This window comes from Schistocerca serialis, chromosome 7 (assembly GCF_023864345.2).
Source record: "Schistocerca serialis cubense isolate TAMUIC-IGC-003099 chromosome 7, iqSchSeri2.2, whole genome shotgun sequence".
Taxonomy (NCBI): Eukaryota; Metazoa; Arthropoda; class Insecta; order Orthoptera; family Acrididae; genus Schistocerca; species Schistocerca serialis.
The window spans coordinates 89,344,683-89,481,666 of record NC_064644.1 but is presented as its reverse complement, the minus strand read 5'-3'; the positions used below and the strand labels follow the sequence as shown (position 1 = coordinate 89,481,666).

The window sequence follows — 136,984 nt, the reverse complement described above, 5'->3', positions numbered from 1 at the left end:
TTTAATAAGTCACAGCTGCAAAATACTGACACCAATTCTTTACAGACGAATGGAAAAACTAGTAGAAGTTGACCTCGGGGAAGATCAGTTTGGATTCCGTAGAAATATTGGAACACATGAGGCAATACTGACCCTACGACTTATCTTAGAAGCTAGATTGAGGAAAGGCAAACCTACATTCCTAGCATTTGTAGACTTACAGAGAAAGCTTTTGACAATGTTGACTGGAATACTCTCTTTCAAATTCTAAATGTGGCAGGGGTAAAATAAAGGGAGCGAAAAGCTATTTACAATTTGTACAGAAACCAGATGGCAGTTATAAGAGTCGAGGGACATCAGAGGGAAGCAGTGGTTGGGAAGGGTGTGAGACAGGGTTGTAGCCTCTCCCCGATGTTGTTCAATCTGTATATTGAGCAAGCAGTAAAGGAAACAAAGAAAAATTTGGAGTAGATATTAAAATCCATTGAGAAGAAATAAAAACTTTGAGGTTCGCCGATGACATTGTAATTCTGTCAGAGACAGCAAAGGACTTGGAAGAGCAGTTGAACGGAATGGATAGTGTCTTGAAAGGAGGCTATAAGATGAACATCAACAAAAGCAAAATGAGGATAATGGAATGTAGCTGAATTAAGTCAGGTGATGCTGAGGGAATTAGATTAGGAAAGGAGTTCTGCTATTTGGAGAGCAAAATAACTGATGATGGTCGAAGTAGAGAGGATATAAAATGTAGACTGGCAATGGCAAAGAAAGCATTTCTGAAGAAGAGAAATTTGTTAACATCAAGTATAGGTTTAAGTGTCAGGAAGTCGTTTCTGAAAGTATATGTATGGAGTGTAGCCATGTATGGAAGTGAAACATGGACGATAAATAGTTTGGACAAGAAGAGTATAGAAGCTTTCGAAATGTGGTGCTACAGAAGAATGCTGAAGATTAGATGGGTAGGTCACATAACTAATGAGGAAGTACTGAATAGGATTGTGGAGAAGAGAAGTTTGTGGCACAACTTGACTAGAAGAAGGGATCGGTTGATAGGACATGTTCTGAGGCATCAAGGTATCACCAGTTTAGTATTGGAGGGCAGCGTGGAGGGTAAAAATCATAGAGGGAGACCAAGGGATGAATACACTAAGATTCAGAAGGATGTAGGTTGCAGTAGGTACTGGGAGATGATGAAGCTTGCACAGGATAGAGTAGCATGGAGAGCTGCATCAAACCAGTCTCAGGACTGAAGGCCACAACAACACAACATGTTCATTAACATTAGCCATTTCAATACCGAAATTTTGTTTTACATTTTAATATGTTCCTCATAAATAGTTCAAATCTTTCCTAATAAAATCTGTGTAAGTCTCAACCTGGAGATCTATGTAACCTACCAATTATGGTATTCTCTTCATTCAGTCTTGTACAACTAAATTGTCCATCCATTTCTGTGCAGTAAAAGCTAACAGCTGTCATGCAACTTAGAAAATATTACTGTATCTCTAACAATATTATGGAAAGGAAATTTGGTACTCACTATATAGTGGAGATGCTTAGTCACAGATAGGCACAACAAAAAGACTCTCACAAATAAAGCTTTTGGCCAGTAAGACCTTCGTCAACAATAGATCACACACACTCCTGCAAATGCAATGCAACTAACACATACGTGTGTGTGTGTGTGTGTGTGTGTGTGTGTGTCTATTGTTGACGAAGGCCTTATTGGCCGAAAGCTTTACTTGTGACGTCTTTTTGTTGTGCCTATGTGCAACTCAGCATCTCCGCTATATGGTGAGTGACAAATTTCCTTTTCATAATATTGTTACTTCCACTCTTGAGTTTTCATTGTATTTCTAACAAGTATTATAGCATCTCTATTCTTGCTTTCATTTCTGCACATAATGTCTGCAACAGAATAGCCTTGAGAAACGAAATATTCTACCTGACTGTCTGTCAGCCATCGTTATGACAATACATACATCATTAACATTTTCATCATTGCAAAAATGTTCTAATATTTCCTTCCTAATACAGAGATTGTATGTTTGCTTTATAGTAAGAGATTTATGTTAGTTGTTTATTGTCTGTAAATGCTTTCCCATTCAAGTGTTGCTTTTAGCACACAGCACAATGTGAAAGGTTTATTACCTTTGTAGTCATTGACATTCATCCTAGAAAGTTATTTATATTTCTGTTATTATTCAAATCACTGCAGTCATAGATTACTTTCAATCTACTACAATCCCTTTTTACCCTTCTGTTCATTAATGTCTTTTTTGCTGTACCGTAGGTTTGAAATTTAGCTGCCAGCTGTATTGCTGTCTGTTCCTTTTTGCTTGTTTTTGTTAAATGTATATCTATTCTTGTTTGCTTCTTTCAATTGGGGGCCGTCATTTTTCTCTTGTTTGTTGTGCATGCTTTATTACCAGTATTGTGCTGTTTTTATATGAAAACCATGAACTGTCTCTTTTTTCCTTCCAGTTGTTTGGTTTAGGAATTCACAGTCAGTTTCTTCCTACACAGGCTTGTACTAATATTGATTTTTTTTCTCTCATAAAGTGGTCCACAGACTTCACTTTCCCATTCTGGTCTTGGGTGTCATGTCTGGACGAATTATTGCATTCATTTTGTGTGTAAGTTTCAGTATGCATTCCAGAGAATCCATCATGTTCCTTTGAAACTCTTTCAGTGACACTCATGTCCCTTCAGTCATCCTGTAGTGCATGCACCAGCAGCTGGATACTGGTGCCCTAAAGTAGACAGTTCTTCTATGTCCATTCATGTACTGAAACAGTGGAAAATCTGGGATAAAATAATGACAATATTATGAAAAGGATAGTTGTTACTCACCATATAGTGTCATATATGTCACCATATGCTGAGTCGCAGATAGTCACAAAAAAAAAAGACTGTCAGCAAAATGGTTCAAAATGGCTCTGAGCACTATGTGTGTGTGTGTGTGTGTGTGTGTGTGTGTGTGTGTTTTTGACACACTTTCTGTTGTGCCTATAAGCAACTCAGCACCTCTGCTACACACGCTATATGGTGAATAGCGATTATCCTTTTCATAATATTGTCATTCATGTACTCAGCCAGTTCAGTGGTGGCCATTCTCATATAAAACATTTTGCAGTGAACACGTGTTACCTGGTAAACAACATGGATGGTACTGCATGTTGATAAACTTGAGGTAGAAATGTATGAGAATTTCATATGGTGTGCGACGAATGGTAGACGTTTTTCCAGAATGAATTTTTGCTCTGCATGGTGTGTGCACTGATTTGAAGCTTCCTGACACAGTAAAACTGTGCTGGGCTGGAAATCAAATGTGGGGTGTCTGCTTTTGGAGACACCGTATGGTGCCTTGCGGAATTTTTATGTAGATATAGATGAATCTCACATTCAATAAATCGTTCATACAGGAGAACCATATGAAGGAATATACCATCATTTGACTATCGGGCAGACTCCCGTATGGACGACATAGTAATAAGCATCCCTAGCTTAGAGAAACAACTGAAAGATTTGGAAGTAAACAAATCACCAAGTCTGGGTGGAGTCCCAGTTCAATCTTACAAAGAGTACTGTATGGCATTGGCTAGGTAAGGACCTAGCTTGCGTTTGTCGTGAATCTCTCACTCTGCACAAAGCCCCAAGCAACTGGAAAAAGGCACAGGTGTCTCCGGTATATAAGAGGGGTAAAAGAATAGACATGCAAAATTACAGACCAATGTCCCTAACTTCTATTTGCTGTAGAATCCTTGAACATATTCCCAGATTGAATATAATAAACTTTATTGAGACTGAAAAGCTTATGCCCACAAATCAGAAAAGCTTATGCCCACAAATCAGCATGTTTTTAGAAAGCTTCGCTCATGCGAAACTTAGCTTGCCCTTTTCTTGCATGATATACTGAGAACTATGGATGAAGGGCAACAGGCAGATTGCTTATTTCTACATTTCTGGAAAGCATTTGCCACAGTGCCCCATTGTACAGTGTTAATGAAGGTATAGGCATGTGGAATAAGTTGACATATCTGTGAATGTCTCAAAGACCTCTTAAATAATAGGTGTCGAAGTTAAGTGTCTATAGGGAGGTACAAGACCACTTAGACAAAATTTCCAGTTGTTGTGATGAATAGCCGAGTCCTAAATGAGGAGAAACGTAAGTTAATGCAGATAAATGGGAAGATGAAACCCGTAATGTTTGGATACAGTATTAGTAGTGTCCTGCTTAACACAGTCAAGTTGTTTAAATATCTGGGTGTAACATTGTAAAGTGATATGAGATGAAACGAGCATGTGAGAACCGTGGTAGGGAAGGCAAATGGTTGACTTTGATTTGTTGGAAGAATTTTAGGAAAGAATGAGTCACCTGTAAAGGAAACACCATATAGGACGCTGGTGTGACCTATTCCTGAATACTGCTCAATTGTTTGGGATTTGTGCCAAGTCGGACTTAAGGAAGACATCGGAGCAATTCAGAGGCGGGCTGCTAGATTTATTACCAGTAGGTTCGAACAACATATAAGTGTCTCGGATCTGCTTCAGGAAGTCAAATGGGAATCCCTGGAGGAAAGATGACATTCTTTTTGAGAAATACTAGTATGAAAATTTAGAGAACCGGCATTTGAAGCTGACTGCTGAATGATTCTACTGCTGCCAACATACATTGCATGTAAGGACCACAAATTAGGTCTTGTTCAGGGGCATACAGAAAGTTGTTTTTCACTCACTCTATTTGGAAGTGGAACAGGAAACGAAATGAGAAGTAGTGGTATGGGTCCCCTCTGCCACACACATTACTGGGGTTTGCAGAGTATCTATGTAGATGTAGACAAGTGCTGTACCAACTGAGCTATCCAAGTACGACCCACACTCACAGCTTTACTTCCACCTGTACCTCATCTCCTACATTCCAAACTTCACAGAAGTTCTCCTCATACCCTGTGGAACGAGCACTCCTGGAAGGAAGGATATTGTGGAGACATGGCTTAGCTACAGCCACGAGGATTGTTGCCAGAATGAATTTTCAGCCTGAAGTGGAGTGTGGGATGGTTTTAAATTTCTTAACACAGCAAAGTTATGTGCTGGACTGGGACACAAACTTGAGACCATTGCCTTTCATAAGTAAGTGGTCAATTGACAGAGCTTTTACTTCCAGGAGTGCCTGTCCCACAAGATAGGCAAGAGAACTTCTGTGAAGTTTGGAAGGTAGGAGATGAGATCCTGGCAGAAGTAAAGCTGTGAAGTCTGTTGTTTTTGGACAGCTCAGTCAGTAGAATACTTGTTCCAGGAAGTTTCAGTGATATAAATGTTTCTTGTAAGATACATTGTAGAGATGGTATCACCTCCCCCCAAATCAATCTCCTCTCCCCCCCCTCCCTGCCCCAGATCGTCGTCTCCCAGTCTTCCCATTCTGTTGTAAATAATTTGTGCTATTATTTTGTAAGCATGATTTATTAAATTGGTAGTTCAACTGTCCGCATTTGCCTTCTTTGGATTGGGATTATTGCATTCCTCTTGAAGCTTGAAAGTATTTCATTTGTCTCATATATCTTGCCTATTCTTCTTCTTCTTCTTCTTTGGCACTTCAACCCTTTCTTCATGCATCTCTGCTTTTCTCTTCCATCCTCAGATCTCCATCCTGATAAGGGCAGCCAACACATTCTCCAGCCATCTAGCTCATGGTCAGCCCTTCTGGTGGGATGCAATCTGTCTTTCATTATTCATTTGATCATCCTGTTATCTGTCATCCTCTCTATATGTCCGAACCAGCATATTGTTTGAAATTTAACAAATTTCACTATATCTGTCCCCTATATAAGGTACTGTACTTCCAACCCTTTGCCTCACATTTGCCCATAAATTTTTCACAGGATTTTCCTTTCAAATGTCCTTAGGTTGTTCATACCTGCTTCTGTCATCATCCGCATTTCTGACCCATAGGTAAAACTGGTCGCACAAGGGACTACTGTACTCTTAACTTGGTTGATCGTGTAAGTAGAAAATTCATGAATATCTGTGACTTTGCCTAATTGACTGTTTCATGCTTGTATCATTTCTCTAATACATTGTCTCAATTATTATTATCACTTGTTAAGAGGACACCTACATAATATAAGCAGCTGACTTCTTTAAAACATTTATTAGCCTCTAGAGTCCTGAAGGTTGGTCCAAAGTCTGATTTTACTGAAACTGATATTCACAAGCGATAAGGACACAAATAAGTCAAAAATAAAGCGAAAAATTTTATTTACATTTTTACATATATTTTTCAGATGGTATCATATGTGATACCTGCTCTCTATGTTAATACAAAGTAATACATGTGAGTGTTACAACAAAATTATTCTTAATATATAAAATAATTCTGTTTTTGTGTGAGAAACTTAACATAAGTTCAAATTCACGTTTTGTGAAAAAGAGCAAAACATTGTACAAACATTAGACCTCTACAGGCCTCTAACCTGCATTTTTATCTATTTTTCTGTATGTTGTTCATCATCTGGGGCATGTGTTTAGCACTTGATACCCTGAATGGCAAAGATGGTAAAGCTTTTGGTGCTCTTGCCCGTTTTGCAGTGGACCTTCATCACCACCACCCTCATCTTCATCATTGCTCGAGTCTGATCTTTGCTCATTTTCTGGCACACCATAGAAAATAAGATTTTGTGCAACATCAAGCTTGTATTGCATGATGTCTTTTCTCATAAATTTATTACTTTGCATTGCTTGCCTTTATTCTAGCCAAGCTGCTGCAACAGCAAAATCAATGAAGTGGTGGATCACGCGTGCTGTCCATTTGTTAGTTCTGCTTCTCATTGGGTATTTTCTCTCTACCCATCCAGGAGATCCACACCACCCATATATTTGTTATATTTGGTAACTGCATTTGGCCTTGGAATTTGGACATAAACCTTATCTTTCTTTGACCAACACTGAATTTGGGTAGTGGGATGAACTCCAAATCCAGAAGATACAACGTAAATAGGTTTATTGTCAAATCATTTCATTGCAGCTATTTTTTCATCACTCCTTACAACCTGATCAAAAGAACCTCTGCCTTCCATTTTCAAATCTAAATCTCTCTTGAAATTTACAGATTTTGGAAGACAATTAGCCAAGATAGTCCCAGTTGCTAAGATTGGCCTATGAGTTAGGAAACTGTCTAGTAAGGGGACAGATGTGAAGTATCTATCAGTGTATATTAGTGACCCAGGTGGCAAGGAATCTGAAGGCTTGATGTGTAGATTGATAGAAGGGGTGAAAGATTGCATCCCTGTTGCACACCCTTTTTAATCCAAGCACTTCATTCTCCGTCTTCCAGTCTTATTGTTCCCTCTTGGTTCTTGTACATTTTTATATTACCTGTCTTTCCCTGTAGCTTATGCCCAGTTTTTTCAGAATTTCATGCGCCATTTTATGTTGCTGAATGCTTTTTCTAGGTCATCAAATCATATGAGTGCATCTTGAGTTATCTTCAGTCTCACTTCCGTTATCAAGTGCAACATCAGAGCTGTCTCTGTGGTCCCTTTACCTTTCCTAAAGCCAAACTGATTATCATCTAACAGATCCTCAATTTTATTTTCCACTCATTGGTACTTTATTCTTGTCAGCAGCTTGGATGCATGAGCTGTTAAGCTTATCATTTGGTAGTTGCTGCACTTATCTGCCCTTGCTATCTTCAGAATTGTGTGACTGAGATTTTTTTTCCTAAATTATGATGGTACATTGCCAGTATCATAGATTATATACAGTAACTTGAGTAGTCATTTTGCTACAACTTTCCCCAATGATTTTAGAAATTCCAGGCCATAATTCAACAGCTAAAGCTGGAAAATCATGGTAGCTTGACTGGATGGTGTAACAGATAGCAGAATCATTACCAGAAAGTGAATAATGAGTGGGACTTTGTACTGTGTTTGTAAGGCTAAGTCAATAAGTATCTGTAATCAATTTTTACACTTTATTATAACTAGATTACACAGTTTTTATTGATATCATTTTTCAACATAGTGACGTCACCCCAAAACGCAGCATCTGAGGAGTGTGAATGGCATGGACAGGGGATGTGGATGTGTATTGTCATTCAAGAAAAGAATACCTTCCAACATGATTTCATATGCAGAACTGTGACTGATCTGCATGTGGTTTGCACATCATCAACAAGCACTTACCTGTTATTTAGAACTGTGGCACAGACTTGTTCTATATTGGCATTACTTGTGGCTGTAGCTGAACGCACCATTCTTTCCTCATTCATCATGTTCGTTCAACCACTTTTGAAGTGTTCAATCCTTTTATAAACACTTTGCTGTGACAAAAATCTCTTCATATTGTTCTGGAAATCTGCTATGAATTTCCACTTCTGGTACACATTTAGACTATAAAACAATGGATTACAGAATACTGTTCTTTTATGGTGTGAACAGTGAGTGGTGTGGCCCTCTTTACATCACAATAGTGCAAAGTGGACTGATGTGATAATGCTGCAACCTGCCAAAGGCAAAGACAATGGTGCCATCTAGTGGCTCATGAGGACACAAAGGTGTAGATCCAAACTAAAGACAAGTAGAGCAAAATTGCAGATAATTATTGACTTACCTTCATAATATACTATTAATAGCTACAGTGAATGTGGCTACATATGAGGGGCATTCAAAAAGAAATGAGATGGAGGCATAATTACAGAAACCAGTACCTGCATGTTAGAAGTATTGACCCTGGCTGTTGAGACACCTGTACCACTGTGACACAAGGCAGTGAATGGCTGTCTCATAATTTCCGGGGCTGCAATGTTAACCAGTTCCGCACGTACAGCTGGACATTGTCGTCCGAGGTGAACCTTTTGCCCCTCGGAGCCGTAGAGCCTTTTTGAGGGGACCAAAAATGGTGTAATCAGAGGGACAGAGGTGAATCTTTTGCCCCTCAGAGCCATAGAGCCTTTTTAAGGGGACAAAAAATGGTGTAATCACAGGAACAGAGGTCCGGACCACGTGGAGGGTGGCTGAGAACATCTGATTTGAATTTCTGCAGGAGTACCGCAACTGTGTTGGCCATATGAGGCTTTGCATTTTTGTGGAGCAGGATGACCCCACGGGTGAGATTGCCTTGTCATTTTGATTTGATCGCTTGGCAAAGGGTGGACGAGGTTTGTGAATAATGTTGGGCATTCACTGTTGTACCTGTGATTATGCCATTTTTGGTCCCCTTAGAAAGGTTCTGAGGGGCAAACGATTCACCTCGGATGACGACGTCCAGCTGTACGTGCGGAACTGGTTAACATCGCAGCCCCAGGAATTTTATGAGACAATCATTGACGACCTTGTGTCACAGTGGGACAAATATCTCAACAGCCAGGGTCAATACTTCTAATATACAGGTACTGGTTTCTGTAATTGTGCATCTGGTTTGTTTCGTTTTGAACACCCCTTATAAAATGTACCCTTGGTGGACACTGTTGTCTTGCTAGAATATCCCAGAAGTGTTCAGACAGAACACGGCCAACCAGATACCCCAATAAATTTGTACAGGAAGAATCACAAGTTGGTGAATTTCTACAAAAACCCCACTTATAGAACTGTTGGAAGATAATGTTTCTCAAAATAGTATCATATGATTTCTCTCTCTCTCTCTCTCTCTCTCTCTCTCTCTCTCTCTCTCTCTCTCTCTCTCTATGTGTGTGTGTGTGTGTGTGTGTGTGTGTGTGTGTGTGTGTGTGTGTGTGTAACCAGTGGGGAAATAAAAAGTAGGAGCCTGGACAAGGGTAACAATAATGGTACATCCGGACATTTATAGGAAGATGAAATACAAATGACAAGATTTGCATAGTAAGATTATAATTCTGTCAGAGACAGGAAAGGACTTTGGAGTTCAGCTGAATGGGATGGCTAGTGTTTTGAAAAGAGGTTATGAGATGAACATCAACAAAAGTAAAACAAGAATAATGGAATTTCATCAAATTAAATCAGGCCATGCTGAGGAAATTATTTTAGGAAATGAGACATCAAATACGGTAGATGAGTTTTGTTATTTTGGAAGAGGGGAATAATTGATGATGGCGGAAGTAAAGAGGATATAAAATGCAGATTTAAAAGGAAACTTTACTGAAAAATAGCATTAACATTGAATATAAATGCTTCAGAAAAATAGTGTAAGTTAGATGGGTAGATCATATAACTGTTGAAACAGTACTGAACTTAATCAGGAAAAAAACTGTATGGGACAAAGTGACTAAAATAAGATGCATCCTTTTGAAAAAAATGGCATACTGCCAAAGCAGATATTCCTTTTGTAAATATAAAAATGTGCAAATGGAGAAAAAGAGAATTTAATTCCAAGTACAAACCCTCAACCTCTTCCTATGGTGACCTTGAATCTGCTTGTATGTGCTGCATATGTTAAATGTTCTATAATGATTCTTTGTTTCCTCTTTTTATCTATTGATGGTCAAAATGGATACTGGCCAAACAAACCTGGTCACAGCATAGTGAAAGCAATGTGATTGTGGCACAAAAATATCAAAACAGAACAAAGACACATCCTGTGGTATCAAGCAATAGTTAATTTGGTTGTTGTTGTGGTCTTCAGTCCTGAGAGTGGTTTGATGCAGCTCTCCACGCCACTCTATCCTGTGCAAGCTCCTTCATCTCCCAGTACCTACTGCAACCTACATCCTTCTGAATCTGCTTAATGTATACATCTCTTGGCCTCCCTATACGATTTTTACCCTCCACGCTGCCCTCCAATGCTAAATTTGTGATCCCTTGATCCCTCAGAACATGCCCTACCAACCGGTCGCTTCTTCTTGTCAAGTTGTGCCACAAACTCCTCTTCTCCCCTATTCTATTCAATACCTCCTCATTAGTTACATGATCTACCCATCTAATCTTCAGCATTCTTCTGTAGCACCACATTTTGAAAGCTTCTATTCTCTTCCTGTCCAAACTATTTATTGTCCATGTTTCACTTCCATACATGGCTACACACCATACAAATACTTTTAGAAATGACTTTCTGACACTTAAATCTATACTCGATGTTAACAAATTCCTCTTCCTCAGAAACGCTTTCCTTGCCATTGCCAGTCTACATTTTATATCCTCTCTACTTCGACCATCATCAGTTATTTTCCTCCCCAAATAGCAAAACTCATTTACTACTTTAAGTGTCTCATTTCCTAATCTAATTCTCTCAGCATCACCCGACTTAATTCGACTGCATTCCATGATCCTCGTTTTGCTTTTGTTGATGTTCATCTTATATCCTCCTTTCAAGACACTGTCCATTCCGTTCAACTACTCTTCCAAGTCCTTTGCTGTCTCTGACAGAATTACAATGTTATCAGCGAACCTCAAAGTTTTTATTTCTTCTCCATGGATTTTAATACCTACTCCGAACTTTTCTTTTGTTTCCTTTACTGCTTGCTCAACATACAGATTGAATAACATCGAGGAGAGGCTACAACCCTGTCTCACTCCTTTCCCAACCACTGCTTCCCTTTCATGCCCCTCGACTCTTACAACTGCCATCTGGTTTCTGTACAAATTGTAAATAGCCTTTCGCTCCCTGTATTTTACCCCTGCCACCTTCAGAATTTGAAAGAGAGTATTCCAGTTAACGTTGTCAAAAACTTTCTCTAAGTCTACAAATGCTAGAAACGTAGGTTTGCCTTTTCTTAATCTTTCTTCTAAGATAAGTCGTAAGGTTAGTATTGCCTCACGTGTCCAACATTTCTACGGAATCCAAACTGATCTTCGCCGAGGTCCGCTTCTACCAGTTTTTCCATTCGTCTGTAAAGAATTCGCGTTAGTATTTTGCAGCTGTGACTTATTAAATTGACAGTTCGGTAATTTTCACATCTGTCAACACCTGCTTTCTTTGGGATTGGAATTATTATATTCTTCTTGAAGTCTGTGGGTATTTCGCCTGTCTCATACATCTTGCTCACCAGATGGTAGAATTTTGTCATGACTGGCTCTCCCAAGGCCATCAGTAGTTCTAATGGAATGTTGTCTACTCCCGGGGCCTTGTTTCGACTCATGTCTTTCAGTGCTCTGTCAAACTCTTCACGCAGTATCATATCTCCCATTTCATCTTCATCTACATCCTCTTGCGTTTCCATAATATTGTCCTCAAGTACATCGCCCTTGTATAAACCCTCTATATACTCCTTCCACCTTTCTGCCTTCCCTTCTTTGCTTAGAACTGGGTTGCCACCTGAGCTCTTGATATTCATATAAGTGGTTCTCTTCTCTCCAAAGGTCTCTTTAATTTTCCTGTAGGCAGTATCTATCTTACCCCTAGTGAGACAAGCCTCTACATCCTTACATTTGTCCTCTAGCCATCCCTGCTTAGCCATTTTGCACTTCCTGTCGATCTCATTTTTGAGACGTTTGTATTCCTTTTTGCCTGCTTCATGTACTGTATTTTTATATTTTCTCCTTTCATCAATTAAATTCAATATTTCTTCTGTTACCCAAGGATTTCTATTAGCCCTTGTTTTTTTACCTACTTGATCCTCTGCTGCCTTCACTACTTCATCCCTCAGAGCTACCCATTCTTCTTCTACTGTATTTCTTTCCCCCATTCCTGTCAATTGTTCCCTTATGCTCTCCCTGAAACTCTGTACAACCTCTGGTTCTTTCAGTTTATCCAGGTCCCATCTCCTTAAATTCCCGCCTTTTTCCAGTTTCTTCAGGTTCAATCTGCAGTTCATAACCAATAGATTGTGGTCAGAATCCACATCTGCCCCTGGAAATGTCTTACAATTTAAAACCTGGTTCCTAAATCTCTGTCTTACCATTATGTAATCTATCTGATACCTTTTAGTATCTCCAGGATTCTTGCAGGTATACAACCTTCTTTCATGATTCTTGAACCAAGTGTTAGCTATGATTAAGTTATGCTCTGTGCAAAATTCTACAAGGCGGCTTCCTCTTTCATTTCTTCCCCCCAATCCATATTCACCTACTATGTTTCCTTCTCTCCCTTTTCCTACTGACGAATTCCAGTCACCCATGACTATTAAATTTTCGTCTCCCTTCACTACCTGAATAATTTCTTCTATCTCGTCATACATTTCATCAATTTCTTCATCATCTGCAGAGCTAGTTGGCATATAAACTTGTACTACTATAGTAGGCATTGGCTTTGTGTCTATCTTGGCCACAATAATGCGTTCACTATGCTGTTTGCAGTAGCTAACCCGCACTCCTATTTTTTTATTCATTATTACCTACTCCTGCATTACCCCTATTTGATTTTGTATTTATAACCCTGTAATCACCTGACCAAAAGTCTTGTTTCTCCTGCCACCGAACTTCACTAATTCCCACTATATCTAACTTTAACCTATCCATTTCCCTTTTTAAATTTTCTAACCTACCTGCCCGATTAAGGGATCTGACATTCCACGCTCCGATCCGTAGAACGCCAGTTTTCTTTCGCCTGATAACGATGTCCTCTTGAGTAGTCCCCGCCCGAAGATCCGAATGGGGGACTATTTTACCTCCGGAATATTTTACCCAAGAGGACGCCATCATCATTTAATCATACAGTAAAGCTGCATGTCCTCGGGAAAAATTACGGCTGTAGTTTCCCCTTGCTTTCAGCCGTTCGCAGTACCAGCACAGCAAGGCCGTTTTGGTTAATGTTACAAGGCCAGATCAGTCAATCATCCAGACTGTTGCCCCTGCAACTACTGAAAAGGCTGCTGCCCATCTTCAGGAACCAGATGTTTGTCTGGCCTCTCAACAGATACCCCTCCATTGTGGTTGCATCTACGGTACGACCATCTGTATCGCTGGGGCACGCAAGCCTCCTCACCAACGGCAAGGTCCGTGGTTCATGGGGGGAGTTAATTTGGTAATGGATGGAAATGTAAAGGGTAAAATTTGCAGAGGAAGTCAAAGACTTGACTACAGTAAGCAAGTCCAAGAGAATACAGGTTGTGAAAGTTATGAAGAGTCTAGCACAGGATAGACTAGTGTGGAGAGTTCCAGACTGAAGGCAACAACAACATGCTGGTGACATAGATTCCGTGTATGATCTGTTTTTCTCTAATCTAATCTCCTTTGTCAACCATCTTATCTGTTTCTTTGTTCGGAATTTTCTCTGTCAGTATTTATATGTTTGTATTACTATGTTTCTTCCTGCTAGTTCTTTAGCTAAAACTTCCATATACCACATAAGGCTGCTATTTCTCCCCATTTGATCTCCCGTATTCCACTGCACATTTTATCATGTGTTGCACCTTAATGTTTGAGTCATTTTACTCTGCTCCATCTCCATATAGCAAAATTTGTGAGCACAGTATTTTATTCTAATTGATAAGTACCATGTTGTCATTACAGAATAAAATGCATGTAAACTGCTCTAACTTTTGACAGGTAAAATAAATATGTAAGCCAAAGCACATTCTGATACTCTGTCATTTGCCAGTTCATTGCCTGCATCATTCAAGGAAGATCTACAGTGAAGTTGAATGAGTCCAGGTGCACATTAATAAAAGACAAGGAAATCAAAGAAACTTAACCTGTGTTCTATTTTAAAAATATTGCTGCTTAATGTTCTTCACACTTATGCTATCAAAATTTAGTTGAAGAAATTAGAAATAAAGCACCTCCCTTCTCATTTGTACTTTAAACTTGCTGTTTATATGCAGTTAGCAGCTTAATATTTACATGATTATGATGTTATAGTTGAAAGAAAATATGCACATGAATATGTAAATACTGAGTCCTATGTACAATACAGTACATAACTACTTGTCTTAAGCTTTACAATGAATACTGCTAGTTGCCATGTAGCTGAAACAGAATCTTTCAACTCCTATATCGTAAATGTTCAGATAGTTTTTAGAAATAGTGCTTAAAGAGGTTTGTTTTTTATTTTCTTTTGAACTGGTAGGAATTCTCAATTTCTTGTTTTACTTTTGCTGGGAGCCTGAATATCTTCCTACCAGAGAACATGACCCCAATCTGAGTCCTAGGCAAGAGGGTAAAGTCTATTAATAGCAGCAAAACTCATTAATAAGTAAATATGTTGGAAAGTGAGTGTAATGACTACCTTGATCATAGGTTATCTGCTTTACACAATATTATATGAATGTATGGTGTCTGTTACTTCAGACATGTCCGAAACAAAACAGACGCCATGCTGAATCCGCAGCTGTGATACATGTTATGTAAGTTGAAGGTGGAAGGAAGAGAAAGAAAGGGAAAGGGAAGGGAATATTGATGTCATCTGCATAAGAATTTTTTGCAGAATCAGTGGCAATGAGTGAAAATGTGTGTAGAGCGAAATCTGAACCTGAGATCTCATGCTTACTAGGCAGTTGCATCAACCACTGCACCACCTAGACACAATGTTTATAGCAATTGTGTGGACTATCTCGGCACACCTCCCAGCTGACCCACATTCCCACCTAGTGTTGCCTATCTGCAGTCCCTGTCCACATCCTCCATTCTCGTTACTTTAAGGTTCCCACAGGAGGTTGGAAGTAATTGCACATCCACACTGAAGTTGTTGAATAGACTACACAAGGAATCTGCAGCTGTGAAACATTTTATGAAAATTAAGGGTGGAGGGGGAGAAAGGTAAGGGTCTATTGGTGTCATCTACATCAGGATTTTATGCGGAGTCAGTGGTGATGAGTGAAAATGTATGTTGGACCTGGATCTCAACCCAGGATCTCCTGCTTACAAGGCAGCTGTGTTAACTGCTGCACTACACAGACCCAGTGTTTATTGCAGTTGTGTGGACATACAGAACCAGAGGTTGTAGAGGATTTCAGAGAGAGCGTTAGGGAATAATTGACAAGAACGGCAAGGAATACAGTAGAAGAAGAATGGGTAGCTTTGAGAGATGAAATAGTGAAGGCAGAAGAGGATCAAGTAGGTAAAAATACGAGGGCTCAGTAGAAATCCTTGGGTAGCAGAAGAAATATTGAATTTAATTGATGAAAGAAGAAAACATAAAAATGCAGTAAATGAAGCAGGCACAAAGGAATACAAACATCTAAAAAATGAGATCAACTGGAAGTGCAAAATGGCTAAGCAGGGATGGCTAGAGGACAAATGTAATGATGTAGAGGCATATATTGCTGGGGGTACAGCCAACAGGAAAATTAAAGAGACCTTTGGAGAAAAGAGAACTACCAGTATGAATGTCAAGAGCTCATGTGCAAAACTGGTTCTAAGCAAAGAAGGGAAACCAGAAAGGTGGAAGGAGCATGTAGAGGATCTATACAAGGGTGATGTACTTGAGGGTAATATTATGGAAATTGAAGAGGACGTAAATAAAGATGAAATGGGAGATACAATACTGCGTGAAGAGTTTGACAGAGCAGTGAAAGATCTGAGTCGAAACAAGGCCCCAGGAGTAGACAACATTCCATTAGAACTACTGACAGCCTTGGGAGAGCCAGTCATGACAAAACTCTACCATCTGGTGAGCAAGATGTATGAGACAGGCGAAATACCCTCAGACTTCAAGAAGAATGTAATAATTCCAATCCCAAAGAAAGCAGGTGTTGACAGATGTGAAAATTACTAAACTATCAGTTTAATAAGTCACAGCTGCAAAATACTGACACGAATTCTGTACAGACAAATGGAAAAACTGGTAGAAGCCGACCTCAGAGAAGATCAGTTTGGATTCCATCGAAATGTTGGAACACACGAGGCAATACTGACCCTACGACTTATCTTACAAGAAAGATTAAGGAAAGGCAAACCTACATTTCTAGCATTTGTAGACTTAGAGAAAGTTTTTGACAATGTTCATTGGAATACTCTCTTTCAAATTCTGAAGGTGGCAGGGGTAAAATACAGAGAGCGAAAGGCTATTTACAATTTGTACAGAAACCAGATGGCAGTTATAAGAGTCGAGGGGTATGAAAGGAAAGCAGTGGTTGGGAAGGGAGTGAGACAGGGTTGTAGCCTCTCCCCGATGTTATTCAATCTGTATATTGAGCAAGCAGTAAAGGAAACAAAATAAAAGTTCAGAGTAGGTATTAAAATCCATGGAGAAGAAATAAAAACTTTGAGGTTCGCCGATGACATTATAATTCTGTCAGAGACAGCAAAGGACTTGGAAGAGCTGTTGAACAGAATGGACAGTGCCTTGAAAGGAGGATATAAAATGAACATCAACAAAAACAAAATGAGGGTAATGGAATGTAGTCACATTAAATCAGGTGATGCTGAGGGAATTAGATTAGGAAATGAGACACTTAAAGTAGTAGATGAGTTTTGCTATCTGGGGAGCAAAACATCTGATGATGGTCAAAGTAAAGGGGATATAAAATGTAGACTGGCAATGGGAAAGAAAGCATTTCTGAAGAAGAGAGATTTGTTAACATCGAGTATTGATTTAAGTGTCAGGAAGGCCTTTCTGAAAGTATTTGTATGGAGTGTAGCCATGTACGGAAGTGAAATATGGACGATAAATAGTTTAGACTAGAAGAGAATAGAAGCTTTCGAAATGTGGTGCTACAGAAGAATGCTGAAGATTAGATGGGTAGATCACGTAACTAATGAGGGGGTACTGAATAGAATTAGGGAGATGAGGAACTTGTGGCACAACTTGACTAGAAGAAGGGATCGGTTGGTAGGACATGTTCTGAGGCATCAAGGGATCACCAATTTAGTATTGGAGTGAAGTGTGGAGGGTAAAAATTGCAGAGGGAAATCAAGGATGAATACACTAAACAGATTCAGAAGGATGTACATTGCAGTAGGTAATGGCAGATGAAGAACCTTGCACAGTATAGAGTAGCATGGAGAGCTACATCAAACTATTCTCCAGACTGAAGACCATAACAATAACAACACTTCTAAACCAGTTTTTCTGTCTGCATAAACTTTTAACTCTATGTGTAGCTACTTATAGATCGATTCCATTAATTAAGATGTTTGTGTCATCTACAAATAGTACTGATTTTAATTAATTTCCTCTGGTAGGTCATTAATATACATCAATAACAGCAGTGGCCCTTCAACACTTCCCTATGGCACAGCATTTCGGACCACACCCATACCTGGGTAGTATTTATTTCTCTCATCATCTGTTAATTCTATGTTTTGGTATCTATTCATTAAGTAGGATTTTATAAGATTGAATGCATTGCCTCTCACCCATTAGAATTTTAGTTTTTTGAGGAGAATGTTGTTATTAATTACTAGGTCAAGAACTTTTGGTAGATCAGAGAATACTCTAGTTATGGATTCCTCCTTGTCAAATGTTAGCAGTAAATGGTTCACAAGTTCTTGTGTTACTGAGTTGGTAGATTTATATTTTTGGAACCCATCTTGGCTGGCTCTGACATGAAGAAGTTTAATTATATTTTATGTGGAATGTGTTGAAAGATTTTAGATATTACTAGTATAATACTAACAGATCTGTAATTTTCAGGTTCTGTAGTGTTATCCTTTTTGAACTGTACCCTAGAAATTTTTAAACTATAGGGATATAGTTTCTGTGATTGCTTCATTAATCATGTTTGTCAAAAGTTTAATGATGAATTTGGATGAAAGTTTGATAATCTTATTTGAGATATCATATATGTCCTGCGACTTTGTGTTTTTCAACTTTTTTGTGGTTCTTGTTACTCCTTCTTCACTTGTTGGATATAGATCTATAGAATTCTGTAGTAGATATCTTTTCTCTATTAAAGCATTCGTAGCATTTGTTGTTGGAGCCGACATATCCTTTGTTAGATTTTTGCAGACATTTATGTAGTAGTCATTAAATACTTTGGCTATAGTTTCTGGGTTCTCTGTAGAGAATTTTTCCATCTAATTTCTTAGGGGCTTTTATTTTTGTATTTTTACTCAATTTATGATCATTCCCACTGTTTTTCCCTTGTTGTCTGAGTTTATATTGTCCTATTCAACATCAATTTTCTTTGTGTATTTTATTACTTACTTGTAGTTTTTCCTCGTCTGTTATGCATCAATTTTTAATAGGGAATGCCTCCTTAATATGTTCAGAATATTTGGTTATGCATAAACCAAAACTGTAGGTGCTTCCTTTGGCACTTTGAATTTCATTCCAGTCTTCTTTAACCAGATTGTAACTGAAGATGTTTATTTACTGTCATGCTTTTCATGGTATCTAATGTGGAGTTTTCTGGGCTTCGAATTTTGCCCTGCTGAGATTATTAAGGTTACTGTCAAAGTTATTACTGGCACCCACTACTATTGTTATAAGATCTTCTTTCCCAAGATCAGCCCCTGAAGAATGCACATCACAAATCACATTCCTGAGCCTTGCACTTAACTTAAAAATACTATTACTTGGGACTATTCACTAGTTGCCTGGGACATGATGAATACAATATGTCAAATAGCATACTACCACTATTTTCACACCACATACTGATTTATTTTCATATCATTGTATAGAAAATGCCTCTTGTTGTAACTTTGTAAAGCTTGTTTTGCAGTGGTCCACAAAAAACTAATTTCTTATGATCAAAATTCTACTCTTGTCTTAAATTTTATTGAGCTATATGTGTAATGTATCTTTTTTCAACTACAAAAAAATTTAATTAGATAGCTAATTAAGTAGTGTTGAAATCATAATCCTACAGGTAAGTATTTGATAGTGCCACAAATATTAATAATGTGTTCGTAAAATGAATCAGTGGTAACAGACACTTTAATTTTGTCTGTCAACACTGTTTGAGCACAACCAGGAAAGTCTCTTCCTGCAATTACCTGGAGAGAACAATCTCCATCTGTAATGAGAGGTCCTGCATAATTTGCATACAAAAAACATTTTGCATTTGAAAAGCTATCATACAGCCATTTCTGTGCAGCACAAAGATCATTAGGACAACATACCACTTCAATGTGATGAGCACTGTTTTTTCCATACTTTTAATGTTCCACTACACCTGTACCAACTAATAACAACAAGCAGCTTCTTTTCTTGTGACCAGCCAGTGCACTTTTCATTCTAGGAGATACTGCTTTCTGTCTACTCAGTGGTGAGTGCTGCATATTCATAAATGTTGAATGTAGAAATATATTAAATCTCTATAGGGAAGACAGTAAGAAGTAAAGTTTTAAGAGAGGTTAAGTTTGAAACAGATATTCACTATGAGAAAGAAACTAAACAAAACAATTGTGGCATGCTGCATCAGTACAACCAGCTGTAGATTCAAAATTTTCACCAATCACCAAAACTTTTTTTTCCACCCAGTTATATATTAACTACTAGCTATCTTTATTGAAACAAAATGGCAAAATGTTAAAGGAGTGTAAAGTAAAATTAATGAAGTACTTATTTCCGTTGATTAATTAGAGTCATCAAACCCAGTCGACATAATCTGCCTCTATGATCATCATATGAGCACTAGTATAGATGTATAAAGTGTTACAGGATTACAGTCAGCATCTTACTTTTCTACATAAGAAATGAGGAGACAAGGAGTTGCCACATTCTTCAGAAAGTGTCATAAATTTAAGAACATAGACATTCGTAAATTTTGAAATAGTGGTTTCTGGTGGTAGATTTTCTTAAAAATTTTGCCAATAGTAACATTATCATTCAACTTAATTCCTTCTCAACTATGATAGTTGACTGTTCATAACAGCCATTGATAATGTCTTTATCCTAAAATTCTTCCAGTAAGAATTTATTGCAGTCAGGAACGTTATAATTCAACTTAATTCCTATAGTACACTTTCCGTCTAGAACAGCTAACTCTTCAAAATCACTCAGTGATAATATCTTTATAAAAATGTCTAAAAACCAAAATTATATTACAAAACCAATTGTCAATGGCATCTAAGACCATGAAATACCAGTTTCTTTTGTTAAAAGTTCATACTGCTCAGAATACAAAATTTACTGAGTTCAAGAGGTTGGTCAGTAAAACAAAAATTGATTATCTTAGGAAACTCCTCGAAGACATGAACTGGAGTGATACCGATATATACAGTACTCATGGCATGAATGAAAAATACAATGCTTTAGTGATGAAGTTCTCACCCTGTCTGAAAGTTGTTTTCCCCCAAAAGTAGACCAGATTAGGCCAAACTCTACAAAGAAGCCACAGATTATTAAAGGAATAAAGGTACCTTGTTAAGACAAAAGGAAACTGTATCTGTCAGTCAGAAACAGCTCTGTTATTAATGTTGTAGCTCATTGCAAGACATACTGCAAAATGTTGACAATAGTAATACAGACATCAAAGCAAATGCATTACAAGAAAAAGATAGGCACATCAGGTAACAAAATAAAGACAATATGGGATATAGTGAAGAAGAAAACTGATAGAACTAAAAACGAAGATGAGAAGGTAGCATTAAGGGTAAATAATACATTGGTAACAGAGTGTACAGTACTGCAAAACTATTTAATAAACATTTCACAACAGTATTCAAAAGATGGAGCTGTCAGGTTCATAGTATGTTGCCGTGGAATACCTCAGGTTAGCCATCACAAATAATTTCAGTAATATTAATATGACACTTATTACACTAGTATAAGCAATGTCCACCATAAAATCTTTAAAACAAAAAAGAAGAAAAAAATGTCATGGTTATGATAAAATATCAACAAATTCGAGAAATGTCCTAGAATTTCAGAGCACGGTGGCCAGAATTAGCATTAGTGGTGCAAACACTGCCAAGCAGAGCTCTCGTGCTGCACTGTGTCAGAATTTGAACACATTGAGTCAGAATGCCAACTCATTTGCCTGTTTACTCATCTGCACTGCAGGCTGCTCATTTCTGATTCAGCATTTGTTGCATGCAGGCAAGTACATCAATGAGAAGAAGTTGACTATACTGCTTTTATATGATGAATGTAAAAGAAATCTCAAAGAAACAGTACAGTGATATAGGGCTATCCATTCATATTCCCAAGTCTGACACAACAGGCCATTGCATGAACTATTAAGAGTCTAGTGTAGACAGGTTGCTTTAATGTGAAAAATGGTATAAGAAAGAAGACTGCAATGGACAGAGAACACAAAAAGGTGTTCTGGTTACGATGCTAATGAATCCACGCAGTGGTAGGAGACATATTGCCAAGGAACATGGAATCAGCCAGATAAATGTCATTCTCGTCTGCATTGACAGCATTTCAATTCCTATCATCTGTTACTACATCAGGCACTTGCCAGCAGTAATTTCAAACATCATACAGAATTTTATCAGTTTACTCTTCAACAACTGAGAGATGACACTTCATTTTTTCAATGTGTGCTCTTTAGTGATGAAGCAACGGTTACTAACCCTGCTAATGTAAATGCACTACTGAGCAGCTGAAAATCCACACTGGCACAGGTGCAACATCAATGACTGTGGAGCATAAAAGCATTGTGCAGCATCATAGGAAATTACACTGTGGGACCTTACTTCATCTCAGGCATTCTAAATGGACATTCATATGTGCACTTTCTGACAACTGTCCTGCCATTTCTTCTAGAAAACGTTAACACTGGATATTTGACAGTGTATGTGGCTGCAACACAATGGTTGTCCAGCTCACTCATCCTGTGTTGCAACACAATTAAGGATGACAATTTTCCTGGACACTTGATAAGACAAAATTCTGTTGTCAGTTGACCTACGAGGTCTCCTAATTTGACTACTCTTGATTTCTTTCTTTGAGGAACACTCAAAGATGCAGTCTATGATAAAGTCCCAATTACACCAGACAATATGTGTAGTCAAATCACCAGTGCATGCTCTACCATATCATCCACTGTAATTACAGCTGTTCATCATTCTTTCAAATGGTGACTGCAAATGTGCCTTTCAGTTCCTGGTCAACAGTTTAAACATATGCTTAAATAAAGGATAAAGTTATTTTTTAAAGACAAAAAGTGTATTATGTGATCTGAGTGGCTACCAAATCATTGTTAGTAAATTGTTTATTCCATTTATATATGTACAAAATTACATAACAATGTCAAATAAGTTGACAGTGTATATTGCATACAGCTGGTAACACTGTCATTATGCTCTTACGTTTAGCATGAAATGACATTTCGTTAACAAGAACATTTATTTTTAATAAAATGTTTAGTTCAATGAATGTATCCTATATGAGAGCATTTAGAGCAGTGTAGGTAGAGACAATTGTCCAACAGCCTGTATTCTACCTTCTAACATTTACATATTTAATACGGTAGTTGCTTTTTGTGGTGTATAAGTCCTCTTTATTTTTGAAGGATGAAGAGTTGATTTCTCTGTTTCAGCTCATGTATGCAAAAATGTGAAATAGTTTTCCTAAGCCCTTTGTAATACACTAGATTCTAGCTGATGACTTATTTACATATACAACATTCCTAGGTGCACCTGCATCTAGGTCATAAGTTGGTTCAGGGCTGTCAGCAAATAAGCTTTCAGCCAACAAGACCTTCAATGGAAATAGAAAAGCACACACACACACACACATGACCACAGTCTCTGTGTGTGAGTTGCATTAGCGCACACGCGTGCGCCTCTAGCTTTTAAACTACCACGCCCTTTCTAGTGCGAGTACTGTCACTGGTGCTGCAGGTGGGTGCATTTGAATGTACATGGTTGTGTGAGCAGAGCACATATTCCATAAGCATTGTCCCAGCATGTTCTGCTTACGTTGGTTCTGAATGATTTGAGTTTCAGGTAGATATGGGGCACCAGTCATCCTAATTAAATTAGACACATACAGACACTTGGACTGCTCTGCATTGCAGTGACCATTATATCATGCTGTATCTTATAGTAAACAGTGTATTCCACTGAGGGGTTAATTCTTCATCTCTGTATATTATAAGAGGGCGGAATGGACACTTTTGTTGTTAGTGATGAATTCACTGTCGGCACAAAATATTTTTGGTCTGGATTCCTTTTTGGAGTCCAAATCATTAACAGAATCCATTTAGTTTCCCAACTGGTCCCCTTCCAAGATTTGGTCTCTTTATTATGGTTGTATGGTCAGCTGTTTGAAAATACCTGGTGTTGGTCAGAAAATTTTGAGGCCCATGTCTTCCTTCAGTCATCAGCAATACCTAAATTTTGTCACACCTGCCCCATTCCCTTCATCACATGTGACAAAGAGAAGGACAAATTGTAGCATTGGCAGGAACTTGGTGTCATTTTTCCTAATCCATCTAGTCAGTGAGCTACCCACCCCTTTGGTGCTGGTCCAAAATCCAGGTGGTGCTGTGTGCCTTTGTGGCAATTTTAAACAGTCAGTGTACAATCTGTTGCAGACTCATATGCCACTCCACATCTGGAGAAGATGGTGAAGTTGTCAGAGGCCAGTATTTTCCCCCACAACAATCTGCAGAATACATACCTGCAATTGCCATTGGGCTCCACTTCTCAGCACATCTTAGAGCTCAATATCCCTGTTATAGAAAGTACAAACATGAATTAAGGAATATTGTACTTTATAGAACCAATGTAGGATGCAATGATGGAGTACAGGCTGGGTGACACTGAACTCATTGAATGGACAACAGTTATACAGATTACGGAATAGGCTGAGCACCCGTTTGTGCTCACTTGAATAATACTGTTTCTTTGGCAGCTCACCAGAGTGCTCCAGGGGGCTGACCCAGGTGGCCTCTACAAGCAAGCCTGTGAACTGTATGGATGCCCAATTTCTGAAATCACATGCATCATGAGTGATGATACATCAGTCCTCTCTTGTAGGGGGCGGGAAAACTGTATACATGCATAAAAACATTAGGCACAGAAAAATATGTGGTACAGAAAAAATTCATGGTACTGATAAAGCACTGGTCCCAAAAAAGCACTGGTAGCAAGAAAGCACTGGTACCAAAAAAGTGCTGCACAAGGCATTGATATTATTAGTCAAAGAAAACACCAAAGTACTGATAACATCCATTTCATCCCCCAAAGATGGTGGCTGCTGCAGCATGTGGTGGGCAGGCAATGGCAGGTACGGGCGGAAGTGATGAGGGAGCAGTTTGGCGTGCCATTGCCCCCTCTCATGAAAGGCCATAGGGCAGGACCAGGGACAGCATTTCCATAGTGACATCCTCTTTCAGGTCAGCAGGTGGAGCCGGAGGCATCAGCGGGGCTGTCAGAGACAACAGCCACACAGGACCTAGAGTGCACGCAGCAGCGCCTGCAGCATCAGATGTAGCAGGGACTGCACCAGTAATAACAGTCGAGGAGAGGTGGCGGAGGCAGGGATCCCAGACAGTGACACCTGCTGCAGCATGAACAAGACCATCTGCAACACAGGAACAGGGATCGGCGGTGGTGGGGATGGAGTGGCGGTGGGCACTCCAGAACAGCCCCCCCCCCCCCACCTGTGCACAGCTGCAGCTGGTTGAAGTGATGCCCATCAGGAGTGCAGGTGATGCAAAGGTTCGGCTCCAGAGAAGCCTGATGAAGGCAGGAATGCAGGTCGGCATGTGACCGAAACCACGAGCCCAGACAGGTACAACTGGCTGGAACAATTGCGGAATCGGCAACGCCAGCGTGATGTTGGAAGCAGCAGGTGAAGAAGGGTCCATGATTGGCATCTGTGTAGCAGCTCCTCTGGACTCTTGTCCCCCACTGGAATGAAATGGTACGCACTCAAAAAAATGGTCTAAAGCAGCTTCAGGGGCCTGCCTGATACATACTTCCACATCTGAGTTGTAAACATTTGAACCATGCATTCAGTCTCATGATTGGATTGAGGTTGAAATGGTTGAGTTGTGGTATGGTGAACATCAGTAGCCTGACAAAAAGATGCAAATTCTCGAGGAACAAACTGGGGGGGCTGTTAACAATATCTGTGATATACAGAAGTCCCTCAATTGCAAATATCTTAGACAGGGCCAAAATAATGGCTACCATGGATGTGGACCAACAACACGCTATGTAGAGACTTGGAATAGGCATCCATTACAATGAGCTAACGCTGTTGTAGGAAGGGCCCAGCAAAATTGGCTATTTTACGCTTCCAAGGGCGCTGAGTCAAAGGTTGTTCTGCTGCATGGCTTCCAACTTGCCTGTACATTTGCTGTGTGCCCAACAGGCATGACTGAGTAACTTCCAGTACCTTTCCCCATGCAGCAATCTGATCACCTGTGACTCATGATGCTTCAAAGGACTTTGCTCTATTAAGCACATACGTAAGTGTGAGATTCTCATACCAAAGTGCTTCTTCACACACTTCCCTGTCTGGGGCAGATGAATAATAACATCATGCACCATGTGATCAACATAGGATTGATGAAGGGTACTAATGACAAATTTATGATGACTGCTCAACCAATGTAATTCTGCAGCCCACACTTTGTAAGATTGGTTTGGATGTTTCTGATAGTGATAAAACTGTACACACATCTCAGTTACATTGCATTCTGTCGCAGTAATAGGTTGAGAGAAGTTGCACATTTCATCAAATGGTAAGCTGGCCAGTTGTTGGAGAGGTGCAAGGTGGCCTCAGTTGCCCGAGACTGCAGTTATGTGTGTGCGAGTTGTGTTTGCTTGCATGTGTACATGTGTGTTTGTTGTCTAATTTTGACGAAGGCATTATTGGCCAAAACCTATATTTGTGACAGTCTTTTTGTTGTGCGTATCTGTGACTCAGCATTTCTGCTATATGATGAGCAGCAACTTTCATTTTCACAATATTGGCACAACAACTGATACATGCACGGCAAAAGCCAGGAAAGAAATAAAGTGCTACACAAGTTTGCATCACCCATGCAAAAACCCTGGAGACATTGGCATAACCATGTCTCATAGGGATCCCAATCTTCAGCTGATTCATCATATGCCAAAAAGCATGATGGTTGTACTGGTGGAAGAGTGATCTGCTGCAAACACATACACTTAATTGAGAGCAATGATGAGAGCCTACTGTCGTTCCACAAAAACTTGCTGTTGGGCTGTGATACGTTGGAGTATTTCTTCCATCTATATGTTTGTTGGGAGACTTAACACTGACACTAACACACATAGAAAATGTAGCCCTCACTCATCACCAAGTTTGTTATAGCAAGAACATATATGATTTATGGAACGTAGTACTTCATAGAGCCATTGCAAGATGCAGTACAGTACAGGGTGTGCATAGCACTGAACACATTGAATGGACAACAGTAATACAGATTACAGAATAGGCTGAGCACTCATTTGCAATTGCTTAAATAATACTGTTTCTCCGGCGGCTCACCAGAACATGTCAGGGGGCCAACCCATGTGGCCTTTATAAGTGGGCCCGTGAACTGTATGGACGTGCGATCTCTGAAATCACACATGTCAGGAGTGAAGATACAGCAACTCACCATGGGCTTTACCAGTTTATTCTCTTACCCTTTAGAATTTTGCTGCCCCAGTAATTTATCAAAGGTATTTGGAGCATTTGATTAAGGACATCCCTGCCGTGTCACCTAAGTTGATGACCTCTGGGGCATAGGCTCCATGGCAAGAGGAGCATTTATGGAATCTGCAGGCAGCTTTCCAATGCCTTCTGCAGAGTGGCCTTTATGACAAATTTGAAAAATGAATCTTTTTGCCCCAAAGGTGCATTTTTTGGGACATGTGCTTAGCAAATATGGCATTATCCCTACACACAAGCACGTCAAAGGCATCATCCACCCGCCAGCCCCAAGAATCTGATGGAGCTCCAGTCCGTTTTGAACAAGATTTCTTATTATGCTAAGTTCATTCCCTAGGTTTCACACGTACCTGCCAGCCTCTTAACCAGCTTCACCAAAAGGGGTTAAATTAATGTGATCTATGGATTGTCAGTACACTTTTCACTTCCTCAAGCAGTGTTCATACTCTGCTGTCCATTTGACTTCTTTTAAGCCAGGTAAGCAATTAACCCTGACCTTTGATGTGTCCAAGTATGGCATAGGTGCAGTCCTATCACATCAGAACCCAGATGGTACCAAGCAGCCCATCACTTGTGCATCAAAGATGCTTTCACTGGAGTAAAGTAACTGTTCACAGGTGGAAAGGGAGGTACTGGCTTACATTTGTGGCATTAAAAATTTTTGTGCTTTTGGTATGGTGCTAAGTTCATACTCATCACCAACACAAAACACTGATTTCATTATTTGGCTCCTATTCTAAGCTACCTGATTGGACTGCACATCAAGTGCAAAGGTGGGCACTTGTATGACATTCTTTAGTGGTACACTGCTCAGCTTGCTGATGCAGATGCATTATCACTATTGCCAGTGGGACCTGATCCAGATTCCATCAACAAGAGGCTCTCATTTCAACACTGGACAATACTTGCAGCAGACATTGCTGGATTGTCCATTGATGGCATGGCTGGTCACAACTGCCATGACTACCTCCTGTTTTTCAGGAAAATCGTATGAACAGTCTAGATGGGATGACCTAAATGTGCCCATTTGGGAATGGATTTAGTATGGCATACATCTTTCCTACCACGCAGTAAATTCAACATTATCCAGGGGGTCCCCATACTTGCCACACAGAAGCAAAACTATCAAGTCATTATTCATTCAGCTTTTTGTTCTCGCATACTCCAGCTGCTGCATGTGTCACACTGAGCTATTTCTTCTATGAAGACCTTAACACAGGGATACATCTACTATCTGTGGAGTCAACTGAACATGTTATTACCTTGTTTTATGCCCCTTAACAACCTTCATGGTGGCACAGTTCTGTTATACCCTTCATTTTAACTGTTAACTACCACTTTCAGTGCATTATTTGTTTATATCTTGATGTGAATGATGCAGAGTTGCTCTAAGACAGTTGCCTTTCCACTAAAGTTTGTTAAAAAGAATCTCTGTCACCTGAGGATACATCTTCAATTAATGAAACTGGTCATGACTTTCAGTAAAAAGTATTTTACAGCCAATGTGGATAATTTCATTCAAAATGGAATCAACTGAGTCATCGTTGCCCACTACTGTGGTAGAATGACTGCTGGAGAATCTCGTGCCCTCTCCAGTTTTGCGATGGAGATCGTGGCAGAAACTGAGACATTTTTGATCCTACATGGCCTTTTAGGGGGGAGGAATTTACTATCCCTGTCAGTGGACTTACATATTGACACAGATAAGATGGCAGCAGAGTAATGCATAATGCTACCATGGACAGTATGCACAGAGCACCATATGACAGAACTGCTGACCCAGATGTTTACTTGCCAGCAGTGAGAGGCCGGGCCAGTCAGTTCTTATGCTGAGATCAACTAACATGATCCTGGCTTTCACATCACACCGTGCTCTTGGTTCCACATGCTAGTTTCAGTCATTTGTGCTGGTCACATTTTGTGTTTTTCTCCATCCATGCTCTATGCTCTTCTGTAAATTGCCAAGGTTTTTCTCTTCTGGGGGCCATCTCCCCAGCCTTTAGGTCGAGCAATCACTGTTGGCTACAGTAGTGACATTTATGCTGACAGGGTGGATTTGCAACATTCACATGCCCTTTCAGATACAAAAGCATAGTTTCTGTCTTTCTATGACTCAGTGAAGCAGTGTTTCACCATGAGCCATTTGACATCTGCAACATCCTTTAGACTTCTCCATGCTTTACAGTCTCCAGCTATAATAATCCTTGTATTTCCTGCAATATTTTAATGTTCTCAGATCATCTTTTAGGTCTTATCTGTAAAAAACCAGGAAAGTGTTCCCTAGGCCCTTCGAATTTCAGTTTGCTTGGATATTGTCCAACCCCTCCATTCCACATTCACTACAAGCATAATTACATCTCTCATTTCAGTTTGTTCCCTTTTCTATTCCTGTGTTTTGCTGTCTATCCTAGTAATGCCTGACATGTTCCTCTCTATTACTCACTGAGCAACCATCAGGTATTGAAGAATTTTTGCACTGTAAGTGCATGTCCCAAGTGAAAACTGACAATATGCACTGTTTCTTAATTTTCCATTGCAACACACTGGAAGCTGAGTTTCAAACTCTGCGTAGTTTACCAAAAGTACTCTAGGCCATTTTACTCTTATTTCTTTTGCTATCAATCCAATCATTGTTTCCAATTGGCCTTTATATGAAATGTCACAAGCTGTTTTATTACTTTGTTGTTAATTTGTACTACTCATTTTCAGTATTTTTATTACTGCATACACTGTTTTAGTCTTATTATAATTGATTTTTAGGTCTTCTTTAAAACTATTTCAGTTATGCATTTCCATTAGTTATTGAAGCCTATCTGCACTAACAAACAGTACATTGTAGTCAAGAAAATGAAAGTGATTCATGCATATTGCATAAACAAGTATTCCATCTGCTTTTTTCCTGTTTCCTGTTTTTCCTGTAGTGATGCTAAAATTGTTTTGGTGATGTAGAATCTCATGGCCTGACTGAATTCTCCATTAACCTGATGAAGTTGCAATATTATGTAGTACTGTTTATGTGGTAGATTAATTTCTGCTAATGAACATAGTCATTTGAATTTAATAAAAGTTTTACTAATAAAAGTCTTTCTTTAATATATTTATAACAAAATTAAATTTCTTTTTTTCTAAACACTCTGACCTTGTCATGATCTATGATTATGTTGACCAAACTCTATTTTTATTGCCTACACTAACTGAACTGGATATTTTCCTGTTATTTTATTCTCTTTTATTTTGTCTGGCATGCTTCGTATAAAAGCACCCTAATTATTTCTTCATTAACATATTAAAGTCCTTTACAAATAGTTTGATAAAATGTATAACATTTATTATTTGTGGTTTATTTCTAGTTAACAGCTTGAGCTTCTTGATCTATTGATGTAGTGTAGTATGTTCCACTGTCTAGCAGTGTGTGGGAAAAATTAACATTTAAATCTTTCTGTACAAACTTGGTATTGGAAAAATGGTTCAACATGACTTTAAAATCTATTGATTGGAATAAAGGATAATGGGGCTAAGATACACACACTAGAGTGTTTGCCTGGGATAAAAGATGTTTGTAGTATTACATGTACATAAAAGTGACAGTTGTTATAAAAACAACTTCATATAAATATTTCAACATCAGTGAGAATTGCAATCCCAAAAAGGACATATGTGTCTGAAATGGACCTCATACCACAGATTATACAAATGAGAACATAAATTACTGATATTGTAGAAATGGATATGGTTTGGAGTGAGCTCCCAGAATACTGAAGTCAGAGCCTCTAAATTCTGAATTATGGAACAAAATACGACCTTGGAGACTCTACCAGTTTGTATCTAAATCCATGGAGCTTCAACTATGGTTACTGAAGAATTGTGACAAGGTAGTAAGGTTGCCTTCAATATGCTGGAGTCAAGATTGCATGTTGTATACAATTGTGCCCCAATCTGCCATACTCACTGTTTGTCCCTGTGCCACTCAACAGGGAACACTGACTTTCCATTGTTTGCGAATATTAGGCATGAAACAGTGATGATTTAAGAGATTTCCTGTATAATTAAAAAAATCATCTCTTTGTAGATCCTGTAACATGAAACCACAGGGATCTAACATATGGTATAGGTACAGTAAGTTCTTCATTTTTTTTATATAAAGAATATCTAGGCATTATGAGAGATACTGATACAGATATAAAACAGTTATTTGTCTGTGGAGATGCCATTTACTTTGTACAGTAATTGTTTTTAGGAATTGCCAGTGCATGAAAATTTTTAGTTTAAATATTCACATAATAAAAACGAAAACAAAATTTTAGAATTTTTAAGGATCCAAATTGATGTGACAGTGCTTCTTGCTGTCTGGAAAATACACAGACCAAGCAAATACTTTACTCCTCTTTGTAAGATAATGGAGTGAAATCAGTAATTGTTTGCATTAATGTAAATCCAGTGGATAAATTTAAAATAATATAATGCTTGCCTCATAAAACTGGGATTTCATAATGCATAGAAATCTACTTATACGTGTTCCTGATAAATGTTGAACTAAATACTTAACTGTAGTTGACAGCAAACAAAAGAAAGGAGTACAGATAACATCACCCTGTACAGGCCACAATTTAGGGCATTTGAAAGTGTTTTTGTAGCCAGCTCTTGATAGTGCTGATATCAGTTAGGAAAGTCAGCCCTCTCAAGAACCACTCTTGAAATGACCATTCACCTCAATTAAGAAGCATTAAAACTTTATCAAGAGATTATATCAAGAGAGAAGGTTTGATAATACTACTCTAGCAAAGAAAGCAGATACCAGTTGCTTTCAAGGCCTCAACTGAGGGCAGGTGAAAGGGATTTGAAAACAACTCTTCACATTTCTGTTATGTATTATCTTCTTAAGCGGACACCTTCTCCAAGTACCCATTATCTTTACATTAAATATATTAAATTATTATCAAACAGATAACACAGAGAAGAAACAATTGATAACATTTGGATATCGTTATAAACCCGACACATTACAAATAACAGGTAGTTGATTTGGTCTTACTCTTTCCAGATATGGCAGGAATAGAATTGCTGCTTCTTTCTTTAATTCTGGCTGAAACTTCAGTCGCCTTGGATAATGGCTTGGCATTGACACCTCCAATGGGATGGTTAGCGTGGCAAAGATTTCGCTGTGTTATTGACTGTACAAACTATCCTGATGAATGTATTAGGTAAGTACATGTTGACTAATTATTAACATTAATACCTTTTGATGTGTGCACCTCTCTCCTCTACTGTCTGGAAGTAGACACTGCATTCTTTCACTGATTTTGTTCTTTATATGTCACAGTGGAAGGAGAACACAGATACAAAGGTGTTTAAACTGGTTTTGCACGTTACAGCTACTATCAGCTCATGTTAATGACTGACTACACAGCACAACTTTATTTGTATTTTAAAATTTCTGCAAATCAAAAAGATGTTCAAAAACTTTAAAAGCTGTTGTTTGAAAATAATTTTAATTTTTTGAAAATTTTGTTATTGTTTGAAAATAATTCTTACTTTTTGCAGTTGTATTACTCAGATGCTGTTTCTGGCTATTTACACAATCCCTTTTTTACACTCATTAAATCTTTCTGTACTACAATACCGAACTGCACCTCAATAGTAGATAAGGATGTAATAGGTATGTGTCATCTGACTTTTCTTTTCATTACCAAAAATGTCACACTGACATGTATGTACCATGTCACTGAAATTAAGTTGTGTAATCATATTATCAGTCCACATCCGTAGCCGTCTGGTCAGCGTGACAGACCCTCATACTGGGGACACGGGTTCAATTCCCTGTACTGCAAGAAATTTTTCCTTGGGAGGACTGGACCTGGCTGTACTTAGCATTGTGCCGCCAAATGACAAGCTACCAGATTAAGAGGTAGTGGCATCAAGTTCAAAATGTCGACAACAGCCAGGAGTGCAGTGTGTTGAACTCATTACTATTCCATTTAATCTATACATTGGGAGATTTTAAACAGTGATTTTGATTTAATGATCTTCCATTAAAAATTATTTGAAGGACCTACAGCTTATTGTTAACTGTTTTAAACTGAATAATGCTGACTTTGCCTCAAAATGAAAATAAAAAGATTGCCAACAATATTTATGATAGAGGAGCAGCATTTATTTGTAAGTAAATAAAACAGAACAAACTGATGTGCATTGACAAGTCCAACAAATTTAAAAAAGTATTGTTACTCTTGAATTTTTTAAAATTTTATAAATTAATTTGTCAGTATTTAAAAAGAAAAAGAAAAGAGTTATGCTGAAGAGAGATAAATCACCGCAGACACAGGAGGAGAAGTTACATTGTCCAGAGGAATAAAGAAGAGGTCAGAAAGTCCAGTTTTAAACTATAAACACTGCTAGTAATATATTACAAACGTTAAAAGTTAAGAACAGAAGCTGATGTAAAAAAGAAAAAAACAAATAATAAAAGGTCCATGTTGGCCAGATTCAGAAATAAAAACTGTGACGGCTGAACATGGAGAAAGTAAAGAGAAAACAAATATTTAAAAACAAGGGCAAGAATATAAACTGCAGATGTAAGTAAAAGAAGAGAGATAACAATGTAAAAAGGATATGGAGGAGAAAAAAAGAGAGAGGTAAAGGATTGGTAAAATGAAACTGAGTGATTGGTTGGTGGTTAGTGTTTAACGTCCCGTCGACAACGAGGTCATTAGAGACGGAGCGCAAGCTCGGGTTAGGGAACTATTGGGAAGGAAAGCGGCCATGCCCTTTCAAAGGAATCATCCCGGCATTTGCCTGAAACGATTTAGGGAAATCACGGAAAACCTAAATCAGGATGGCTGGAGACGGGATTAAACCGTCCTCCCGAATGCGAGTCCAGTGTGCTAAAAACTGAGTGAATGGATAACAAAAGAGAGACAAGCAAGAAACAGGAGGGAGGAGGAAGATTAGAAAGTGGCATTAGAAAGAGCAGAGAAAATAAACTGAAAGGAAATAAGCTAACATTTATAAACAAACGGAGAGGCACTTAGTGAAGAATGTAAATGTGAGAAAATGGAAAAGAAGAAAGAGACAAGCATGCATAGATAAATATAAAGTAAGAGCTGCTGGATATTAAGAACATAATATCTGTTGTATAGCCAATTCCCACCTACAGCATGTGGAAGCACTGTTGTTGGTAGTAGATCTGGGTGATTTGTATAGCAGAACAAAAGACTTCCTACATCTGTGCTGTGAAAATCATCACTCAATTCCAAAATCAGTTGCCTCCTATCCCTTCAAAGATGCAGGATCATACAGCAATTGAAACACTATGTTTGCTATTTTTTATGTTCAACCAGGTTAGAAATTAAAATGTAGTGAATACAAAAATAAAACTTAGAATTTCTGGCTATTACTTGTTTTCAGAAGATGAACTATTTGTTACTGCTGGTAGGCACAAGTAAAAATACATATTACCCTAGCTTCCAGCATTAATTGTTACTTTGTAAGGGAGGAGAGCGAATAGGTTGGAAAGGAAGGGCAGGTCACTCACACAGGGTAAATGGGACCCATTTGTTGTGAGGACCACAGGCGACAAAGATGAAGAAGGGGTGGGGATTGGAGAAGGGGTTTTGTCAGAGAGAGAGTGTGTGTAGGAGCTCAAAGATGCAGACAGGGAAGGGAATATGAACAACAATATCGGAGAGGAATTCTGCCTAACGCAAGACACTATTTGTACTTTTGTTTTCACCCAGACATGTTTGAGCACTTTTTGTGGTATCTTCAGTGGGTTTATTTGTTAATTTTATTGCTGCAAGAATGTTGTTACATGTTAACCGATAAAGAAACTTTTGGTACAAAATTATTTATTTTGTGAAATGAGCAATTATTGTGAAATATTTTACATTAGTTTGCATACAGTACAGAGTTGAGACATGTATCACTGAGACAGTCATTCCACATTGTTCATTTATGATGTGTCTAAACATTCTAGTTTTGTAGTAAATTTGGAAATAAAATGGATGCATACATTTGTTTATGTGCCTCACATGTTGGTAACTTTAGATGTATTACACAACTTATAGCTTGTCATTTGTAGACAGCATTACATTTTTATTGTGCATTTCTTCCTGAGAATCACTCTCTATTGGGATACCTAGAACTGAAACATTGACAAGATCATTGTGTACAACAACGCAAACTTCAGTTGTTTACCTTTCAATTTTGCCTTAGTGAATGCTTGAAGGCGCAAGAGTTAACTCAGTACAAAGTTGAAGTTCCATGAAGGAGGTACGTGAGGCTAAGTATTGAGCAGAAACGTGATAGCAAATTCTAAGTCTGGACCTGAGGCTCAGTGGACATCAAGTCCTTCTGAACTTACTGTCTCGTGCATTTCTGAATCCATGCAGTTGAATTTCAGTGGCCTTATATATGCATTCACAATGCTCCCTGCCACAAGTGGAACCAGCATCCCAGCCATGCTTGAGCCAGCTGTTTGTAATGGTGACTCCAGTGAGCTTTGCAGCTTTTGTAGAACAAATGGATCCCCTGTGCAGAGACATTTCACAGCTGCATCCCTTAGTATTGGGCTATGCTGACAGACATTACTGGCAGCTCCCACATTGTGTATCGTCAGTCCCTTAACATTGTGCATGTTCTGGATTTGAGATACTTCTGGTTTGTGCCTGCTCTGTTAACGATGCAGTATTGTTACCAGCTACAGACCAGAGCACTGGTTGTGTCCACCTCATTCCAGTCTGCTATAAGGTACTAGTTGACTCAACTGCTCTTGCTGCTGCCTTTTCTCTCAGGCACTGCATTACCTGTCAGTACTAAATATTTTGACTCCTGAAGGTGTACTGGCCAACAATTCCATCTCACAAATTTATAGTTTCTCATGTCAATTTTCCCTTTGAATACATATGTAAACTAGTCAAGTAGTTCAAACAATGGGATGTCCAGATTGTAATATCAAGAACATTATGAAAAGGATAGATTGCTACTAACAATAAAGATGACACACTGAGCTGCAGACAGGCACAACAAAAAGACTGTTGAACATTGTGCTTTCACCCTCAGCCTTCTTCAGAAAAGAAAACACACTCTCATTCACACAAGGAGACACACCTTGTGCACACATTACTGCTGTCTCCGGCCACTCCAGCCAGAATACAACTCTCACATTGAATGAAAATCTCCGGCCACTCCAGCCAGAATACAACTCTCACATTGAATGAAAGCACCTATCTGGAAGTAGTGATCATGTGTGCCTGAGGTTTGCCTACCTGAGTGAATGCATGTGTGTTTTCTGTTCTGAAAAAGGCTTTGGCCAAAAGCTCAATGGGCAACAGTCTTTTGCTGTGCCTGTCTGTAACTAAATGTGTCATCATTACAGTGAGAAGCAATCTATCCTTTTCATAACCAAGCAGCTCATTTTTCTTTGCTGTGTGTTTAGTTATCATCATCATCATCTTTGTTTCCCCTCTATCCAACATCTGGTCAGGTTGTGGCATCAATGGCACTTTGCCACTTTACTCAGTCTTTCCACCATTCTTCTTCCACAATTTGGTTCCATAGCAGGTTTCTCCTCCTTAAACTCATCTCTATTGTATCAATCCATCTTGTTGTCAGTATTATTCTTGGCCTCTTGCCCTCAATCTTGAACTCCATTATTCTTCTTGGTATTCTTCCATCTCCCATCCTCTTCACATGCCCAAACCATTTTAATCTATTCTTTTCTATTTTCTCAGTCAACTTCTCCACTCAGACTTCCTTGCTAACATCTTCATTTTTCGCTCTGTCTTTCCTTGTCTTTCCTAGTGTACTTCTCAGAAACTTCATTTCAGTGGATTGTATCCTACTCTTCTCTCTTCCAGTCATAGTCCAAGTCTCTGAGCCGTAGGTTAGTAAGGATGTGAGGTAACTCTTGTCTAGCACCAGCTTGCACCTCATTGGCACTTCCCTTCCCCACACCAAGCCCCTCATGCACTGGTAAAATGTACTACTTTGTTATATTCTTTTGCTAATTTCTGTCTCCAAACAAGCATTCCCCATTAATACATTTCCCAAATATTTAAAGTTGTCCACTATTTCAATATCCCGTCCCTTAATATGAATTGGTCCCTTGCCCTCTCTATCCCCTCTGGTTACCACCATGGTCTTGTTTTTCTCCACACTAAATTTCATTCCATATTTCTCATACTTGTCATTTAGGATGTCTGTTTGTTTTTGTACCTCCTTATTGCTTGTTCTCCACACCACAATATCATCAGCAAATAGTAACAGCTTCATCTCCCTTCCTCTATGGGCTTCCTTCGTCTCTTTGGCTATTTCATCCATCACCATTATAAATAGTAGTGGTGATATCACACTTCTTTACCTTAGTCCAATAACATTCTTAAACCATTCAGTTCTTCCAACTGGTGTGTGCACACAACTAGAGCTTTTTCCATACATTGCCTGGATGACTTCAAGTGTTTGCTTTCCAACCCCCTTTCTCTTCAAGGTTGCCCATACCTTTTCCCTGGGAACACTGTCACATGCTTTCACTAGGTCAAGAAATGTCATCACCAGATTTTTCCCATGCTCCCAATGTCTATCCATCAACTGTCTCATACTAAAGATTGGGTCCACTGTTGATCTACCATGACAAAAGCCAATTGCTCCTCTTCTAACTACCCTTCCACTTTTTCTCTCCCTCATCTTTCCAGTATCCTCTCCATTATTTTTGCTACTTGGGATATGAGTGTGATCCCTTGACAGTTGTCACATACTTTCCTGTCACCCTTCTGTGCATTTAGTAGTAACTGTAATTGTGTTGATTTGAAGATGAAAATATCAGCTTATTTTAGACACATTTACTTAGGATGTCATATGAAATTATCTTCAATGGTAATTAAATTACTAAAGAAATAATCAACATAAATGACCAAAAATAATACTGTGTTGAACAGGTAACTACACTGAAGCAACAAAGAAACTGGTATAGGCATGTGTATGTGTGGATGGATATGTGTGTGTGTGCGCGCGAGTGTATACCCGTCCTTTATTCCCCCTAAGGTAAGTCTTTCCGCTCCCGGGATTGGAATGACTCCTTACCCTCTCCCTTAAAACCCACATCCTTTCGTCTTTCCCTCTCCTTCCCTCTTTCCTGATGAGGCAACAGTTTGTTGCGAAAGCTTGAATTTTGTGTGCATGTTTGTGTTTATTTGTGTGTCTGTCGACCTGCCAGCACTTTCATTTGGTAAGTCACATCATCTTTGTTTTTAGATATATTTTTCCTACGTGGAATGTTTCCCTCTATTATAATCAAATACAGAGATATGTAGACAGGCAGAATATGGTGTTGTGGTCAGCAATGCCTATATAAGACAACAAGTGTCTGGTACAGTTGTTGGATCAGTTACTGAGTTACTGCTACTACAATGGCAGGTTATCAAGATTTAAATGAGTTTGAACATGATCTTATAGTCAGCACATGAGGAATGGGACACAGCATCTCCAAGGTAGCGATTAAATGGGGATTTTCCTGTATGACCACTTTACAAGTGTAGTGTGAATATCAGGAATCCAGTAAAACATCAAATCTCTTATATTGGTGCAGCTGGAAAAAGGTCCTGCAAGAATGGAACCAATGACAACTGAAGAAAATCATTCATCATGACAGGAGTGCAGCCCTTCCACAAATTGCTGCAGATTTCAGTGCTGGGTCATCAACATGTGTCAGTATGCTAACCATTCCATGAAGCATCATCAATATGGGCTTTTAGAGCCGAAGGCCCACTCGTGTATGCTTGATGACTGCATGGCACATAGCTTTACACCTCGCCTGAGCCTGCCAACACTGACATTGTGCTGTTGATGACTGGAAACATGGTGCTTGGTTGGGCAAGTCTCATTTCAAATTGTATCAAACAGATGGATGTGTACAGCTATGGAGACAACCTCATGAATCCATGGACCCTGCATTTCAGCAGGGGACTGCTCAAATTGGTGGATGCTCTGTAATGGTGTGGGGCATGTGGAGCAGAAGTGATATGGGACCCGTGATACATCTATATATGACTGACAGGTGACAGTACGTAAGCATCCTGTTTGATCACATGCACCCATGCATGTCCATTGTGCATTCCGACAGACTTGGGCAATTACAACAGGGCAATGCAACACCCCACATGTCCAGAATTGCTACAGACTGACTGCAGAGACACTCTTGCTTGCCTTGAAACGTGCCTTGAAACATGCTTTTCAGAAGAGATCTCCACCCCTCATACTCTGACGGGTTTATGGACAGCTCTGCAGGATTCATGGCATCATTTCCCTCCAACACTACTTCAGACATTAGTCAAGTCCATGTCACATCATGTAGCACTTCTGTGTTTTTGCGGGAGCCCTACAAGATATTAGGCAGGTGTACCAGTTTCTTTGGCTCTTCAGTGTATATGTCTTGCACAATTTTTTTCACAGATCCTTTAATTCTTGTCTTTACTTCCTACTACACTTTTTAACTAGCATTTGTTTTTAATATCATACTGGTAGTGCAATTTGACAAATAAACACTCTGAACAAATGGTCACAGTACATCTTGAAGTAATGGTTACACACAGATGAAATGTGACTGACTATCTTGGATAGCAAGTTCAGAACTGTGTATAGCTTCCTCTAGCTGCATTGCAGTCCTGCAGTTGTGCAAAAAGTCTATCATGTAGTTGTCAGATGACCTCTTAGGTCACTCTATTCCCACATCTTACCACAATTGGTTACTGGATGTTGCTAGTATCACAAACAGGTTCAAAGGTCTTCTTGTCATCTCCCGCATCCCATGTATCCATAATGGGGGCACTGAATTGTTGACTGAAATGCCTGCAGGGTATTTGACATTTATCTTGGTAAGTGCACTGGATAACAAGAGAACTGTGTACAGTACACTGTCTTCAGTCTTCTGGAAGAGCAATATGACTTGTTTTAGACAAAAAAAATGAACGTATTTTTGAAAGTCACCTTTTAGATCAATGAACTTTGTCTAATGTTTTATCTCAATGAATACATTCCATCAGTGGGGTGTGATTCTACCCTGCCTTATCAAACTACCTCCCCTTTTTTCCTTCTGAGAAGGTCTCTTACAGCCATCACTATTATGTTGATAATTATACAAAGCATACTGCTGGTGAAGGTACAAGTTGAATAAAATATGTTTGAGCTCCTATACACCTTGAAGTTCTCCTTCAATAATAACTAGTTTTTGGGTTTACAGCTCAGCTGTCTTTTTCTCTACATTATTTACAGATTGTCATGTTCATTTCTGTGAGACTGTTATATTTGTGGTGCCGATGAGGTCAACACCAGCATCGATATGGGTTCGTCTGTGGACTCTGAGCATCATCTTTGGATTCTGAGCATTGTCTTTGGGTGGTTCTGCTATGTCAGTTCTTTGTGAGCCTTGCATGTATTTAGGTGAATAAATGTACTATTGCAAAATGGGTGTTGTTTGGTATAACCAACCCAAACTTCCCCCTCATATTCATTGATGGCAGCAGAGAATAATTGCTTGGGCAATATAACATGTTCAATTCATAGCCTAGCTTAAGTCCACACTGCAATCTGAGGAAGACAATTAGGGGAAATTGTCAGAACATTTTGCAAATATATTGACAACTTGGCTGCAAACCCAAAAACTCGTAACCACTAAACTGCACAGAGAAATCCTGGAAAACCACAATAATAAAATTATTGACGTTGACAGAGGACTCTTCCACTATAGCCACTCTAATACAGAGCATTGGTGGACCCATACTGATTTATGGATTTATATTTATTTAGCATCCATGACACCACATAATTGATACAAAATGTGTCTGATTTCACCCAGAATATATAATCAACAGTAGTCACAGGACTTCACTTACCAATCTGCTGCAAATGAACAATGATACTGAAAATAGCAATCAGTAATGCGTACAAATTTAGTAAATATTAGATACATGTAGAAAGAATTGGAATATACATGACTGATGAAACATATGTAGTGTGCATAGGAAGTGCATGAGATGGGTTTGATAACAATGATTACCAAAGTACAAAGGGTAACTAAAACAAATAGAAATATATGTATATGCAATAATATATCTAAAAACGAAGATGATGTAACTTAACAAACGAAAGCGTTGGTATGTTGATAGACACACAAACAAACACAAACACACACACACAATTGAAGCTTTTGCAACCCATGGTTGCTTCATCAGGAAAGAGGGAAGGAGAGGGAAAGACGAAAGGATGTCTTTCCCTCTCCTTCCCTCTTTCTTGATGAAGCAACTGTGGGTTGCAAAAGCTTGAATTTTGTGTGTGTGTTTGTGTTTGTTTGTGTGTCTATCAACATACCAACACTTTTGTTTGGTTAAGTTACATCATCTTCGTTTTTAGATATATTTTTCCCACATGGAATGTTTCCCTCTATTATATTCATGTATATGCAATAAATTAGATACAAAAGCAGTAGTGTCATTTCTCAAGGAAGAACTTGAAACTTTTGGCACAGGACAGGGGCATGTAGAGGAACTATGGATCAAGTTTAAAAGAATACACTGGATAGATACATACCCAGTAGGACAGTTCATAATGGGATGATAGATAAAGAGATGCTGAATGAAATGTGTTTGGCTGTCAAGAGAGCAATGCACAAAGCCATCATTGAGTGCCATAGCAGAATATTGTCAAATTATCTTTCACAATACCCAAAGAAAGTCTGGTTGCATGTAAAGGCTGTGCCACCAAAGTTAGCATCCAGCTATTCACTGATGAGACAGGAACTGAGACTGAGGGCTACAAAGCAAATGCAGGAATGCTTAACTCCATTTTCAAATGTTCCTTTACAAACAAAAATCCAGGTGAATTGCGCCAATTTAATCCTCATATGACTGAGAAGATGAGTGAAATAAGTGTTAATGCTAGTGTTATTGAGAAACAGCTGAAGTCCGTAAAATTTAACAAACCTCCAGAGCCAGATAGTATCTCCATCAGATTCTATGCCAAATTTGTGGTTGAGTTAGCCCCTCTTTTAACTACAGTCCATCACAGATCTCACAATCATAAAACTCTACCAGTACCTGGAAGAAAGCACATATCACACCCACTAACAAGAAGGGCAGTAGGAGTGATCCATAAACTACCATCCAAAATCCTTTGCATCAATTTGTTGCAGAATCTTAGAACACATTCTGAAGTCAAACATAATGAGGTACCTCTGACATAATGACCACCTCCACACCAACAAGCCTTAATTCTGAGAACTTCCACACCAACCAGCCTGAATTCTGAGAACATTGATCATGTGAAATCCACTTCACACTTTTCTCAAATGGCATACTGAAAGCTTTGGTTCAGAGTGTTTTTTTTTTTTTTTTTTTTTTTTTTTTTTTTTTTTTTTTTTTTTTTTTTTTTGGGGGGGGGGGGGGGCATGGTGCGGCAAGTAATCTTGCAAGGAAAGTCATCGACAGATGTAGAAGTAACTTTGAGTGTGCCCCACGCAAGTGTGGTGGGACCCTTACTGCTCATGCTGTATATTAATGATCTTGTGGACAATATTGATAATAACTGACTTTTTGCAGATGATGCAGTTATCTACAATGAAGTATTGTCTGAAAGAAGGTGCATAAATATTCAGACTTCAAAGTTATAGAAAGATTATCAACTTACTTGAAATGTTCAGAAATATAATATTGTGCACTTCACAAAAAAAAAAAAAAAAAAAAAAAAAAAAAAAAAAAAAAAAAAAAAAAAAAAAAACATAGAATTCCTTGACCACAATATCAGTGAGAAAGTTGGAATCAGTTAACTCATACAAACAAATCTGAGTGTGACACTTTGTAAGGATATGAAATAGAATGTGCAAATAGGCTCAGTTGTGGGTAAGGGGTTGTAGACATCAGTTTATCAATAGAATACTGGGGAAATGCAATCAGTCTACGAATGAGATTTCTTAAAGAAGGAGAAACCTTATGCAACCCATCCTAGAATATTGCTCAAGTGTGCGGGACCTGTATCAGACAGGATTAACATGAGATACTGAATGTATACAGAGAAGAGCACGATGAATGTCACATTTTTGTCTGATCTGTGGGAGAGTGTCACAAAGATGATGAAGAAACTGAACCAGCAGACTGTTGAAAATGGGTGTAAATTATCCTGAGAAAGCCTGCTTACAAAGTTTCAAGAGCCTACTTTATATGATGACTCTAGGAATATACTACAACCCTCTATGTATTGCCCATGTAGGGATCGTGAGGACAAGACTTGAATAATTACAGCATGGACAGAGGCATTTAACGAATCATTGTTCCTGCACTCCAAACGTGAATGGAATGGGAAGAACCCCTATGAACTGGTACTATGGAATGTATCCTCTTCCATGCACTTCATGGTGGTTTTAAGAGTATAGATTTAGATGTAGAAAGTGAGTGTGTGACAGTCTATAGGCCACTACACATTATCATCGTACATCACATTACAGTATGATTATTACAATCACACACCCTGTTGCTGGAAATACTCATCCACATCTTAGGCCCAGAGCATCTTCTGTCAATAAAGGCTCTGGTTATGCTCTGAGATGAGGAATGTCCTACCCACACTACACCAAAAGTAGCATTCCACCACCCCCCACCCTTGAGAATATCCTTTTCCATCCCTATTCCAGTTCTGGTCCCAATTCTGTGCCCGATAGGTAATTTCCATGTGCTCAACACAGGTGTAAGACTACCCCTTACACCCATCCACCACTCCTACCACAATTCAGGCGCAACATTTCCTACCCAATAAAATGCAGGTTCATGTGTGAAAACAGCTATGTTATTTATTAGCTATGGTGCAATTACTGCACAGCATTCTATGTGTGCATGACAAATAACCAACTGTCTACTTGCATGAATGGCCACCACCAAACTGTGGCAGACTGTAAACTTGATCATCCAGCTACTGAACATGCTGCATACAACACAAATGACATCAACAGCTGTGTCATTTAGGTACTCCCTTCCTGCATTATTTTGTGTGAACTATGCAGACAGAAACTGTCTCTCCAGCATATCCCGTGTTCTAGCAATCCCCCTGATCCAGCTTCCAAGCTTCCACTAACCTGTTTCCCACTGCCTCACCTATCATTTTCCCTTTTCTTCTGTCCACACCACTCCTTCCCATCCACATTGTGTACTGCCTTGTCACACTACTTCACTCCCCTCTCCTCCCATGCAGGCAGTCTCTCTCTCTCTCTCTCTCTCTCTCTCTCTCTCTCTCTCTCTCTCTCTCTCTCTCTCTCTCCCTCCCCCCCTTTCACTCTCCATCTTTCTCTCCTTCCCCCTCACTCTCCCTCTCTCTGTATCTCTTATATACCTTACCCTCTGAACTGCTTTCATCTTGTTGTGCAGTCTCTGAGTTGTCTGTCAAAAGATCTGCCCCGCTCAATTTTGTTACCCATTCCTTGCCTCGTTCATCCTTCCCTATCCCCTCCTCACCTCCATTATCCCAGGCAACTGCTTTTAATAATCAGTAATTAATAATTAGTCCTGCCTCAGCTTCAAAAGAGTGTTCATCTGAATGTCTGTGTGGTTGTTTCTGTGAATAGATGGGCTTTTGCTAGAAGAAGAGCAAGAGTTTGAAACTGTTTGTTGTTATGTGTTTCTATGTTGAAAACTTTAGTCTGATATAGGTGAGTGGTTGCCTTTTTCTTATTTTAGGTTTTGTTCCAACCAGGAATTTGCATTGTTGTTGAACTGTTAAATAAATGTGTTAGTAGATAAAAAGTAAAGGATTTTACTCTGCTTGAGGATTCCAGAGCTGTGTGACAAATAGCCTAAATTTTTCATACTAATCAACTATGAATAGACAACGATCTGTATAGTATAATCATAATTCGTGGAGTGTATCTATTGTGTATTAATTTCTTGAAGTTATTGCCATTTACCTAGTTATTTATTCAAAAAGACCCACTGCAAGTGAAATCTTCAAAGGCAATTAAAGGATTTGACATTTTATATGTTTATCTGTTCTTTCTTATATACAAATAAGCTGAAAGGGGAATGCTCTTTTTATGTGGAAATAAGTAGACTGGGTAAAATCATGTTTCAGTGAGCAGTTGTTCAAGAGAACAGCAGACCTGATGGTTTCTGAAGGATATGCTGATGTTGGTTATGAGTATGTCATTATTGATGACTGTTGGCTGGCATCATCACGAGATGCATATGGTCGCCTCCAGCCTGATCCAGATCGTTTTCCAAGTGGTATTAAAGCATTGGCTGATTATGTGAGTTGAATATCTTAATATCAAGTTACATATTCCCTTAGAGAGTAATTTTATGTCTCTATAAACAGAAATGACAAAAGGCAACAACTTGCCTGTAGCAGAGTCCATGCATGGTTCATAGCAACAAATAACAGCACAGGGATACCTTTGAAGCTATCACTCTTTTTCTACTGAAATTACACACCAAATGCATCCTCACACAGTGGCACAGATTTATAACCAGTCAGTGTTGTTCTAGCTATGGGTAGACCCATTTGGATGCCTGTGGGAGTATGATTGTGGTAGAAAAAGAGTGATAGCTTGAAATCTATTAACACATTTGTCCTGTTACATGTTTCTTTGTGCCACACATAGAATTAATTAAGGCTACAGCCTTTCCCCACTTTTGTTTATTGTTTGCTCTGGAATGTCTATTATTGTACCATTTTGTTTTCCATATCCATTTTCATTTGCTTAAAGACTAAACAATCAACTGTGTATTAAATATCAATCATATGTGTTTTTAAAGGTCCACTCAAAGGGTCTAAAATTTGGAATATATGAAGACTATGGGACAAATACCTGTGCTGGATATCCTGGTATTCTGGGGCACCTGGAAACAGATGCTCAGACATTTGCTGACTGGGAAGTAGACTATGTGAAACTAGATGGTTGTTACGCGGACACAAAAGATATGAATGAAGGTATAAGAACTTTATGCACTCCCTTCATTTTTAAGCTGTTAAAAATAGCTTCATATTTTTTGTGTACAATGTTATTGTCATTATTTTATAATTTGTGAAATTTTGTACGTAGAACATGAGAAACAAGAACTATAAACAATGTTGTTCAAATATATAACTTTCTTAACAGTAAATCTGAAGTAACAAGAACTATCTTGACATCATCATGACATGAATCATAATATTTTATGTTAATTAATTGTTTGTATGGAGCTGAAGAACAAACAGATAATATAATACATTTTTGTTAGTAGCAGCAAGTGGTACTAAAGTCTCTAACAAAAATAAACCAAAACACTCATACAACGTGGATTGACATGAATGTATTTTTGACAAAACTATCCATGACACACTAAGCCCTTGCTGCAGTATCTGCCTCTGTAATCTGAAGAGTATCCCCATTACACTCTTATGTCCTCTAAATGAAACCATGACAAAATATGTAATTCTTTTTTGTATATTACGCATCACATCTATTAATCATGCCAGTAAAGACTCCGGACTGATCAGCAGTATGCGAGGAATGAACAAACAAATGTTTTATTCACCATTTCTTTTGTAGGTATATTAAATTTCATTATGATTTTTCCAATGAATCTCAGCCTGGCATATATTTTTCCTACAATTAGTTGTAGGTGGTAATTCCACATTAGATTGTTTTAGAAAAATACTCCTAGCATGCTCAGTGATTGCTGCTAACACCTGAAACAGACACAAAGAAGTAATAATAATAATAAAAAATAAATAAATGGTTTATTCGGCTGTAATAACTTAACAGTCATGGACATAGTCAGTTTACAAACACAAGAACGTTAAAATTATACACAGTAACATTAGAAATCTTTGATGGACTACAAACATTAATCAATTAACAGTTGCTTTAATTTTGTCTGAAATATGTTTCCTTTTAACAATTTTATATTATTTGGCAATTATTTGGCAGAAAATGGACTATGATCTGTTGCTCTTTTATTACTAAATTTTATGGGTGCTCCATATTTTCTTTTACAAACAGTATAGTTCTCAGAACATACAATGAGTACACTGTTAGTATGTTATACATAATGAAATATTCTCTACAGGACTGCCACTTTCTAATATTACAATACCATATTGCAGGTAGAAGTGTATAATTCCAAAATTGATTTGTCTTAAAACAGGTTGCGCTATTATGCAAGAAAGCCACTTTAGCAGGTAGGTGTAACAGGAGATTTTTTTTTTACATGTGTAGCTGATGTGCTCCTTCCATGTATGATGTTCATCTACTATAATACCCAGGAATTTAGATTTATCAATTGTTTCAACTGGTAGGTCTGGTTATCTATCCACTTGTCTTGATCTATAATTTACCAGAAACTCCATCAGAATTGTCTTGCCTTATTTAGTGCCAATTTGTTTTCAGTGGGATATTCTGTGATGAGGCTATGTTCTCTGCATTATTTTGCACTGCTAACTGTTTTGTAATTCGGGAGGACGACGGTTCAATCCCGTCTCCGGCCATCCTGATTTAGGTTTTCCGTGATTTCCCTAAATCGTTTCAGGCGAATGCCAAGATGGTTCCTTTGAAAGGGCACGGCCGATTTCCTTCCCAATCCTTCCCTAACCCGAGCTTGTGCTCCGTCTCTAATGACCTCGTTGTCGACGGGACGTTAAACACTAACCACCACCACCACCACCAACTGTTTTGTAGAGCCTCAACTTATGAAGGAGGTATCATCAGCATAATTTACTAGGTTTGAATTTTGTGGAATTATTGTATCATTGATGTACACAATAAACAAAAAAGCCCAACAATGCTTCCCTGAGCGACTCCACAGTTAAGAATTTTATAAGATGATTTTACTGTTTGTTATGTCTCCCAGTTGTATAATACAGCTTTACACATTGTTTGCTGTCAGCAAGGTGGGATCTTAACAGATCTAATGCTACTTCTCTGACTCCATAAGTTCCTAATTTATGTAGAAGAACAGAATGATTTACAGGGTCAAAAGCCTTGGATAGCTCTAAAGCAAACAAACTGTAAACGAGAAGAATACAATTTACAGTGTGTTACCTGATCATCAAGAGCACTAAACTTACTGACTGATAACATAATAATTAATAAACAAATGACATCAAAAGTCAGAGATACCCATGTGTTTAGAGGCCCTTACATTAAAAGTGCACATTATACTATAGTTTCATAGTTTGGAAAAGATGGGGAAAAGTTCAAACTAACATTACAAAAACAGGATCTGAGATGTATAAAGTTTACCAACTACAGGAAGAAAGTAGGTCTCCACATGGTAACTTTCAGATAATACTACCTGAATATACACAGACAGTTTTGAAAAGTGAAAGTATAGAGATTTAACTGAACAACATAAAGAAATCCTTTGAAAAAAAATATGAGTAGAAAATCAACTTCTTGGCAAGAAAGTGGTAAATAAACATAAAAAAGGATTGAAAATTTGGTGTAAAGATGTAGAACAAGCAATAAAAGATAACAAATAGCCTTGCATAAATACTTCCAAAATTCAAAAAAAGGAATTTTACAAATAATGTTATACAAAATGTGTATCAAAAGTCATGAAACAGATTTGTTAGTCAAATTGAGAATGATGTATATGGGCGGCAAGCAGTGGCATGCAAAATAAAACATCTGAATCAAGAGGAAGGACAGACAATTAATCTGTATTTTTATTTATTTATTTAATGTAAATAGTGCACTGGGTTGAGCAATGGTTTGATAACAACAGCTCAGTGGAAACAGAAGAAGAATATGCAATTCAGACCATGAGAAACTGAAAAGCATTTGGTTCAGTTGGAATAAATTCACGGCTACTGAAATATGATAGTAAACCCTTTTAACTAAGACTGTTACATCTATGGCAATATTATAAAAAGAATAGACCACTGCTCACCATTTAGAGGTGAAGCTGAGTCACAGATAGGCACAACAAAAAAAACCTTGTATACATGAGAGCTTCCAGCCAGATGGTCTCCTTCTAAATCGGAAAACACACACATTCGTGCAACGTGCAAGCACAACTCATGGGCGCGCACCCGCATGTATAGCAATATTTTCATTATGTCTGGCTGTGACTCAGCATCTCCTCTATATTTAACAATGAAATTTTCCAAACAGCCATGCAATTGAGAAGTTATTTTACTTTATTTTCACTACCAGTATTGCCTAGCCATTATGCCATCTTCAGGCCCCACGTGCGCCTCTAAAAAATAATTGATATTGGCATACTGTGGTCATATGTTTCTGGATGTCATGAATTCACAAGTGCTTTCTTTGAAGACCTAACTGCAACTATGGAGTCAAGTCTTTGAAGGAAGCACTTAAGAATTCATAACTTGCAGTCAAGTCTTCTAAGTGAGCACTTGAGAATTCATGACATCCAGAAACATATGGCCCCAGTATTCCAATATTGATTATTTTTTAAAGGTTCATGTGGGGCCTGAAGATGGCATAATGAATTGCCACAACTGGTAGTGAAAATAAAATGAAATAACTTCTCAACTGCATGATGTTTTGGCAAATTTCATTGTTAAATATTTGACCAGCTGCCATCCCATGTTCACAATGGATCAACGGAGTCTTGTCTATATGGTGAATAGCAATCTATCCTTTCCATAATACTGTCATTATTCCATTCTTTGACTTTCCTGTTGTGTCTATTTAATATGTGATGGCAACACTGCAAAAAAAAAAAACTCTGGTGATATTTATATTTAAAAGAGGTGGTAGAAGTATCACAACAAATTACAGAGGGCTAAATTCACCACATATAAAGTACATGGAAAAATAGTTCATGAAAGATTATGTTCTGTATTAGAGTGTTTGTTGCTTGAAGAAAGAGTTGCATTTAGAAACAGTTGATCATGCACAGGAAAAAATATTTTTCTTGAAAATAATGATTGGAAGAAGATTAGAATTGAACCTTGAGACTCACTTTGCAAACATGGATTATGACAAGGCCTTTGTTAAAGTCAAAAATATGTTCCTGACAAAGACAATGGATGACTGTATTAAAAATCTAAGATTTCTTCAGATCTGACATGGCAAGAAAACTGAGAGTATTTTGTACTTGGATGACATCATAGAATCTTCTATGTCAGAATCAAAAGATCCCTGCTATGGAACTTTATGATTAAACAAGAATATCCTCTCCATCTTGTGGCATGTCATTGACATCTTATACTATGGCACATCAATAATAATATAAATGGAAAATCTATCATCTGAAGAAATTTGTATAAAACCAAAGAATACGTCAGGGCTGTAGCTTATTCCCTATAAGTTTCAATATTTACTTTACAGTTAAAGAATGAGAGCTCAGAGCAAGCCCAAGAATTAAAATAAATGAAAGAATACACTTAAATACAATGCTGTTTGCTGATGATCAGGTCATCATACAACAAACTGAGGATGACCTTCAGAGACCTGTTTATTATCTTCAGCAGGTCTGCTCAACATATAATAATTAGCTGGTTACTTGCTTCGTTAGTTTCATGTTCCATGGATCATTTGCACAATAAATCATAATGATGTGGAATGAGTCATTTTACATTAACTTCACAAATTAATTTGTAAATATGGCTACATGGTGAATATTTATATTCTGTATTATTTATTTATTTATTTATTAATATACAGAAGTGAGATTCCTACCCACCACCTTTTACACGTTACAATAATAGAAACTCTCTCCACAAAAGACCAGGACTATGGCTTTTAGAGGCAAATATCCAGTTATAACAGAAATAGATCTATTGAGCAAGTGTCTCACTTATAATATCTTGGCTGTGACATTAACTTAAGACATTGATCTCAACATCTATCACAAAATGATTAAGAACCAATCATACATGGAATGATCTGAAGAGCATTACCTAGGAAAGTGAGGGGGAAAAAAAACAAAAGAAAATTTTATAAAGTGAGGGCTGTACCAGTTTTACTTTATGGTTCAGAGACATGGGTAATGAGTGCTAAACATCTTGATTTGATCTGATTTATGCAGAAAAATAAAAACAACAGTGGTTTTAGCCCACTTTTGTCCACATTGAAACTAAGTTTATTGTGCAGTTTTGCTCCTGTGAGCCTTGTAAAGACAATCGGAACCCTTCAGTAATAGTAGGATATCCTTTATTAGTTCCTTACTAGACAAGATTTCTTCAGGCTCTACTGATTTGAATATTCTGTCTTTTGCCCTCCAATGCTTTGCATTGGAAGACTAGATGGGTGTGGTTTCATCCTCCTCAACACATAGTCTACACTTAGGGACTTGTTCCTCTATACCCATTGAGTGTAGGTGTTTCTTAAAGTTCCTGTGGCCAGTTCTGAGTCCTGACATAAGGTTAACCTGTTTCCTCTTCAAGTTCAACGTTACAGAACTTCTCTTGAAACATGGCTTCAGCATCATTAACTTGCCATGTTTTTGTTTTTGGACCATAGTCCAATACTCAAAGCGCTGCCTCCTAATCCAGCCATGTAGTTTTGATTTTGCCGTTCCCTTTGTGATGGTTAGTACAGGTTCTGATCCAATAAATGGAGTTATCAGGCCAGACTATCAGCTTGTTCATTGCCACTAATTCCTGAGTAACCAGGTAACCACGGAAGCTTTACTCTGCTGCTTTCTCCTAGTCTCCCAAGGGCTCTGTGGCTCTCTGCAATGATCTTTGATCTCATTGCAGGGTCTGATAAATATTTCAGAGCTTCTTGCCTTTCTGAATAAATGTAGATGCTGCAATCGTTGTAGCATCTATCGAAATTCCTCTCCATCCACAATGTGACAGCAGATATTTACACTCTGAATGCTGTGGCCAGCTTACTCAGAGAGACTGCTGCCTCTAGCCTAGGCTGCACCCCATATACTCCAGCCGCAGTGCCTTAATCTATTTTTGACCCATCACTAAATCAGAGTATGTCTCCTGTGTTGTTGTTCACTCTTTTATTGCTTCCTTCTTCCAATTGTTAGACTGAAAGGTTTATTGAAGCAGCTGGAAGTTACTGTATGATGCACTGTCATTTCCCCGACCATTCCTGTATTTACCACTCTCACTATGTTGGTGTGAGATTCTGGGTATCCTAAGGGAATCCAGTTATTTCTAGCCTTTAACCTTTATGCTCCTGCTGCTGCCTCCATGGTAACTCACAGATGTAATGGGGGCATGTCCAGCATAGTCTCCTCCCAACAGTTGGTGTGCTGCTAATTTTGACTGAAGCAGGTCAATCTCTGCATGTTTCCAAATTCCTTAGCAGCAATACTCTGGTTTACTTTATTCCACCATACAGTAGTCCCATAAATTATCATAGGTCTTGTTATATTATACTCAGGTGCAATCTTTTTAACACAAAGTTGTGGCCTGAGATTGGTCCACAAAGTGTTGAGAAGTTTTTGCTCTCTCTGTGTGTGTGTGTGTGTGTGTGTGTGTGTGTGTGTGTGTGTGTGTGTGTGTGTGTGTGTGTCCGTCCCCCCCGTCCCCCCACCTGCATCCCCACAATCTTCGGAAGGAGTGCCACCTGACACCTGAAGGAGCTCCACCTGCTGTGAGGTGATGCTGACCAATGGATGTCCCTGTTGGCTGGTATCCAAAAAACAGAGACTGCATCACTGTAGGTCTGTTTCCCTGTTTCCTGCCTTGACTTTTTCTGGATTCTTCTATTGTGAGAAGAAAGTGTACTGGACTCCTGCCTTGTTCTCTTGTTATCTGTCCTAGAGCCAGAAGTAGTCTGGTTGCCCCCTTCACTCTAGAACAGAACTTTTCTAAGGTCTTCAGTTCAAGACTTTTTAGTTCCCTCCATTTATGTTTCTATCTACATCTACATGGATACTCTGCAAATCACATTTAAGTGTCTGGCAGAGGGTTCATCGAATCACCTTCACAGTTCTCTATTATTCCAATCTCGTATAGTGCGCAGGAAGAATGAACACCTATATCAATCCGTACATGCTCTGATTTCCCTTATTTTATCTTGGTGATTGTTCCTCCCTATGTAAGCTGCTGTCAACAAAATATTTTCACACTCGCAGGAGAAAGTTGGTGATTGGAATTTCATGAGAAGATTCTGTCGCAATGAAAAATGCCTTTCTTTTGATGATGTCCATCCCAAATCCTGTATCATTTCTGTGACACTCTCTCCCATATTTCACGATAATAAAAAATGTGCTGCCTTTCTTTGAACTTTTTTGATGTATTCACTCAGTCCTATCTGCTAAGGATCCCACACTGCACAACAGTATTCTAAAAGTGGACGGACAAGCGTAGTGTAGAGTAGGTCCGTTACATTTTCTAAGTGTCCTGCCAATAAAACACAGTCTTTGGTTAGCCTTCCCCACAACATTTTCTGTGTATTCCTTCCAATTTAAATTGTTTGTAATTGTAATACCTAGGTATTTAGTTGAATTTACAGCTTTTAGATTAGACCGATTTATCGTGTAACCAAACTTTAATGCATTCCTTTTAGCACTCATGTGGATGACCTCACACTTTTTGTTATTTAAGGTCAACTGCCACTTTTTGCACCATTCCAATATTTCTTCTAAATCGTTTTGCAGTTTGTTTTGATCTTTTGATGACTTTATTAGTCGATAAACGACAGTGTCATCTGCAAACAACCGAAGATAGCTGCTCAGATTGTCTCCCAAATCATTTATATAGATAAGCGTCATCTGCAAACAACCAAAGACGGGTGCTCAGATTGTCTCCCAAATCATTTATATAGATAAGGGACAGCAAAGGGCCTATAACACTACCTTGAGGAATGCCAGAAATCTCTTCTGTTTTACTCAATGACTTTCTGTCAATTACAACAAACTGTGACCTCTCTGACAGGAAATCACAGATCCAGTCACATAACTGAGATGATATTCCATAAGCATGCAATTTCACTATGAGCCGCTTGAGTGATACAGTGTCAAAAGCCTTCTGGAAATCCAGAAATACAGAAACGATCTGAAATCCCTTGTCAATAGCACTCAGCACTTCATGTGAATAAAGAGCTAGTTGTGTTTCACAGAAATGATGTTTTCTAAACCCATGTTGACTGTGTGTCAATAGACAGTTTTCTTCGAGGTAATTCATTATGTTCGAACACAATATATGTTCTAAAATCCTGCTGCATATCAACATTAACGATATGGGCCTGTAATTTAGTGGTTTAGTCCTACTACCTTTCTTGAATATTGGTGTGATCTGTGCAACTTTCCAGTCTTTGGCTACAGATCTTTCGTCGAGCGAACAGTTGTATATGATTGTTAAGTATGGAGCTAATGCATCAGCATACTCTGAAAGAACCTAATTGGTATACAGTCTGGACCAGAAGACTTGCTTTTATTAAGTGATTTAAGTTGCTTCACTACTCTGAGGTTATTTACTTCTACGTTACTCATGTTGGCAGCTGTTCTCGATTCGAATTCTGGAATATTTACTTTGTCTTCTTTTGTGAAGGCATTTCAGAAGGCTGTGTTTAGTAACTCTGCTTTGGCAGCACTGTCTTCGATGGTATCTCCATTGCTATTGTTTGTGAATGTTTCTTGCCGCTAACATACTTCACATACGACCAGAATCACTTTTGATTTTCTGCCAGGTTTCGAGACAAAGTTTCATTGTGGTAACTGTTATAAGCATCTCACATTGAAGTCCATGCTAAATTTTGAGCTTCTGTAAAAGATCGCCAATCTTGGGGATTATGCATCTGTTTAAATGTGGCATGTTTGTTTCGTTGTTTCTGCAACAGTGTTCTAACCCGTTTTGTGTACCAAGGAGGATCAGCTCCGTTGTTTGTTAATTTATTTGGTATAAATCTCTCAATTGGTGCCGATACTATTTCTTTGAATTTAAGCCACATCTGGTCTACACTTATATTATTAATTTGGAATGAGTGGAGATTTTCTCTTAGGACAGCGTCAAGTGAATTTTTATCTGCTTTTTTGAATAGGTATATTTTTTGAGGATTTGGGGATTACAATATAGATTTAGGAAGCCATTCTTTATCTTCCTTTTCTTTTTGTACTTTGAGGAATTTCATCCTCTGAATCTCAGACAAGGATTTGATCTTGTCCTGGTCCAGCCTCTCAGTAACAGTTTCCACTTCTTGGACTCGTCTCATCAAGTCCCTGAGTTTCTATTTTAATTTTCCATGTCCTCCATTTTGATCCCACGAGAATTAGGGTCCATTGGGTTGACAACGTGGAACCCCACATGGTGCAAAGCTAATTACTCAGAGAGGATATCCGGTATCACTTAGGCTCCATTAATGACACATTTTCCTTTATGCCATGCTTGATTTGGCACAGATTGAATCATACCTTGGGTTGGGTATCTAGCAAATTAAGGAAGGAGTATAGAAGTGGATAGGGGAAAGATGAGGCATTTTGGGACACCTTTCCTCTGGTCCATCCACTGAGGTCTGTCCAGTATGGGAGACCCTGCTAGTAGCTGTGCTACCACTGGCATAGGCCTCATCTTGTTTCAAACATGCAAACCTTTCTGACCTCACAGACAGTACCCCTACAAGGCAGTGTCCACTGAAGAGGCTAAATATCTTGGTAAGATACAAGGCTCAGAAATAAGATTTCTGAGACTCATAAAAGTCTGCCTGAGACTGGATAGATTTACAAATGATGATGATCAGAAAGAATTGAATATTTTTAAAATACAATATAGAATCAGTAAAAATAAAAACAGGCAGCTTTGACACCTGACTAGAATGCAATAAAAAGAATATCAGCATTAACTGGAATGATCAGATAGGCTCAGTCTAAGGGAAGGTAGGTGGCAGACATAGGTTGATTGGCAGGATACTGAGAAAATGCAGGCAGTCTACAAAGGAGATTGCTTATAGAACACTTGAGCATCCCTTCTCAAGTGTGACAAATATAACCAGATATGATTAAGAGGGAATATCATACGTATATACTGAGGACAGCGCGAATCATCACAGGTTTGTCTGACTCATGGGAAAATCAATGAAATGTTGCCAACAACTTCCTTTGTGACTGAAACAGATAAATCACTTACTCCTTGAAAGGAGAAGAAGAAGAAGAAGAAGAAGAAGATGATGATGATGATGATGATGAAGAAGCAGAAGATGATGATGATGGTGGTGATGGTGATGACAATGAAGAAGATGATGGGTTACAACTGAAAATATTAATTCCTTACAATAAAGTGCCAGAAAAATAAAAAAAAAATACTAGAAAAAATGGAATACTACTATGGTAGCGGCACACTTACACGCTCAATAAGCAATAATAAACCTAAAGGAAAAATTCAGAATATGAGGGCTTATGCATGAGGAAGATTACCATTATTCAGATTCAAGGCTAATTTGAAAATTTCAGCTACAGAATGGTGGTCAGTCTAGCATCATGGAGAACTTATCACATGACCCAGTCATACATCCAATGTTCTACAGGTTAATAAATAATTACTTATAGGCAATTTTGTATTGTGAAAATAAAAGAAAAAAGATAAGAAGGTATAGTAGGGATCAGAATACATTAAATGTTGACCTGTAACAGAGAGAGCAACTCCTTACATTACAGAAGTATGATAGAAACTAAGTCAACAATCCAACTATGGCAGAAAAAAATTGCTACTTAGAAGAACAGAGCAAACAAACTGTTCCATACTGAGTCTTTTACCCTGTACTGGAGTGGGCACTACTGTGAAACTTTCTGGTAGATTAAAGTGCTGGAGCAGAATCCAAATACAGACCCACACCTTTTAAGGACAATGCTCTCACCAACAGAGTTTCTAGCCATGCGTAACTCACAGCCTGCCCTTTCAGCTTCAGTTCTGAAAGTAACTCTCTCCTAGGTTCTGAACACTTCAGAAGTTCTCCTACACATCTTGATGACCAGCACCCCTCTAAAAAAGGATATAGCAGAGAAGTTGCTCAGTCACATTCTGGGGTTTGTTTTCATAATTAATATTTCACTCTACAGAGGAGAGCACTCTATGATCTTCTGAGAAATTAAAACTTAAAGCCTGATGGGGACTTAAATATGGATCCTAGCCTTTCACAGACAGTTGTCTTATTGATACAGATATGACTTATCCACCCATCTTCATTGTTGTAGTTCTGTCAAAGGTAAGGTTTTTGCTTTAAGTACTGGTTCAACATACAGTTTTAATGTGTCAGAAGGTTTCCAAGAAACTTTTTCTTAAAACATCCAAGCTTAGTAAATGTAATTATGAAGTAAGCTGTGAAAATAAAATTGTATGGGAAAATGAAGACAGAAATAATTGCATGAATTATTGATAGCTTTTGTTTCGATAAGCATTTAGTGATGGAGAATTTGGTATATGATAAGCAGAAGTAGAATGCTGCACAAGAAAAGAAAAACAAACTGAAGACAAAAAAACTGTATTTAACAAATAGCAAAATAATGCTCAAAGCCTGCAGTTTTATTTTATCATTTTTGTTCACTGCAAGCTAATAGAATTTTAACATCTCAAACAGGGTATCCAGAATTTGGCATGTACTTGAATGCAACTGGTCGACCTATGGTGTATTCTTGCAGTTGGCCTGTATATCAAGAGCAAGATGGCCTTCCGGTAAGCTATGTTTTTAATGTTATCACCTGTTTTCTTCAATTTATTTGATATTTTGGATGATTAAAACAAATTATTTGCATAAGCAGTTAGATAATTTAGTCAAACAAATAAACTACAAACGAAACCAAACAATAGCTTTTGAGGTGAAAGGATAGTAAAAAGACAGCCCTGCAGCTAAACAGACAGAAAAAAAAATTATTTTATATTTTCCTAAGTATTTAGTGATCATTCAGTTCAAAACTGCACATTTTATTTCAGGTTAATTTTGAGCTCTTAAAACAATATTGTAATCTGTGGCGCAATTATGGTGATATTGATGATTCATGGAACAGTGTTACAAGCATAATGAGCTACTTTTCTTCAAATCAAGACAGAATTGCACATCATGCTGGACCAGGCCACTGGAATGACCCTGACATGGTAAGTCTGAGAACAGAATTTCATGCAAAAGATAAAGAAGTGTGACAAGTGAAAAATAAGACAGACTTAATACCACAAAAAATTAAGATGTGTGGTAAACATAAATTTACAGTTTTGCAGGCAAATAATGATGAGGAATATGCTGTGATGTTGCAAGCTATATAGAATTGGTATTCAAACTTTGTATAGCTGAACTAGTTTATGGTACTGATTTTAAAACACAGATAAGGCAGGGTTGTTTGCTTAAAAAAATATTTCCTTTTAATGAGCTCTCTGAAATCTCCTCCATCTTTGTCTTCCCTTGCCCTTACAAAAGGTGGGGCCATCTGAATTTGGAATCTGAGTCACCTGTCCCTCCTGTATATACTTCCCCAATCTATCTCTTTCTTCTCCCTGAGAAAGGTACTAACATTGTTGAAAGCTGGATTAGATTTTTGCATGTTTATATGTGCCTGTGTGCAGTGCTTAGACTTTCACCTACTGAAGTACTGGTCAGCCATTCTGCCTCCTTGAAATTTTATCGTCTTCTACGTTTGATAGACCTATCATTGTTCCAATGTAGCATCACAACCCATGTCTTTCTGCTCATAAGTATATATTTTGTGATCCATCTAATAATTACAATCTTCCATCTAGATATGTCTTTTTTTTTCAAATATTTCAAAATTTAACTCCAACATAAATAAGTAGTTTGTTAAAAACTTGTAGATGACCAACATTTTATCATACAGTCTATGCAATTTTAGTTCAATTGGTAAGTTCCCATCACAATATTCACCCTGAATATGATTTACATGATGTAAAACTAACTAGCAGATTTACTAGTTTAAGAAAAATGCTTTGATGATTCATATTTCATGCACATTTTTTCTACTGACATTTCTCTGGTCTGCAATGTGACTCCCATGAAATTTTGCAGACAATATTTTAAATATGTCAATGCCTGAAGTTAAAATGTGGCTACTTGTCCCCTCTATATGTTATCCCCAAGAAAGCCCATCCAAAATATATCAAGAATGAGTGACTATAATGAGGTATACTTTTTGTGGTTTATATGAAACTATGTACTTTTTCAATGGTATTTGAAAGGATATTCAAAGAAGACTTGGATGACCTAACACTTGTGAAACTTGGTCATATTGTAACAAGATAAAAGTCCTGCCATCAGTATAAGAGGTTGCCATCACTACTATTGCTATTGGTAAAACTTTTTACTTATCTTCTTTTCTCATAGTTGTCTCCAGTTCTGTATGTCTAGGAGCTTATTCTTGAAGCTGAAGTTTTTGACATTGGAGGTTCTCATGGCTCCAATTGACATATTTGACTTCGAAGAATGCCCGTGAAACTTTTTTGTTTTTATGATAATTTATTCTCTCATATTTTACTATATCACTCTGTCTTTTGAATTTTCACATTAACAAAGCCAAAATAATATTATTTTTCCAAAATACAAAAGCACATCTGATCACGTCAGAGGCACGCCCACTATTACTTCCTCACTCTGCAGCAATAACAATACTCCAAAGGATTTACAAATTTTCTTGACAAATGAATTTATAAGTGAATCCAGAAATAAACATAATAAACAGTATCAGATTGAGTAATTAATAACAGAAATTTTAAGTGTGCCAAATATTTCATAATTTCAAATGTTTCTAAAAAAAATATAATTTCAACTGTACATTCAGAGCTAGTACAAATTGATTGTGAAAAGGAAAGTAAGGTAATTTCTTTTTACAGATTTTAACTCTAAATATAAAACAATGTGTACAAAATCATATGAAATTTTTTAGAAAATCAGCTGAGATAATACTGACCTGTCTAAAAGTCAAAAATATTTCTGGTATCGACTACTTCTGTTGAGGAAAAGTAATGCTAGAGAGGATGTCCCTTTACAAAGCCCCATGAGTGCCTGCCCAACAGTGATAAATGTAAGCAAACACATAACTCAAGTATAATTAATTAGTTTCATGTTCTATGGATCATTTGGCACAATAAATTGTAATGATGTGGAATGAGCCATTTTACATTCACATTGAAAATTAATTTGTAAATACAGTAACATGCAGAAATCTATAAGTACTGTTTTTTTTTTTATATACAGACGTGAGTTAGTAATTCCTGTCCACCACCATTTACACATTACAATAACAGGATTTCTTCTGTGAAACAGGAGGAGTTGTTAAGGAGAAACTTTTTCAGTTTGTTTTCAGTTTTTACTTTTATATCTGTCAGACACTTTACATCACTGAGTAAGTGGCCAAAGATTTTAGTTGCAGCATTGTGCTTCCCTTTTCATGTTAAAGATAACCTTAATGTGTTTAGCCATGTACTTGAACTCCATCAGACTGAGCTCCGCTGTTGCAGTAATCTGACAACTTGCATGTGAGCTATTCAGACAATCATAATTTGTATGACAGTCAGGAAACTGGCTATTGTTTCCATTTGTGGCAAATGTTACCAAACTGTTAGAGCAGTGGTCTGGGTGTATGCTGAAAGATTTTCTGACTGTGTCAAGCCCTCAAAATACATTTTTGCTAAATTTACAAAAATAAATTCATAAAACTGTAAATCATCATCATCATCTCACCTCACCCTTTTCTCACATCATCTGGGGTCAGCATTGCTTTGCTGGATCCTTCTCTTCCATAAATGCCTATCCAGTGCTTCTTCTCTGAGCCATCCTTTCTCTCATAGGCTCCCTGCTACCTTGGCTTTCCATCTCAGTTTTGGTCCTCGTCTTCTCCTTCATCCTTTGATTTCTACGTCTTCAACTCTTCTCCCCATGTAGTACTCCCATCTTCTCTGCACATGTCCATACTATCTTATCCTACCTTCTTGGATCTTCTTCCCTTTGGGGCCCAGTTTCACTGTTCCCCTGATGTACTCATTCCTTAGTCTACCCTTTCATGTCACCCCACTCATCCACCTTAGCATTCTCATTTCTGCCACATCCATCTTTTTCTCTTGGGCTTATGTAATTGGCCAAATTTCTTCACTATACAGAATTGCAGGCCTCACCACAGACATGTAAAGCTTTCCTTTCATTCTGCAGCCAACTATCTTTTCACACAGTTCTCCAGTCAGTTTCCTCCAGTTCATTCATCCACTATTTATCCTGTGCTGTATTTCAGCCTGCAGTCCTCCATCACTTTGCATGTAAGAGCCTAGGTATTTAAATTTCTTGATCAGCATCAGTTGTTCTTCTTGCAGGTTAATATATAGATCTTTGGCATCCTTTGTACACATATATTCTGTTTTCACCCTGCTAATTCTCATTCCTCTTTCCTCTAGAGCTTCTCTACACTGTTCAAGCTTGTCTTGAAGTGCCTCCTGGGTGGATTCACAGATTACAACATCATCGGCAAACATCATGCTCTAAGGTGCCTCTTTTTTTCCCATCTTTGACTAGTACATCCATGACAAGGTCAAAGAGATATGGACTGGGAGCAGATCCCTGATGTAGTCCTACTCTCACTGGAAATGCCTTTGGTGCATCTACACTGCTCCTGACTCATATCATCGCACCTTCACACATGTCTTCTACCACCCTGATATATTTTCCTGGCAGGCATGTACTTCTCAGACATCTCCATATCTCTTGCCTTGGCACTCTGTCAGATGCCTTCTCAAGATCAATAAAAGCCATGTGCAATTTGGCTTGTACTTTTCTGTGCCTTTCCATCAGTTGCCTTAGTGCAAATATTGTGTCAGTTGTTCCTCTTCCAGGCTTAAATCCAAACTGTTCTTCACATACTTCAGTTTCTAGATGCAACCTCTTCTCAATTATCCTTTCCCAGATCTTCATTGTGTGGGACATCAGTTTTATCCCTCTATAATTGCCACAGTTTTGGATATCCCGTATTCCATTATATATTTGAACCAGTATACTGCTTCTCCACACATATAGCAATCTTTCTCCTTTCCAGATCTTCTGCATTAGATCCCAGAAAATATCAGTTCCCTGTTCTCACATACTTTTCCATGCTTCTATTGGGATTTGGTCTGCCACTAGGGCCTTCCCATTTTTCATTTTCTTCATCATGTGTTCGACTTCTTCCTACTTATACTTTGGGTCATTCCTTCATTTATATCTCCATCCTCATACTTCTCTCATACATTTTCCTCATTCAATAGGAAATTGTAAATGTGAAGAATAAAATAGAACAGCAACTGATCAGAGAAATGGAGGTAACATTTTAGCAGCAGTAACACAACTAACATTTTAGCAGCTGTAATACACAATACACATGTTACAATGAGGCATCTATAATGTGAAAATGTGGCCAGCCAAAGGAGTGTTTTGCAAATACTAGATTCCATTGCAATTCATCCTTTCTACATCTAACTCCATCAAACAGCTGCACAGCAATGATGTTCAAAATCAATTACTGTTCTTTGAATGGCACCTACAAAAACTGGAAAGAGATGTAGCATTTTATGAATGAGTGTATTTGCAGATGAAATATCTTTTACAAACCATGGGAATATCTATTTTGCAATACATGCTAATGGTAATCTGAAAATCCATGCCGGCTAAGAGAAAATAAACAATGACTTTGGTTCATCAATATGTGGTGCGGGCTTTTCAAGAATTGCACCATTGGTCCTTGTTTTACTGAAGGGATTCTAAATTGCAAAATGTGTCTACAGCTTCTGATAGATATGCTGCAACAGTTATTGGAAGACATCTCACTGGATATAAGGCAATCCATATGGTACCAGTATGTTGGACATCTTGCCTATCTCACACAGATAATTGTAGACCTTCTTAACAGAACATTAGGAGATCATTGGATCAGTAGGTCAGGATACACAAAATGGCCTGCATGGTCACTAGACTCAACACCTCTGCATTTTTGTCTGTGTGGAAAATTGGAACAAGAAGTCTACAACAAAATGACAATGAGTCTTGTGTCTGTCTGAAACCTATGTGTTGTTTGTATCAATGCTCAACATCATCATTTTTGAGCACTTGATATAACAGTCATAATAATAAACACATGGACTATACTTATTTATGTGTGTGCTCACATTTGGTGAAGTAAGGCTGATGTTTGTGGACCATCTTCTCCTGAATGTGGGACAGTGGTATGTAGCTCTGATATCTGGTTAATATACAATCATTTTCTATAAGCATTAAAAATTATCTGTGTACATCAGAAAATGTGCTGTGCTGTCTACTATAGCTACTTCTCAATACTAATTACTCACTCTTGATAGGTCTAAAGTGGTCTACCTTAGCTGCCTACCTTCTCTACCTGTCTCTTACATGCTGTAGTCTCTAGTACAGAAGAATCTTCAGTATTACTGGCCCATAACTTTTAAAGCCAGTAAAGTTGTAAAAAATTAAAGATACAGACTACAGAATTCATGTCTGAGACACTATATTTTCAAATCTCCATGTATGTTTACAACACACCATACAGTCATCACTGATCCCCATGCACTGTGTGACATTTTGTTATTCTGGTGACATACAAATACTTTTATTCGTCTCTCAAGTGCTTTGTTGGTATCTCCTGAGCCTCATCACTGTGTACAAAAGTCTCTCTCTCTCCACTTTTTTTGTAAACTTTGAAAATAAGGAGAAATAACACTTGTGACCTTACCTGCATGCTGCATATATACCGCCTTGCAATAAATTGATCAGATAATGTATTTTGGTTGTATACATGGAAGAACCCTGGAGATACTAAAAGGTATCAGATAGATTATGTAATGGTAAGACAGAGATTTAGGAACTAGGTTTTAAATTGTAAGACATTTCCAGGGGCAGATGTGGACTCTGACCACAATCTATATGTTATGAATTGTAGATTAAAACTGAAGAAACTGCAAAAAGGTGGGAATTTAAGGAGATTGGACCTTGATAAACTGACTAAACCAGAGGTTGTACAGAGTTTCAGGGAGAGCATAAGGGAACAATTGACAGGAATGGGGGAAATAAATACAGTAGAAGAAGAATGGGTTGCTCTGAGGGATGAAGTAGTGAAGGCAGCAGACGATCAAGTAGGTAAAAAGACGAGGGCTGGTAGAAATCCTTAGGTAACAGAAGAAATATTGAATTTAATTGATGAACAGAGAAAATATAAAAATACAGTAAATGAAGCAGGCAAAAGGAATACAAACATCTCAAAAATGAGATCGACAGGAAGTGCAAAACTGCTAAACAGGGATGGCTAGAGGACAAATGTAAGGATGTAGAGGCTTATCTCACTAGGGGTAAGATAGATACTGCCTACAGGAAAATTAAAGAGACCTTTGGAGAAAGGAGAACCACTTGTATGAATATCAAGAGCTCAGATGGAAACCCAGTTCTAAGCAAAGAAGGGAAAGCAGAAAGATGGAAGGAGTATATAGAGGGTCTACACAAGGGCGATGTACTTGAGGACAATATTATGGAAATGGAAGAGAATGTAGATGAAGATGAAATGGGAGATACGATACTGCGTGAAGAGTTTGACAGAGCACTGAAAGACCTGAGTCGAAACAAGGCCCCGGGAGTAGACGACATTCCATTAGAACTACTGACAGCCTTGGGAGAGCCAGTCATGACAAAACTCTGCCATCTGGTGAGCAAGATGTATGAGACAGGCAAAATACCATCAGACTTCAAGAAGAATATAATAATTCCAATCCCAAAGAAAGCAGGTGTTGACAGATGTGAAAATTACCGAACTGTCAGTTTAATAAGTCACAGCTGCAAAATACTAACGCGAATTCTTTGTAGACGAATGGAAAAACTGGTAGAAGTCGACCTCGGGGACGATCAGTTTGGATTCCATAGAAATGTTGGAACACGTGAGGCAATACTGTCCTTACGCCTTATCTTAGAAGAAAGATTAAGGAAAGGCAAACCTATGTTTCTAGCATTTGTAGACTTAGAGAAAGCTTTTGACAATGTTGACTGGAATATTCTCTTTCAAATTCTAAAGGTGGCAGGGGTAAAATACAGGGAGCGAAAGGCTATTTACAATTTGTACAAAAAGCAGATGGCAGTTATAAGAGTCGAGGGGCATGAAATGGAAGCAGTGGTTGGGAAGGGAGTGAGACAGGGTTGTAGCCTCTCCTCGATGTTATTCAATCTGTATATTGAGCAAGCAGTAAAGGAAACAAAAGAAAAATTCAGAGTAGGTATTAAAATCCATGGAGAAGAAATAAAAACTTTGAGGTTCGCTGATGACATTGTAATTCTGTCAGACAGCAAAGGACTTGGAAGAGCAGTTGAACGGAATGGACAGTGTCTTGAAAGAAGGATATAAGATGAACATCAACAAAAGCAAAACGAGGATCATGGAATGTAGTCGAATTAAGTCGGGTGATGCTGAGGGAATTAGATTAGGAAATGAGATGCTTAAAGTAGTAAATGAGTTTTGCTATTTGGGGAGCAAAATAATTTATGATGGTCGAAGTAGAGAGGATATAAAATGTAGACTGGCAATGGCAAGGAAATCGTTTCTGAAGAAGAGGAATTTGTTAACATCGAGTATAGATTTAAGTGTCAGGAAGTCATTTCTAAAAGTATTTGTATGGTATGTAGCCATGTATGGAAGTGAAACATGGACGGTAAATAGTTTGGACAGGAAGAGAATAGAAGCTTTCAAAATGTGGTGCTACAGAAGAATGCTGAAGATTAGATGGGTAGATCATGTAACTAATGAGGAGGTATTGAATAGAATAGGGGAGAAGAGGAGTTTGTGGCACAACTTGACAAGAAGAAGGGACCGGTTGGTATGGCATGTTCTGAGGCATCAAGGGATCACAAATTTAGCATTGGAGGGTAGCGTGGAGGGTAAAAATTGTATAGGGAGGCCAAGAGATGTATACATTAAGCAGATTCAGAAGGATGTAGGTCGCAGTAAGTACTGGGAGATGAAGGAGATTGCACAGGATAGAGTAGCATGGAGAGCTGCATCAAACTAGTCTCAGGACTGAAGACCACAACAACAAACAATGTATTTTGCACAAAAGGTAACTCCTCCCACCTGCAAGGAATATCTGTAGGTGGAGTTGGTCCTTCCTACAGAAGAAATCACACAAACTTTTCACTTCAGAGAATTTGAAACAAGAAACACCATATATCAGCCACTGCAGTCTGCTAATGATTTAATAAAAGACCTGTGCTGTTTTTTCTGTAACTACTGGACAAACATTTTTAATTATAAAGTAGCCCACATCAGCAGAGATACTTGTAAGCTACATTCAAACTGACTATGATTCATCTCTGACAGTATTATGGAAATAATAAAGCGCTACTCATCATATGGTGGAAATGTTGAGTTGCAGACAAGCACAACAAATAGACTGTTAAGCAAGTAATCTTTCATCCAAAAAGCCTTCTTCTGAACTCTCACACACATGACCAGTTCTCTGGCTGAATCTCTCTCTCTCTCTCTCTCTCTCTCTCTCTCTCTCTCTCTCTCTCTCTCTCTCTCTCTCTCTGTGTGTGTGTGTGTGTGTGTGTGTGTGTGTGTGTGTGTGTGTGTGTCTAATTCAGAAGGTTTTTTTGGCTGAAAGCTTACTTGTTTAGCAGTCTTTTTGTTGTGCCTGTTTGTGTTTCAACATTTCCAATATATTTTGAGTAGCAATCTATCCTTTTCATAATAGTGTCATTATTCCATCCTAGATTCTCCATTGAATGATTTATCTCTCTTGCCTATAACTACTTGAAACACCACAATTTAACTCATTCCCACCCACTGCACTTCGACTAATAATATGGACGAGCACCTATTTTCCACACCTATTTAGCTTTATGCTGTGCCTTGTAAATCTCCACCTACCAACATCCTAAAACCTACACCAACTGAATGAAGCCTATGCCAGATTTAAGTGTAGTCATTCACAACTATGCACTCACCCACCTCACCTCAAAGAGACAAAACCTGGGACATGGGGAGGGGGCAGCCTGCCACTCTGTAATGCTTAATAAAGAAACCAAGACTCTTCTGACCACAGCTGACAGTTCCAATGTATTGCACAAGTGCTGTTCATGGTCAAATACAACAAAACAACCAGCAGGCTTGATTAGCATATGCATTTATGTTCAACCATTCTTTTCTCATGATCTATTCATATTTTTGTCCACCCCTTGCAGCAATTTCCTGCAGTGAAAGAAGCATTGATTAATGTTGTTTCCAATCAAAAATCACAAGCCATGCAAGTGAAGATGATGGTACAAAACTTATTTTGAGAGAGTTTATTTCTGCCAGTGGAGCTCACATAATACTAGGTACAGAAGTGGGTAACACCCAAGATTGGCTGCCAAGATATTATGGAGACAAATTTAAGTATATATTAAATGAACTGATTAGTGGAGAATGGAGGAAGTGTATCCATTGCAATGGACAAGTTATTGAGAAAGAAATTTAAGCACATGAGAGACTGTTAGGCAAGGCTCTATATCAAGAGTTTTAAAACACTTTATAACTGGATCTTTCTATTGACCAAGACTTACCCTTGCATTAGATTAGATTAGATTAGATTAATACTTGTTCCATAGATCATGAATACGACACTTCGTAATGATGTGGAACGTGTCAGGTTAATAAAAGATGTCTGTACAAGATATTACATTACACAAAATATTGCATGACACTAATGTTTAAGTTTTTTCCCCCTTAATTTATATCTAAAAATTCAGCCAATGAGTAGAAGGAGTTGTCATCTAGAAATTCTTTTAATTTATTTTTAAATGTTAGTTGGCTATCTGTCAGGCTTTTGATGCTGGTTTGTAGGTGACCAGAGACTTTTGTGGCAGCATAATTTACCCCTTTCTGTGCCAAAGTCAGATTTAACCCTGCATAGTGAAGATCATCCTTTCTCCTGCTATTACTTTTGAACTGGGTTGGATTATTAACAACAAATTTCATAAGTGAATATATATACTGTGAGGATCCCTAGATCCTTAAATAGATGTGTGCAGGATGACCGTGGGTGGGCTCCAGCAATTACTCTGATTACACATTTTTGAGCAATGAATACTTTCCTACTCAATGATGAATTACCCCAGAATATGATGCCATATGAAAGCAGTGAATGAAAGTAGTCATAGTAAGCTAATTTACTGATGTTCTTATCACCAAAATTTGCAATAACCCTAATAGCATACGTAGCTGAACTCAGACGTTTCAGCAGACCATCAATGTTTTGCTTCCAGTTTAACCTCTCATCAGTGGACGCACCTAAAAATTTTGAAAATTCTACCTTAGCAACAGACTTCTGTTCAAAGCCTAAATTTATTACTGGAGTTGTGCCATTTACTGTACGGAACTGTAATACTGTGTTTTATCCAAATTTAAAGAGAGTCCGTTTGCTGAGAACCACTTATAATTTTGTGAAAAACATCATTTACAATTACATGACTTAGTTCTTGGTTTTTGGATGTTATTACTATACTTGTATCATCAGTAAAAAGAACTAACTTTGCATCTTCATCAATGTGGAATGGTAAGTCATTAATGTATATCAAGGACAGTAAAGGACCTAAGACCGAACCCTGTGGAACCCCGTACTTGATAGCCCCCCAGTTTGAGGAATCAGCTGTTGTTTTAACACTACATGAACCACTTATTTCAACTTTCTGCAATCTTCCATTTAAGTATGAATTAAACCACTTGTGCACTGCCCCCCTCAAACCATAATGATTTAGCTTATCTAAAAGAATTCCATGATTTACACAATCAAAGGCCTTTGAGAGATCACAAAAAATACCAATTGGTGATGTCCGGTTATTCAGAGCATTTAATATTTGATCAGTGAAAGCGTATATAGCATTTTCTGCTGAAAAGCCTTCCCGAAAACCAAACTGACATTTTGTTAGTACTTTATTTTTACAAATATGGGAGGCTACTCTTGAATACATTACTTTCTCAAAAATTTTTGATAGAGCTGTCAGAAGAGAGCTTGGGCGGTAGTTGTTGACATCCGACGTATCCCCCTTTTTATGCAATGGTTTTACAATGGCATATTTCAGTCTATTGGGGAAAACACCCTGCTCCAAAGAGCTATTACATACGTGGCTGAGAATCCTACTTATCTGTGGGGAACAAGCTTTAAGTACCTTGCTGGAAATGCACTAATAACCAAAAACTACAGATGAAACCTTAGCTTACTAGTATATGTTACATTGTCTTCATTGGAAGATACTTTAATCTTCCAATAATCAATTGTCCTGGAGAGCATGACAAGACATGCTGTAAACCTGTACTAAATGTCCTCTCTGAAAACTACTTAGTAGAGAGAGATTAGAAGCTCACTCATGATAGAAATGTGCTAGATCTAATGGGAACAGACCTGACCTCTTAGAGATGGCACTTTAGTTCTGGGGAAAATATGTAGGCTGTAGAGGAACTGTGTTTCAAGTTTAAAGGAATATTTGATCAAGCACCAAGTAGATCAGTTCTTGATGGTAATAGCTTCTAAGACACTAGTAACTACTGCATAATATGTGTAAAACAAATCACAAAGTTAGAGACAGATACATGCTAAATGAAACACATTTATCTGTCAAAGGGACAATGCTGAAGCTTTCAATAACTACCACAGGACAAACTTATTGAAACACAACTCACCAAACAAAGAAATTTTGATCATATGTAAATGCTGTCTGCGGCACAAAAGATACTGTTCAGGCACTCATGAACAGCACAGAAACTGAAATCAAGGGCAGCAAAGCAAAAATACTGACTTCCATTCTCAAATCTTCCTTTACTAAGGAAGATGTGGGCGCACTCCTCCAGTTACTTCTTGCACCATTGCAAATACAGGTGAGATACATATTTGTGTCACCGGCATGGAAAATGAAAAAAGCTGCTAAAATTGAACAAGGCTACTGTGCCCAGGGAAATTCCTTTGCTTTCCTCTCCTAGTAATATACTGGGCATTCCTTCAATTAATGTCTGTACTAAGTTGCTGGAAGAAAGCACAGGCCACACCCATTTATAAGACTGGTTACAGAATCGACCTACGGAACTAATGTCCAATATCATTGACATTCATCTACTGTAGAGTGTTAGAACATATTCTGAGTTCAAATTTAATGAAATATCTCTAACAGAATGACCTCCTCCATGACAACCATCATGGATCATGAAAACATCTTTCATGTGAAATGCAACATGTGAACTTCTCCCACATGATGACCTGGCAGCCATGAATCAAGGCAAATAGGTGAATTCAGTATGTTGTGTCTTACTAAGAGATTGTAATTCAGTACCACAGCAAAGTTTCATATAACCTTTTCCCCAATTAGAAACATATTTATATGGATTGTGGATTACTGTTAACATGTCTTCCTGTTTTTGCACTTATGTTACTGTTTCTTTCTTTTAGCTGATTATTGGAAATTATGGACTAAGCTTGGAACAGAGTAAAGTCCAGATGGCTGTGTGGGCCATACTTGCAGCACCATTACTTATGTCAAATGACTTGAGTGCTGTTGAACCACAATTCAAGGCAGTTCTTCAGAATACAGATGCTATTGCCATCAATCAAGATCCACTTGGTATTCAAGGTAGAAGATATGGAAAGGTAAATATTGTAATTAGTTAATATTTTTAGGAGCACTTTATTTATTTTTTAATGTTCATCTTAGGTTGGTGCATAAGTTCATAGCATTTTTGTTTTGCATGTTGCTATTCTGGTTGCTATGGGCACATTCATTGATTGTCATTTTTATTTGTAGTTAACTGTTGCTGTTTGAGTTTACATATTGCCATTTTGTCAATTTGGAGATACTGAGTGGAGCTGTGGATAGAAAATGGAGTTCCAAGTGAAGATAATGGGACATTTCCAACATATTCTTCTGTTTGAGTTCAATAAAGGGGTGACAGCAGTGGAGGCAGCCAGAAACATTTGTGCCATGTATGCAGATAATGCCAATGGACAGACCATGACAATAAAATGATTTTTCTTATGTTAAGGAGGGTCATTTTGACTTTAGCGACAATCCATGTTCAGGAAGACCTTCGGGGTCTGATGATGATCGTTTAAAGGCATTAATCCACAATGATACACATCAGTATATTCAAGAACTGGTAAATGTGATGAACTGTGATCATTCCACCATTTTGCAACATTTGGATGCAATGTGGAAGTGCGTGCTCTATGCCAAAATCATAAAAATTGGCAGGTGGCCATATGCGTATCTCTGCTTGCTCGTCATCAATTGGCTCACACACAACACTGACCATTACTATCCTGTATCATTAATGGTGAGGAGAAACGGTGTCCTCATTCTAACGTAAGGAAAAGAAAGGAATGGCTGAGTACAAACAAAGCAGCAACTCCCTGTACAACTTCGCACATCCAGAAAAGATTCTACCTGGTGGAACAGCAATGGTGTGGTCTAGTACAAATTACTGCACTTACATGTAACCATCACTGTTGACATTTTTTGCCAACAACTGAGAGGTCTTGCAAATGCAATCCAAGAACAATGATCAGGAAGGCTGTGTGAAGCGATGCTACCTCACAATAATGCCCACATGGATTCTGCTATACTCACAAACAACACTATACAGGAGTTGGGTTGGGAAGTCATTGCTCACCCACTGTAATCATCTGATCTTGCACCCTCAGATTTTCACCTTTTGCAGTCTCTATTGAACAACCTTCAAGGAACTTCCTTTCTGGATGAAAATGTGTTCCGAACATGGCTTTATGAGTTCCTTACCTCAAAATCATGTGATTCTACAGTCAAGGAAATGAAAAATTATCGGAGCACTGACGGACTGTTATAAATAGTTTGGGAGAATATATTATTGATGACTAAAGTCTCTTTTATGTTATCTGTTGTGTTTATTAAGATCATATAAAAATGCTGTGAACTTGTGCACCAGCCCAATATTATTGGCCGATAACAATTGCTATAAGAAAACTACCTTTGGCCCTGTAGATACTATTTTCAGATGATTTACTGGAGTAAATTATAAGGTACAGTTTCCATTTTCTAGATTGAAATTTTCACTCTGCAGCAGAGTGTGCCTTGATATGAAATTTCCTGGCAGATTAAAACTGTGTGCTGGACCGAGACTTGAACTCAGAACCTTTGCCTCACAACCTGTCCTCAGAGCTTCAGTTCTGCCAGTATCTCGTCTCTTCGCAGAAAAGCTTCTGTGAAGTTTGGAAGGTAGGAGACGAGATACTGGCAGAATTGAAGCTGTGAGGACAGGTTGTGAGTTTTGCTTGGGTAGCTCAGTTGGCAGAGCACTTGCCCATGAAAGACTTAGGTCCCGAGTTCAAGTCTTGGTCCGGCACACAGTTTTAATCTGCCAGGAAGTTTCTTCTCATTTTCTGTTTTATGGCTATAAGAAAATTGTTAAGGACTTGGAATCAGGACTTTAGATAAGTTTTTATATCTTGTGTTATTGTTACACATACTACAGTTTATCTGGTACTATCCTATCATCCTATAATATAACAGAAAATACTGGATGGAATGTAAATTATGTGAAGAAATACAATCACTCAGCATATAAATGAAGTATTGATCTGATGAAAAGCACAGAAACAAGATATTCCTGACAGTACCTCAGCATCAAACATGTGTTCATGCACACACACACACACACACACACACACACACACACACACACACACACATAGAACAAGTCCCCAATGCTTTGGTCCAATATGTGTGGTCTCACAAAGACCTGACAACTGTGCACAGTTATCAACAACCACAACAAACATTATGAAGTATTAATGCTACCAAAAAGTAAATCTCTGTCCCTAAAGAAATATGTGAAACATTCAGCAACCACTTCATAAACATTGGTAGCAAATTGGTGCTCCTATTTTACACCTCTCTTCAGAGCTAGAGTTATTCACCAAAACATTATTTCTCAATCCATTCACACGAGGCAAAATCTGAGCTGCTATAAAAAAGAAACCAAACTCACACATGTGGTTCTGATAGCATATCTGATTACTTTTTCAAACAAATCTGCTATAATATGTTTATCCCATATCAGATATAATAAAATGCTCCTTGTTGTCAGGCCAATACCTCTCTTTAGAAAGGAGTGATGTTGATAACTACAGATCCCTCTTGAGCTAAACCTGACAGTGTCAAACTAACAAAGGTTCTTGAGAAAGCAGTATATGACTATGTTATTAAGTTGCCAGAAAGCATTTTTATTGACTCCTCTCCAGTTTGACTTTTGTAAAGAGAGAGCAATACATGGTGCCCTACTTTCATTTCTAACTGAATTTTATAGAGCATCAGTGACAGAAAGTATACAAAAGGAGTATTTCTCAATCTTACAAAGGACTTCCATTTCATCAGCCTTGAATTACTCATGGATAAAGTGCTAATGTTTGGAATTAGGGGGAATGCAATGATTGGCTTAGGTCATGTCTCTCAGAGAGAGTACAAAAAGTTACTTCACTTCAAAACACATGTTTTGACAGGATGTATACCAAACTTATTCTGTCTCTTTCAGTTGATAGCTATCCACTTAGCACTTTTAAGGTTGTATACTTTGATACCAAAGTGGTTAGCATATTTCAATAGCATCTGAAAAATGCATCTTTCATATTGTTACTGTGAATTCTACCTTTTCAATCCAATGATATTAAATTTAAATTCTAATATGATTAAATTCACAGCATCCAATGAATTAAAAACATAGGTGGAAAATATTCACAGAAGTACTGTTTGCACTCTAAAGTCAGATTGACACTGAAAATTAAAAAATTAATCCACAATGATACACATCAGTATATTCAAGAACTGGTAAATGTGATGAACTGTGATCATTCCACCATTTTGCAACATTTGGATGCAATGTGGAAGTGCGTGCTCTATGCCAAAATCATAAAAATTTTTAAATTAAAGTCAGAACAATTGCAATAACTAACAAAAATGGGACATTATGCTCCTCAAAGAGTGGAGAAAGAGGGAATAACTTAAAAAATGTTTATTCAGCTCTGCGGACACTTTGTTTGCATGCTGCATTTAACAGGTGAATTTATTACATTGCTTTCATGATTTCTTCCAGTGACGCCTGTGGGCTGAGGATGACACGGTGGCCGGTCGGTACCGTTGGGCCTTCATGGCCTGTTTGGGAGGAGTTTTAGTTTTTCAGTTCATGATTTCTATTTCCTGATATAGACTGGTATAGCTGAAGCTGAACAAATTATGTTTTGTAAGCTGTTTTGTGATGATTGGATAAAGTGTAACTCAGTGTCAGTATACAACTAGATGAATATGGGAAGTCCCCCATAACCACCCTCATATTGATCTGCCCTCACATCTTCAGTTTGTCATATTATTATGCAGCCATGACATCTGAAGCACAAAATTCATAATTCTGTGACTATGTGGCACTATGTTGCACATAACTGAGTCTGAGAAAGAGTTTGGAATGCATGTCTTTTCAACCTTGAAATCTCAAATTTTTTTCTTTTATCATAGGAAGCTACAGACAAAATATTGAGGAAATAATAATGGTATGAGACTGGTGCCATACCAAGCAGTTGCTATAATTTCCAATAAACAGCATGCCAATAAAAAAAGTCAAGATATATAGTGACTATTAAACTCACAGTATTTCCTGTTGTGCTTGGGAATGTTAAATCCGCAGTTTACTAGAGTTGCTAGAAATACATGAGAATACTGAATACTGTTTTCAATAAAAATTTGTGCTCCATATTCCAAGGCAAGGCAAATGGCCCGTTTTGCCTCCCCCTTGCAGACATCTATGTTGGCATCGTACTGTTGGTGAACACGTTTATACACAAGCAGTGTTCAGTTTTTTAATGTTACTGAAGTTTCTCAGTGACACACTCACAAATATCTTGATAATTATTCATGCTCACATGTACATAAATAATGCGAACATTAATACTTTCCATGAGTTATCAAATTCAGTACATTCCTATGAAAATATTTTTGTCTAATTCTTCACAATATTCAAACTACATTGCAGCAAAGCCTTTGTGGAAATGTTAATATGTTCTGTGCTACATGATTTACTTTATGATATTGCACTGTCTAGTCAGTCACACAGGTACAACCCGAGCTGACTGCCTCATGCCCATGCCGGTCACGACAATGTCGCAAATAAGATAACAAGTGCCAGAGTAGTATTTAAATGTTCAAATATTGTTTAAAGTGGGATGACAGGACATACACAATCTCATACAAAGATATTCACTATGCAGAAGAGAGTAGTTAAGATAATGAGACACATCCTTCACTCCTTCACCATTAAACATCTATTTCTGAAGCTCAGTAGCCTGCCAGTGCCTTGTATTTATATTCATGAAACAGTATGCTTTGTTTATGAAAATTTACATAGTTTTTAAAAAAATGAAGACATCCATCACCAGATCTGTTATTCCAGTCATATATAAGAGGCAGTCAAATGAAAACCAAACACCTGTCGCAACGGAACCATGGAACTGTTCCATTCAAAAGTAATCACCACATGCATTAAGACATTTATCCCACTGGGATACGAGACAATCAGCTCCTGTTTCATAGAATGCAGTCAGCCACTGATGGCTCCACAACCACACCCACTCTTGGGCTTTCTTATCTGACTGAAACCAACATCCACACATGTCTTTCTTCGGGTTGCCAAAGATGTGAAAATGACACGGTGAAGATCTGGGCTGTGAGGATGTTGCAGTGTTTCCTAACCAAATCTCTAAAGTGTAGCCTTTGTCCAACCAGCAGTGTGGGGGTGGGCATTATCATGCAACAAGATCATTCCGTCCAACAGCACTTTGAGAACCTGAGGGCAAATGGCAAAGCCAACAATGGAAACATCCCACATATCCCCCACAAAAGAAATTCAAAGCTGTTCACATAAGTTCCAGTAAGGTCATGATGACTTTCTTCTTTGACTGTAGGCTCTCTCTACTCATTGAGTTCCTTGAGTGTGGAACCACAATCAAAATGCAGCACTATGAAGAGACTTTGCAGAAAGGGTGACACATCATAAAGTCAGAATGCTCAGGGATGCTGTCAGATGGAATCATTCTATGTGCATGATAAAGTCCTGTCCTGCAAAATTAGATGAAGGCTGCACCTCAGTTATTTGGTTGGAAAACAGTGCAACATCCTTCATACAGCTGGACCTTTCAACACATGATTTCCACATCTTTGGTGACCTGAAGAAAGACATGCATGGGTATTGGTTTCAGTCAGATTTGGTAGTACAAGAGTGGGTGCAATTGTGGAGCCATCAGTGGCTTACTGCGTTCTATGAAACAGCAACTGATCATCTCATCTTTGAGTGGGATAAATGTCTTAATACATATGATGATTTCTTTTTGAGTGGAACCATAACTTAGTCTCATTGTGGTGGGTGTTCAATTTTCATCAACTGCCCCTCATTATCTATAACTAGCCAACAGCTATGCAAAGGACACAGCAGTGTAAGGTACATGGCAGACCTTCTATACAACAAGCTACCCAAAAACTTAAAGTCAAATAGACAAGGGTTTAGAGAAAAAGTAAAAAACCTACTTTGTAAGAACTACTTTTGTACAGTAGAATGTGCACCTAATATAACAAAATTAAATCTTTGTAAGAAAATAACTGTTTTAGTTCATTCTAAATTTATTTTTCTTATTATGCATCTAGAAGAACCAAGTTAAATGTTTCCTTAATTTCCTTTATTTCACTCTACAAATGTAACTGTTGTCTTCTTTAATATGAGCTAGTCATAATATTCATAATCTGCAATTTGTAGTCTAGTGGTTAGCACTGCTGACTCTAGATCACTGGATTACGGGCTTGATTCCTGACTGGGTGTGCATTTTCTTCACTTGGGGACTGGGTGCTTGTATTGTTCTAATCATTTCATTTCATCTTAATTGATGTGCGAGTCACCAAAATGGCATCAAATAGAAAGACTTGTACCAGGTGGGTGAACACACCCAAATGGGGTTTTACAGCCAATAATGCCATATGATCATTTTATATTTATACAAACTGTAACTGTGAATTGTCCCATATCCTTTTGTAACAACACACATAAGAATTTCTGGGATCAATAAGAACTGAATGAAATAAAAATGTTCATCCATGTAGCTGTGAGAACACTACAGTTACTGCAAAGCTTCTGCAAGAGCAAAATCAATAAAAATCTATCTTTTTCTTTTCCAAACTGAAAGTCTATCCAGCTTGCAGTATTTTAATCATTTACTGTGACATTCATTGTTCTTTTTAATGTACTTTATACTTGGTTTTAACTTGCTTGAAGCGCTCAAGGTAATATGGAGATCAGCTATGTGATGTAATTTGTTTTTCTTTTTCTTTTTTTTCTGTACACAGAAACAAAATATAGAGATATGGATTCGACCAATAACACCTGTTGTCAATGAACAGTACTCTTATGCAGTTGCATTTGTGAGTCTACGAACAGATGGTATTCCATATCCACTGCAATTTACTTTACAGGAGTTGAATCTCAATAATCCCAATGGCTACACATTTCAGGTATTAAAAATCTATTGTAGTCTACATTACATAATTTACATATTATTTCTGAAACATTAAGTAAATACAGATAAAATAAATGCACTTTTTGTGTTGTAGGAGCTCTTCAGCAGCAATGACACATTCATTATCAGCCAGAATGACACACTGCAGTTCAGAGTGGTGCCAACAGGTAACTGTCTGCTCCCAGTATGACTCATAATTAACTCTCATTTCAGCTGCTTCTTTTTCTTCAACTAAAATACTCTAACTAAGATAACATATCTTTGCTAAAACCACAGTTCCATCAAACTATTTGACTGAACATTTGTAAAATTGTACAGATTTATGATTATGTACATATACACCCATGCTCATAAATTAAGGATAGTTGCAGAATGTGGTGCCACACAATGTGGCACTACACAATACTGGCACTAATAGCATAGCACATAGGGAACACACATAACATAGATCTGTATGTCCACGGTATTGGTGATAAGTTGAGAAAACCGTCCCGAAACACACGTGCTACAAAATGCCACTGTTTCCTGTGCATGTACTCTGACATCAGTATGGGATATGATCACCATGCACACATACACAGGCCACACAACAGGTTGGCATACTGTGGATCAGGTGGTCGAGCAGCTGCTGGGGTATAGCTTCCCATTCTTGCACCAGTGCCTGTTGGAGCTTCTGAAGTGTCGTAGGGGTTTGAAGACGTGCAGCGATACTTTGACCGAGAGCATCCCAGACGTGCTCGATATGGTGTAGGTCTGGAGAACAGGCAGGCCATTCCATTCGCCTGGTATCTTCTGTTTCAAGGTACTCCGCCACGATGGCAGGTCAGTGGGGCCGTGCATTATCATCCATCAGGAGGAAGGTGGGACCCACTGCACCCCTGAAAAGGTAGATATACTGGTGCAAAATGACGTCCCAATACACCTGACCTGTTACAGTTCCTCTGTCAAAGACACGCAGGGGTGTACATGCACCAATCATAATCCTGTCAAAGACACGCAGGGGTGTACATGCACCAATCATAATCCCATCTCACACCATCAAACCACGACCTCCATACAGGTCCCTTTCAATGACATGAAGGGGTTGGTATCTGGTTCACACCAGATGAAAATCTGGCAACAACCACTGTTCAGACTACACCTGGACTCATCCGTGAACATAACTTGGGACCACTGGCCCAATGACCATGTACTGTGTGAATAAACCACGTCTGTTCAGTCGTCTGTAGACTGTGTGTCTGGAGACAACTGTTCCAGTGGCTGCGGAAAGGTCCCAAGCAAGGCTACCTGCAGTACTCTATGGCCGTCTGCGGGCACTGATGGTGAGATATTGGTCTTCTTGTGGTGTTGTACACTGTGGATATCCCATACTGTAGTGCCTGGACATGTTTCCTGTCTGCTGGAATTGTTGCCATAATCTTGAGATCACACTTTGTGGCACACAGAGGGCCCACGCCACGACCTGCTGTGTTTGATCAGCCTCAGTCGTCCTAGTATTCTACCCCTCATAATGTCATAAATATGGGTTCTTTGAGCCATTTTCAACACACAGTCACCATTAGCACATCTGAAAATGTCTGCAGACTTACTCACTGCACCGTACTCTGACATGCACCAACACACCTCTGCATATGTGGACTGCTGCCAGCGCCACCGTGTGACAACCGCAGGTCAAATGCACCACATGGTCATATCCCGAGGTGATTTAAACCTGCAAACCATCTGCTAGAACGTTGTTTCACCATGTTTTCTTAATTTATGAGCATGAGTGTATATAATCACCAATACTACACTTAAAACATTGTGCTGTAGGAAAGTTCTTGAAGACTGTAAATACTCTGGATTAAAGGAGACCACTCACAGGAATGTAGAAGTGTTGATTGTCAATAGACACACACAGAAGAAAGAAAACTTGCTAGCTTTCAGAGTTATCCTTTTATGAGCTACAGTAAGTACACACAGGAAACGTACACACTCACACACTGCCAGTGCTGTAGTTCAGCAGGTGGACTGGTTGTGGTGGGGTACTGTCAGATGGGATGAATAAGGCGAGAGGGAGGTGGGATGCAGGGAGTACTGTGGCTAGTAGCTTGGTGGGAGCCAGCTCCTTTGCCGGCTAGGAATGGGACAGGGAGGGATAGCAGGTATATGGGCTAGGCATTTAACACACAATTGTAGAGGGTGGTGGGGAGTGGTACATGCTGGAGTCGGAGACATGAATTAGGAGAGGGTGGCAGGATGGGGGAAGGGGAAACTGCTGGGTAAAGGGTGTGGGGACAAAGGGTTGCTTGAGATTGAGGCCAGGATGATTACAGGGGTGAAGGATGTATTGTAAATATGTATTTTAACATTTAAGTGGCACACAGGAACTTGTGATTTGATGCATAGTTCATGCACAGTTCAGAGAAGATGGTGGTGGAGGGGAAGACCCAGATGATCTCGATTGTGAAGCAGCCATTGAAATTGAGCATGTTGTGCTCAGCTGCATGTTGTGCCATTGGGTGATCAACTTTGTTCTTGGCAAGAGTTTGATGATGGCCATACCTCCTGGTGGGCAGTTGGCTGGTAGCCATACCAACATAGAAAAACTGTGCAGTGTTTGCAACAGAGTTTGTATATGACATGGCTGCTTTCAGAGGTGACACAGCCTCTGACAGGGTAGGATGAACCTGTGAGAGGACTGGGGCAGGAGGTGCTAGGTGGTTGATTGCACAGGTCTTGCACCTTGGTCTGCCTCAGGGGTATGATCCCTGTAGCAAGGGCTGGGAGTGGGGGCGGCATACAGATGGAGTAGGATGTTGTGTATGTTGGATGGACAATGGAACACTACTAGGAGGGATGGGAAGGATTTGTACTCAAGGTCAAGAAGCCCTAACCACATTCCTTCACAACCTCAGCACCTACTCTCCCATACACTTCACCTGGGCCTGCTTACCTAATTTGCCACCTTCTTGGATGTTGGCCTCTGCCTTTCTAATGGCTCCATCCACACCTCTGCCCACATTAAACCCACTAACCATCAACAGTACCTGCATTTCAACAACTGCCATTCCATCCACAACAAAAAGTCTCTCCAATCCAGCCTAGCCATCCAGGTACTGTGTACAAGAACTCATTTGCCCTGTATGCTGAAGTTCTCATCAAGTTCTCATCAAGTTCTTCACAGAGAGGCACTATCCCTCAGACCTAGTCCACAAACAGATTTCCTGTGCCTTTCCCCACACACCCCAAATCCTCCCACCATCCTCATGAACCAGCTACCAAGAAGTGTCTCCATAGTCAACCAATACCACCACAGACTGGAACAACTGAACCACATCCTTTGCCATTATCTAATGCACCCGCCCAACTTTCCCTTTCCCTGCTCTCCCTGCTTCACAGCCTTCCAATGTCTTGTCATGCCTCCATGTATTCCCTGTGGATTCCACCAGACAGTGCTCTTGTTTCCACCCAACCCACACTCAAAGAGCAGTTGACTTTAAAACTGAAAACAGATAAGGCAGTATCATAGGCAGAATTTGAGACCCAAGGCACTTGTTCTGATCAGGATTGAATCTACTTTGTGTGGTTATGCAATGAACTAGGGTATGTGAATCATCTACTATTCTCACAGACCAGATACAAGACTTCAGTATCTGCAGAACGCATGACATTGCTGCTACTTGCCATAGTTGGGGTGGGTACTTCACACAATGATGATTCAGTAACAACTGGGGAACTGAAACATACTCAGCACGTGGCTGGTGCGGGTGGCTTTCAACTGAGCACATGACAACTTTTGGCATGAAGTGCAAGGCTAAGTCCAAGGAGTTTAACTTCACAGGAGCACTCCCTGCTCTACTTACTGCCACTTGCAAGCAAACACATCCATCAGCAGGTCTGCCCATATGATACAATGTGTGTGCCCTTTATGGCAGATTTTTAGAACTACTCTGCTGTTCTACCCATGTCAGCTTATCTGCCTCCATTGTGACAGCCACTGGGGGTTATAATAAAAAGGCACAACAAAAATTCTTTATCAGGACATATGTTAATGCAAAGATTCATCTTCCAACACTGACTGCAGTGTTGTTGTCAACCCAGAAGTGCACACTAGTACTAAATTTGATGTTCAACCACTTAAATGTATGTATGTGATCTGGAGACACTGTTTACATGATGTATGAATTTTTGTGCAATGTTACATTTTCTTTTATTAATATGGTATAATCACTTCATGAGTAGCTTATATTGGTGACATGTATCAATCATTTATTCATACCCAATTTTTTTTGTAAATAGCAATTCACATGATGCATACGTATAGTGGAATAAGCATTCAGAAAAATGCTTTGTAAATGTGATGAATCACGGTATGGCAAAAAAAGAAGAAGAGAAAGAAGTTCGGAGCTGCATTTGACAGTAGTAAGATTATGAAAGTGGTAGACTGCGGTCATATAATGCAAGAGGTTTAAGAGAAGCTAGAACTTTGCTGGCTTTAATGTAAACATCTTCCAAGGGCTTCACTGCTCTGTTAGTCTGTGAACTAACTAAGAAGTTCAGGACCAGTCTGACAAGACAAGGAAAAAGGGCAAGTTCAGCTAAGTAGTGGTTGAAGATTAAAGGACCAAGAGGCCCTTCTGTTAGAAAGTGGTGACAGCAAGGAAATGTTCAAGTTAGTACAGAACTCACTGGATACAAAATATCAGGTAACAAATATTTTTAGGCCAAGTGCAAGGCTTAGCAATGACACCTGTAATTTAGGCTCTCTGGGTGAAGATCTTGGCAAAGAATGTTATGTAGTGATTATAGAGGGAGGGGGGGGGGACGGGGGGAGCTGGGAACAGGGAACAGTTTCGACTGTAGCTTCAACCATGCAATTGAGGCTGACATTATACACTAATGTTACTTTTTGAGCTTTTTAATAAACAAAAGAGATCAATTTTTTTCATAACTAGTGTTTTACCCATGGCATCGCCAGAGTATGCCTGCCTCCCTTTCTCTCCCCATCTTGTTTTTTCCCCATCTCTTTGGCCATCTCCTCCTCCCACCGCTCTCTCTCCACCTCCTCCTCGTATCCTGGATTACATATCTACAGTGATGAGAACTCCCTTGTCCAATATACTGAAGATCTCACAAAGACTATCACAGACAGGCAATACCCCCCACCCCCCAACCCCCTCAAATCTAGTCTATAGACAGATCCCCATGCCATATCTTCACACATCTGTAATCCTCCCATCACCCCCCAAGAAACAGCTACAAAGGAGCACCACCATCATCACCCATTATCATCCTGGAACAGAACAACTGAGACATATCCTTCACCAGGGCTTTAATTATCTCTCATCCTGTGCTGATAAAAGCTACATTCTACCAGAGATCCTTCACACCTCTCCCAAAGTGGTCTTCTGTCATCTACCCAACTTAAACAACATCCTAGTCCACCCTTAGACCACTCCAACTCCTAACACCTTGCCATATGGACCAAAAGATCCACCAAATCCACCCACTTAGCACCTCCTACTCCAGTCTTCTTACAGACTTATCACATCAGGTGCCAGAACACCTGTGAAAGCAGCCATGTCATACACAGAGTCTGCCACAAATGCTGCATGGCTTTTTTTGTTCGTATTACTACCAACCAGTTGTCCACCAGGCTGAATGGCCATCACCAAACTCTTGCCGAGAATGTAGTTGACCACTGGGTGGTACAGCATGCAGCTGAGCACAACATTCTCAATTTCAGTGGCTGCTTCTCAACCTGAGTCATCTAGGGGTAATCAACCTGTTCCCAACTGCCCCCTATTGGGTGTTCCTGCTTTCATGGTGGGCAGTAGACAGTGGGGATTTTAAAAACATTTTCATTAGATTTTCATAAAATTTTGACCTAAAGTAAATAATTATTATTATCTGTTTTAACTTGCTGTAACTCTGCTTTATAAATTTTATGAACTTTAGTTACTTCCCTAGTCTATACATCACCATTAATATGGTACATGTGGGCGGTTAGAAAGATTTACTACTAACAGAGATACAAAAGTGGGCGTTAGGTAAAAAAGGGTGACTATCCCTGATCTAGATCCTACCCTCCACCATCAGCATCTCTGAATTACACAGCTGGGAGTTACTCTTATAACACATCCTCTGCTCTCATAATTGTCTTGGCCTCAATCTCAGCTAAATCACTGTTCCCCCACCCTCCACCCATCAGTCTCTGGTTCCTCCTTCCTTTCATCCCATCCCATTTCACATCCTCACATTGCCCTCTGTGTGTGCTACTTTCCTCAGGCCAGTATGGGGTCCCAACTCATATACTTGCCACCCCTCCCACATTTCTAGCCAACATTTTCCTCGTGAGTTGGAACCTCATGCTTAGTTATCATGTTACTGTATAAAATGTGCCACATTATACAAATGTTAGTTAGAAATAAAACATTTATTATTGAAATGCACTTTGTGCACATGGCCATGACTATACATGCAACACTGACACTACAATATATGCTGTATAACGTGGATCATCAATGAACAGAACATGTCAAGCTAACATAAACTGCTGTGGTAATATGCATTTTATTGCATAATGTGATTTTTACAATGTAACAATCATCTGTGAGCATTACATGTATGGAGCCAGCCGGAGTGGCCGAGCGGTTCTAGACGCTTCAGTCTGGAACCGCGCAACCGCTACGGTTGCAAGTTCGAATCCTGCCTCAGGCTTGGATGTGTGTGATGTCCTTAGGTTAGTTAGGTTTAAGTAGTTCTAAGTTCTAGGGGACTGATGACCTCAGATGTTGAGTCCCATAGTGCTCAGAGCCATTTGAGCCATTACATGTATGGACATGGACATGGCCATGTGCACAAGGTGCATTTTGATAGTAAACGGTTTGTTTGTTCCTGACAAACGTTTTGTATAATGTGCTATCTTTTTTTTTTTTTTTCACTAACTTGACAACTGGCCATGAGGTTCCAGCTCACAATCAACACGTTTTGTAACAAAAAATTTGAGGACCTGTATGACAGCAACATCTGTCAAAACCAGTTGCTGTAAATAAAGAAATACTTATGCGACCTTGGCCTTAGAAGGTTTTTATACTTAATTGTTTGAAAAATTTTCTGATTCAATAGACATTTCACCAAGAATAAGTAAACAACTGCACTTCATGAGTAGAGTGGAGGATGAAATATAGTCTGCAAAATAAACCCCCCTTCCTCTGACAGAAATGTTTGCAGCTCAAAGGGGCCAACAGTAAACAATAATGATATAAATAAAAAAAATATCTAAAATCTCATACTGCTGGGCTGTGTGAGAAGAGGCAACACTGTACAGAGATGAAAACTAGTGAAAAATATAATTTACTGATAGATTACAATTGAAGGCAAACAGAAAAATAGTTACTGTTATAATTTAACATATAAAATATTAATATTTTGAATGCTAAAAAACAAAGCAGTGCTTCTAAATCCTCTTAAGATAGGGGAGCCAAAATATATGTAGCAGATTTGTTTCAATATAATTCATTCACTTGTTACATGAGAAGCCACTATAGAATACAACAAAGCAAAGAACACACAAATATTTTGGGATGTACTCAGGGGAATAAATATGTCTGTATTGAAAGAAGAGAGATGGGAAATGTTGCCAAGAATTTTGGTCAGTTATAGAATAGCAACAGTGATTAATGTAGTAGCTGTTGGCAACTTGTTTAGCAGGACAATGGCTAAAGGATAAATTGCTGGAAGCAGTGCAATGGCAGAAAAATTCTTCTCACAGACATTTCCAGGCCTGCACCACAAGCTGTTAATGTCAGAACAGAGAGAATATTCAAGGATATTAGTAAAATATATGACATGGATCAAACAATGGAAACTCCAGGTTGGGATGTCTCCTAATATTGTTGACAAGGGATGAATGTCAGGTAGCCCTGGGAATACGGGATGCCACAATAAGCAAGAGAAAGGAAGGTAGACTTTTTCAAGTATATGAACAGGACATGAGATGAAGGAGAGAAACTGGTTTCTTTACAGCGAAGTATACCAATGATGGCCATTTACATCATAAACCATGGCTGGCACATTGTAACATACTTTGTTGTGTGTGCACTACTCAGTGAAATTATTTTCCAAGCTATGGGTGCTCAGAAATTTTTTGTCAAACTATTTCCTATTTTCAAACCATCATTCTTGACTTTCATATTTAGACTTTGCTTTTATATCATCACAAAAAGAAATACCTGTTTTGAGTTGAAAGACATGAAATTCTAACTACTGCTTTTCTTTCACTTCTTTCAGGTGTGAAGTTCTACAGGGCTACTGTAATAGAATAATAGCATATTACCAATTTATATATACACAGAGTAGTCTTTCTTTTCAAAATATCAACATGATTTTAATACAGTTATCAGTTTCAAACAACTGATATTATCTGTGATAATTTTATACACAAAAATGAAATTTTTACTAATGTACAATTCAAATAGTTAAGGAAATACAGGTCTACCAAAGAGGACAGATGATGTAATGTTGTAAGACAATAAAATATCTACCTACAACAATGAATATTTTTTTCCTTTCTTTAGCGTGACACACAGTCTTTGAATTATGTACATACTTTAATACTTTTAATACTGTACATACTTTAATTCTTTTAATTAGTCACACATTTGCACCATTTTCTATATATCTGTCATTAGGAAAAATTATTTGAGATGGAGAACAATCAAATTCTATATTACCATAAAACACTGCAGCTATGATTAGTTTCCTTTGATGACTACATTAACTACTATCACTAATGATATTTAGTTTCCATTATTTGTTGAGATTTATTTACATTTAAAAATGTTATAAATTTTATCATAAACAGTCAGCATAAAATTAACTCAGTTGGGGAAAAAGACTTCTGTCTATCTATTAGCACCAGGTTTGTTCTAAACATCCCAGAACTTTGCCCACAAAATTTTCTACACTTACCTTTCACTTCTCCTTTGAAATACTTTCCTCAACAATTGACACACTGCTGCCAACACCGTTTCCACTTCCAGAAGTGGTCTTGTTATGCCTCCTGCTGGATTGCACAAAATGCTGTCTGCAAATTTTCCTTTATCTCATCTATCATTGCAAATCTTTCTCCTTTCAATGGGGTATTCAACTTTGGAAATAAACAAAAAAAGTCCACAGGTTCCAGGTCTGATGAGTATGGGGGATGAGCAGCACAGGTATTTCGTTTTTTGTGCAGCAGTCATGGACTAACAGGGTTGAATGTGCGGGTGCATTATCATGATACAAGTGCCTTGAATCACCTTGTACTTTTCAGACCATTTCTTTCTCACATTTTCTCACAGGCATTGCAACTATTTCTGATAGTACCATTGATTAACAGTTTGTCCCCATTGCACAAGTTAATGATGAACTAGTCCTTCAAAGTAAAAGAAAACTATTAGTATGGCTTTGACATTTAACCTGACTTGCCAAACTTTTTTTGGTGTTGGAGAACCTTTCCCTACCCATTTTGAAGATTGAACCTTGGTCTCAACATCATAACCATAGACCCATGTCTCATCACCAGTTATGATTCTCTTAAGGAACATCTCATTCTCATTTGTGCAATCCAAAAGCTCTTCACAGATTGTGAGGTGAAGATCTTTCCGGTCTTGATTCATGAGTCATGGGACAAACTTGGCGGCAGCATGATCCATTCGAAGATGCTGTATCAGGATTTCATGATATAATTCAACTGAAATGTTAAATTCTTCTGCAATCTCTCAGACAGTTATCTATGATTGGCATGCACAATTTCATTACCTTCTTGACATGAGCTTCATCAGTAGACATGCTGAATGAGGGTGACCTTTAACTTCCACCTGGCCATTTTTAAGCCATGTGAACCATTTTTTACATCGTATATGGCTTAAGCACTCATCAACGTAGGTTTCCTGCATAATTTGGTGTATCTATGTAAAGGTTTTCTTGAGTTTCATGGAAAATTTAATGCAGATATGTTGGTCCTCTAATTCTGCCATCCCAAAATTTGCTAACTGTATGACACAATTTTCTACTCAATACAGCACTGAAAAATGGCTAACAGACATACACCAATGAAACTTCTGGCAGTTATACATTAAACACAGAAGTGTGCAGGGATGCCAACTGAATTTCACTCCAACGTACCATTGGTACAAAATTTTTGAACAGACCTTGTATATAATTAACAATTATGTAAGCATTATGAATCATAATAGGTGTAATTATTGGGGGAATGAAGTTTTAGTTTCAGTAAATGTGGTTGCTACAGCGGTAACAGGAATTTGCAGACTCAGAATCTAAATATTTGATTAAATTTTAGAAGGATAGGTCTTTGTAATTCAATTATGAATTTCCTAATGTCAAACATTTCAGATAAAGCATGGTTTGAACAGAGTTTGAAATACTTTTTGATAGGCAACTCCTTCTACTCCATAGATGAATATCTTAACAGAGACTGTTAAGCCAGCTTAAGTAAAAATATTGTTTAGATTTCAGTTTTGACAACACTTGGTCACCACAGTCAAGATTAGGTATTTTGTGTATGATACATTTATTAATAGTGCATAACAGTGTTTCATTCTGACAGCACATTAATTCTGTAAATATTAGCTGCTCAATTTTACTGCATTGTATTAACCTATTTCAACTATCTCCTGACAAATGATCAGGCTAGTAAGTATTATATTCAATTTTTTTATGTTATACTTTTTGGCATGTTCCACGCCCACGAGAATCATTTCATTTTTGGGGTCCATTGAATGAAAACTGTATCTAATCAAACTGTCTTCACACACACACACACAGACACACACACACACACACACACACACACACACACACACACACACACAACAAGAAACCACTGTTGTCTCCTAGTCCTGCAGCCTGACTGGTGTTATTGCAGCGTAGTGTAGAAACAATCATTCATTCAGTTCATTTATCATTTTTGTTCCATAGATACCATTACGAAAGAGAACCTTCATGGATGCAGACTGAGTCAATAAATATATCTATAGAAACTTACTGTACACTGTATTAACACTTTGCCATCCGCACGTCTTGTACAAATTTATCCACTTGGCGCTGGCAGCACTAATTTGGATTACTTGGCTTGTTGCTGGCCATTCTTGATATTATCGGGAGATTATAAATTGTTACGTTTTACTAATCTCATCATTAGTTCTCATAAGTTCTTAACCCTGTTCCTCTACTTTCATGGGATTTCTAAGATATACATATGTAAATAAATACAAAATTTGTTTGTTTCATATATTTGTTTATTTGCATTCTCTTTGGTACTTAATATTTCTCTTTTATATGACACGCAGCAAAACAGTCTCCAATATGTAATCCAACTCCACAAGACTTGCACATTAAGTTTATTGTTCTTTTTTTCTTTGTTTTTGTAACATAAATGGCAGTTTCTTCGTTTTCATTTATTGGTTTCAGAAATACATAGGCCTATTAGTTGGTGTTGCTTTACATGACTGGAAATTCTGTCAAACAGATCATGATGAGACATACATGATGTAGTGGCAAACTCCAAGTTTTGTTCTGCACATTTATCGTAAATAATCATATCATCTCTTTTGACTGCCACAATGAAAGGGCACAAGTACCTATAAAAACAAAAAACTTTTTGACATGTGTAACTTATTGTTACCTCAACAAAACACCAACAGAATGCAAAAGATACAAAAGTGCTGTTGTCAGACACTGCCCAATACTATGCTCATGACCCCACTGTGGTGTCATCAGCCACTGAGTGATACTATGCACACGACACCACTGTGGTGTCACCGGCCATTGATCACTATTTTGTGGTATTGCTGGATGGCAGAATGTTAACAATAAACTGCCACTATTTTGCATAATATTACTTGTGATACTCGTTCGTATGCACCTGCAATAAAGATTATAATGGCTTGCTAATTCTACATCCAGTTTTACATGGCACAACTACTGTAAAAGACTCTGAAGAACCCAATAATGTACATGTATATATCTATATTTAATCCACAGCTCAAAGACATCAGTAACCAAAGAAAATGGTAGCTATTGTTTAATGTAGAAAAATTTGAATTAAAGCATATGAGTAGGAAAAACAATCCCATAATCGTTTGAATACAGTATTAATAGTGTGCTTCAGTAAGTAATGCAACACTTTTTTTTCTCAGCAGTTTTGGTTGAAAAATGCAGAGTTTGTTGTGGGACATTGTGGAATATTCTTGCTTTAACCCCTATAGTTTTATGAACTTTCTATAGATGGTGGCACTATACGTAGCCTTCAAAATTGCATCTGCAACAAAGGTGTGTTCCAAACAAAGAGCTGGTGGGTTTCTTTTGGTGGAAAACCAGAGGATTGCAGATATTCGTAGGAGCTTGCAGAATGTCTTTGGAGACCTGTCACTGAACAAAAGCATGGTGAGCCATTAGGCAAGCCATCTGTCATCATCGCAAGGTTGCGCAAACGTGTTCGAGCTCCCGGGTACTGGCTAGCCACACACAGCTGTGACTCACGGAATGTTGGAAAGTGCAGACACTCCCCTTCAAGATGATCAATGGCTACAATCAACACTAGCTGTACAACTGGATGTCTTCCTTTGGTAGTGCTGACTCACTCATCAACAAGTTGGGGTAATCTAAAGGTGTGTGTCCTCAGGGTTCCTATGTGACTAGCAGAAAGCCACACGTGATTAGCCGAGCGGTCTTAGGCGCTGCAGTCATGGACTGTGCGGCAGGTCCCGGCAGAGGTTCGAGTCCTCCCTCAGGCATGGGTGTATGTGTTTGTCCTTAGGATGATTTAGGTTAAGTACATCTACATCTACATTTATACTCCGCAAGCCACCCAACGGTGTGTGGTGGAGGGCACTTTAAATGCCACTGTCATTACCTCCCTTTCCTGTTCCAGCCGCGTATGGTTTGCGGGAAGAACGACTGCCGGAAAGCCTCCATGCATGCTCGAATCTCTTTAATTTTACATTGGTGATCTCCTCGGGAGGTATAAGTAGGGGGAAGTAATATATTTGATACCTCATCCAGAAATGCAATAGTGTGTAAGCATAGGGACTGATGACCTTAGCAGTTAAGTCCCGTAAGATTTCACACACATTTGAACATTTGACAAGAAGAAGACACAAAGGACCATCTGTGTGGAATTGCTTTTTCCCTATGAGGCTGATATTGCCAGTTTTTTGTGTAACATTATCACACATGACTAAACACGGGTTCATCACTTGAACTGGAAACAAAATGGCAATCCATAGATGGCACCCCACCACTGCTCCTCTGAACCAAAAGTTCAAACCCGCACCCTCAGACAGTAAAGTCATGGTGATGGTTTTCTGGGACTCTGAAGGGGTTATTCTGTTTGATATCCTCCATCATGGTGCAACAATCAGTTTGGAAGTGTATTGTGCTACTTCCAGGAAATTGAAGAATGTCATCGCTGTGCTCATCACTACAAAAATGCAAATGAAATTTTCCTTCTCCATGACATCTGCACACCTGAGAGCAGCTCATAAAATTTCATGGGACTGTTCTTCTTCATCCATCTTACAGCCCCAGTCTTGCACCTTTCTATTTCCATCTGTTTGGCCTAATGAAGGATGCATTCAACTTGAAGCAGTACATGGATGATGGGGAGGCTATTCATGCAGCAAGACATAGGCTCCAGCTTCCACCAGTACAGTTGTACCATGTGACCACACAGGTTCTCCCAGCAATTTGGTGTAAAGCTGTCACAGTGAATGGAGATAATGTTGAAAAATAAGATTTTCTACAGCTACATCTCTATTTACATGATTACTCTACAGTACACAATTAAGTGCTTGCCAGAGGGTTCACTGAATTACAGTCAAGCTATTTCCTGTCTTTTCCACTCATGAACAGTGTGTGGAAAAAATGTACTTTCCATATATTATTGAAATACACTTTCCGTTCAGGTATCAAAGTACTCTATCTTAAAAATAGTGGATAACTATCAATTTTTAGGTGCAATACATTTTCTGTGCTTCTTGTCAAATTTTGATGTTGTGGTATGACACATTTTCAATGTCACTGAACCCATGATACACTATGTGACCAAAAGTATCCAGACATGTGGCTGAAAATTACTTACAAGTTCGTGGCACCCTCCATTGGTAATGCTGGAGTTCAGTATGGTGTTGGCCCACCATTAGCCTTGATGACAGCTTCCATTCCCACAGGTATACATTCAATGAGGTGCTGGAAGGTTTCTTGGGGAATGGCAGCTCTTTCTTCATGGAGTGCTGCACTGAGGAAAGGTAATGATGTCGGTCGGTGAGCCCTGGCACAAAGTCAGCATTCCAAAACATTCCAAAGGTGTTCTGTAGCATTCAGGTCAGAACTCAGTGTAGGCCAGTCCATTACAGGGATGTTATTGTCATGTAACCACTCCACTACAGGCCGTGCACTATAAACATGTGCTCGATTGTGTTGAAAATGCAATCACCACCCCCGAATTGCCTTTCAAAGTGGGAAGCAGGAAGGTTCTTAAGACATCAATGTAGGTCTGTGCTATGATAGTGCAATGCAAAACAACAAGGGGTCACGCCACACAATGTATTTTGACTGTTCAATCATCCAATGTTTACACTCCTTACACGAAGCAAGGCATCTTTTGGCATTCACCAGTGTGATGTGTGGCTTATGAGCAGCCACTCAACCATGAAATCCAAGTTTTCTTACCTCCCACCTAACTCTCATAGTGCTTGCAGTCGATCCTGATGCAGTTTGGAATTACTGTGTGATGGTCTGGATAGATGTCTGCCTATCACACATTATGACCCTCTTCAACTGTCTGCAGTCTCTGTCAGTCAACAGATGAGGTCGGCCATATGATTTTGTGCTGTATGTGTCCCTTCACTTTTCCACTTCACTATCACATTGGAAACAAGGGACCTAGGGATGTTTAGGAGTGTGCAAATCTCGCATACAGACATATGACACAAGTGACACTCAATCACCTGACCACATTCAAAGTCCGTGAGTTCCATGGAGCTGAGGTTCTCCAGGAAACTCACGGACCTTGAACGTGGTCAGGTAGTTGGGTGTCTAGTGATTACTGAGGGTGGTGATATGGAGTACCTGGCAGTAGGTGGCAGCACAATGCACCTAATATGAAAAACGTATGTTTTTCAGGGTGTCTGGATACTTTTGATCACATGGTGTATCAAAACTGACAATTTTAGAACCTTGCTCCATCTTGTAAAAATTTCTGTGCACACTATATAGTGGACATACTGAGTGGCAGATAGGCACAACAAAAAGATTTTCACACTTAAAGCTTTCGGTCGATGGCCTTTGTCAACAACAGACACACATACGTACACACACACACACACACATTCATGCAAACTCAACTCACACACATGACTGCAATCTCAGGCAACTGAAACCACACTGCGAGCAACAGCACCAGTCCATGATGGGAGTGGGGACTGAGTGGAGGAAACGAGGAAGCTGGGGTGGGGAGGGGGAGGGATAGTATGGTGGAGATGGCAGACAGTGAAGTGCTGCAGGTTAGACAGTGGACAGGCATGAGGTGGGGAGGGGGGGTGGGAGTAGCGGAAAAGGAGAGAAATAGAGAGAAATAAAGTAAAATAAATAAAAAAAGACTGGATGTGGTGGTGGAATGACAGCTGTGTAGTGCTGGAATGGGAACAGGGGGCTGGATGGGTGAGGACAGCGACTAACGAAGGCTGAGGCCAGGAGGGTTACGGGAACATAGGATGTATTGCAGGGAAAGTTCCCACCCGTGAAATTCAGAATAGCTGGTGTTGGTGGGAAGGATCCATATGGTACAGGCAGTGGTGTAAGGATGGATGAGTATATTGTGTAGGTTCGGTGAATGGTGGAATACCACTGTGGGAGGGGTGGGAAGGATAGTGGGCAGGATATTTCTCATTTCAGGGCACGACAAGAGGTAATTGAAAGCCTGGCAGGGAATGTAATTCAGTTACTCTAGTCCTGGGTGGTACTGAGTTATGAGGGGAATGCTCCTCTGTGGCCAGGTGGTGGGCTTTGGGAGGTGGTGGGAGACTGGAAAGATAAGCCATGGGAGATTTGTTTTTATACAAGGTTGGGTGGATAATTGTGGTCAGTGAAGGTTTCAGTGAGACCCTCGGTGTATTTTCAGAGGGATACAGGGATAATGTTGACAATTATAGACCTATTTCTATGCCATCGGTGTTTGCTAAGGTTATCAAGAAGGTTGTATATACAAGGTTACTGGAGCATTTAAATTCACATAATTTGCTGTCAAATGTACAGTTTGGTTTTAGAAATGGTTTAACAACTGAAAATGCTATATTCTCTTTTCTCTGTGGGTTTTGGACGGATTAAATAAAAGGTTGCGAACGCTAGGTGTTTTCTTTTATTTAACGAAGGCTTTTGACTATGTTGACCTCAAAATATTACTGCAGAAGTTGGACCATTATGGAGCAAGGGGAGTAGCTTACAATTGGTTCGCCTCTTACTTTAAGAACAGAAAGCAGAAGGTAATTCTCCGCAATATTGAGAGTGGTACCTATGTTCAGTCCCAATGGGGCACTGTTAAGTGGGGCGTTCCCCAAGGGTCGATGGTGGGGCCACTGTTGTTTCTTATTTGTATAAATGATATGCCTTCTAGTATTACAAGTGATTCAAAAATATTTCTGTTTGCTGATGACACCAGCTTGGTAGTGAAGGATCTTGTGTGTAATATTGAAACATTATCAAATAACGCAATTTGTGGCTTGTGGAAAATAATTTGACGCTAAATCACAGTAAGACTCGGTTTTTACAGTTTCTAACTCACAATTCAACAAGAACTGATATTTTGATCAGACAGAATGGGTATACCATAAGCGAGACGGAACAGTTAAAGTTCCTAGGCGTTTGGATAGATAGTAAGCTGTTGTGGAAAGCCCATGTTCAGGATCTTGTTCAGAAACTAAATGCTGCTTTATTTACCATTAGGACAGTATCTGAAATAAGCGACAGTTCAACACGAAAAGTAGTATACATCGCATATTTTCATACGCTTATGTCATATGCTATTATTTTTTGGGGTAATTCTTCTGATTCAAAATGAGTATTTTTGGCTCTAAAACGGGGCTCTTGTCGACCCCTATTCAATAGTCTGGGAATTCTGACAATTCCCTCACAGTATATATTTTCTTTAATGTCGTTTGTTGTTAGCTATATTACCTTATACCCAGGAGTTAGCAGCTTTCACTCATTTAATACTAGGCAGAAATCAAATCTGCATGTGGAATGCACTTCCCAGACTCTTGTGCAGAAAGGAGTGCACTATTCTGCTGCATCCATTTTCAATAAGCTACCACAAGAACTCAAAATTCTTAGCAGTAGCCCAAACTCTTTTAAGTCTAAACTGAAGAGTTTCCTCGCGGCTCACTCCTTCTATTCTGTCGAGGAGCTCCTGGAAGAGGTGAAAAATTGAGCAAATTCCAGTGTTACATTGTTGATTTTCTTTATTAAAACTTACGAATTGTCGCCTGAATACGTTTCTTTTATTTCATTTTATCTGTTTCAGCTATCATGTTATAATTTCATGTATTGACTCGTACCATGACCATGGAGATTTCTTCTTAATTTGGTCCCACGGAACAATAAATAAATCAATAAAAATAAAATAAATAAATAATAACGTAATGCCAGATTATTACATTGGTCGCTTTTCTCTCGGAAACGTTTACATTTATCGTCTGGAAGTTTATATCACGTGCTAAGGTATGCGGTGGCACTACAAGCAACCAAATAGGAGCTTCCAAGTTGATGCAATCGGCAAGTAAGAAGCAGTACAAGTCAAGTTTTAGTTATCGAAAATTCAATTATTAGCCGGTTTTGGTGCCTTGCAGTTGACCGAGGACCTTAGAAATTTGCATGAAACGGGGTCTGGCAGCCACATTACACGAGAAAATGCGAAACGTGTTAATATGTAGTAAAAACCAAAGAAAACCTCCCGTTTTCGTCATTTGCTTTCGTAATGACGCAGTGCCAGATCGTCACATTGGTCACTATTCTCTCGGAAGCGTGTACATTTATCGTCTGGAAACTTATGTCGTGTGCGGAGGTACGCGGTGGGACTACAAACAGAACTTCTAAGTTGATGCAATCGGCAAGTAAGAAGTAGTACAAGGTAAGTTTCAGCCATCGAAAATTCAATTATTGGCCGGTTTTGGTGCCTTGCAGTTGACCGAGGACCTTCAGATTTTGCATGAACCAAGGTCCGGCAGCCACATTACACGAGCAAATGCGAAACGTGTTAGTATGTAGTAAAAACCTAAGAAAACCTCCCGTTTTCGCCATTTGCTTTCGTAATGATGTAATGCCAGATCGTCACATTCGTCGCTTTTCTTTCGGAAACATTTATTGTCTGGAAACTTATGTCACGTACTGAGGTATGCGGTGGCACTACAATCAACAAAATTGAAGCTTCTAAGTTGATGCAATCGGCAAGTAGGAAGTAGTACAAGTCAAGTTTTAGTTATCGAAAATACAATTATTAGCCAGTTTTGGTGCCTTGCAGTGGGACTGAGGACCTTTAAGATTTTGCATGAACCGAGACCTTGGCAGCCACATTACATGGGAAAATGCGAAACGTGTTAGTATCTAGTAAAAACCTAAGAAAACCTCCCGTTTTCGTCATTTGCTTTCGAAATTGGATAATGCCAGATTGTCAAATTGGTCACTTTTCTCTCGGAAACGTTTACATGTATCGTCTGGAAACTAGTGTCGCGTGCTGAGGTGGCAGTACAAGCAACAATACAGAAGCTTCTAAGTTGATGCAATCGGCAAGTAAGAAGTAGTACAAGTCAAGTTTTAGTTATCGAAAATTCAGTTATTGGCCGGTTTTGGTGGCTTGCAGTTGACCGAGGACCTTAGGATATTGCATGAACCTAGGTCTCACAGCCACATTACCCGAAAAAATTCGACACGTGTTAATATGTAGTACAAACCTAAGAAAACCAACAGTTTTCCTCATTTGCTTTTGTAATGACGTAATGTCAGATCGTCACATTGGTCACATTTATCTCGAAAACGTTTACATTTATCGTCTGGAATCTTATGACGTGTGCTGAGGTTCGGTGGCACCACATGCATCAAAATAGAACCTTAAGTTGATGCAATCAGCAATTGAGAAGTAGTACAAGACAAGTTTTAGCTATCGAAATTTCAGTTATTAGCCGGTTTTGGTGCGCTGCAGTTGACCGTGAAACTTTAGATTTTGTATGAACGGAGGTCCGACAGCCACATTACACGAAAAAATGTGAAACGTGTTTATATGTAGTAAAAACCTAAGAAAATCCCGTTTTCGTCATTTGCTTTTGTAATGACGTAAAGCCAGATCGTCACATTGGGGAGAAGTGGAGTTTGTGGCACTACTTGACTAGAAGAAGCGATCGGTTGGTAGGTCATGTTCTGAGGCATCAAGGGATCACCAATTTAGTACTGGAGGGCAGCGTGGAGCGTAAAAATCGTGGACAGAGACCATGAGATGGATACACTAAGCAGATTCAGAAGGATGTAGGCTGCAGTAGGTACTGTGAGATGAAGAAGCTTGCACAGGATAGAGTAGCATGGATAGCTGCATCAAACCGGTCTCAGGACTGAAGACCACAACAACAACAACAACTAAGATGATGCAATCGGCAAGAAAGAAGTAGTACAAGTCATGTTTTTGCTATCGAAAATTCAATTATTAGCCGGTTTTTGTGCCTTGCAGTTGACCAAGGACCTTAAGGTTTGCATGAACCTAGGTCTGGCAGCTACATTACACGTGAAAATTCAAAACGTGTTAATATGTAGTAAAAACCTAAGAAAACCTCCAGTTTTCGTCATTTGCTATCGAAATGACATAATGCCAGATCGTCACACTGGTCGCCTTTCTCTCGGAAAAGTTTACATTTATCGTCTGGAAACTTATGTCGCGTACTGACGTATGCGGTGGCACTACAAGCAACAAAATAGAAACTTGTACATTGATGCAATTGGCAGTAAGAAGTAGTACAAGTCAAGTTTTAGTTATCGAACATTCAATTATTTACCGGTTTTGGTGCCTTGCAGTTGACCAAGGACCTTAAGATTTTGCATGAACTCAGGTCTAGCAGCCACATTACGCGAGAATATGCGAAACGTGTTAATATGTAGTAAAAAACCTAAGGAAGCATCCCGTTTTCGTCATTAGCCTTCCTAATGATGTAATGCCAGATCGTCACATTGGTCTCTTTCCTCTCGGAAACGTTTACATTTATTGTCTGGAAACCTACGTCGCGTGCTGACGTATGCGGTGGCACTACAAGCAACAAAACAGATGCTTCGAAGTTGATGCAATCGGCAAGTAAGAAGTAGTACAAGTCAAGTTTAGGTTATCGAAAATACAATTATGGGCCGGTTTTGCTGCCTTGCAGGTGACCGAGGACCTTAAGATTTCGCATGAATCGAGGTCTGGAAACCACATTACACCATAAAATGCGAAACCTTTTAATATGTAGTAAAAACCTAAGAAAACATCCCGTTTTCGTCATTTGCTTTCGTAATGACGTAAAACCAGATCGTCACATTATTCGCCTATTCCTCGGAAACTTTTACATTTACCATCTGGAAACTAATGCGCATGTTGAGGTGTGCGGTGGCACTACAAGCAACAGAATAGATGCTTCTAGGTTGATTCAATCGGCAAGAAAGAAGTAGCATAAGTCAAGTTTTAGCTATCGAAAATTCTATTATTGGCCGGTTTTTGTGCCTTGCAGTTAACCGAGGAAATTACCATTTTGCATAAATAGAGGTCTGGCACCCACATTACACAACAAAATGCGAAGCGCCTTTATATATAACAAAAACCTAAGAAACCCTCCAGTTTTCGTCATTTGCTTTCGAAATGACGTAATGCTAGATCGTCACATTCGTCGCCTTTCTCTCGGAAACGTATACATTTATCGTCTGGAAACTTAATAGACGCTTCTAAGCTGATTCAATTGGCAAGAAAGAAGTAGTACAAGTCAAGTTTTAGCTATCGACAATTCAATTATTGGCCGGTTTTTCTGCCTTGCAGTTGACCGTGGATATTACGATTTTGCATAAATATAGATCTGGCAGCCACATTACACGAGAAAATGCGAAACGTGTTTATATATTATAAGAACCTAACCAAACCTCCCGTTTTCGTCATTTGGTTTCGTAATGACGTAAAGCCAGATCGTCACAGTGGTCGCCTTTCTCCTGGAAACGTTTACATTTATCGTCTGGAAACTTAGCAGACGCTTATAAGTTGATGCAGTCAGCAAGAAAGAAGTAGTACAAGTGAAGTTTTAGCTATCGTAAATTCTATTATTGGCCGGTTTTGCTGCCTTGCTGCTGACCGAGGATCTTAAGATTTTTATTGAACCTAGTTCTGGCAGCTATCTTACACGTGAAAATGTGAAACGTGTTATTTATGTAGTAAAAACCTAAGAAAATCTCCCGTTTTCGTCATTTACTTTCGTAATGACGTAAAACCAGATCGTCACATTGGTCGCCTTTCTCTCGGAAACGTTTACATTTATCGTCTGGAAACTTAATAGACGCTTCTAAGTAGATTCAATTGTCAAGAAAGAAGTAGTACAAGTCAAGTTTTAGCTATCGAAAATTCAATTATTGGCCGGTTTTTGTGTCTTGCAGTTGACCAAGGACATTACGATTTTACATAAATATAGGTCTGGCAGCCACATTACACGAGAAAATGCGAAACGTGTTTATATGTAGTAAAAAACTAAGAAAACCTCCCGTTTTCGTCATTTGATTTCGTAATGACGTAATGCCAGATCGCCACATTGGTCGCCTTTCTCTCGGAAACGTTTACATTTATCGTCTGGAAACGTATGTCGCGTGCTGAGGTATGCGGTGGCACTACAAGCAACAAAATAGAAGCTTCTAAGTTGATGCAGTCGGCAAGAAAGAAGTAGTACAAGTCAAGTTTTAGCTATCGAAAATTCAATTATTGGGCGGTTTTGGTGCCTTGCAGTTGACCGAGGACCTTAAAATTTTTCAAGTACCTAGGACTGGCAGCTACCTTACATGTGAAAATGCGAAATGTGTTAATATGTAGTAAAAACCTAAGAAAACCTCCCGTTTTCGTCATTTGCTTTCGTAATGACGTAATGCCAGATCGTCACATTGGTCGCCTTTCTCTCGGAAATGTTTACATTTATCGTCTGGAAACTTATGTCGTGTGCGGAGGTATGCGGTGGCACTACAAGCAACAAGACAGAAGCTTCTAAGTTGATGCAATCGGCAAGAAAGAAGTTGCAGAAGTCAAGTTTTTGCTATCGAAAATTCAATTATTGGCCGGTTTGGTGCCCTGCAGTTGACTGAGGACCTTGAGATTTTGCATGAACCTAGGTCTGGCAGCTACATTACAAGTGAAAATGCGAAACGTGTTTGCTTCCTGTTCGTTTCTACCTCTTTTGAATGATTTGTATTTCACCACAAGCACATCATTAATCACTGACTTTTTTTCAGCATTTTGTATTTAAATTCATAACTTAATTTAATGCAAAAGACACACTGCTATCTCAAATAAATAACAGTAGTCTCACCCTCCAAGGCTAGCGGACTCAACACCAAAGAACATAATGTGGAAGGCAGAACATACCAGATTAATACAGAATACACAACTTCCTAACGATATTGCCAATGATGCAAGAATAAAGTTACCAAATCAAAGATGGATTTTTTGTCGAAAGTATTACAGTTGCATTCATTTGCGATTATTTGCAGCCACGATTGATTTCATTTGTTCAAATCTCGCGTATTTCTCTCTGAACCCAAAAAGGAGAACTTTTTGTAGATTTTTATGAAATCCTCCCAGACAGATTTCTTTGTGCAAATGGAGGACATCTCTGAGAAAGATAGGGTGTATGGTAACCCTATATCAGTTGTGCAGATGTTATTGCTGGTGGCAAATACGAGGGCAGTTCAATAAGTAATGCAACACATTTTTTTCTGAAACAGGGGTTGTTTTATTCAGCATTGAAATACACCAGGTTATTCCCCAATCTTTTAGCTACACAACACTATTTTTCAACGTAATCTCCATTCAATGCTACGGCCTTACGCCACCTTGAAATGAGGGCCTGTATGCCTGCACGGTACCATTCCACTGGTCGATGTTGGAGCCAACGTCGTACTGCATCAATAACTTCTTCATCATACGCGTAGTGCCTCCCACGGATTGCGTCCTTCATGGGGCCAAACATATGGAAATCCGACGGTGCGAGATCGGGGCTGTAGCGTGCATGAGGAAGAACAGTCCACTGAAGTTTTGTGAGCTCCTCTCGGGTGCGAAGACTTGTGTGAGGTCTTGCGTTGTCATGAAGAAGGAGAAGTTCGTTCAGATTTTTGTGCCTACGAACACGCTGAAGTCGTTTCTTCAATTTCTGAAGAGTAGCACAATACACTTCAGAGTTGATCGTTTGACCATGGGGAAAGACATCGAACAGAATAACCCCTTCAACGTCCCAGAAGACTGTAACCATGACTTTACCGGCTGAGGGTATGGCTTTAAACTTTTTCTTGGTAGGGGAGTGGGTGTGGCGCCACTCCATTGATTGCCGTTTTGTTTCAGGTTCGAAGTGATGAACCCATGTTTCATCGCCTGTAACAATCTTTGACAAGAAATTGTCACCCTCAGCCACATGACGAGCAAGCAATTCCGCACAGATGGTTCTCCTTTGCTCTTTATGGTGTTCGGTTAGACGACGAGGGACCCATCGGGAACAAACCTTTGAATATCCCAACTGGTGAACAATTGTGACAACACTACCAACAGAGATGTCAAGTTGAGCACTGAGTTGTTTGATGGTGATCCGTCGATCATCTCGAACGAGTGTGTTCGCACGCTCCGCCATTGCAGGAGTCACAGCTGTGCACGGCCGGCCCGCACGCGGGAGATCAGACAGTCTTGCTTGACCTTACGGCGATGATGACACACGCTTTGCCCGACTCACCGTGCTTTTGTCCACTGCCAGATCACCGTAGACATTCTGCAAGCGCCCATGAATATCTGAGATGCCCTGGTTTTCCGCCAAAGAAACTCGATCACTGCCCGTTGTTTGCAATGCACATCTGTTACAGACGCCATTTTAACAGCTCCGTACAGCGCTGCCACCAGTCGGAAGTCAATGAAACTATACGAGACGAAGCGGGAACGTTTGAAAATATTCCACAAGAAATTTCCGGTTTTTTTCAACCAAAATTGGCCGAGAAAAAAAATTTATTGCATTACTTATTGAACTGCCCTCGTATGCTACACAACTTCTTCATGACTCAAATATTGTGCATTAATAATGATTCACCATGTTGCTAACCAAAGCCATTGTTCTTAAAATGACTGTGGTGTAATTATTTAACTACAGCATATGTCCAGAAATTCTTGCCTCTACAGCTATTAAATTTTAGAGACAACTTAACATTGTGCAAAATATTGTCACACAATTCTGCAGATTGTTATATTATTGTTTTATCACACATAAATGCACATTTCATTCCATACACTTTCTGTATATGACATCACATACTGCATGTACTTGCTACCTGCCCTCCAGGCTCACTCATCCTCTATTCTCTTCCACTCTATACTTACAAACTCGAATTCAACATAATAAATGTCCCTTGATGCTAGACCAGTCATTTACAATTATCAGCTTAACTTTGCATAGTACTTCATTTATTAATCTACACATATTAATAAAACTTTCAGATATTTTAAGATATGAATACATTTTTACAAGCTTCACTTATTTGTTAAATGTTGATTATTATATAATTGACATATTAAATACAATGTGCTCAAGAAAATTTTTTGAACTTTATGATGCAATTATATACGAGGTGTGGCTAGAAAAAAACCGGACTAGTACTGGTGAAACAATAAAACGAATGCAATAAGGCTGAAAGTCGCGTGGCCTGTCACGTGACTCTCGCTCCGCCTACTGCTCGAGTTTCATCTGCCTCCTGCACTCAGTCTGCCCGTGGCGTCTGTTTTAAGTAGTTGACGGTTTGTCTGTGCGTCGGAAATTGTTGAGTGTACAGAAAGAACAGCGTGTTAACATCAAATTTCGTTTCAAACTAGGAAAATCTGCAAGTGAAACGTTTGTAATGTTACAACAAGTGTACAGCGATGATTGTTTATCGCGAACACAAGTGTTTGAGTGGTTTAAACGATTTAAAGATGGCCGCGAAGACACCAGTGATGACACTCGCACTGGCAGACCATTGTCAGCAAAAACTGATGCAAACATTGAAAAAATCGGTAAACTTGCTCGACAAGATCGCCGTTTAACAATCAGAGCAGTGTCTGAGTTAACAGGAGTTGACAAGGAAAGTGTTAGGCAGATTCTTCATGAAAGTTTCAACATGAACAAAGTGTGTTCAAAAATGGTTCCAAAGTGTCTCACAATTGAAAAGAAGGAACGCCGAAGAATGATTTGTTCTGACATCCTGGAAAACATTGAAAGTGATCCCACCTTCTTACAAAATGTTATTACTTGCGATGAATCGTGGTTTTTTACTTACGATCCCGAAACTAAACGCCAATCGCTGCATTGGAAAACTCCTGGTTCTCCACGACAAAAAAGCACGAATGTCAAAATCGAAATTCAAGGCAATGATGATTGTTTTTTTTGACATCAAAGGGATTGTGCACATTGATTGGGTACCAGAGGGACAAACAGTGAATCAGCATTACTACATTAGCGTCCTGGCTACCCTACGTGAGCGAGTACGGAGAAAACGGAACGATTTGTGGAGAAAAAAGTCATGGATCCTTCACCAAGACAATGCCCCAGCTCACAGTGCGTTGTCAGTGAAGACGTTTTTGGCAAAACACAACATTCCCAGCTTAGGTCATCCACCCTACTCACCTGATTTGGCCCCCTGTGACTTTTTTCTTTTCCCTAAAGTCAAGTCAGCTTAGAAAGGAACTAGATTTGAGACTGTTGAAGCAGTAAAAGAAAAAGCGACGGAAGTAATGTATGGACTTACCGAAAATGATCTGCAGCATTGCTATAAACAGTGGAAAATTCGTATGGAGCGGTGTAGAGACCGAGGAGGAGAGTACATTGAAGGAGATAACATGAAATTGTAAATAATTGTAAATAAATGTTTTTTCCAGCATCAGTCCGGTTTTTTTCTAACCGCACCTCGTATCTTGGTGTCGTTAGGTCACATGGCATATATTTGTACATTTTTGTAACAGAGTGATCATTAGTGAGTTTCCAAACATGGACAATACATCATGTAACAAGTTCAATGTGTTAAAATGACTGCAAACTACGCTGCTGTCCTAGTTGTAATGTGTACCATTTTGTATGTGATCAAAGTCTATTATTCATTTATTTCGCTGATGGCACAGAGAAATGCTAAATTAATGTTCAAATAAAATCTGGGCTTGCAGCCAGTCATTTTTCAGTACATTTCATGATAATTTAACTGGGCACCTACCAGTCATCTGCAGCTGAACCATCGAAGACTGATGAAGGTGTCTATTCTGCAACGTATAGAATGATGTGAGTATTCTGCACATGCGTCAGAATCAAGTAGACACATGGATCACGCTACCCAGCAGCAGCACCTTCACTGTTGAAATCACAGAACTCAGCTGTCTTCTGCATTACCATTCACTGCAGCCATCAGCACACTCTGTCGTTTTCGATTAGAGCGAATTGTGGAGATGATGGGGTTCCATGCACTGGCCAGCTGGAAGCCTGGCGGAAAATCTGATGAACAATGATAGCGTTTACCAGTTGGATAGAGTGAGTTTGGCCAAGTTCGATTGAATTTATAGGATGCAAATTTTCCGCAAGTGTCAAAATTTGACCATCTGTCACCCAGTGGCGTAGCGTGAGGGGAGACTTTGGGACGTAGTCTCCCCTGTACCCCGTGCTTAAAAAAGATGCAATAGTAATTCATAACAAAAATATAAACAACTTTCTACTAAGAGCACTAAATGTGCTAAGACATCAGTTTTGTAGCCCGCGCAGCCCCATCCTGAGTATTGGTGGATCTGCCTGCTTGAGACTCGACTGCTCTCAGTCTCCGCCTCCCTTCCCTTACCTGGCTGTGTTAGTGGCATTCTCGGCTCCCCTCCACTTGCCCTTCCACGAAGACCGGTCTGCTGCACTTGCTACTTATAGCAGGTATCGAGACTAGTCTACCGCTTCTATGCTGGCTTTTAACACGGAAGTGAACAGTCGCGCGCTGTTTGTGTTCACAGTCATTCTTGTGTGATTTTAGTGCATATTTTCGTTGTGTCGCCAACATGAGTGAGCCAGCAACTGAACACCTTATAGAATTTTTATTAAAAACGCCTTTTTCTACATTAACGTGCGAAAAAAAGTGCGAATTGAAGGACAAACTTTTCAGACTGCCTAAAGTGTACTTGGCTGACTGCGAATGCAATTAATAACAGATTATATTGTTATATATGTCTTCAGTTTGGTGGTGAAAAGGAATGATGTAATGAGGGTATTTGTACAATAAAGAACTTTGACAGGAAAGCACAAAAGCATCAGATATCAAAACGTCACCTGCAGAACAAAGAATCATTTCAGTTATAGGGCAAAAGTAGAATTGAGCACGCCCTTTCTGAAGCCGCTCGTCTGACAGCAATAAAATACAACAAACAAGTTGCATCCAGCAAGAGAGTATTGGCTCGTCTTATTCGGGCAATTGTATGTCTTTGTAAACAGGAACTAGCCTTTTGCGGCCATCGAGAAGACGAATCCTCCAGCAACAAAGGTAACTATATGAAATTGTTGGATTTAGTAGCTCAAGGAGAGCCATTAATCTGAGACCATCTGTCATCATCTTCAACCTTTAAAGGAACTTCTCCTGATGTACAGAATGATGTAACAGAAATGATAACTTTGGCAGTTAATGAGAAAATAGAATCTGAAATTCAGAACTTAAATTTCATTACGATTCAGGCTAATGAAACATTTGACGTGTCATGTAAGAGTCAAATGAGTATAATATTCAGGTACTGTATTGCAGACAAAATTGAGGAAAGGTTCGCTGGATTTTACGATGTTTCTGGAGATAAAACTGTTGAAGGTTTGTCAAACTTTTTTCATGCAGCATTGAAAGAATGGAATGTGGAAGGAAAAGTGGTTAGTCAAACATGCGATGGCGCTTCAGTAACAGCGGGCAGAGAAAGAGGACTACAACAATTGCCGAAGCAGTTCTGTCCCTATGCGCTGTTTATTCATTGTTACGCACGCCAACTGAATTTGGTACTGTTACATGCCTCCAAAATCATACGACAAGTACGTATGTTTGTAAGTGATCTTACTGCATTCCATTCGTTTTTCAGCAAACCATCAAAACGAACTGTATTGCTAACTGAGAAAGGATTTAAAGAGCCACCTGCAAGCAATACTCACTGGAACTTTCGTTCCAGGGCAGTTTCAAGAACATCTAGTCATTTCTCAGGGCTACATAGTGTTTTTAATTATATATTTGATGATACAGACTCTCAGTGGGACCCAGAATCTTTGAGCTGTGCTGTGGGAATGAAACGACGGATGGATGATCCTACGTTTCTCTACTTGCTTTGCTTCTACCGAGGGTGCTTGGTTTATATTGATCATCTCTTTAATGTTCTTCAGTCAATATCTATCAGTTTAACTGCTTGCCACGACGGAATAAGAATTGTTTTGAGAAACTTACGACAGTTAAGAATGGAAATATTCGCTGATGAATGCATTAAATGCAGCTTGTGTTTGAATGGCAAGTTATCATTCTGTGACAGTCAAAAGACATCTCTCAGGGAACTAACTTACGAGATACTGTATTTGCAAATTGTTCAGATGGAAAGAAGGTTTCCCCAAATTCATTTTGTTGAACTTTTGAACGAAAAGTGTTTCCCGAACTATCAAAAAGAATTCCCAAAGTTGAAACTGCTTCAATTATTGGAACAGTATTCTTTTTTCAAACAAGAACTTGAAAATGAACTGTGTAACATAAACGCTGATGAGATAAAACACTTATCTCCAAGAATCTCCTTAAAGTACATCGTCAACAATGATTTAGACTCCATTTATGAAGAAACTTCGAAGTTCCTGCGTTTGGTTTTGACCCTACCCGCAACTACAGCAAGCAGTGAACGAAGCATGAGTGCTCTTAAACAAGTGAAGAATTATTCATTACGCCGCGAGAAGTTGAAAATGCACGTTGAGTGAAGAGTTATTTAAGGAATTCAATGTCCAACATCCGGCTGTCGTTTTTGAGCACGTTAGCCATAGAAATGACACTACCTGGAGAGCTATCCAGTGATCAGATCTTTGTAGACCGAGTTATAGACTTATTCGTGGAAAGAAAAGACAGGTGCATCGCACTTGCGTACAAAAAAATATAAGTGCTTCTTCTCTTGCTGCTGGTGTTCTAAAAATTTGTCATCGTTTCTTGAACAAGTTCGTTATTATTATTATTATTATTATTACTAGTGGCGGTGATAGTGCTAGTGGTAGTAGCAGTAGTAGTAGTAGTAGTAGTAGTAGCTGTTGTTGTTTTATTTGATGCATTTTGTTTCGTTTGTTTAAATTATTGTTTATTGTACTATTTTGTCTCCCTATAATAACTGCAGAGTCTCCCCAACCTTTATAACCACGCTACGCCAGTGCTGTCGCCACAGTTGTCGTCACCACAAGGGTTCGGCTTTAGCATCATGGAGAAAATTTTGGAGGATGCGACACTGTCTTTATTGAGCAAGGGACTCAATTTTGCAACTGTACCTAGAGCACCATCTTCAATAAGTTTTGTGAGTGGTGTTGCAGAACTTGTACAATGCCTTTCTTTGAATGCAGCAAAAGGAATAAGAATGGGAACTTGCTGTGCTTTTTCGAGAGCACCTTCTTAGTGCAGTAACTTAACCTCCACAGAGAGGGTTGCACTAAGAAACTTGTGAGATGTCCCTGACATAGTGCTACTGAAGGCTGACAAAGGTAATGCAACTGTTTTGTTACCTCATAGCATGCATGATGATAAATTGTATGGTCTGCTAAGTGATTCTGCCGATAGATGGATTGATTATGAACCCACATGGCATTTGCAATGGAAGACTTCTGCACTCCTAAAGTCCTGCTCCTTACTTCAAGAGACCATCAAGAAGTTAAGACCACATGTTTGTGCACCAGCAAGACATATGGCCTTCCAAAGATTCATAAAACAAGTCTTCCTTTATGTCCAATACTAAGCAACAATAGGGCTCCTACACACAATCTAGCCAAACATCTTGCTTTTTAGCTGAGACCTTTGGTGGGCAAATGCTCACACCATAATTGGAATTCAGGTGACCTTACCAATAGACTGGGGGCTGTGTAAGCAGTTCAGAAAGTTTAGTTCTCTTTGATGTGGTATCCATTTTTGAAAAGATCCCACTTGCAGATTCTTTGGCATTAGTTGGCAACAAGTTCCAGGTGGACATCACTGCCTTGTTTTGGTAGACTAGAAGACACTACTTTCAAAGATGATCTACGGTGGTGTGGGACCTCAATGGAAATAACCTAGCGTGATCACAGCTGTTTAGCTTTATAGCCGTAATAAGCCGAGGCAATTAGCAATATCACCATATGTACTGCGTCCGGTTAGTCGGAGTGATGGTTCTCGTACACGTGTGCGACGATGGAAGAGCTCCAGCCACAAAATAAAACTCTTCCAATCACCAAGCCGGCAGAAGGCGGTCCTCTGATTAATGTACTCTAATACTGTATTCTCCTCTCTCTATTCCACAGAGGAGAAACGCGAACTCCCAGACACAAGGACGGAGCTCAAATAACGTCTCAACGTAAGTATAGGCAGAAGAAGTGCTTTCAATCACTGAACGCTGCGTACTCAACAACGACTTCCAACTCTCCTGAGAGCAAAGACAGCAAGTCCGTCTGTACTAATAAAGCTTATACTGAGCGACCGTCGCACACGGGCGCACAAAAATGGAAGACCTCGTCTCTCCACCGCTGGCTTGCCAGCAAGGCTCGGCTCCCCACTCTCGTAAATCCGAAAACGAATCATATTCTCGAAACCATGGAATATTCTCACTCTCTACAGATTCTTTCAAACGCCGAGCAACCATATTTTAGTCTTTTGTCGTCCAGCGCTGAAAGTTTTCGATGGAAAACCTATATTCGTACAATGGTGCGCTTCTGAGTAAAAATTCTTGGAAATAACCCAGCCGGCGTGGTTTCCGAGGTGCCACTTCTTCGTTCCTCTCACCTACGTCCAAGATTTGCAGATTTCCCGGTTATCCCTCTGGTCCTGCTACAATAGCGACCGGCTGTCACCCTATTGTGCTGCATCTAGCTACTTCCTGCTTCTAAGCAGGACCAACACCTGTATGGGCCTTGCACCCAGAGCTTGAGTTCTGCCTGCCATTTCATCTCCACCGGTGCTCCAACCTCTACTAGTATAGGCAATCATTGATTACGCCGTTCTGATAATAAAGACAATCCGTCACCTTTCATGTAATAAGCGTTAATAATTATTATTTACAAGGCATACGTGACAATATCAGTCTCTTTTAAATATTCATATGTATGATGTACAACCTATCAAATGATACCTAATTGTGGTTATAGTTCACGGCAAAGTATGTGGATGAGTGCTTGTAAGGTGCAAAATTATAGGCACTTTACAACACCCCCAACCAACGAACTATTTTGTTCTAGGATGGGATAATTCTTATAGTATTATCTCATCCAGTACAAAATCATATAACCATCAATTGTCTATACAAGCAAATTAATAAGAATACAAGGGCAGAGGAACACTTGAATCATGATACGTTCTTCCACAGTCATTATGCATTCATTCATGGGTTTACTGCCATATATTTACCTATTACATGTTTATTATAATCTGTCTACCCCTTATGTTTGGAACATTGCTCCGAGATGTGACAACTGGAATATAGAATATCAAAATAAATTTAACTATCATTACAAAACTTTTATTCTCTTTCAAAAATGGCAGTTCCCATCTTTCTTTAGACTTAGGATCCACACTCTCTGTCATTCATCCATCCATAAGACATAGGTTGAGGCAAGAAATATTAAAGTAAAGTATCCTAATCTTTTCAAAGTGGTCATCCAATAAATTACATGTTTATTTCATTTAGCCATTAATATGCAAAACAAGGAGTTACATCAATTATTCAAGAGGTTATCTATTGGAAATTATACAGTTATATAAAATTCTGTGAAACATCCTATGTAATTTCACTTGGTCATATTTATGCTCTTGGCTTACAAAAAAAATAAAAACAAAAAATCACAAACTGGTTGACCAAGACTAGTGTTTCCCTAACATGTATATGTTTCAAACATTTCTAAAATCTTATGTTCTAAAGCATTCTTTGACAAGCTGCATTTACATTTACTGTGACAACTAATAGTTGTAATAAGAGGTCGGAACGACCACCAATTTTAACTGATGTGTTTGTTCACAGTGTGTAAAATGTAATACATAAAAAACATTAAAAACCCATAGCATCATTAACAAAGAAAATGACAAACAATAATTTCACATAAATACAGGGTTATTACAAATGACTGAAGCGATTTCACAGCTCTACAATAACTTTATTATTTGAGATATTTTCAAAATGCTTTGCACACGCATACAAAAACTCAAAAAGTTTTTTTAGGCATTCACAAATGTTCGATATGTGCCCCTTTAGTGATTCGGCAGACATCAAGCCGATAATCAAGTTCCTCCCACACTTGGCGCAGCATGTCCCCATCAATGAGTTCGAAAGCATCGTTGATGCGAGCTCGCAGTTCTGGCACGTTTCTTGGTAGAGGAGGTTTAAACACTGAATCTTTCATATAACCTCACAGAAAGAAATCGCACGGGGTTAAGTCGGGAGAGCATGGAGGCCATGACATGAATTGCTGATCATGATCTCCACCACGACCGATCCATCGGTTTTCCAATCTCCTGTTTAAGAAATGCCGAACAATGATGGAAGTGCGGTGGAGCACCATCCTGTTGAAAGATGAAGTCGGCGCTGTCGGTCTCCAGTTGTGGCATGAGGCAATTTTCCGCGGGCTACGCGTGAAACTTGCCCGCACGCGTTCAACCGTTTCTTCTCTCACTGCAGGCCGACCCGTTGATTTCCCCTTACAGAGGCATCCGGAAGCTTTAAACTGCGCATACCATCGCCGAGTGGAGTTAGTAGCTGGTGGATCTTTGTTGAACTTCGTCCTGAAGTGTCGTTGCACTGTTACGATTGACTGATGTGAGTGCATTTCAAGCACGACATACGCTTTCTCGGCTCCAGTCGCCATTTTGTCTCACTGCGCTCTCGAGTGCTCTGACGACAGAAACCTGAAGTGCGGCTTCAGCCGAACAAAACTTTATGAGTTTTTCTACGTATCTGTAGTGTGTCGTGACCATATGTCAATGAATGGAGCTACAGTGAATTTATGAAATCGCTTCAATCATTTGTAATAGCCCTGTACATACACAAACAAAGTTCTGGAAATACACAAATATATAAAAACAGTGAAACACATCTCATCATTATTAAATAGAATGTCAAACAATACTTTTACATGAATACACACGCAAATATTTTCTTAAGACTACCCTGACAAATACGTTAAAAATGTTTACACAATGATAGATATCAGAAACTGTTAGTTTGTGGGTGTAGCTGTTCAGTGGTCACTACATATGCACCTTTTGGTATCAAGAGTCACACACACTGATTCGGGTTTCACAACACACTTTCATCTTCATTTGTGTATGGGGATGGAAACTACAGTTTTTTTGTGAAGTTTAGGATGTGAAGATAGTTTGAGATCGAACATATTGCCTTTACAAGTCAGTCTTTGGACTCTCAGCCCATCGTTGATCCCATCGGGTTACCAGCCTCTCGCAGAGTTGATGATGTGGAAGGGTCCTTGGAATATACAGCCACGTAAGTGGGTGTTTGTTTTGAAACAGCCAAGTTTTTGTCGAATTTCCACACAGTATGAGGGAGGTACAGTCAGGTAGGATCTTTATAGGTCACCTATAATTCTTATGCGTTGGCTAAGAGAAGTGTAATTGTATCGAGTCTTCAGTTCATCATGTTTCTTCTTTTACTATATTTGTGTTCCTGTTCTTAATGTCGGTTCTTTCTCTTGATATAACTATTGTATTTTGGATAAGGATATCGGTAATTGTGGACAGGTAGGTTATCAGTTTGGTGACGCTATACATGGAACTTGAGTCGTTGTGTGAGACTCAGATTCCTCAGGAGTCAATGTCAGGTGACTGACTGCTACAGATTATGATGTTTATAAGCCTCTGTCTGACGGAGGACCACAGAAGAAAAGCATAGTTGACAGTCTGTACAGCTATTTTCGCTACAGGCTTAACTGACTGTATTATGTGTACAATTCGTTTATCTCATCTTCATCGTGTAGTACAACAGTAGAGACAAGTCATTAGTGGCCATTTAAAAACCACCTCTGCTGGACTTCTTCACACACAAACGTACACAAATGAATGATAAAGAGGGCCTCTTCTTCCTTTCATGCTTCTGGCGTGCTTCCTATGGGGAATCATGCGACATAGCAAGTTTAGTGCAATTGCTGATAGCTTCTTTAATCACACTTTTACGTGCCTTTTCTCATGGTTTTCCTCAGTAATACATTCCCTGTCGTTGTCCTTTCTTTCAGAGCTGCTGCTATTACCTTTCTCTGGTGTCCTCTTCTTATATCGTTACTAAAGTTATTTTTTATTTTGACTAGTGGTACCCGCAAATATAAAATTTTAGTACATTATATAAAGTCGCTGCTCATCAACACGACTGCCATGTTCTTATGTATTAACCCTGTGTCATGTACTTTGAACGTACAGCTTCGTATTTTCCTTTACTACATTTTGCGTGTCTATCCCCTTAGTGCACTTCCATTTCATGTCGCTTTAACACTCAAATAATATTTCGGTGTACTCATATGAAATTCCGCAGAACTGGCCACCATGTATACAATTATTCTGTCTCCTTGAACAGCATAAATACAACATTCCCATACAAATAACGATGCGCTCTCGCGTAGACACGTGGAGCTGGCCACCTATTGAATTCCCGTTTCTCTGAATGGAGACAAATCATACTTGGACGACACATCTGCGAGTCACCGCAAACTCTACTAGCAAGTCACTCATTTCTGATCCCATTACTAAACATATAGAATGGACACTCATTTCTAAAATTTTAACTGCTGACGTTCTCTGCTAATACGTTCCACATTAATTGGTTAAAATTTTTTTATTTATTCACACATATTTACAACATTTTTGCAGTATCACACGTTTCTCAATTTTACTTTATTTCCTCATGGACAGATAGCACATCTTTAACTCTAAACACCTTCTAAAATTGTACACTCAGCTTGCTGTGCACATAGTTATAGCCTACACAAGAAATATACCCTATTTTTCTTACCCACAACATCCTACCTCTTGTAACATGATAATATTATAGAAAATGTGAAAACTCTGCATATCCCTTCAGTGTAATAACTGAACTTAATTGCTGACTATATACATTGTACTTTACTTCGGCCATACAAGCTCACTTCAGTTCTTCCTACTTATTCTATAAATGGTTTGAAATGGCTCGCATGATGGAGCCCCAAAGATCTTCCTGTTCTCACAGACTCAATTTCTACAGAATTTGCATGCACTAGTCTTCTTATACGTACAGGGCCACTGTATCTCCTGAAGAACTTTTGACACAGCTTCATTGGTTTGTTGGGCAACCTATAAGACTTAACTAAGACTCTTTGTCCAACTACAAATTCGCCTTTTGGTCTGCGCGCACCTTGCGCTTCTCTCCAGCGACCAGAATATTGCGCAAAGCATGACATTATGTTGTCGATGCGTCCTTTGTGGAAAATCGATCAGTCTTCGAATTTTATCTCGAGTGTCCTTATTCTTCAGAACCATTATAGGTGGCATCAGTGTAGTACAGTGGTGGAGCTCGTTTATCACATCCTGAAAATCTTTAAGAAATACATCCCAGCTAGCATGATTCTTTCCACAGTATAATCTACATAAATTACCCAAATCTTTCATCGTTATCGCTGCGGGGTTCGAACTCGGATGAAACCTGCTAATAAATGTGGGCTTTATCTTATACCTCCTTAGTGTTCTTTTTCATACCCCAGATTTATATCGAGGTCCATTATCTGAGATAATACAGTCTACAGTTATGAAGTCTCTGCACAAGGATCTACTTACAGTTGCACCAGTCGCCCTTTGTAGTGGTGTCAACGTCACAAATTTGGATGTCAGCTCAAATACTACCGATATATATTGATGGCCCCTCGGTGTCTTGGGTAATGGTCCCATTAAATTCGTCGCTGCCATAAACCTTAGCGTCTCAAGAATAATTGGGTATAAAAGATACTGGGTTCCTGCAGTTATGGATTTCGCCTTTTGGCAGTTTTTACATATGGCTAGTACTTTCAGTATGCGTTTCTCCATGTTTTTAAAGTAGCAGACACTCCTCATTTTCATAAAACGTCTTCGTGGACCGAAATGTGCGTAACTTAGGTGTGTATACCATACAAACTTATTTATTAAAATCATTTGGTATGCACACCACCCACAGCGAATCATTAACGTTTGTCCTATAAAACAGAATCCCTTTTCGCAAGAGATAGTGTTGTCTTATGCAGGCATACGTCCGATCCCTTCATTTTTCTTTTAATTTGACTCAATCTGGGTCCTTGTCCTGCTCATTCTAGATATTCTGCATCGTTCAAGTAACGAAGTTTTCAAATGTCACGCCTTTGAGGTAGAACAACGAAAAGTGCTCTTGCACTAATGCTTCATCCATCTCTTTTGTTATACCAACAGGTGAGCGGGACAGGGCGTCACGAATGACGTTTGTTGGACCAGGTACATAGATCGTTGAAAACTGTTATTCCTCAAGCACAGCTACCCACCTCGCTAGTCTTCCATGCTGAAGAAAGTACCTAAACTTTTTAAATCCTCATACTATTGCCAGGGCTCCAAGTTCGGTAACAGAGTAATTCCTTTCACTTTTGGATAGTACCCTGCTACCAAAGGCGATTGTTCTGCGTACTAATTTGCCATCTTGTTCAAACTCCTGAAACACCATAACTCCCAGACCGGTCTTCGCGCTATCAGTGAGCAAAAAGAACCCTGTGATAAGTCAGGATGTGGTAAAATAGTAGCATTGACGAATACTGCCTTCAAATTATTGAATTCTCGGTCTGCTCACTCATCCCACTCCTTTTCCCGTTAATTGGCAGAGTAGGGGACTTGCTAATGTTTCCACATAGACAAACTTCTTATATAAATTTATTATTCCTAGAAATCCTCTCAGTTATCTGTGGCTGACGATGTCTCTGAGCCAGATGCAGTCGTCCACCCCGTTCCAAAGGAAGCTTCTCGCCCCACAAGGTCTGGGCATTCACAGAGGGTGGGTTTGCTGGTAGTTGGGAGCTCCAACGTTAGGCGCGTAATGGGGCCCCTTAGGAACATGGGTGGCAAGGAGGGGAAGGAAGCCAGTGTGCAATCTGTGTGCATTCCGAGGGGAGTCATTCCAGATGTGGAAAGGGTGCTTCCGGATGCCATGAAGAGTACAGGGTGCAGCCAACTGCAGGTCATGGTTCATGTCAGTACCAATGACGTGTGTCGCTTTGGATCGGAGCAGATTCTGTCTGGTTTTGGGCAGCTAGCGGAAATGGTAAAGACTGCCAGTCTTGCTTCCGAGATTAAGACGGAGCTCACCATCTGCAGCATCGTCAACAGAACTCACTGTGACCCTTTGGTGCAGAGACGAATGGACGGTCTGAACCAGAGGCTCAGGCGGTTCTGTGACTGTGTAGGCTGCAGATTCCTTGACTTGCGCCATCGGGTGGTGGGTTTCCAGGTTCCACTTAATAGGTCAGGAGTCCACAACACACAGGAGGTGGCTACACGGGTAGCGGGGGCTGTGTGGAAGGGACTGGGCGGTTTTTTAGGTTAGAGGGTCTCAGGGAACCACAGAAGGGGTGTTCGTCAGAAAGTGGGCAGGTAAAATACAGTAAGGTAGTTGTACAAACGATTAGTATTGTAGTTGTAAATTGTAGTAGCTGTGTTGGGAAAGAACCAGAGCTCCAAGCCCTAATAGAAATCACTGAAGCTCAAATAGTTGTAGGTACAGAGAGCTGGCTAAAGCCGGAAATAAGTTCAGCCAAAATTTTTTCAAACGATCTAACAGTGTTCAGAAAGGATAGATTAAATATAGTTGGTGGTGGAGTATTTATTGCTGTCAGAGGTAGTTTGCGTTGTAGCGAAATTGAATTAGATAGTTTATGTGAAATAGTATGGGTAGCGGTTATACCTGACAATCGGACTAAACTATTAATTGGATCGTTTTACCGAACCCCAGACTCAGAAGACGTAGTTGCTGAACAGTTCAAAGAAAACTTGAGTCTCATTTCAAATAAGTACCTCGCTCATACAATTATAGTCGGTGGTGACTTCAATCTACCCTTGATATGCTGGAAAAATTATACGTTTAAAGCCGGCAGCAGGCATAAAACATCACCAGAAATTGTACTGAATGCTTTCTCAGAAAATTATTTTGAACAATTAGTTCATGAGCCCACTCGAAGTGTAAATAGTTAGGAAAGCATACTTGACCTTTTAGCAACAAATAATCCTGGACAAATAGTGAGTGTTGTGACGAATACAGGGATTAGCGACCACAAGGGAGTTGCTACTAGGCTGAATACCGTAACACCTACAACCATCAAAAAGAAATGCAAAGTATATCTATTTAAACAAGCTGATAAAAATTCGCTTAATACCTTTTTAAGAGACAGTCTTCACTCCTTCCGATCAGATCATGCAAGTGTAGAAAAGTTATGGAATGTTTTCAAAGAGATAGTATTAACAGCAATTGAGAGATATATACCACATAAATTAATAAGTGATGGTACTGATGCCCTATGGTACACAAAATGGGTGAGATCGTTGTTGCAGAAGCAACGAAAAAAGCATGCCAAATTTAAAAGAACGCAAAATCCCCAAGATTGGCAAAGATTTACAGAAGTTCGAAATATGGCGCGTACTTCAATGTTAGAAGCTTTTAATAATTTCCACAACGAAATTCTTTCTTGAAATCTGGCAGAATACCCAAAGAGATTCTGGTCATACATAAAGCACACCAGTGGTAAGACGCAATCAATAATTTTCACTGCGCGATTACAACGGTGAAGTCACTGATGACAGTGTCACTAAAGCAGAGTTATTAAACACGGTTTCCCGAATTTCATTCACCAAAGAAGACGAAGTAAACATTCCTGAATTCCAATCAAGAACAACTGCCAAGATGAGAAACATAGAAGTAGATATCCTTGGTGTAACAAAGCAGCTTAAATCACTTAATAAAGGCAAGGCATCCGGTCCAGATTGTATACCAGTCAGGTTCCTCTCAGAGTATGCTGATAAAATAGTTCCATATTTAGCAATTATATACAACCACTCGCTCACAGAAAGATCCGTACCTAAAGACTGGAAAATTGCTCAAATCACACCAATACCGAAAAAGGGAAGTAGGAGTATTCCGCTGAATTACAGGCTTATACCAAATGGTTCAAATGGCTCTGAGCACTATGGGACTTAACATCTGAGGTCATTAGTCCCCTAGAACTTAGAACTACTTAAACCTAACTAACCTAAGGACATCACACACATCCATGCCCAAGGCAGGATTCGAACCAGCGACCGTAGCGGTCGCGCGGTTCCACACTGAAGCGCCTAGAACCGCATGGCCACACCGGATGGCGGCCTATATCACTAACTTCGATTTGCAGTAGGGTTTTAGAACATATATTGTATTCGAACATTATGAAGTACCTCGAAGGAAACGATTTATCGACATATAGTCAGCACGGATTCAGAAAATATCGCTCTTGTGAAACACAACTAACTCTTTACACTCATTAAGTAATAAGTGCTATCGACAGGGGATGTCAAATTGATTCCATATTTTTAGATTTCCAGAAGGTTTTTGACACCGTTCCTTAAAAGTGTCTTCTAATCAAACTGGGTGCCTACGGAGTATCGCCTCAGTTGTGTCACTGGATTCGTGATTTCCTTTCAGAAAGGTCACAGTTCGTGGTAATAGATGGAAAGTCATCAAGTAAAACAAAAGTAATATCCGGCGTTCCCCAAGGAAGTTTTATGGGCCCTCTATTGTTCCTGATCTATATTAACGACATAGGATGTAACGCCGGAAATGCATATCCTCCTATTTCCATCTATTGTACTATAATTTGTTTTCCTTATTTTTGCTACCTGAATATATGATATTTTTGTGTCTTTACATATTGTAATTGTTTTACTATTTGTATATATATATTTATGCATTTATGTCGATGTATAATTTTTTTGTTGTGTGAAGATTATTTGTATTTTTACGCTGGGTCTTGCCTAGGGAAAACCGCTATCGAAGGATTACATCGATGGGTCGTGTGAAGAATCAACGTGTGTAGGATCTTTGGTAGTGTTAACTCTGCCGCGTGGAGCGCGGGCAGAGGGAGTCTGGCTGGGGTAGCGAGTGGAGCAGGTGTGTTGTGTGTAGCTCCCGCGAGTTGCCGCGCTTTCGGGGTTTGGCAGCATGTAATTGCGCTCGACTTGCGATAATAGTTTCTGACATGGTGTCGCGGACGGGAAGCATTAGCTGGCGCACATCAAGAGCCCGTTTCGTCTGGTGACCGTGTTGAGAAGAAGGCGCGCCAACATCCAGCTTCTGCAACAGCGACGGCCGACAATGAGTGACTGTCGCCACCTCCTCGATCGACGGCTTCAAACCTTCAATCAACCAACAAGGAAGACTGGAAGCACGTAAAGTTTTAGAACTGTATGGCAGACCTCAGCTTTTCAAATTGTTCCATTTGCCTCGCAAAATTACAGCAACTTAGCAGGAACCTTTGTTGCTCATTGTCCCAATTGCATTACCAAGCAGGGTCCCTTCCTTTTCCGAAATGAACCCGAGTGTCGTTGGAATTCAAACGCCAGCATAATTCCATTTCAGTGCTTTAATTTCAAAGTTCAGTTAAAGTATTCATAGCTGGCTACAATACTTAGTTACACAAGCACAAATTAAGAGTGCTAGTTTTGTTACCATATTTTAGCTTACCTGTGAGTGCAGCTCAGCTTGGTACGTACTAAATTTTACTATTGTTAATTGTTCAGAGTCATTTAATTCAAGTTCAAAGTTAAATCTCTTATTTATAAATTGCGTAGATTCAAGTAGCTTTTGAAATGATTGTTGAGGTAGTCCAAGACTAACCGTATTTTACTGAATTTTGATGTGCTTCAGAAAGAAAGCTCACTATTAACTTCAGTCACTAAATTAACTTTAGATTTTCCGGTTTTATTAATTCTATTTCTAAATTATGTCAGAGTGTAGCGAAATTTATTACTTCTGACAAACTTTCAGTTTTCACACCACACGTGTCAACCTTCAGTTGCCACGCTTCTAGTGCTAATTATAAGTGTAATTACCTTTCTTTTTCAGTTACTGTAGTAATTATCCTTAGGACTGGTGACCGTAATTTCCCCCAAATCTCAAATATCTAATTACCGCTAGTTAATTGTTAACGTAACGGCGCACATTTACTTTCTTCATTAACTTTACCCCTTTTCAAAATTAATTTCCACCACTTTCATTTGCATTTTTCCTTTGATTTAGATGTAACCCTTTCCTCCCTCTTTACCGACAGATTAACTTCAGTGACGATTGCTTTTCCCAAATTTCCATTAGGTACACGCAGTTTAATTTTTCACTGTCACTAAGGTCGATAAGTGAGGGGGAGGTTACAAGGAGACAATCTGAGTAGTCGTCTTAGATTGTTTGCAGATGATGCTGTCATTTACCATCTTGTAAAGTCATCAGATGATCAAAACGTTTTGCAAAATGATTTAGATAAGATATCTGTGTGGTGCAAAAAGTGGCAATTGACCCTGAATAAAGAAAAGTGCGAAGTTATTCACATGAGTACTAAAAGAAATCAGCTAAATTTCGATTACATGATTAGTCACACAAATCTGAGTGCTGTAAATTCAACAAAATACTTAGGGATTACAATTACAAATAACCTAAATTAGAACGATCACATAGATAATATTGTGGGTAGAGCAAACCAAAGACAGCAATACATTGGCAGAACACTTACAAGGGGCAACAGGTCTACCAAAGAGACTGCTTACACTACGCTTGTGTGATTTCCTTAAATCACTCGAGGCAAATGCCGGGATGGATCCTTTCAAAGGGCACGGCCGACTTCCTTCCCCGTCCTTCCCTAATCCGATGAGACCGATGACCTCGCTGTTTGGTCTCTTCCCCCAAACAATCCAATCCAACAATACGCTTGTCCTCCCTATTTTGGAGTATTGCTGTGCGGTGTGTGATCCGCATCAGGTGGGACTGACGGATGACATCGAAAAAGTACAAACAAGGGCAGCTCGTTTTGTATGATCGCGAAATAGGGGAGATAGTGTAACAGACATGATACGTGAATTGGAGTGGCAATCATTAAAACAAAGGCGTTTTTCTTTGTGACGGGATCTCATGAAATTTGAATCACCAGTTTACTCCTTCGATTGTGAAAACTTTCTGTCGGCGCCCACCTAAATAGGGAGAAATGGTCATCATGATAAAATAAGAGAAATCAGGGCTCTCAAAGAAAAATTTAAGTGCTCGTTTTTCCCGTGTGCCGTTCGAGAGTGGAACGGTAGAGAGACCGCATGAAGGTGGTTCATTGAACCCTCTGCCAGGCACTTTATTGTGAATAGCAGAGTAATCACGTAGATGTTGATGTAGAATGTTTGTGGTCACCCCATACCTTTTCAAACTGCTTTGTTATGTCTCTCCCACGTATTTTCTGCTATCAATATATCGTCAGTAGTAGTGCTGGGGGGGGGGGGGGGCGGCTTCACTCTGCATTGTTGCCAAATTTATTCAAGATGACAGCACGGACGTCATCAAAGATGGCGGCATGTAGACTTGGCAACAGTGCATGACGTCATCCAAGATGACGGATTTTGGCGGGAAAATAGGCCAATTGGGCTACGTACACTAAACTAACCCTCCAGAGAAATTGCGCGAAATTTGAATTTTTGTGGTAAACAAGAACAATTGTGCTGTGTCTACTAACCTAACCCCCAGAAAAAATGGCGGGAATTTTGCATTTTGGCGGGAAAATACACCAATTGGGCTATGTCCACTAACCTAACCTAACCCCCGCCCCTCCATAAAATAGGCATCAAATTCAAATTCCAACAGGATAATGCATGCAAAACCGTACTTGTCTTTATTATCATTTATTATAATTTCTTATCATTTATTATTATTTATTATCATTTATTTTTATTATTATTCATTATCATTGCCCTACCTCCACTAAAAAATTCGCTCCAAATTCAAATTCCAGCACGATAATGGCTGCAAAACCGTACTTGTCTTTATTATTATTGATTATTATTCATTATCATTTATCATTTATTATTATTTATTATTATTATTATTATTGGCCTACCTCCACTATAAAATTCCTCCAAATTCGAATTCCAACACGATAATGTCTCGAAAACTGTACTTCTATTTATTATTATCATTTATTATTTATTCAAGATGTCTGATTTCGGTGGGAAGAAAGCCATTTGCATTACATTCATAGCAAAGAATCTGTCACAAGTTCAAATTCCAACACCATAATCTATCACACAAACAAACTTTTGCCGTCACGTATCTTTTTTCACTGGTAACTTATCAAAATCGCATCAAATAATAAAGTGCACCTATAGTAACCTAATTCACATCCTCTGATTTTGTGTGGGGAAAAAAAGGCATATGTCTTTATTTCAAGCAGTATGGTCATCACTTTTTCTCCAGCACAATCAGTACACTTCTTCGAGATCCCAGTGCAGTCGTCACGATGTCCACGCTGCAAATGAATTAGTTGAAATCATCGCCGCACCTGGCCCCGTCTCCCCGGTGCCATGGTCGCCGAGCGAGCGGTCGCATAGCCTCGCGTGCCACAGGTAAGGGAGCGGCAGCATCGCCCTACGTCACGGCCAGTCTAGCGCTCTCGTCAACAACATGTTTTCGTGGACAGGGGATTCTGCCCCCACCGACCAGTTGGCGCCAAAGCTGTTCGCTGGACATGTTCAAACCTGTCGATGCCGACGGTTCACCGTCCACCACGTGTCTGTGCGACCGAGAACGCCATGCCACACTTTTGGCGCCAAAGTTTGCTCGACAGTGGAATCCGCCATGACTGTATAACAGCACGTTTGATCGCCACGAGAACGCTCGCTAATTGACTCTCTCTCGCGCCTTATAACTGGACACTCGCCGCTCCACCGCCCCGCTGACGTCCGACCGCTTACGTCACGCACGTGACGAACATAGTCTTCTGTAAATATACTAACTCCCACATCGCTCATCTTACCTATCAATTACCTAAGTACTTAATTCCATTTCAATTTTAATCATATTAAATTATTCAATTTACAATTTCATATACGTATGCAAAAGTGTTCAACTACCTAATTTCAACTACTTTTCAAGGACCAGACCGCATCCTCCTCCTAGGAACCAGAGCCAATTTTGAATTGTGGCAGTAAAGAAAGGCCTCTTCCGCTTTCTCTACCAACCTAAGAAAATTGTTGGAAAGAAACTAACCTCAGCCTACGACTGCCACTTCCTCCTAGGTACCAGCGCCAAGTTTGAATTCTGCCAGTAAACAAAACTCACCTGCGCTTCTGCCACCAACCTAAGAAAATTGTTGCAAACAAAGCTCATCACCACTAAACTAAGCCACCAGGACTCAACCTCTTCCTATGCATTTCAGGTAAAAGGACTCATCCTGCACTAGGCCCATGGATGGAGGAACGAATTTACTTTATTTAGAGATGGAGTATATGTATTACAGAACACACGCACTGACATGTCCCACACCATACAGACCTGCAGACCACTCCTACATAACTCATTTATAATGCTCTAGAGACACGCTTGCTAATTGTAAACAGTTAAAAATAACGCATAGCACAGCCTAGAGACATGCGAACCACTCGTAAATAATGCAAAATATTTACCTCCAAATAGCCAAACAATTCCTAATTTTCGGACATAATTTCAGTGCATAGGCTGATGGGAGGAGGAAGGAATGTACTTTATTTGTTTGGGACATATCTTTTTGAAACTTTTGCATCTCATAGGTTTCGATATATAAGGCTGACCTAAGGCAGGTTCTGAATTCCAGTAGTGCACTACATTTGGCAACACAACCACACCCATCAAGATATTCATTCCAATCCAGACCTGCAACTCCTCTACAGATAAATTTGTCCAGTTATTTGTTGACTCACTCACAGTCTGACCAGATTGCCGTTTTTGCGCAAAAACCGCTCAGACTGCACTGTGCTGCTCGGGGAAGTGAGCCCTTTTATTTAGTTGTGGAGTATATTTGTCACAAAACACCCGCACTAATCCGACTGTGGTCATCTGACACAGGCCACAAACACGTTAACAACTCCTAATTTCACCACACAATAGCAAACTGCTCTTAAATAATGCAGTACACAATATCTGCAGATGAGCTCTGTACGATTAAACTCTCCAAATAAAGCATAGCACAGTGCACAGACATGCTCGCAAAATAGTGCAGCAGACGGGCCCAAACACCCCCAGTTGCCAAACCGACCAAAAGTCTATGCTCGGTCTCCCCCAAACATCACCTCAACACAGTCGCATTCGCGCCTAACACCGGAGAAATTGATATCACCTATGCGCCTTAGATTACGCTCCAAGGCAGGTCGCGCACGCGTGCGGTCGGCGGGAGAGGGGGTTCCAGAGCCTCCAACCAAGTTCAGCTTCCGTGCGCTCGTGGCAGCCGACCAGAAAGGGTACTCTCCTCTGACACATCTGAAAGCTGCATTGTTCTTCTCATGTATAACGCTGGCGTCTCAGGTCTGGACCTGCCTTCACGTCTATTGACAGAATAGCCCATAGCTTGTTTACATGCACAATTAACGCCGCCGCGAAAACACTTAGTACTCGCCTGCAAACGAGATGGTGATGGAAAGCCATTCAATCTGGCTGGCGTGTAATGATTGACAGCACTCTTTTTATTTTTTCAAACAATTTATTTAACCATACAGTATATCTTTCACACTATCACAGAACACCCACCCAGATGTGCCCTGGGCCATGTTGCACAGCCTACAGACACGCACCCAACTCATCATGAAGTCGGGGTTCAGGTGATATTTTCACGGAGTTTGGCTGGAGCGGACGGACGGCACTGCTCAAAGGCAGGGCAGAAGAGTGCGGAAGTTTACAACCGACCATTACGAGTCGGCATGCGAAAACGTCCCACTGGGGAAGACGCGGCGCCGGAGCAGGTAGGCACCCATTGCGCGGACAACACAGGCAGGCCTTCGAGGGACGGCGCCACGTTGGCGCTGGGCGTTACGCCGACGCCACTATGTCGAGATGAGCTGGCGCCTAAGGGAGCCTTCCCACGAATCTTAACGTTTTCTGGGGCTTTCTAAGAAACGCGGTTAAGCTAGTGCAATGATCTTTTCCCGCGCGAGGGCGAACAGAGAGACACGATTGGTGGGTTCAATTTTGAAAGGAGTTTCAGTTTGTTCCAGAACATTCTAGACGCAGTAAGGTGCAGAATGTTTTAATTGGCCCTCTGTGCCTAAGTAAGCCTTGTATTTTACATTGTAATGTGATTTTGTAGAAGGGACCCTCATAGAAAGAAAGCCCTGCAGTGTTTGTTTCAGGAATGCAGTGAAGACAAGCGACATATAGAGGAAGGATAAAAGCAAGACCGCAGTAAAAAAGGAATCGAGGCAGGCGAATAACAACGCCAATAATCTGCACGAAGAAACCATAAACGAATAAATGGAACAGGGAGTATACATACATCTCTAAGTAAATATCTTTTAAATGTAGAACAATGAGTGCAATCTAATAAATGTTAGATATACTGTTTGAAACGTTTGCTTTAAATGTTGGTGATCTAGTACACCTAATGAGAATATATGTTTTATATTGTCTGAATTATGCCTACAGAGCCAAAGGAAAGAGCGAATAAATGAGTCCAGGAGACAACGACCTACTAAAAGAGCGGTAATTCGTTCCCAATGTCCCACTGACAAAACGAAGTAAGGGTAACAATGTTAACCACAAGCTGGAAACCTTCAAGAGGCCAACACAGAACAACTGTGGTAAAGCTGGTATAATATTGTGTCATTCCATTACACCATTTTGTTTTGTTTTGCCATTAGGGTAAAATAGGCGCCCACTGTTTTTTATGCTTCTTTTATGCTTGAACAGTAACTTCATGAATGTATCTTAAACGCATGAAAAAGAGTTGGCGATTTGAACTAGATGTGCGTAATAACACAGGGAAAGTGACAAAGTATTAGGTAGTTGCATTTTTCATGTAATCACGTCAATATTTCTTGGTGGTTGTGAGAATAGCTTTGAACTAAACGTAGAATAGACTGGTGATGGAACTTATCCAAAACCATCTGACACCATTTTGATCCCATTTCCAATATTCTACCTACGTCATGAGACATAATATCACAGACAAATAGGAACTAATAAATTAAAAAGAGCAATTGTAAGCCAATATGGTATGTGCTGGAACTGTCAACAATGTCATGCCACATTGGCAGATGTATTTTGTTTTGTATGTCATCAATGATGTATTTATTATTGTACACCAATGAGACCAGTCATAACTAAAATCATTTTAGAAAGGGGCGTATCTCACCATTGACACGCACCAGCAGAAGGAGGTATGTCACCAATAACACACACCAACTGACAGCGACCATAGGATGATGCTACAACGAGGGGGGTATGTCTCACCATTGGCGCACACCAGAAGAAGGGGCATGTTACCGATACCACACGCACCAACTGACAGTGACCACGAGACGATGCGACGAAGAAGGGGGCGTGTGTCGTCAATCTCATCCCTCCACAATATGCAGACGCCAACCGCCAAGCTGGCTTCTCGAAAACGAGACAGGGTCGACAAACAGTGAGGTCCTGGCAACCTCCAACGTCGACCCATCCCATTGTATGGACACAGGAGGTGGAACTAGGTGTGAGGCAACATTGCAGGCTGCTATATAGAGAAGACAACCTGAGCGACACGACGGAAACACACATAACCTGCTGCGAACTCCCCATTTCAGTGTTGTGGTTCCCTAGTAGCCTATCCTCCAAGTCGCCTTTAGAAGAGACATCCACCCCAGCACCGAAAAAATACCCAGTGAAATTATTGTGTGACGAAACTGCAGGAAAATAGGGTGTCAATGAGTTCATTTCTATATGTGTTCGTGTATTTTTTGCATGTGTGGTTATTTACTTGTCAACGAATGAACAAGTGAAATAAGGACCCCAGAGAGGAGTTCAAATGTTTGATGAGTTAAATAAAAAAATTTGACAGTTACATTGCTCACTATGGACTCTGAATTTTAGCACTTGAGTTAATCAGTCAATATTTCATTTAAAACCGATTTGGGAAATGTCAGTATAACTTAATGGGAAGCAAACACTTCAGCGTCTCCAATCAAGGACAAAGGTACACAGCCTTCTTGGCTAATTCCACTAGTCAACCAAATGTTTATTGTAAGATTATGTGTTTCGTTTTGTATGACATTTTCTTTACAACATTAATGGTTGCACACTGATCACCCCCAATTTCATGTATTAATTAATTATTTTAGTATCATTTCATTTGATTGTTGATTTTGCACTTTTCACTTAGACTTTTGTGTGTATGTCAGCAGAATCTGATTTTACAAATGACGTTCTTTTGGTTCATTTTAACTTAACTTTTTTCATCACATAATGAATGATTCTAAATGATCATCACTTGTTTGCCTACGATGTTAACTTATTCACTTGCTATGTTGTTTACATAACATCACTTTATGCCGAGTGGTCTTATTTTTGTTCCACTTGTAGCAGGAGAGCAGAACCTTGCAAACTTTTTTTTGTAACTTGTTCTATAGTGCAGACTATTGTTTGCGAATGTTTCCATTTTTTACGTAATCATGGAACATAGCATTGGTAGAAGAAATGAACTGGAATTGTCCTCCCATTAGAAGAACATTCCGGATCATATCTTTCCTTCCATGCAGGGGGTGATGAAATGGTACTGGAGTTACCGCTCCATAAGCAGCAGGTTTTGCTGCTCACTCGCACCAGGAATACAAACTGAGGTGGCTCTGCCGCCAATTTATTGCACGACGTGGCCAGCCACGTTTTCGTCCTCATTATACATATTTATATATGTCGTGTTTCATGTATTACTTGTACTTGAATGCAAATCATGCAATTGAACATTCCTAAGCCTCCTCCCACCTTTCCATAAAGCATGGCCAAATACTAGTTGGGAAACAACAGAAGTAGTTCTGTAGTATTGTAGTGCCAACCGTACTCCTGGGTAGGGGATCATAGATACAGCACAGGAAGCTCAAAGTCACAGGTTTTCCAGTATCATAAGATTTGGGGTGGAGAGGTTGGTCACAGCCAAGTGCTTTGGCCATCCCCTCCACTGGGATCCAGGAAGACCTCCCGATGTCTGCCATATTCTAGAACTTCTACAGAAAGCGGGTAGTGAGCAAATGTGCCCTCAGTGCATCTGTCTCGGTGTTCACAGAAATAAAGGTATTTGAATATTGGAACTGATGCGTTTTTATTTCCAGCTTCAGATTATGTAGGGAAACGAATGCACGCAATGCTTGCTTTCTCGTTTATTTCGGAAATTTTGTGTAGAAACAGAGTAGGCTCCCATCCTTTGTACAAAGCCACATGGTGTCGTATGCTACAAAGTCTCATCAGTAGTTCCAATGTGTAAACTCTGTCACGCAAATCGAGTGCAACGAAATGTATTCAAATGTGAGTGATTTACTTTGGTCGAAAAATTGAACCATAAAAATGTATCTTTGTGTGAAGGGGTCTTAGAACACGTGGTATGCCCCATAGTAATAGTGAATGTGGTTGATTATTGGGTAGTCAATTATAAAACTGAACGGTCACATCATAATTCACCACCTCACGGCACAGTTAAATTCATTGTCATTTCCACTTCCTTTGTAGTTGGATGAACTGTAATTCCACATAGTCGATTGTTTGTTGCCAGAGGGCATGAGTTTCAAACAGCGACAAAACAGACATCACTCCGCTAAACTCCTTCGACCCCCTGTGTTAATGTCTCTGGTCCCCAGCCTGTCCATTATCCTCTCTCACATAGTGGATGTTCTATGTAAAGTAATGGTAGAATTTGGCAGAACACATTTTGGCCAACTGCAGTTCTGTCTTGTCTGTAAAACAACACTGTGTGTGCAGATTACCATACAATATAGCCAAGCTATATGTTGTAAAACTGTAATCTCTGTAAAGTGGAAAAATTACTGTAATTGCCATAAAGTGGAACATTTATGTTTAAAATAAATAGGTTATCAATGATCATCAATCTTTAACATACCCTGAAATCACAATGAAGTCAATGTAAAGAGCATTCATTTATTGAAGAAAAAGAGTTATAAATAAAAAAGTATAGAATCGAAGGACCCACACATCAGCATGTGAGTCCTTCAGCCCCTTGCTTAGTAATGTGCAAAATAGGACATGGTCTGTTTTCTAGGCAGCGTTCTCAAGTACCCCTCCCCCAATTATCTGTTGCGCCATTTCCATTCAGGGCTAGTTGCAATGACTACCTCTTTTATTAATGCCAATATCAGGTGTCGGTTTCCGCCTGCTTCTAGAGCATAACAGAAACAAGAAAATCCACAAAAATCATGAGGGCTGCATAAAGCAGAAATACGAGCATTGCCAAAGGGTTTTAAGAAAGTACAAGCAAAAGTATAGTTTTCACTCCTCCCCAATAATATTATTATCTTTCACTCACTACTGTCATTTTTTAGATTTATCTTTCCTAAATCCATGCAATGCTGCATAACAGATATTTTGTTTTTCTTTGAATTTTGTGAGCTGCTTTTTTTGTAGTTGTACTGTGGTAGTTAGATTATATCAAATGGTTATGTACCAAATGGTGAGTGACTCAAGTTATTTAATAAAAAGTTTAATCAAAATCTAATATCACCTCTTTTTGCTTTGCTGTAAGTCATTTAATGATGTTTCAAGTTGTGTATTTTGACTTGCAGGTTCCTCTTAAAATATTCTATTAAGGAACTATGTTTCATCAAACAAAGTAGCTAAGCGATTTCTAACTCTGTTTGCTTTAGCACATAGTCTTAATTTAGAATTATTTAGCAGTGATTGCATTATCTATTTTAAATGTTGCTTTTAAGGTAAAATTATTCATGTTACAAAGTTTATTTGTGATATAAGGGGACAATGTACATGAAATATAACTTTATTAGCGAAAGAAAATTATTTACAAAATATTATGTTCATATGATTTGTTAGAAGAGTTTATTTGATTTAACAATTCAATTAATTATAATTATGTGATAGACAAAACCGATCACCCTGTTAACAATAACAGAAAAGTGTCAAATTTGGAACAATTCACTCTTACCCTATAATTGGCAACCAGCAACAATATAAGAGTTTACAATGTCTGCCACTTGGCCATAATCAGAAATAACAACTGAAACACTCATTGTACCAAAGAAAACATAAACTTATGTAGGGTCAGCTACATAACGTCTAACTGCTGTTTAATCTTCATAATTACTGCCATCAGACAACTAAAACACAGTGCTATTAAGCTACCCAAGATTATCCCTGATTAAGTTATTGTACAGTAACATTTATGACAGCTCGTTCGCATAAGGCAACAACAAAACAAAATCTTAATGCCAAGGAATGTACCACAGGTTCAGTCGGATTTAGGGCAGATTGTATAAGGCATTTGAACTGTTAGAACAGATTAATGCAGAAAATTAAATCAGCTCAAGCTTAACTCTGAAATCTGCATTGTATAAACTTTAATTCGATATTATATCTTGGTGAAGTAGAGTCAACTTTGACTGGCGAATATTTGCAGATCAGAGTCAGGTTCAAATGTGATCATCAGTTTAAATAAGTGACATTACAAAACAATACTTCTGTGTTGTGCAAATACAAACTGAAATAATAAAGAAGTTGTTATTAACACATATGCTATTCCCACACTGCTGAAGCTCGAAATAGTTTTTCCATCTCTAAGGTTAGGTTAAGGGACTTATCAGTTTTGTACATATGAGTGCAGATAAAAATTAATATCATAACAATTCATGGAGATATCTCGCAACTTATGTGATTAATTTCGTCGTATTTTATATACACTCAGCAGCAGAGTAAGAAAGGAAAATTGATATTGACAACAGCCAATAATGATTGAACGTCACATTATAAATATGCTTCCTCTCAGTTCTAGTAGTAGTAACTATACAATGAGGATTATTTTTTTAAACTACTGAAGACATGAATAAACTGCTATGGCAACTGCATGAGTACTGATGAATAATTGAGAAATAAGCACGTATACATAACTTGTTTAGCAAGTTGTTATACCGGTACATCAGGTATAATTCCTACAAGTGTTAATGGAATGACGATAATGAAAATTTGTCCCAGTCCAGAACTCGAATCCGGATTTCCCGCTTATCAAGATTGGTTGCATAGCATTTGGGTATCTGAGCACAACTCATGGCAAGACCCAAACTTCCATACACCGATACCTCAGAGCTTGTGTTTTGGTTTCTCGTATGAAGGAACTCAAGTTCATATCCAGTTTAATTCCAGGAACTTTTTTCCATTTGACACTACTTTTTGTGTTGTATTGGCCATAAAGATAATTATGACAATGCTACATTCTGAAAACACATAATTCTTTCCATTTTCCGAGCATACTGGACCACTGTGGTAAGCAGCATTCTGTGTGCTAGGAACTTACACGATGTAAATAACAGCATATTGTTTACTTTTGTTTATTTTATATATATCTGAGTACACTGATGTGTCTGCTTAGGACTACAAAGGGTGAACTTATTCTCAAAATTAAGTGAGAAATTATTTATGCTTGAAAAAAAAAACTGTGTAGCAGTTAGAACTAAGGTTGAGGAAGTACAAAACTGCTGAGAAGAAACCAGCCACCGACTCCAACATGCATGCTATATTTAACATTAAGATTTTGTGCTACAGATGACAGCTGGCGATTTGTTCAAACAGATGTGGCCACAGCTTGCAGAGTTGTCCCAAAGGTATCAGCCTGCGTTGCCTGACCAAAGAAAGATTTCATCAAAATACATATGGAGAAAAAATAACATGACGAAAACGCAGCATGGTTTTTATCAAATATAGCGTTTTCCTTGTATTTTAGGCACTGTGGGCTGTACCAATATCCCCATCATATCTCCTAGTGACAAAAGTGCAGAGATATTTAGGAATCGTCACTGATACTTCTTGTTTAACATACAAGCAATCTCAGATGCTAAGCTTAATTAGGGACTACTAAAATGTATCAAAGCATCGCACATAACTTTAGGATGAAAATCTTTCTATGAAGAAAGTCCAGGACCAACAGAAAATTAAGCTAACAGGAGTTACAATGCAACGAGTGTAAAATGTACACTGAATCGGCAAAGAAAGTTGTACACCTGCCTAATATCAAGTAGGACCCCTGCGAGCATGCAGAAGTGCTGCAACACGATATAACATGGCTCGACTAATGTCTGAAGTATTGCTGGAGGGAACTGACACCATGAATCCTGCAGGGCTGTCAATAAATCCGTAAGAGAACGATGGGTTGGAGATCTCTTATTAACAGTACGTTGCAAGGCATCCCAGATATGCTCAATAATGTTCTTATCTGGGGAGTTTGGTGGCCAGCGGAAATGTTTAAAATCAGAAGAGCTTTCAAATAAAATCTCAAAAACACTTTAAAAAACCTGTCTCATGTTTCCATCAAGGTGGACTAAAACTAAATTTAACTAAAGTTATATTGATGCAATCTGAAACTAAATAATTACAATGTGGTGAAATAAAAATAACTTCTAATCATCAGGATCTCACAGAAGCAAACCATGTAAAGTTTGTGAGCCTGAACCTTGATAAAATTTAAATTCGAAGGTACATATTGACCACTTAGCAAATAAATGAAACAACTTAACAATTTCGCTGTATATTTTGTCAGGTAGCACAAACACCAGGTAGATAGTCTATGAGATCTACTTTGAGTCGATTATTCATTGTGGCATAATCCTCCATGGGAATTCAGCATATGTCTCAGTTACGCAAATACCACAAAAGAAAATGATTAGAAAATATATGTTGTCAATCAATGGGAATCCTCCAAATCACTGTAAAAATTTTAAAAATATTATCCATATCTTCCTTTCATATATGAGATGCTAATTTTCTTATACAAAAACACATCTGAGAGATTCCACTTACACCGCAACTACAAAACTCACCACAGAGATCATTCCAACTTCCACCATACTATTCGAAATTCTATGTCCTAACATCAGGGTATATGAGGTTAAAATTTACAATATATTCAACATGCAATTTGGTTCACTGGAAAGATTGCTCTTTCGTCTTCTGGTAGAAAAGTGCTGTTTTTCTGTTAACGAATTCATTGAGGACAGTTTCACAGTTTTAACAAGAGAATTATGCTATTTTTGGTTATTGAAAATCATAATAAGTATTTGTGAAGCTATGCTCAGCAATGTCATATTTCTCTTAAAATATTCTCATTGTAAAACTCGACATGTCTCCTATACATCGAATGAAATTATTTGAAAAATGATATGCAATGAGATTAATAAATCACATTTCGTATTTCACAAACTTGTAACCATTATTAAGTTGCCAGTTTAAATTACTGTTTTTGCTGCTTCTCTTGCTTTTTCATTAAGCCAAATGGACCTACAGACACCATATTACATTTAATTTTGTAAGTGGTCAAACTTTTAACTACTCTCACAAATTATTTTTACTGCACTTTGGGTACGTTCGCCATTACGGAACACTGACATTTATTTTTAGCGAAAATATATACATACAAACACATCAAGCAATATTTGTAAGGGAGGAAATAGAACATGTTTACCTTAATTGTTTTGTTCAAAAATGGTTCAAATGGCTCTGAGCACTATGCAACTTAACTTCTGAAATCATCAGTCGCCTAGAACTTAGAACTAATTAAACCTTACTAAACTAAGGACATCACACACATCCATGCCCGAGGCAGAATTCTAACCTGCGACCGTAGCGGTCGCTAGGATCCATATTGTAGCGCCTAGAACAGTATGGCCACTCCGGCCAGCATTTGTTTTGTTTTGTTTCTTTTGCATAACTAATAGTGTCATAAACAACTGTATTTATCTCCTTCGTTACAGCTAACTTTTCAACTTAAAATGTTATTCAGTGAAAATCCGTTCATCTAATTATGTGCTTATTTATATTTTGTGTGGGTGTCAGCTCTGTTCTGTTATTGTAAAATCTAAATAATTTTTCATTTTCAGATATCTGACCCCACTTATGGAAGAACATACAATAGAAAAAATACCAAAGTCGCCATGGGCTTTGCAGTGGGTTACGAAAACAAAGCTTAATAACAATAACAAATATAGAATACATCACATACATTCAGCAACAGAAAGATTCACATTAAGCAGAAAGGAAGGAGAAAGGGGATTTATCGACATAAGAAACCTACATTATGGACAGGTAGACAATTTAAGAAAATTCTTTCTAGAACGAGCAGAAACTAGCAAAATACACAAAGCAATCACTCATATAAATACATTGGCTACACCATTGCAATTTCATAACCACTTCTACAACCCTTTAGATCACACAACATCAACAGATACGAAGAAAGTAAATTGGAAAAAGATAACACTACATGGCAAGCACCCGTATCACCTAACACAGCCACACATCGATCAAGACGCATCCAACACATGGCTAAGAAAAGGCAATATATACAATGAGACGGAAGGATTCATGATTGCAATACAGGATCAAACAATAAACACCAGATATTACAGCAAGCATATTATTAATGATCCCAATACCACAACAGATAAATGCGGACTTTGCAATCAACAAATAGAAACAGTAGATCACATCACAAGCGGATGTACAATACTAGCAAGTACAGAATACCCCAGAAGACATGACAATGTATCAAAAATAATACATCAACAACTTGCCATACAACATAAACTAATAAAACAACACGTTCCCACATACAAGTATGCACCACAAAATGTACTAGAGAATGATGAATACATATTATACTGGAACAGAACAATTATAACAGATAAAACAACACCACATAACAAACCTGACATCATACTCACCAATAAAAAGATGAAATTCACACAACTAATCGAAATATCCATACCCAATACAACAAATATACAGAAGATAACAGGAGAAAAAATTGAAAAATACATCCAACTGGCTGAGGAAGTCAAGGACATGAGCCATCAGGATAAAGTTGACATTATACCAATTATACTATCAACTACAGGAGTCATACCACACAATATCCACCAGTACATCAACGCAATACAGCTACATCCAAACTTATATATACAACTACAGAAATCTGTAATTATTGATACATGTTCAATTACCCGAAAGTTGCTAAATGCAATGTAACATGTACTGTACAGTTAAAAGGAAGTCACGCTTGATTAAGGCCCGCGTCACTCTCCATTTTTGACCAGACATAACGTCTGAGAAAAGAAAGAATAATAATAATAATAAAGAATCAAGATTAAGAAAATATAAAAGCACAAAATTCACTTTTATTAAATGAGTCAGAGTGGCAAAAACAGGTAACTTCCGATGTTAAAAGACGATGACGCCGTCAAAATTTCCTTCTCAAGAATCATTGACGTGAGGTAATGTCAGGTGAAAGTTTGTTGATGGTCTGTGTGAATTGCACCATTTTAAATGCAGTTTAGAACGTTCTAACGTGACGTGACGTGACGGCGAGTGTGAAGTGGTCGTTATGACGTAACATTTCAAAAAAGTCTGTTTACTAAATCCAAGCGAATAAATCGGTAATTACATGCAAGGGATTTGAAATACCAAATAAATACATTTACTTTTCTCATTCATTCTAAAAGCTTATGTTTTCATAAACGGCTACAGGCTTGCTAGCATCGACAATTCTAAATCGAATAAAACCAAGGATGTTAAATTCTTCATATTTCAACTCTGACATACGTCCCAATGTTGTCTTCTACTACTATGAAGTTCATTGGATTGTTGTTATTTTTGTAGGCGGTAATGTTTGTAGGCTGTTGACGTATGACAAAGGGTAATTAGGCACAATCATAAGTTACATGTTTAGTACTCCAGAAAAACTAGCGAAAAGAACTGGCAAAAAAGATGCTAATAGACAGGAATATTTAGGACAACTGGTGAACGAATTCCGAACCACCAAATCGAAAGGTATTATATTTTCCTGCAAACTTAGCATATTGCCCCATTTTTGTTCATTGAAATGACTTTAACCAACACCAGTGACTTCAACATTGTGACTAGTAAAGTGTCTTCTCTAAATCATGTAGAAAATACGTTGAGAACTCTCACTAAAATGGTTAAAACATTTTTTTGAATCAAGTGTATTCCGTGTTCCATAAGTCTCATCATGAACTAGAGCATTCAAGTCACGTAGAACGAGTTGTGCTTTCTTAGGTGGAGGCAGGCACTGTGTTGAAGAATTTCCGATACACACAAAATGCATATATGCAAATACTTAACAACCAACAGGACTGGGAAAGCCAATAAGCCAGACATTGTTTTTGCTGACATGAAAAAGACTGACTCTGTTGTGTTGTACCTGTTAGAATCGTTCGGTTTAAGCATGGTCGAAGGGGGGTAGCTACCTGATGGATTGGGGTTGGCATTGTGGTCCACAGGATGCTGGAATTGCAGGCCAGTCAGTCCAAATGTCACTGGTCAGCAAAATGATGAAAATACTAATAGCTGTCTGTGTACATCTGCACAGTGTGGAACACAACACAATGGCTTAAAGAATCTAAGCAGTTTTAAGTTCTCAAACTTAAACATACATCATTAGTGGAACTTAACGTTCCGCACTGAAACCCGTACAATGCCAACTTTTTTCCTCCTGATGACACCATCATCAGGTAGACTGCACCAGAGTATGGATTGGCAATCAACACACACACATTAGGTCTTAAGAATTCATGTAGCTCCTTTGTTGCTTTCAGTGTGAGCCCTGTAGGTATCATTCCACTGTTGATAACATCAGCCTACTGGAGGGGACTATACAACAGGCTTTCCTGTACAACAATTAACATGGCAGTATTTGATGGCGTAATAATATCTTCCTCTTCCCCTCCTCTGTTGTTTTAGATACCCAGTTGGGCATGTGCTACTACATCATTTTATACAAAAGTATGTCCATCCAACATTTTAACTGTGACCCTAGTTTTACTATGTATTATGTATATAGTGAAGAGTCCTGTCAAGTGCTGTTTCTTTGTGGAAATTTTTAGTTCATTTTCCAGTCTTGCAGCAAGTCCAATCTTGCTGCAAATGACAATGAGAAGGCAGCAGGGATGTACACTAAAAACTGGTTTTAAGTGTGTGTTAGTTTTAACTGTTTCCTTCATACTTTGTCTTCCAAAATTATATTTGGGGGTCACCATTTTAGAGAATCGATGAGGTATGTAAGCCCCACTTTTGTGTAGAAGCTTGCTGTGCTGCAGACCCGGTATCGTAAGAGGACTACGTATACCTGCTGTTCTATAAAGCTTTGGTGCAGTCCCAGGTGAGTATTAGTGTTTTACACCAAGGGTGGAGTAAATCATCTAGAAGTTTTTATGTGGAAAAGAATGCACTCCAAATGTGATTTTAAACTTTGTTTCAAAATTGTGGTGTCCATAAAAAAATTCTATACATTTGAATCAATACAGGGAGACTAACTTGGCTGCTAAACCTTTTTCAACAAACATGTCTTTAGGATGCACTTACCAGATGTTTACAGTGAACCGTGCTGAGTTGTATGTGATTCTGAAGGCATTGGAGCAGATGATTTGAGACTAAGTGAAGATATTACACGTCCTCTCCAGTTCTTTATGCTTCAATGGGAGGATGATAGACAGTGGGTGAGGA

At 39.0% G+C, this 136,984-nt stretch overlaps 2 protein-coding genes across 2 annotated transcripts in view; both read left to right on the top strand.

Annotated features, from left to right (window-relative positions):
• Positions 1-19,880: 19,880 nt before the first annotated feature.
• Positions 19,881-86,200, top strand: LOC126412122 (alpha-N-acetylgalactosaminidase-like). The gene is made up of 10 exons (XM_050081562.1): positions 19,881-19,981; positions 32,345-32,504; positions 45,403-45,577; positions 46,086-46,260; positions 57,761-57,855; positions 58,114-58,275; positions 70,612-70,809; positions 77,570-77,734; positions 77,834-77,906; positions 86,014-86,200. The coding sequence occupies exons 2-10, from the start codon at positions 32,347-32,349 to the stop codon at positions 86,046-86,048; spliced, it is 1,236 nt and encodes a 411-aa protein (XP_049937519.1). The 5' UTR covers positions 19,881-19,981; positions 32,345-32,346; the 3' UTR covers positions 86,049-86,200.
• Positions 86,201-135,092: 48,892 nt separating this feature from the next.
• Positions 135,093-136,984, top strand: part of LOC126412124 (uncharacterized) — a 15,169-nt gene continuing 13,277 nt past the window's right edge. The window contains 1 exon segment of the mRNA XM_050081564.1: positions 135,093-135,292. Coding sequence (XP_049937521.1) covers positions 135,184-135,292 — 109 coding nt within the window. The 5' untranslated portion in view covers positions 135,093-135,183.

Bases quoted from the DNA above. Each gene is read 5' to 3' on its own strand.
- LOC126412122 (XM_050081562.1), top strand. From the start codon at position 32,347: ATGGCAGGAATAGAATTGCTGCTTCTTTCTTTAATTCTGGCTGAAACT. The intron at 32,505-45,402 runs GTAAGTACATGT...ATCATGTTTCAG, and splicing joins TATCCTGATGAATGTATTAG to TGAGCAGTTGTTCAAGAGAA. The intron at 57,856-58,113 runs GTAAGCTATGTT...ATTTTATTTCAG, and splicing joins AAGAGCAAGATGGCCTTCCG to GTTAATTTTGAGCTCTTAAA.